Raw genomic sequence first — 138,401 nt, forward strand, 5'->3', positions numbered from 1 at the left:
GCATAAAAATATTTCCATGTCATTTTACATACATGTATGGAATATCTATCTGAAATAGCTAGATATGTTAACTGTGTATTGGATACACAAATGTGCAATGACTTGTGTTAGGATGTTTGGCAGTTTTATGAAAACTGGAGCCCCAAATGGACAACATGTTTCATTGTAATTTTATTGCTTTAGGCACATCAATAAATAAGTCAAAAGAAAACATGCGCATCAGCGAGTTAGTATTTATGCACTTCATCACTGGATATATGAATGCTGTTGTTTACTTGGGTCACAATCAGGGCACTAGGCATTATGCATATAGTTACATGGTTAATAAAGTGTTATCTTATATTAATTATTTCGAGATATATATATATATTTCGAAATAATGACCAATATAACTATATGCATTCAATATAAATAGAGGAAACTTATCAACAGCCCTGATACTTGGCACAGTTATGCAGTGACTGGAAGCTCGTGCAAAGCAGAGAACTAAATAAAAGGTAGAGATCGACAGCAGCACTGACAGGCAGAGAGAAGAGTTGCTCTGAGTTTACTCTATTGCCTAAGTCATGCTCAGGGCTATAGAGCATGTGACCGAGGAAGTGTAGGTACTGCAGTGGCAGCAGTTGGTAATTACCACTGTATCAGCAACATGTCCTCTGTGTCGTCCATTTCATTAGCTGCGCATCCACTCCCAATATATGGTGGGGGAGGCAGTGTTACCAACTCCCCATCTCTTTATTTGGTGTGGTTATCAGGTTATCTTTTTTCTAAGATAAAATAAGATAATCCTTTATTAGTCCCACAGCGGGGAAATTTGCAGGATTACAGCAGCAGAGAGGCTAGTGCAAACAAGAGACATAGTAAAAAAAACAAGTATTATAAATAAGAAATAACACAGTAAAGAATATTAAATAAGTTAGAAAAGTAAAAAATCCACAAAAACTAAAATATTATATATACAGACATAATAATTGTAGTATTGTAAAGTGTATTGCACATGTTTTTATATTGCACAGATTTATATAGTCATTTTTAATGAGTTCTACACTGTGTTTTCCTTATTGGTTTTTTTTTTTAGGACTGAATGGGTTAAAAGCCCTTAGAGGGTATATTTATTAAAGCTGCCCTGCTCTCCTTGTCTGTCTCTCTTCTACTCCCTTTATGCATGGTGTACACCAATATGCAGTTTCCTTTCTTTTTTTTTTCTTTTCTTTTTTTATAGGAGTGACATGTTAAAAAGTTTTGTTCAAACAACAAGACCTCCCTCAAAGGACCTCTCTCTGGGGTAAGGAGTGCCCCTACCGGAAATTTGAGCAGGTTGGATAGCCACAAGCAAAATCCCACAGCAAGCAACAGCGGGGGAAATAGTGCAAACTCCTAACGCATGAATAAAAACATAAATGTAAATGCTTACGCTCGCCTACACAAACACAAACACACAGAAAAAAAGTTCTGGTTGTGTCTAAATTTAGAGGTTCAAGGACGCTGATAAGGGTATTCAGCTGCTGCACATGAGACTTGACTCATACTCAATTTGAATATGAGGAGACTTTCCTTGAAGTTTGTCTTTTAATGGCGTCAGACTTGATCCAGCCTAATTTATGATGATTTATAAGCTATAAAATTCAACCATAGATAACTAAAGCACTCTGAACATGTCCACAGAGGCCCAAATAAATCAATCCACTGTATTGAATGGCTCAGCACAAGAAATGTGTATCGGTCACAGCATTGGTTACCTTTGGACTTTTAAGTGACTTTAAGGACCTTAGAGTACACATGTTGACAGTAGAAGTACCGCAACAAATAACCAAAAAAAACCAATATAAGTTGTATTATTTCACAGAGTTTAGCAAATGCTTTTTGGATGTGCAATCATCACACTTACACTTCAAAATTGGCTTCCAAGCTAAGCAACAACTCGACAAACCGAGTGCAAATTAAACACTCCGAAATTACACAAACATGTCAAAACAGTGAGGACGGCTCTCCAAATGAGATGGAAGTGTCAATCAAGTTAATTGAGAACTCCCTCGAAGCTGTAAGTGCATACAGGAGTACATGGCATCCTCTTGAGCTGACTGTGTGCGAGAAAGAGTGTGTAACCGGGGAAAGGAGAGGAGGAGGGCTGAGGGGGGAGAGGCGGGGTTAGTGGTGGAGTAGTTTTCCCCCTCATCATTTCTCTCTACCTGGCATAAATCATCCTCATCCAATTATGATAAAGTCTGAAGCCTAGATTACGTGGTTTTACCATGGGGCAGGCGGGGGGGAAGATCATTCTTACAGACGTCTTCTACAGTGAATAAGAGTGAGATTTCATTTGGGCTTCAACGGAGCATGTCCTTTTAATTAATGGGGCACGGCTGAGTTGGAGATGGTGCAGCTATTTAAAATACTAAATGGTTTTTCCGATTTTCTCTTTCTTGCTCAACAGACCCCCCTTCCAGCACCACACACACACACACACACACACACACACACACACACACACACACACACACACACACACACACACGTATGCATACTCCTCTCTCAATGCTGTCAGACTCACTGTTAGTGGCATCTGTGATTAATTTTGCCTGTGCTGAGAGGAGGGCTTCGTTGTTCTGGTATTGGATGAAATGGAATGAGGTACAGAGCAGTGATGGATTGATTGATTGAAGCCTAATGTCGTCTGCACTCTGGTATTACCCCAGTGTTTTCTAACAGGTCCAGGGACATTGAGTTGTATTGGTCGGGGAGGATTGGAAGCCAAATCACCACAGGAATTTGCATCCATCAATTCTTCCTGAAGGAAGTTAAGGACAGACCCATTTGTCGGGCAGAGTCAGATGGAAGATGAGAGAAATTGACAGGACTCTTGCATGTAGGAGAATGTGGTACCAAAGGAGCCATAGGGACCTATCATGTGTCTTAATCAGTAAAATGTACAGTGTCCTTTTGTTAGAATAGCACTTGGAGGAAAGCTATTTGACACATGTGTTCGGAGGGATTCCCAGTGGATAAACTGAAAGCCTGTCTGAATCATCAGGATGACAAATCAGAAGATGTAATGATTTTCCATTAGTGCATCAGGATGTCATACATTTCCAAATGATTGGTTTGCCAATTAAAGTGGATGTTCTGGCAGTTGGTATCAGTATGTGAGGTGCCGGCTTAAAAAAAATCTATATCTATACATTTCTATATACCCAACAGCCAATTAGTTAAGCTTAGCATAAAAAGCTCTGTGCAAAAATCCAACAAACGGCACCTTCAAAATTCGTAAATGAACACATATCTCTATCTGTCAATTTGTGGTTTTACAGGCGTTTATGTGCAGGAGTGTTTCTTTAATTACTTCCTTGTCATCACCCTGAGGTTGCCAGGCAATCAGCGTAAAATATAATATTTATTGTCCACAAATATGTAAATTTTCCCTTCGGCTTCACACGTTTATGATCAGATGTCGGCTATAGAGATGTCTGCTTTCTCAACGCTTTCCCATCCCACCTAGTCACATACTGACACTTTAGGAAAAAATCAATTTGACTTGGGTTCAATGACAATGTACATGAGGTTAAAATCAAACCAAAAACAGACACGATCAGCTGTAAAACTAGACGACACAACAAACAGGTGGCCGTCAAGACACCAACAGCTGTTTGTAACACATTGTTGTTTTTTGCAGTGGACAGGAACAGCAGTGTCCTGGTTTAAAGACAAGTGTTTGTCTAAGCTTGTAGTCCTGTGTTGACCTTGTTGTTGACCTTGAATATAATCTTGTGCAATGAACGCTTCAAACGTGTATAAACGTGTCTATAAAATGTTTCCTTAGCTGTGTCTCATCATAAAATTGCAACAATTAAATGGTGGGCTGATGAAATGTTCCATCACAACAAAGGGCAGAGGGGTTGAGGGAGACTCGTGGCTGCACTACAGATAGTTTACCCTCGCTAGCCCTCGATAACCCCCAACCCTCCCTCCCTCCCTCCCTGCCCAGCATGCACAGTCACCCTCTCACCCCTCCTCAGCCCCCCCATCCCAACCCACTGGTCCCTAGGGCTACCATTTGTGAATTCATCTCTGCCCTCACAGCCCTGCTCAGCTGTCACATCGCATCTTGCACGCGCAGACAGTCAACGATAACCGTGTTAGGGCTTTTCATATTCCGTACACCCAGTTTCCACCTCCCACTTTACCGACATGCAGTATTACCCACAGTCTCTCTCTACTGTCACCCCCCCGTATCTGCCTATCCATCCATCTACTGCAATTGTGGTTTGGTTGGCAAGGCTTGCCTTTGCTTACTGTTTTGGTTACGCTTTTTTCTCTTTCTGAAACGTCTTGGGTGTTTCTTTTAGGGAGTTCTGAGGAACAATGGCCTTGAACTCTATATTAACGCATGATAAGCTGTGTTTTCCATTCACATTGCTTTCGGTGCTGCTTCTTAAATACAATTTCTAGACATATGGAATGAATTGTCTTACAATTGCAAATCTGAGATGTTTAATTTATTCTACAAAGCTGAATCACCATGGCATGCTTAATATAAAACCCATACAAACTGTAATGAAATGGTGTCAGAGGTTGCAATTGCAAGGCCAGAGTTTAATTTACATGATATGTGAAAGTTTATCATTATGGTGTTGGAAGTGCTGTCATCTTTTAAATTGATGTATTATTAATTCATAAGTGGTAAGTATAATTTTAGTTTAATGCTCAACTTTACTACTGTGGATTAAGCTGATAGGCTATAGTTTCGTCTGTGCCTATTGTGAAATCTTAAATTTAAACTGATGATTTTGACAACAGAAATTAAAAATTCTGAACTGGTTACAATTCTTGAGACTTTTCTAACCTGCTTTTATGGAAAATTTGACTCAATTGAATACCACAGGGTCCATGCTTGGACCGAAACAAAGTATGAAATAATAGCCGCCCATCCAGCTGCCTTCTTTGTTCGGGTCCAGAAATAAAACGAGTTCCGGAGAACCATCAGAACACAGGCAGGGTCTGATCAACCCCCATACTTTCCCCTTCATTATCCAACATGGTTGATATTTGATATTGACATGCTGAATGTGTCACTCTGGCAAACCAGCAGTGTGTATCCACTAGTAATCTAAGCAATGCCTGCTACATTGGAGTAGCTCAGAATTGTATCCACTGCTATTTACCAGCCACGACGGCCAGGCTGGTATGGTTCCCCCCCCCCTTGTGATTCTGAGTGTGAGTCATCATGGAAACAATGTGTTCCTGGAGACACCGACTGTATGGGAAACCACCACAGAAAAGAGTTTGAGTACTTTGCCAGGTGTTTGTTTTTCTATCTGTGGACAGATTTTTATCTCCGCAATAATGTTGCAACGTGCAAGATGCAGTCACGAAACTTAACAGGTGTGTAGGTGTGATCACAATGAAGGTCGAGTTGAAAGATGGGTGAGTTTCGATTAAGGGTATCAGATGTAGAGGGGTAGGAAGTGGGGAAGGGGCCGTCCCACTTTACGCTCCTGGCCCGATTTGGCATTGTTGCTGGTGTGATTCCATTGCAAAACGGTTACTAGTTTTAATTCAGCAACACCAATGGAGACAGAGTTTTAAACTGGTTAGTGTACCTGCAAACTGAATCTTGTTCCCTGTGTAATCAACGTATCTTCCAGTGTGTCCACTGTTCCAGCATCGGGACATAATTGCTGCTAATATAATTTAAAGAACATGTATTTTTCAAGTAATTCATACTCTCTCTCTTCTGTATCACTACATATTTTGTACTAGTTTGTCATGAAATGGAATATTTATATAAAAGCGAGAGAACATCAAAAACATCTGATCATAAACCTTTGGGATCTGTGTTTTTATGGATGGTAGAATTTAGGGCAGGATACAGAAGAATGAGCTTAGCTAGAGGAAAGAAAACGTCTTGTGAGAGCTGGTCGAAAGCATTGTAGAGAGTGCAGTGGAGGGACAGGAGGCCTAGTGGGATCTGCCAAAGTGGAATGAGAGACATAGTGAGAGTTTGACAGAATAAAGAAAAAGGAAAGATGAAACAAAATAAGAAATGTCTGTTAAGCGTAATGCTGAACAGGACAAAAGACAAGGTAAAACAGGGTATGTTTTTCTTTTGTTTTATAACTTGGGTGGCACTTTCATCATTTTGGCAATACATTTAATCATTTATAATACTATGTCACGCTTAACCTTATAGGTCCAGTTTAAGCCAGTTACTTACATGATCCATTTTATTAAGATAATTATCATTTATCTTTATTATGATGAAACAATGGTCAAATGTCCTGAAATTACTGTTACAATTGTCTATTATTGCATTGCAAAACAAGATGTTTGCACAAATACAGCAATGTAAAAAGACAGTTTGGTGATACTAACTTACTATTTACTAGAAGCTGGGATGATAGTCCAGGACCTTAAAGGCTGTGTCTGGCATAGAACTTAAACTCAAACTCAATTGTATCTCAATAAATCACCTTTCAAGAATAAATGTTATAATCATAAGCCATTGCAAAGGGAACCATGGCCAAAACTATATCTATAATGCATGTGGCATACTCACTCAGAAATAAGCTTGAGCAATGAACAGTGAATATTGAACTGGAAATGTCACTCACTTTCATCAAAATAATTCTGTAAGTAGACAGGTTTACTTTAGGTTTATTTGAGTCCCTGTCTCGGAGCAAGAAAGCCCTTTTTGAGTTTAATCTAAACACAAGGAATCCTTACAAATGAAGAAATCCTAAGGAAGTTGCCGAGTATATGTGTATTATTCTTTAGCTTTGTTGCCACTATTTAGCATTTTATGAATTGAGACACTTAACACGATGAAAGAACACTTTTGACAAAAGCCCGGAATAGCCATGCTAACCCATATAGATTCTGTTGGTTTGGACGAATGCATTATTTCAGAGATAAAAGTCACGCAAAGCCGTGTCTGGAAAAGTTGTCATTGTAAATAACTGCCAGGACGGGGTGAACCACTGAACCGTTCCCTGCCTGTGTTGTGTCCTGTTGTGCTGATATTCATTTCTGCTGACAGCCCCTTCCCGAAACCCCTTTATCACCCATTCTCCTGGACATATTTTCGTAGCATGTCAAAGGAAGGTCTCTCTCCCTCAATCACAGGGATTCAGCCTTCCAGATGCAGACACACAAGTTCTCAGGTGTCACTAAAGTGTGTTGCTTCAATCGGCCGCCCCATTCAGTGCGAAGATAAGGGAAAAAAAGTTGAGCATGAGGGGGGAAAACAATAACACAGCGTCACTCGACTTGAGTGAGTGACTGACTGACTCGACTTGTTATTGAACTGCGCAAAGCTGACAAATAAAAAAAGGAGATGAAAACACAGTATGTCAGTTCTTCAATTTCACGCAAGACTGCCTTGCATCATTGCAGTGTATCCCCATAATAAAGAGCCTTTGCGTTCAGAATAGTGATTACCTCTTTCAGTGTGCCACGCAGCTGCTGATCTGGCTACTCCAGCGATTCTTCACGCACAGCGGCGCCTCTCACCTGACCTCAATCTCCAGTCATACGAGGACACCTTGGTGCTTGTTTGCCTATGCGTCTGATGTTTGTTTATTTGCTAAAGCGTTTGTGAGGCGCGTGACTTTGCGCACAGGTCACTGGCGACGTATTAAAGAGAGGGAGCCACAGAAGCAGGTGTCTTTCTATTTCACCTTGTGCGTTTGTCTGTGCATTCCGTATCGTCTGGGACACCTGTCACATGAACAGCCCCCTGGGATACTGAGCCCCGGTGAGGAAAAGAAAAGGAGAGACAAAGCACTGCGAGAGGAATTAGGCCGACAAGGACACCTGTCAAACTAGCTGGCAGGCTGCCCAACATGGTCCTGCAACCGTGAATGTGATCGATATGGGGCTGACGTCGTAGACGGATGCACAAAAACAAGCACCCACATTGCCAGAGCCGCTACTATCTCGACTCCCTGATTACCCTAACTCACTTATTTACGTGTTCACTTATGCCAGCAAGAAAAATGTCCTGCATCAGCATTGTGCCACTGGGTCGTGTTTGCCATTAAGCTTTTGATTGCATTATGGGACATAAGCGTGATTGATGCAAGTGGGGGGAAAATGGTGACGCTGCAGAGGGAAGACGGTGCACTTACAGGATAACCCATTTGAGGGTTGATCATTTTGATCATTGTATGAAAGACTTCTAGATTATATAAAAGTTTCATATAGCATTTATTTCATGTTGATGGCTAGGATGTTAGACAGTATGCACTTTGAGGAGGATATAAATGGTAAAAATACTTTGAATGATGACATCACCTGCTGTTATCAGCTAATTGTTAGCTTCAGTCAACAAAAACCAAGGAAGGACCTTTTAGTCTGTTTTATGCAACATTTTACTTGTAGTAAAATGCCTACATTAATTGTGTATTGATTCCTACTATTAGTAGCTACATCAATAAACCTTGTAACAATAAAGTTAGCTTTCCTTTTTTATTAATGTCACCGCATGGTCCTGCACAGGTTCGTGGTTAGTTACGGCTGTTTAATATTTCAGTGGGATTTTGGATTATTTCATAAATCCATGAAACTTGGAACAAGTAACGTTAGCTAACTTTACATGCAGACACATAACTTTCTTGAAAAGCAACATGGTTCTTCTTGGTGGAACAATATTTCAAGCAGCTACATCATCTTCTGACGATGAGAACTGTGAACTGTAGTTAAAAGGATTCGGCAAACATTCAACTCATTTCTTATCGCAAGGATGCCTTAACATGCCTTATTTATGACGGCCTACTCAGGTACAAAGCATTGGGAGAATCTGAATATATACAACAATATTTTCCAAATGATAATAAAAACTGTTATTTTTAGTTATTCTGAGACAGTTCTTTCTCTTACATGATGCAATGGTGCCTCAGGATAGCATTGCACTATAAGAAATAATCCGCCATAAAAATGCCTCCAAATAATCCCCTTGTACAATCATTAATTCATAGCCCGTTCAAAAGAGTAAGGAGTAATTTACTATTGTAATATGGCATTTGCCCTTTGAATCAGGGCTTGATGCTGAGTCAGAACCTTATTTTCTACATTGTTACTGCCTAGGCCTGCTCCTCAGGGCAAGGTCTGCGAATGATGACCACGACTGATGACTTGGTTGTGCTGTTCTTGCCATCTGCATTTCCATTTCTTAGACCCAACATAGGGATTGCTCGCGTATCACTTCTGATTAAATCAGATATATGCCCGATGCTCCCTTTTTCTTTATCTCTTATGATGGCTTTGTCACATCCACTCATCCTTGCCATTTAATTTACTCCAGAGCTCCAGCGTTTTCATGTAGATCCTGGTTTTGTCCTTACAGTTTCAGATAAACATAAAGCACATTGTCATGGTGTTTGGAGGGATTTGGTCACATCTGCAGCAGAGTTCACAATAGGATATGATACATTCTCCTTCTCTGCCACTCATCCCCTCTCCTTTCCCTCTCTGTTCCCTCTCGTTCCCCAGTTGGAGAGAAATGACAAGCCGATGTTCTGGAGCCAGCCAGACACGCTCTAGTGGATGGACTTCGGCGTTATGACTGACAAGTGCATGCTCGTCAGTCCCAGCAAATCGACAGTGAAAACAGAGAGAGCTGACCCGTGGACCTAATTGAAACCACTGGTCCTGTAAGTGCCCATCTAATGGGCCGGACACACACACACACACACACACACACACACACACACACACACACACACACACACACACACACACACACACACACACACACACACACACACACACACACACACACACACAGAACTCAGTAAGTCAGAGGGGATCAAATCCAAGGATATTGTCTTTTCTTGTTTAGAAAATATCACTCCCGCTTGACTATGTAAGACTCGAACAAAAAGATGGACCTTTACAAAATAGCAGAATATGCCTGTGCCAAGGCTCAAGAGAACTGGTGTGTCTATTAATAATTCATGGTCAGACAATCAGAGAAAAAAAATCTTGTTACTGACAGCATGTCTTTCCCTGCGAGTGTGAAAATGCAGGATACTGACTGCTGCAGGGGAGGGCAACTCCACACTTACTTTCCACTTTTTTATTCTTTTCTCAACTTCCTGCATTTTTTTTTTCCTTATGGACCATCTGACCAAACCATTCTTCAGTTCCCTAAGGCAGAGCTGGTGGCAGACAAGGGTCATTAGTAACCGTCTGGACATTCTCCTCGAACAGCGCCCACTATGGGGAAAAACCACCCAATATTAGGCCATGCGCCTATCATATCCTATTTCCTGCAAGCCGATGATGGCTGGCACCTCTGTTGACAGGTGTAGACTATACATCCCCCTATCCCCAGACCTGACAAGATCCTGAAAATTCCTAGACACCTTGTCTCCAACACTCCTTCAGTCATCCCTCAGAGGATGGCTGTGGGAGGGTCGGAGAGAGCCAGGGATCCAATGAAGGAAGGGCTTTGCCTGAAAAGGGCTCTTAGCAGCTTCTTGTCCGTGCACTTTGATACACATGAGACCGGCAAAAAGTGAATAACGGGGATCTTTGTGTGAAGTAATCAGTCGGAAAGAATCTGACCTTATCACAACACTGATATAAGGTACGCCCCCTCTTCTCTGCTGTCACTTTTTATAGGGGCAGGTCATCTCTTTTTAGGAAATCAGACGGGTATATTTGACCTCTGTCAGGTATTGATCTGACGGTCATGTGAAACGCATGCAGCATGCAAACCCCTTGTCTGCTCTTGAACACCCAAACAGCTCTTGTTTATTACTGAGACCCCTTGATTCCAGGTGACAAGGCCTACTGTATGAAGTGCCATTGAATAAATGATACGCTATAATGGCAGTAGTTTATAACAAGTACGTAATTTTCTCACTTGTGTGGGCGCTGAGAGGCGGGGGTCCCCATTTGCCCTGAATGAGTAGTGGAAATGGGTTGCACAGTGGTGGGATTGTGGTCTCTAACTGGCTTTTGGCTGAGCTAAATGGAAACTGTCTGTAGGGGGAAATCGCTGATCTCCCACTTATCCCCGCTGATGCCTCTCACTAAATATAAAAGGGCATGAATCCTATCAGAGAGAGGCATGTAGCGTAACAGTGTGCTTCAATTATGATGTTCACTTTAATCTTGAGTGTTCTGCCCTGCTTGTGCAGTTTTGTTGTTCTTGTTTAGCACCATAAGGTAACTGGCTCATTTACAGCCCTCATTGAAAAAGACTGTCTGGATGTAAACACTAATGCCTCAAAGATAGGAAGGTAGAAAAAAAACGCATCAGGAAGAAAGAGATGTTGAAAAGTGGTGGTGGTGGTGGGGGGTTGTGTTGGATCTCAGAAAATGTACCCTTTCCAGATACCCAAGGGTCAGCATGACTCATATTAATGATTTTCTGGCACGTGTTTCAGTAGAAAATAGAATAGTACTCTCTGTACCTGGGCAGGTAGTCAAAGCTGGCCCAGCTGTGTGATGCTAGCTCCCTCTGTGGGCACTTAGCCAACATTTGCATTTATTTATGCCTGAGCTCACTCACCCAACAGGCCCCCGTGATATCCTGCCAGTATCAGCAATCTCATCTGCTGCCTCACGCCTTACTGCAAACTTCTATTCTCACCTTAAGCCCCCTCACTCAGACATGAGTTGAATAATTTATGATCTCCCCACCAAACACACATACATACACAGCAGTTTCAAATGGTATTATGTTGTAACAGGAAAATATGATGTGGCTGAGGTTGAAATCAAGTTACAGATGACTAAACATTCAGTTTTCAGGATTTTTTGGGGGTATTTTTCCTCTAAAAATGCAAACCTCTAATTCCTTGAACGTGGACGTTTTTTGCATCCGGTCAGAGCAATTGATGTTGTACAGCGAGTGACCATTACTGAAAGTTACGTGGTATCAAAGTTACCTTACATGCACTAAAGTCCACTAAGGGAGTTTGGGAGTGGTGGTGGATGGGTCAAACAAACACAGGACTTTCACCCAGGAGCTTTCGTGTTCTGTGTGAAACCAAAGTAAATGTTGGCTTTACGCTTGTTACCTAACATTAAGGAAGTCTATAAAGGGCAGAGGGTCAAATTGATGCATACAATTTAGAATATTATTACATTACATTAGTCATTTAGCAGATGCTTTTATCCAAAGCGACTGACAATAAGTGTATTCAACATAGGTATTAAAGAGAACTACTAGTCACCAGAAGTCATAAGTGCATCTCCTTTCTTAAACAAGCATCTAAGAGCATAAACCAGAGCAAAAGTATAGTGCAGAAACAAACTAATACGAATACAATAAGTGCAACAAACTAATACGAATACAATAAGTGCAATAAACTAGTGTGCTACGAGGAAGGCTCAGGGTAGTACTTCTTGAAGAGGTTTATTCTATCAAGGTGGAGCGTTTTTGTAATCATTTGACCACTATGTGGAATATCATGCAGCCCATATTGCTAGAAATAATCTCTAATGCTTGTGTTATAATAAATCAAAAATGATTTGACCTCTAGAGTGTAGAAGAACACAGGTTGGTCTTCATTGGGATTGAAAGACAGAAAATGTTTTTTGCGATAAGAGGTAATAGACAAAACAAGACAGGATAATAAAAATATATTTATATATATTTTCAATTTATTCGTTTATTATAAGTTTTCCTTCCACCTCCTCTTCATTAATGTGAGATGAGTGTTGTGTACACAACGACATAGCCTCAAACAGTTGGCGTGGCTCCATGGTAAATGTGTAACTTGGCTCGCAACATCAAGTAAACAGCAAAATGCCTGCAAGTATGAGCAAATGGTAAATCCCCGTTAATAGACTGATGAAAAATGTAGACAAGGTTAATGGCAAGGTCGCAAAGATTAATATAAAAATGTGATTTGCTCCAGTTAACTGATTATCTGATGAAAAAACACAATTACTTATGTCATCCACTGAAAAGGTCAAATTGACTCAATAAATGGTGTTACCCCCTTTTGTTGCAATCTGACTCATAAAACAGATTCTTCAGCTGAAAGAATGTTATTATTCTTCATATGAAATTTGAAAACGAGCCTAAATGCATATCATCCCATTACCCTCAAACCCCTTCACGCAGGGCCTCGTCTTGTTTGTAATTCCTTCCTGCCGTTGAAGACGTACTGAAGCTCACCAGGCTCACTCAGGCTGAACTGTCACTGTGATACAATGTAACATATATTCAGGTCTAAATAGCAGAGTTTACACTGAGGGGAACCATGGCTTTCTGTAAGTGTAAACAGAAAATCTCCTTCCCTCCGGTCTGGACTTTAAGTTTTGGCTTTTGTCATAACCTACCGTGTTAGCACAGCCCAGCCTCACAACTTGTGAAAGAACACTGTGGCGTGTACAAAAAAGCACCTCTCTGTCTTTTCTCAGCCTCTTCCTCTGTGCCTGCATTTTTCTTTTGTGTGCTCCCATGTGTGCGTGACAAAGACGGAGACAAAGTCATTCTTAGTTGCCTTCATATGTCTTTGAACCAGTCCCTTTCCTGGATGTGTATATATATCTACAAGGCAAGATTTAATTTTTTTTTTTGGGGGGGAAGCGGTATCATGAGAGTTGCCATGCCTACCGGGTCTCCTTGTTCTCTGTAATTGCTTTCACTGCCATTAACCCAACCAGCTCTCACTGCTCTGTGCGGGACATTACTTGTCATCGTCTCAAGCGAGGCACCGGCCAAAATAAACGGCCGCGCTTTCTTCTCCACGGGCCAATCTCTCAGGGCGCCTCACAAACAGATGTCCAGGGATTACCCCATCCCGGTGGAGACACACAGGCTCTGTTTTTGTTTGCGAATTTGCTTTACTCTTTCGAAAATGTCAAGTATTTTTAGATAAGACTGTGCTGAAATGCTGACCGAGTGGAGCGCGCAGAACACGCATCAACACACTGGAAGTCTTCCACTGTGACAGACGGTGAAGCTTCATGCTCTTCCGCATTGTGGCATTGGCTCTTTCTGCTCCTCAATACTGTATCATTTGTATGTTGCTGTCAGTCCCATCTGTGATTGGAGCTCTCCGTATGTCGCTCCGTGACTGTGCCTGGACATGTTGTTCTGTGCAGTGGTTCAAAATACCGAGTGACTCACAGAGTGCTGAGGTTAAAAACCCTAACGTTGAATGGGAAGCACGAAAGTTAGGCTAACTAGCTTGAACCCCCTGAGTGAAACACAATTATTAGCATGACTTAAATCACAAGTCAAATCTCAAGAGGACATTTGTCGGGGAAAAATATCTTGTATCATCTTGCTACAGGGCTGTGGTGGATCGTTCCAGAATGATTCGTTAAAGGAACAAATCTTTTGGGTGAACGAACTCGGCTGAATCACTTCCTGAAACAATTTGCTTGTTTCTCAGTTCAGTTGAGCTCTCGGTAGGCGAACATGCAGCCAGGGAGTCAGGGACTCACTGAGTGAGTGATTCAAGTCATGCCTTCACTGGAGGAACGGTGTGTGTTGTGTTCAAGACAGCAAATACACGGCTGATTTGAGACGATGTGCGTATAATAGGACATTTTTGATATAAAAAAAAAGTACTGTTTCTCTGTGTAATAGAGGCTTTAAAAGTAGAGATTTTATTTTTTTGTTTTGTTTTTCATCTGAGGTCTTGGGCTACAAATGTGAATGTGATATTTTCAAAAAGACACACACCGCAAATTATTTGGACAGTTTTGATAAAAAAAGAATGAAGAAGAATGAATTGACACAGCTTCCACGAATATGTCCAAAAAACAATTCAGTGCTCTTTCAAAAACTGGGAAATTCTCCATAATAGATGCAGCATCATTTACATTACATTTCAGATTAACTGTAAACATATGTTAATAATCATGTACGTATACATCCATAAGCATGCAGGGTTTTTTTTCATGTTTCAGCAATAATTATACTGATTTAATTTATATAATTGATTACAATAATACGATATATTTTATATTCTATAAATAATGATGACATCATTGTACCAATTTAACACATTCTGTTTATATTTTTAGTTGTTTTTTTAAAGGTCATCTGGTGTTTAATTCATTGTGCCCCTGTGATTCTGCCCCCATCTCTCTACAGTCTTAAGAGCTCTTCTGCCTGTCAGTTATTCTATTCCCACGATGACCCGCTGCCATCTGGCTTTCTGATGTATTGATAAAGATTAGCGCCCGGGAGACACGCATTACGTCATAAGAGAAAATTTAGTTAACCCTCTCTCGCATGAGAATCCATTTCCGCCAAGTTGCTTTGCAAACTATTTATGTGCTCTGCCTCCCACACACCTATTAACCTTTTGTTTCACTCAATTGAGTTTGCAAATGATTGTCTTGTGAAGGCAAACCCAGAGATAAATTCTCCTCCCCACTCGGCTAATTGTCTATCAATGGAGATGTAGCGGGTTGAAGTGGCAGCTCGTGTGAGGCTTTCAGAGAGGTTGTACGAGTATGTTAGCTGATAAAGGCTACACACTCTCACTTAATCAGTCGTACTCGAAGGACTGCTGCTTCACTAGAAAGAGAGGCAGGCAGGTCGGCAGAGAGGTGACGGCTTCCAAGCCAAGGTGACCTTCTTAAATCTATCAGCTGCTCCCAAATGTGCACGCAGCCGGGAAATACAATGGGTTACAGAGGCAGCAGCATGTCCACTAAATGTGTTATCCTTGCATCACGACGTGTACACCCAGCTCTGGATGGAACGTTCTGTATACTGAGGATCTATCCGTGCTCAAAGGCCCAAACTTAGAAAAACTTAACTCATCTGACACACTAATAAAAATGTGTACTTTTGACTTCTAGTGGCTTATAGGAAAAGTTTGGCAACAAGCTACTATATAATGGTGGCATTGACCTTTTCATCTAACTCTTATGGCAAGAAAGCAAATTAGCTTATTTCCCCAAAAGGGCGTATTATTGCTTTAAGAAAGGTTTAAGAATATATTTTCTACTTAAAATAATCATGGTCCATTTAACATATTACACTCCAAATGATGTCACATTTGCTTGTTAGCCCGTCATCACAGATTATGATCTCAATGTAAACAAAAATTGTCATGAGGATTTATTTTAATAAAATAGTGACTTTTTAAGGAAAATTTGACATCTGAAGAGGTGAAAGTACCCATCGTTTCACACGAGAGATAAACCAAAAAATAATTGAGAATAGTCAGTAAATCATAAACATAACTTTGTGTAACATTTCTTTTTCCTTCTTATACCTTTTGATCATTTTGTTAACCTTCCGATTTATCTAATCAAACGGCTATCGGACGCATTTTGCTCTGAACCACCAAAAGCCGTTAACTGTGTTTGCATATTTGTAAGTGAATATGGGGATTAGAAGTGCTCTGATATAAAAGTGCAGCCAAGCTTCTTACGCAGTCATGAAGACACATATTTACCTTCCTCAGATGTAATTAAAGTACTCATCTAGTAAATGTAAAACAAACCTGCTCCCTCTGATATGCGGCTAAATGAGACCACCCTCTTGTTTGTTTAAGGTCACAATGTGTTCCCTTCCCCCCTTTGCACCGTGGTCCTAAAGTGGGGCCAGAGAATCATCCTTCAGGTATTGGTAGTTCTGTGTTGACAGAGAAATGAGAATGTGTTCAGCGAACCATAACACCTTGGGTTGTTGTTGAGGGAGGGCTTCTTTAAATGGAGGCACTTTCTCTTTGTCTGAGCGAATCCCTCTTTCCACACTTGGAAGCCAGCTCCTCTTTCGTTACCTCTCACTCACCCTTACCCCCCACTGGCAAGAGTGCAGGCTTTGTCCTCCAGTTGCTTTGAGCGAACTAATTACAATAACTACACCTGCGGGATCCATTTTTTGGTTTGACACATTGGGTAAAAGAAAGCACTTAACTGCTGTGATTCATTGCACTGCAGTCTTGTGGTGTGATGGTAGTTCGCTCTCCCTGACCAATGTGAGCAAGTATTTTTTTGTTAGTGTTATTTTCATTTTTATTTATTTTTAATAGTTTTTTATTTGATAAATATACATAATAGGAATTTTGGTAAGTTATTTTTCTTCAAAGCAGCTTTGGTGTCCCGGTTCTTAACAATTAGTGATGATTCGAACCAATAAGAATTGCTCATTAGATATATATAAAAAAGAAAGTCAAGCTAATAAAAATCTGAAACATGAATGAATGGAACAGTTAGAAACACAGGGATGATATATACACAATATGAAAATATAAAATATTTTTGTATTGTGGTAGACAGGTGCAGCACAGTAATCTAATATTACTGTAATAATAATATATAACAATAATTATATATATATATATATATATATATATGTATATGTATTCTTTATAATAATAGGAAATTCTTCATAGTAATAGGAAAATATTTCAAATAAATATGTAATTGCATATCATCAGTGGACAGCTTATAAACCTTAATGTTATATTAAGTGCCTCCCCAATGACATTGGCCAATGGGCACACTAATGTGTTCTGTAAGTGTATGTACTAAGTAAACAACACTCTGAGAAATTAGCCGGAGGAGTGCATAAACAAAATGTGTCCTTAAGCTTGTTAGCTTACTTTCTATCACGAACTGCAACAAAGTTTGACTTTCCATAAAACGGTCGCAGCGTGTCCCTGGAAATACAAACACAATAGGTGTCTGTGAGTGACACCTGCCAGCAGACAAGGCTTCTCTCTGCTTTTCTACTAAAGCAGATTCTGCAGGGCGATGGACTCCCCTTGCTGTGTCCTTTTTAAAATGGAAAATCAATGCTGCTTTAATGTGGCTCTGCGTCCACACATACATGAGAGAGCATAAGTAGCTGAGACACTGGCGAGGATATCTGGAAGAAATCAATACATAGTCTGTTATAATTCGAATAACAATGCCACTAAATTCCACGAACAAAATAATTCCTTCTGCAATGTTTTTTTAAAAGCATGTTCTCCTGGTGTATTGATTTATAAAGCTTCAGGTGAGGAATGGAAACTATAAAAAGGATGAACCGCCAAAATAGAGCACTGGTTCATTTTTATGTTCCAGTTATGGCAAAGGGATTTGATTTGGCTGTCCTATGGCCATTTAGAGGTCAGGAAACCTTTTGGTGAGAGCTGCAGAGGAAAAATTCCCTCCCTAAAAAAAAAAATGAAAATGATGAAGGTAATCACCTCTTGAGTGAGGAGAGATAAGAGGGGGAGAAATGAAGAGGTAGGCTCCTTGGGTTAAGCACACTCAACCTCATGGCCCTTTAGGATCAGGCAGCCAAAGTCAAAGCTTGCTGTTGGAAGTCAAATCAATCATATTCTTGCACCGTGAAGAGGTGCAAGAATATTTACATCTGAGGCTCCAGGGTAGACTAAGACGTCGTATTCAGTTTCTTGAACATTATGTGTGTGTCCTAAACTGTGACTCATCCATCAGCAATATATGATGTTAAATAGTCCTGAACCAAGACGCCTAACATCTGCCGCTGCCTAATTGTAAACGGTCTGAATGGGAATATCTGCTCCTTAAAATGGAAACAACACTAAACATCTATAGTGACGGTAGTGGTTGTAATGAGGTTGTAATGAGTACTGCACGAAAGACAAAAAAGAAACTTGCCGGGTGGAAAAAGGGCACAAATGTACTCTATTCTTTGAAACTTACCACTATTGAGGCAAGCAGGCAGGGAAATTAGTTTTATCTGTTTTGTGGCCATTTTAGGGCATCTCAGATTCCCTTGTCTCAGGTTTTATCAGTTTAATTACATAATTATGCTGAGCAAGCTAACAGGTTTAGCATCTTAACAAGTGTCGTGCAATGAGCTTAAATGTTTGGCTAGTTGAAATGTTGACAATAGGTCGCACAAAATTACAAACTTTACATCTTTTTGGGACTGTAATAATAATAATAATTAATAATAATAATAATTAAGCCTTTATTAGTCCCACAATGGGGAAATTATTTCTCTGCATTTGACCCATCCCGGAGGAGCAGTGGGCTGCAATGAAGCGCCCGGGGAGCAACTTGGGGTTAGGTGTCTTGCTCAAGGACACCTCGGCATGTTGCCAATAGAGGGGTTTGAACCACCAACCTTGTGGTTCCGGGACAAGCGCTCTACCTCATGTGCCACAGCCGTAATGTACAAAATTGTATAGCAATGCTATTCAATTGTCAATATATTCTACTATAATGGATGTTGAAATATACCAATACCAATATAGATAATAAATACAGTAATAAATAGTCAGAAAATCCATATAATCTTTATTCTTTTGTCATATTTTACTTCTGACATAGTGGGTTGAAACGGGCGCCTTACCTACTTTTCCATCTACAAGACTCTTCAAATTTCTCCGTTGCCCAAGGACATCAGCTGCCCCGTTAAAATCTCCATCTGTCCAGTCCCATCTGTGTAGACACAAGGATCTGCTCTGTGCTTGCTCACAGGTGAACTTCACCAGTGATCAAGGTGAGCAACCACCTGCACTGGTATGTGTGACAGTTGGGCTGAATAGATTTTCAACCACAAATCAAAGTGTTTCTCCTGAGTGGGAATGAAATTACAGACGTCCCAAAAAAATGTAACGTTTCAAAGGTATTATGATGAGTGTTAACAATCACTGCTGTTCTTGCATAGATGGAGAGCTACTTGAGCTACTATCAGGGCTATTTCCTGGACATACAGAAACAAAAATGCATGCTCATCCCCAAACAACCACTGTAAAAGTGTAATATAAATGTCCCTATGAAAGTATAATTCATGTACAATAAAGATTGTGGACATTACAAGGGCCATTACTAATCTCTACTGGGAATGTGCTGAGAACACAAAGTGATGCAGAGCTTTTTTTTTTTTTTTTTTTTTTTCTTCTAATGTCAGCAACGTCTCAACATGGGGACAGTTCTTCAAATATTCCTCCCAAAGTCATAGTTCCGCTGACTAAGCATTATGACCTTTTTTAATTCGACTGAATAATCCAGTCATGCTTCTGAACCATTCAGCACTTTCTCTCTGTTCAGTAGTCACAGCGGAAACAAGACAGGACTGTGCTGGGAGAAACCATCTGGCCTACAATTTAGGGCATCCATACATTATTGAAAACGTCCCAAACAAAGCATTGTCTCGCTCTTGAGTTCCTGTTTTAGATCCCACTAAACAATCATGCAAAGTCGCCAAGCAGTCACTCAAACGTGTCGTGTTCGTTCATGTTCTATGATCAGCAGAAGGGCTTTTGGACTTGAATTATGAGGGCAATCTAGGTATCTCTGCTTGTCTAAATGTATTTTATTGCCCAAAGTGCTGTGGATCTTGAGTTCACAGAAGATGCATTTATGTCCATGTGGATTACGTTATAAATCAAAAAAATTATCCCTGTTTGTTCTCTATTCTGTTATATTGGCCTTTAAGCTTCCAAGTGTGGTTGGATCTCTGTTCTGTTGTTGTGCTGTGGATTAAGGGGGAGACTGGAACATGGCCTGCAGAGTTTTCACTCACAGCAATAATCTTATGTATATTATGATCTACTTTTCCACAAGAGCTAACAAAGACTGTCCCTGAGGGAGACTTTACTTCATTCTAGATTTATACGTTGGAGCAAACTGTTAGGTAGACTTGCAAGAGTCTGGGGGGATGTAGGCTTAAGTCAAAAGTAGCCCACATTGTCTCTGGATCAAGATATGAATTTAAAATGTAAAGGAAGGTTAGATTAACAGTGAAGGTAACCTGTTCAGTTCTATTTGATTTATTTAGCCCAATATCACATATCCTGAACAATCTGTACAACATATAACATTTTATTTTCTTTGACCTGGATAATGACCCACCCCAAAAAAAATGTTTTATTCACTGGGCAAAAAAACAATGGAAGAGCAACTGAGGTGGAATCACCCCACCAGGATGGACAAAATATATACTATATACGTCATGTGTAAAGAACAAACAACGTAATAACAGTCAAAAACAAAGTTTTGCTCATTAAATGTACAGGTTTTTCTTTTTTCTGTTAATTAATAAGTCCGTCCCTGTCAAATTAATTAGTATAATAAAAATGTAATGAAACAATTAGGACTTTCAGTGCAGATTTAAAGTATCTGTCTGACATATCTTACACAAAGGTCATCATTTTGCTTGAATTAAACTATATCGTTCACTATTAAGTACACTGAGATCAGCCCTGTACTACAGATAATAATTGTAAGTCCGCACTCGAATAATCAGACAACTCTGCTTCTGACTCTTGAAAGTGTAGACTGGGAGTGAAGTTTTAAGCTCCGTTGAGAGCAGGCTGGAGCCTCATGGCAGCTCAGCAAAGGGGAGCTTTATTTTTAGCAGTTGAACAACAGGAAGGAGAAAAGGAGGCCAATTCTACCTGGCAAGATATGTAAGAATGATGACACGGGCTCAGTGGAGTGTAAAGTGAACATGGAGGGGTTGGTACAGTTTGATAGGTTGGGGGAGAGAGGGGGTGAAAAGTGAGGTAAAGAGTGAAAATAGATTGGTGGAGCAGTGACAGAGGTCCCACAGCATATAGGACCACAATGACCCAAAGAATTCCCATGATGCTCTGGGAAAGATAGAAAGAAAGGTAGTTAATGCAAACAAATTCCAACCCACAGTCATAGTCTGGAGACGCTATCTACATGTGGACTTGGTAAATGGACTTGCATTTATAGAGCTCTTTTCTGGCGCTGTACAAAGACACTATGACATGCGGAATGGAGGAGAACCCACTCCTTCTCCTGAGCCAGATGTATTTAAAGTATAAAGTGTCACTATAAACTGTTCCGAGAAAAGCAATAACAAATATTAGCAGCGGGAGATTTGGCATTCCAGATATCAGCATATGTCAAGTTTGCTATAATGCTTGAATTTGCTATCAGACCATGACCTTTTACTGGCTGTTGGCATTCACATGCACATAATCTTACACAGGATGCATATCTCATTAACGTACAACAAGTAAACACAATATAATTCTGTTTATATTTCATCATTTTACCTATTCCCAAAAGCTAGAGAGCATGACCATCAGTGCAAATTGTTTGTACAACTTATAGCTGGCATGTTGGAAACCCAACTCATATTTTAGCAAATGCTCATGTTTTTATACGGTGTCCTGTATCTCTCATCTATTTAGTAATCCATTATTAATCATCAAATGAAATATTCTGAAAAATAACAATACATGATATAGGGCACTTCACTTTCATATTGTGATAAAAACTCCTCTGTAATCTTGTATTCGGCAGTTGTTTGCCTTTTACCTCTCTCCCTCACAAAGCTTTTGCACACACTGGAGTGTACTGCGCTGACAGCTCTCAGTATATGGGCACGTGACCCGTATACTGAAATCTCAAACTTGGCTCAGTGTGTCATCGGCGGTACTGCATGTTGGAGATATTGCTCCTCTCAGCGAGCGCTGCTTTTCAGCAATTCGTTCAGGTACCAGAGACCAGCGGATTCAATGCTCATCTCTTGACAGGCTGCAGATACTGCGCCTGCAGGGTTTTGCGAGGCAGCCTTTTGTAGCTTTGTTGTTAGTTTTGTTGTTTTGAGCAGTGGTGTATTGGCATATGAAAAGACTTAAACTGCCAGCCACCATTCACATGCACAAAAAAAAAAAAAAACAGTACATGCTCTCAGGAAAGTGTTTACACAGCTTTTTATTTGTCGTATAACTGAAGAAATGACTTGCTTCTTGGCTTTGAATTGTTTCAGGTCTGTCAGAGTAAGAATACAAAAATTCATTTCACATCTTAGCCCACATTTCAGCGTGTTGTGTTCCCTTTTCAACCACCTGTATAAACCTCTGCCAGACCCCACCTCCAATCCTCCACCCCTTGAAGTACTGATTACTGAATACTGAAATGCAAACAATATATCATGCCAAAATGTACAGCAGCCTGTTTAGGAGGCATTTTTTTGTTGTAGATGGAGATTAGTGAATAATTTAAAGGCAAATCCAATCAGCACATCACACATGTGTGTTAGCTTGGCTCACGAGCTAGTGCTGCAGGGGGAGGCCTTCTCTCCTTTTCATAACAGAGGGCAGATTGGGAAATGGATCAGTCTGTGCATTCATTAGTGTGCACAAAGAGGCGTGATTACAACACTCACAGACCTTTAATTCCTCACCTGTCAGGCTTTTCTCACAGGGAAGTATTTATCAAGGGGCAAATTAATGTTCCCCCTCATAAACACCTTTTGTCGTCAGCCTTCTCCAGGTATGCAACCATTAGCGCTTAAGTGGCATTAGGTGCAATTAAAAGAAATGATAGGGAGGTAATCAGCGAGTGCCCGGAGCCATCACCTCCACTGATGTGTTTGAAATATGCATAAGGAGAAGAAGGCGATGGCTCTGGACCAGGTTCAGGCTCTAATTAAGGAAGAGTGCCCCCAGTAACTCAGATGTCACGGAAACAGCTTGATGGTAAAACCTAAGGGGATGAAATGTCTAGCTAGGAGCTCGACAAATCAAGATATTGTATGCACACATGGTCTAAGACTATTACAACAGTCAATCAAGGAGACTTTTCAGACACCTCAATTATACTATGAAATGGTCTTTGATTGTACTCTTTCATCACGTGTGGACATCATAATAACCTTATAAATCAGAGATGAACAAACAATATTCCACATTTCCTACCAAATTGGGCCTTTTTTTCTTATTTCATAATGTTATCAATAAGTAATGCTGGCGGTGTTCGGGACTGTGACTGAAATATGAATGAGATTTTGGTTTCCACCTCCGATATTCCACTTCTTGGTTTATTTTTTTAGGTAAGATTTTGGGTCACGACTAGCAAGGTGTCATATGTAAACACCAGCCCCCTTAGCTAGCATCAGAGCCACAATAAATTCAGCCAAGCTTGATTTTCATTTATTATTTTATGCACAGCCTTTGTTTGTCCGGATCCAGTTTTTTTTCTTTTTTTTTTCTCTCTTTACTTCACAAGGACAGAAGTGGGTTGCTTCGTCTGGCTTTGGTCAGATCCATTGTGATGTGGAATGAGACAGAAGGAGCTTGAAGACGCTCTGTGTCTGTGTGAACGCCCTCTCTCTCAGCATATTGAAGGGAAAGTGGTTGACTTGGATGCTTGCACGGCACTGTGCGTCACACAGACGGGCTTTAATTAGTTTCTAGTTTCTGTGTTACAATCCTCAGTGTCTATATTTGGATGTTGAAAGGCTTACTTCTCATATTTGTTCCGGAGTTTAACTTCGTCATTAGTGTTTGGCTCTGGTGACTGACCACATTTTGGCACTGGGCGTAAATGATATGCGGAAAAATTACTTTTTTTTTAGGGCCGCAGTAGTCGTGCGTGTCTTCGATGGTTTTTCCACTTGACCCCTTTTCCATTACAGAATTTGACAGAGCTCGTATTTAATATTCTGCTACTATTCTGGGCCTTCCAGAAATCCAATTAGGCTCTTGAATTTACAGGATTATGACACGACCATTTGGGATTTAAAAAGCCTCGGTTCAGTCTTTGTGGAAGAATTATCATAGATATTTTAGGGGAGAGAAAAATTTAATTGGTGCTCTATTTGTGTGTGAAAAAACACACAAATGTGAAATAAACAATCAGTTTGTCCTCCGTTGTGATCACAAAGTTTTTTTCACGACGTCTCCATTTTCGCAATGAGGAAATACACCAGCTATACGACTGCATAATGCAAGGTGTCAGTAAAATGTGTTTGATAATATGATCACGTCTTAACTGTTTTTGCTTTTTGTGACAGAAATCATAATAACTAATATCAACAGTTTAACTCCATTCAGAGACGAGAGTTGTTTTTTGTAATTTTACAGCTAATAAAGCCGAGAACTCCCCAAAGCAATTCTTTGGTAACAGTATTTGTTTATTTTTATTAGTATTACAGTTAATTATGCTGTTTGGTTCACACTCGCTCGTGGTAACATTCACACACTAGTACATCCGGTTCTGTTAATGTATGCCATCTTGCTTCAAGTAATGCCTTGAGGCATTTAGTTGGAGGCACTGGTACACTGCGCATCCAATTTACACCTTCAGATGGTCTATTTTTATTTTGAAACTGTACCGCATTTACATCACCAAGGCAAATAGTAAATTAGAAATCATACTGCAGATGGCTGGCTGTATTTGTTTTCCAGTGCCTCGTGAATTTCATCTGCCGTGTTTGAATGATGCCCCCCCTTAGAGTGGCGCAGGAGACCACACCATTTGTCTGAGCTCCTCCATTCTTTATGTGCACAGGAGGTCTCGCCACCTTTTTTTTTTTTTTTTCTCACTGTCACATTTTGAGTAATTTGTTTGCTGAATCACACAAAAGGCACTCTCAGTTCAACGAGCATCCCCACAGGTTTGGTGCTCCTTCAAGCACAACTCTCATGTCCATGCAATGTTCTGATATCCCCCCACCCCCCGCTTGTTTGGCGTGTCAGGGGAAAACACACATTGTGTATTCACCAATCACAAACAGCAAGTGACAGAGGTAATTCCGCCGCAGTGGCCAGATATGTAAAATGTGGGGGAATGAGTTTCAGCCTGCACCGCGCCAGAGTGATCTGCAAGTATAATGGTTCCAGGCCTGCATGGGCTAATCCAAAGTACGGGAAGTATTTAATGAATTTAAAAGACCTATTTAGTATAACACCATTGTGGAGGGAAGCATCCATCATTTGTTTGACTATTCCCTCAAGGCCTCGTCTACTTGGCCATGACGTCGCTGCTATAGTTGTACCTTGAAACGTAATTAGAGTCGTTGTATTGGAGGCAATCTGGTGACCCCCGAGCAGCTGACGCTTTCTTCAGGAAGGTGTTCCTTTGAGTGCGCTCCTCACTTGGCCCGGGCTTTGGTATTCGACCAGGCTCAAGGTGAATTCTCACTGTGTTTTATGGCATGTCTGGAAATGATTCTTGTTTGCTGTGGACAGGCAAGCCAATACATCACCGTGCCGTATATTTCCCCTTCCGATTCCTCTCCATGTACTTCATTTCTGTCTGTTGGAGCTCATTAAGCTGTGCTAAGGAACCGGGCGAGGTGTCCTGAGGAGGAGGGATCCTGTCTTCCAAAAGCATTATCATAACCTATCGCATCTATCCTCCAGGCATGCTGGTCTGCTTACCCCACCACGCCCCAACCCCTCCCCACTCTGTTTGCAGTGGCCCTCAGCTATGTGTGTATGTTTGCTATTATTAGGAGAACTGCTGGAAGGTATAGAAAAAAAAATGCCAGGGAGGGCAGCTATTTTTAACAGCTGGTGCTTGGCCCTGATCCTTGTTCTCCCTCCCTCTTTTTTATTTTTTTATTTTATATTTCAGCATAGCTTATGCTCCGTTGCGAATCGTAACATGTGCTGGCTGGCCATCGGTATTACCCCCCCCCCCCGTGTTCAACTCCATGCCCATGTGCTGATGAATCGCAAGGTGTCACGCTCTCCCTCCTTTTTTTTTTTTTTTTTTTTTTTACTCCCACATGGCAGCAGACAAATAGCCACATAAGTTGGCCAGGGAAAAAAAATAAGAAAAACAGTGAGCCGTACTGTAAGGGTACCATAGATTTGTACAGGTGCTATTTTTAGAAAAACTTATCTCGTGTCTTTTAATTTGACGCAGCCAGGGGCAAATTAATGAACTGCATAGCCGGGGCTTTAAAATAGTTTCTTGCTGGAGCTATGCAAAAAAAATCCATTCATACAGTCAGTGATATACGCTAGTCCTCACTGACATTGCAGTGCTAATGCAGGCAAGAGAACTCCTCCTCTTCCCCTGTGCAAGCACCACAAGCTGAGAGCAGAGGCATCTCTCTCTCTCTCTCTCTCTCTCTCTCTCTCTCTCTCTCTCTCTCTCTCTCCTCCTCCTCCTCTCTCTCCTTCTCCTTTCTCTGTCGTGTGCTGTCTCACTCTCTACTCAAACATTTGGCTTCTCAATTTTGTTTGACTATCATTTCCTCCTAACACTTCACTCTTTCCATTAATTTTTTTTTTTTTTTTTTTTTTTTTTTTTTTTTTTTTTTTTTTTTTAAACTTCGACCTGTAACTATCCCTGTCCATCCTGCCAAAAGAGAAGAAACAGAGTCACTGGAATAAAAAAAAACCTCTCCCCTTTCCCCCATTTCAGCTGCTTGCCTCAGACACACAGAGCACAGTGTTATTAATCATTTAAAAAAAAAAATCATAAGATAATCTCTTGAGTGCCTTGATCGTATTGTTTCTGGGGCACTTTTGAAGAGAGACAAAGACATGAGAGCGATATGTCTCTGTGATTGTATCAGCCCCTAAAAATATCCAATTTGTGAGCTGTCATTCTAGACCAAGAGAGTAGCCGAACAACAGGGAACCACTCCTCTATTCTATCCATTCAGCTGTAACAGAAAAAGAGAAAAAAATGCTTTAACTGCTCTGCTTCCAGTAAGCTATTTTTGGTTCTGAATGTGACAGGTATAATTATGGCAGCCATATGGCTTTTTTCTTATCTGTATTTTGACGGCACTGCAGAGGTCATTCCGCCACGCGCATTCATTGCTGGAGTTAACAGTGTTGTCAAGGCTACCACATGTGAGTACAGAACACATAATTTTCTTGTTCCATTTTCAAAGCCGTGATCACAGCCTGTGCTTCACGCATATCCCGATGTACTCCCTGTCTTCCTGATTATGAAACCTCACACCAGTTTGCAATGAGCTGCAGCTTTTGTCTGATTTTTAGTGTCGGTAAATGAATCAAAGGATATTTTGTAGCACTAATCAGAAATTTTATGAAGGCTTGAAGGCCTGTACGGTCAGCCACGGCTGTTACACACATCGCAGCAGTGAACGTCCTCAGAGAGAGCAGAGAAAGAGAGGATGAAGGTTATGAAAGGCTGTGGATGGAAAACGAGAGAGGAAGTGACAGCATGAGAAGACAGAGAGGCTGCACAGCTGGCCTCGGCCCAACAAATTCATTTTGTGGGGCCACAAATCAGTCAGCGTTATGTGAGTCAGAATCCACAACTTGTGTTTGCAGCGAAGCAGCGGCATAGTGCTCGCAGTGTTGGAGCACGATCAAAGTGGATTGCGGTGAAAGTGAACACACCCCACCGGAGAGGACCTGGAAAGCATTTTGCTTTAATTCACTTAAGGTCCTTGTTTAGCTTATTTAATGAAGGCTTGTGTTAGAAGCATTAAATACAGCCCTGCTATCCACCCACAGCACAGCAGTTGACCCTACGTGGTGCAGACCAGTTCAGTCATGCATAAATGGCAACTATCCCCACGGGGCATGTTATGTACAAAAAAATACCTTGTTTAACCTTATTCTGTGAGTATACATTCAGCAAAACTGACTTTCATTATTTTGTAGAAGAGAATAGCATTAAGCCAGACACTTCCTTTAACATGGTAATATATTATAAGTGTGTACACTGGTTCAGAATCAGCTACAAAATCAAAACATACACAACCTGGAGTGCAGGCTGAATACATACCAGGATTCCTCTGTTGTACATCACAGAGTATCTATTAGAAATACCTATAGAATGGATTTCTATTTTCATGTGCAGCAGCCATAGCGCTCGGTACAGTAATGAGCGAGGTGATATTTAGTGGGTGGCCCTCCTGACTAAAGCAAAGTGACAGCTGCATGCTAGGTTGTAATTTGTTTCTTATAAAACCCCAGTTCGGTGTCCAAGCTCATTACATGTGAGAATGTGTCACACAGGCTGTGTTTCAACGGTAAGTAAACAGCAGTTTGAAGCACACATAACCTCAAATCTCCAGGGCTGATGCAAGATGCAATCATAGCTCTGCTAAGCTACGTTGAGTCGAACTGCAGTGCTCTGCATCTGACTTAAGACAACTGCAATGTGGTGAACTGTGACGGGGGGGAAATTATTGGTTTACAAGTTGTTGCTTTCCAAAGAATTGAAAAAGAAAAACATTATTTTGTCATACGGACTTGTGTATCAGTCCGGATGATGTATTCCATGCTGCTTTGTACGACAGATATTCAGATAAATAGCGCTTAAAAACATGGATGTGAAATCTCTGCCCTAGGACAGTTTATGCAGTGTGCATAAAGTTGCACCAGTCTTTCATCAAGCTTGTACAAAACACTGCAATGCAAAATCAGTGTCCACAGACAATCCCAACAAAATGTACTGTAGTTTAAATTATACATGATAATGGGAATCAAATGCAATTTAAACCTAATTTGAAAATCCCTGATAAATTGTGCAGTGTATTGACAGCCAAAGCCCACATTTAAGATTTGTTCTCATATTTGAAAAACGCAATATCCTTTACGACTCATCAGCTAATCAATTAATTACAGCCCCAAGCAAACAGTAATGCCTGGTAATTACATATTAGGATACATTTCCTGACATTGCAACAAGAAGTACATCAATCATAACTTGGATAACCTCACTGAAAATCGATCAACGTTTTAAACATGCATCATCTGTTGGCTTTATTGCTGTTGTGCAGAGGAATATACTGGAAAGGAATTAGCTTTACAATGGAAACCAATGAGGTCTCAGAGTCATTGCACTAGGTATCAAAAGGTCCATAAACACTTTTCAGACCAGTCTTGCATTATAACCCACCAGCCCTATTTCATATGTTGAGTATTTCCCAAATACATAGTTAGCTACACACAATATCAAAAACACTAATTTGTATCATTATATCAGCATTGTTTAATTTATTCAATAATCAAAGCGGGAGTAAATTGGAAAAAGGTAATCATAATTAGGCTACATAAAATTACTCAGAAATGCATTAATGCAAAACTCCGGTCCCAGCAAAAGCATATTTAGCTACACTTTGTATCTAATCACTCTCTTCACCTGCTCCACCACATTACTTACTGCTCGTTTGTTATTTGTATGTTAAATATCTCATTTTGGAATAAACCTCTTTAAATTGTTGTGAGAAAGTTCTCTAGAAAAGTACATGCATGTCAAGATCCACACATCTCCTTTGTGGTTTGTGCATTTGAATATATGGAGATAGTGCACTATTTTTGTAGCAAGAGGTTGACGCAATCTCTATTTAGAGCTAGCTGCAGGGCCTCCCAGAGGACTCTGGGACTTGTAGCTGCACTTGATTGTCTTTCTTCTGTCCACGTCTCTGGAGCATTTGCATCAACTCAAGCGTGATGCTTTTCCGGAGTATGTGCCAGTTTACCTGATTCAAACATGATTGACGTATGGGGCCGACCAAACCCTCATTATCATATTCATTACCTGATATATTGGAAACCACACATGCAGGGCTGAGCTTTCCACCTCAGACGCAGGCGAGGCCTTCCCAGGAGACTAGAGGTTACTCGTGCCTCTTTTCTTCCGGCTAATGTTAGTCTTATATGGAACTACTCTCATCATGATTTATCCTATCCAAGCTGGGACTGGGTTTGTTCGTGGCAAAATACCATCAGGACAAATTAGGAAGACCATGAATAAACTTGCCCATGAGAAAGGAGGCAGAGAATCAAGATGGACATAAGAGTAGCACCTCCAAGGCCTTAAACCGAAGTTATGTGATTTACCCCAAATTGCCAGGCTGGATTAAAACCAGAATGTTGGTGCTAACAGTTGTGCTTTCACCACGTAGGAGAAGTAATGATCTATGGAGATATCATTTTTTTCCCCCAACTTCAGTGATAAATGAAACCTGTACCCAGCCTGAAAGGTGAGGACAGAGATGGAGACTTGTGTTCACAGCCGGAAAGGTGATGAATCAAAACAGTGATAACCAGAAATGAACTTTTTTATCCGTGAAGTCGGCTGCTCTATTTTTAAAAATGTGTTGAGCTAATGCCCCATCCATCAGCAACGATCAAAAAACAATTTTACATGAGTTGGTGCAAAGTAAATCAGTCAAACTGTTCGCTCACAGCATCACGAATGATGAAAACTCTACTTTACCTAACGTAAAAAAGCCTTTTCGTTTAATGTATTTATGTAATACCCTTCAACAAACATTTTATTTGATATGTGCCCAAGTGTGTGCTAATTCAACTGTTGCTTGCAAGAAGTCAAGCAATCAGGTGGAACCGAGCACCAGTATGGACGGCTTAGGAATGGGCAGGTCGATTGATTGATTTGTGTAAGTGTGTTAATCGCGGTCGCCTGCAGATGGTCCTTAAAATCCCCCCAGCATGATTAGCAGCTTCCTACTGAGAATGCTTAGTGGCCCCTACGAGCTCAGACAGAGGGTGTTGAATGTGTGTGCTATCAACCATTGGTATTTCCCTAAAAGCTAATTCTTCTGATGGTTTGATCACTGTGCTGAGACGTTCACTGCAGAGAGGCATGTGTGTCTTTTAATCCCTGAGAAGGAAATATATTTATGGAGCATCACAGGTATTTCATCAGAGTAACCCAGGCTCAGTGAGGCACGGTGGGCTGGAGCTTCATGATCATCTGTATCAAAAGAAAACCCTGAACAGTCAGGTTTGTGTGTGTGTGTGTGTGTGTCACATGGTCCACATTGGCCAATAAGGGTATCATTGCTTTGTGCTGAACTTTTCATTTTCATGTCATTCTTTCTTGGTAAGGCTTGTCAAAGAAATGATCTTGCTTCACTGGTCACTGCATCAGTCACGCCTCAGCCCATAGTTGCTCTGGAAAATTGCCTGGGCTTTAGTCCCCAGCTGGGGGCATTGAATTGTCTGTGACCAATATAGTTTTTTCCTTCAGAAAATGATTTTTTTTTTCCCAATTCAGGGTTTATTTAGACAGTCCCCCAAAGCATAACAACATAATCCTACATCAGTTTTTTGTGTGCCTAGTTAAAAAAAAGGAAGAGAAAAAGCGCACAGCTCATTTTTCCTTCGGCTCTATTTGTCCCTGCTTTATTTCTTTTTTTTTTTTTAATTTCGACATTGGCTTTTGCCATTTCTTTATCAGACAAGAGTTCCGACTATCTTCATGTTGTAGAAATAAGTAGAAAAAGGGCAGATTTAGTTATGCTATGTAGTTGCTGCAGAACAAAAGCCAAAGTGAGTCACTTCTCAATTGCTGACCACTGTCGTACTGGCAAATGTAGATATGCAACAGTAGCGTTCATATGTTACAATATTTCCTACAAATCTCTGTCTAATTAAACAGACATGTTGTAGTGAAAATATGAACTCGCCTACAAACTTTAAATAAAGCTTTCAGTTTTTATTTTCTTATATGGAAATTAATCTCATTCATGTCTCATACATGTCTTAGTTACAAATAAAATATAAATCCAACATTCTCTTTATACTTTTTGCTCTGTTTTGGTCTCCACCAACTCCCAAGGGAAATATCTGTATCTTTAACCGCTAAATGTTCCACTTTGTTCACCAGCTAGTTACTATCTGTGTCTTTCTGCCACTTGTTGCTAGACAGATCCTGTCAGTTTTTAAGGCTTTTTCACTTAAGAAAAAGAAAGCTGCAGCCAGAATCTATGCCCATCACTCCTAGTGATTAGTTTAAGATTCAAGTAGTCATGTGATCTATTTTTCCCATAAAATATTGATAATAGCCACTTTAAGTAATTTATTACAAGATATTTGAGGGTAAAAAGATACATATATTTTCTACTGCCTTTACTACCATAAATGATTTAATACCTTGACAAGGGCGTAATTAATCCTGCCTCTGCAATGAGTTTCCCTCAGGACCATCAACACTCTCCATTTCTCATTACTTCATGACTATAAATTGAAATTAGGTCTTTTTGGCCCTTCCTAAGTGAAGAATATTTTGTTACAAATAATCCTTTCAAAAATTCAACCACACATTTGACCTTGCAGGCGATGCTAGCAGTAAGGCGTAAGGGGATAGAGAAGCATTCCTCAGCCATTTAACAGCCTAATGGAACAGATTTGTTCAAAAGCCTCTTGACATCACAAAAGAAGCCTTCACCTTTTTAACACACAGTATCCGTTTGCCTGGTTGCCCTTCAGTCCCTCAAGAAGCGGTGGTGTATTTCTGTGCAGAATTCTGCTTCAGTGTCCGTTGAATACAGATTTAGATTCCATCACTTAAGTGTTTGCTTCCTCAGTGGTATTGCTATACAGTGTTAGATTGAAGGCAGCTCTTACATATAACCTTTGGTCAAAGTGTATATCAACGTATTGGTTATTTCCTCAAGTGATGAAGTGACATTTGTGGAAGATGGATGACCCCCCCCCCAGCTACACCCACACCTGACATACAGTATGATGCAAAGCGTCTGCTGATTTACCACCATGTGGCTCACATCACTCATTCTCCCAATGACCAGTGTGGAGACCACTCCATCAGGGAGAGGGCAGCCGTAGTAGTAGTAGTAGTAGTAGTAGTAGTAGTAGTAGTAGTAGTAGTAGTAGTAGTAGTGGTAGCAGTGGTGTATAGTAACGAAGTAGAAATACTTCGTTACTGTACTTAAGTGGTTTTTTTGGATATCTGTACTTTACTTTACTATTTATATTTCTGTTGACTTTCACTTCTACTTCACTACATTTTGCAAAGAGAACTGATACTTGCAAAGAGAACTGATACTTTGCAAAGAGAACTGATACATTTTGCAAAGAGAACCGATGCATTTCCCCTGAAACCTTCGTTACTCGCTACAAAATCAAATCTATCTTTAGAAAGAAAATGAATCATGAGACCAACGTCGGGAACTGTGGTGGAACACAGACTGCAAGCAAGCAGGTTCGGCGAATCAGTGGTCCTAGCTAGCAAGTTAAATCACTGGTTAATCACGTTAATGCGCAATTGCAAACAAGTGCTCTCAAAGCCGCGGTTTGTTGATGCCCAGTGATGCCAGCTAGCTATCGACCACATGAGTAGAGTTCCACTCTACGATGACTGGTTTCATGACGGAAGCAGAAACGGAAGCACCTGCTACTCCCGCAACAAACCACGGTGGAGACGAAGACCAACACCCGTGGCCATATCTGCGAGAAATGTTTTCTTATGTTGGAGTGAAAGACTCTTCGTACCAGATGAAGAGCCTCTTATGCCCAAAGCTACTGAAATATTGGCATTCAAAAACTCCCCATCCAACCTCAGGAAACACATTGAGGTAAATTAAGATTAATCCCATGAGCCGCAACGTTAATGTTTAGTTATCATAATTAGCATAAACCTGTTCAGATATCTAGTGTTTCCCACAGGATTGGAGTATATCTTTGGCGGGGGAGGGGGGGAGAGAGGTGTCTGATCTTCTAATTGAACTACACATGGTGTATGTTAGGCTGCTGTCTCTGTTTGTACCTCCTTGTCCTTGGTCATGGTGGCCACAGCACTTAAAATAATAAACTTCATAATTCTCAAAATTCTGACCCTTTGCTTTTTTATTAACAGCATTTACTTGTACTTTTACTTTCAATACTTAAGTACATTTAATATCAGAAAATTACTTTTGATACTTAAGTACAGTAAATATTAGATACTTTAAGACTTTTACTCAAGTAGTATTCTAATAGGTGACTTTCACTTTTACTGGAGTCATTTTCCAGTAAGGTATCTTTACTTTTACTCAAGTATGGCTTTTGGGTACTTTATACACCACTGAGTGGTAGTGGTGGTGGTGGTTTTGGTTGGGATTTGGACAGAGCAGAGGGGGGAAGGGACGGGGTAATCTCAAAATCAGCCAAATCAAATGAGCACCCTCAACACTTCACCTGCTCCACCCCCAACCACTCACCTCTGCTAAGTCCTCAATCAAGCTCGCCTTGTTTGTTTTCTAAGCGAGAACGGGCTCAGAAGCTCTCCGTCCTGCGTCAATAAAACCCGAAGAGGCGAAGCGATCAATGACAAAGAAGGCATTCAATTTGCGTTTAAATCTCAGGCTAATCAGCTAATTTGCTTGGTTCAATTTGGTATCCTAAGCTTTCCACAAAGGCTACTCGAATGTCCTGGTAATGAGCATAAAGATTATATTCTCATTTTACATGAGTCAGTTAACTGTGGTCGGAGGGGTCGAGTTATATAACCGCCACAGTATTTCATTCATATGCGCATATGTGTCAAAAAAGTGTGCCCTCATTGAACGGTGAGGCTACAAAGGAGCGGGGAAGGTGGTTTTTAGGAGCAAAGTGAGCCAAAAAAGATCTTATTTATCAGTAGATCATTTCAATAATGCACAATTGGCTTACAAATAGTTTGTTTTACTGAAATTAGGTTAATTTGTCAGGAGCATTTTAGAATTATTTTATTTAAACACTGGCTGTGTATGTGGTTAAATCAAGTTAGTTGCTCTATATTGACTAAAACGAAATAATTATATCCAGAGTCTTTTATTATTCTATTCAAGGTAATATTATTCCAGATCTCAGGTTACATATATACATAAGGTATTGCGGTGTTCATTCAGGCTCTCACACTAATGAAAATCCATGTCTAAATAGCCCAAACCTCTTTCTAATTAAAAATGTATTGGATTTTCCTTTTTTGTTTGCTAGAGACGGGCAGGATACAGCATTTTCCCGTCAACTACTGGTGTGGAAATTGCCAGCGTTGAAGGAAACAAATTCTAATGTGGCGTACAATTTGGTGGAAATTATATTAAAACGTGATTTATCTGTTTATCCTGAAATGGTGCAAGCAATAATTTAACATCATTACTTTTCCCAAAGACTGAGTCGTACGCTTTAAAATAAACAACAATCAGTCTTATTTCACTCTTCCAAATGACACCATCATGTGTGCTTGGTTTATGCAGCCATTTACTCTTGCTTTGGTTGATGAATTCATTCATTCAATCATTCCCATTCAGCTGATTCATGTACCTTTTCACCGCAGACTAACAGATGTAAAATTAAACCGGGTGTGCTGCTGGGCTCCTGGATTTGATGAAGTCATCTGCCTTGCCTTTTAATTAGAACATGATAACATGTTTTTGAACTCTATCCTTCTCTGCCCCATGTTTCCCGTGAAAGGCTCATAAATAAATTGAGGAGGTACTTCCACTTTTGAACTCACTGGGCTTTCCAGCACTAGCAGGAATGTGGAGCAGGAGATGATGGGAAATAGTCTGGCGCCTTCGCTTTTATCACAGGTTATATGTAAATATGTTAAATAGATTAAATCAGAATATGTCATGCGATTGTTGAACCTAGAACTGAATTGTTCCTGTAGATCGACAAACCTGCCTCTGTGTAAAAAAAAGGCATATGTGCATATAACACAGGAAAAGGAAAACACATGTTTACAGTAGTCTCAATAGGCTCTTTACACCAGTCTCCACACTACATGGAACTGCTGTTTAACACGTCTCTTATTGGCTGTCAGGACATGGTTTTTTTTTTTTTTTAAAGAGAGACTAAAATAATGAACATTGACCAAGAGTGCATTTATTTTATTGGCTTTAGAATGAGCTGACAATTTAAATGTTCCAATGGTGGGCTCGCATGGTACCGGAGGGAAAGCGCTTTACTGACCCATAAACAAACATCAGATTTGGATCAATAAGCCGAGTGGCCAATGCCGCCTTGAGACGCTCGCCATGAATCTCGGAGGGGCTGCCCTCTCCCTCATTAAATTATAAAGGATCTGCGAGCCGTGAAACACTAAGGGGGAAGCATCGCAGTGGTTGCTAAAAATAGAGAGGCCTAAACAAAAGAGTGGGTTTTTTTCTTTTCACTACATCCATATTGTTACTCAAGAATCCTTTTAACCATCCACTTCTCTCATTCCCCGAGGTCATGAGAGAGTAAGGGGGCCAAACCCAGGCATCCCGGCCCGCTCGTGTGTGTGTGTTTTGCAGGGTGTCAACAAAGCATGAACACGTCCCCCTGATGTCATGATGAGGGAGATACAGCTGTTCTTGCGGATGGGAACACTCTCACTGAGGCGCTCCATCTCTGCCAGGAGGTCTGAGGAGCGTCTTGTTTGCCCAAATTTAAATTGCAAATCCACTTAAAGTACAAGTGCTCACAGCTAAAATGCAAGCCGTGTTGGGTCGGGAAGTTTTTTTAAAAAATCATGGACCTTGCACTTAGGAGGATTACGTTTTCATGCTCTGAAAAGAAGAAAAAAGGACGGGGGGGTGTCCCAAGACATCATCACCACAAAAAGGGGGCAGCCCACACAGTGAATTATATTTATTCTAAATCGCTTTATTTCTCCTGATTTCTCAATCCTTTTTCACAACTGGTCACATGTTCTCAGTGCAGTGAGAAACGGGTGCGTGGAGATTGCTGCGTTCTCGGTGATGTGAAACTAATCGGGGAGAAAGAGCACTTTCCACACTGGTGACTTTTCAAGGCCCCGTGGTATAAATATCAACCATCTGTGAGGCCATCTGCATTGGGGTGCTATATCATGCACCAAGGCCAAGCCACCAAACGCAGACAGGTTTCCTCCCATGGCGCTATCTACACTGCTAGTGAGACAAGTAACACATCGCACAATCACCGCTATCAACAAAGGATCTGCCCCATATTTTATGTAGGTGTGTCATCCCTTAAGTGAGGTCATCTTTTAAAGGGGCAATCATGATAACCTCAGTGCTGTGCAATGCATCGTGCAGCTGCAACCCCTGCAGCCAGATCGCATCGTGCTGCAGAACAGGTTGCTTTGGGGGAGGGAAATTGAACATGGATGTAATATGTGTTGGCTATGAGGTGTGTTTTGATTCAAGTGTTTTTTATCTGAACTTAGATTACTGTGGGAATGTGGTGATTGCAAGGGCAAACATGTCTGTTAGAAGCAGCCATCCATCATAGTATGACAGCTGATTTTGCAGCAGTTTCGAGTAGTTTTTTGTTTTTTTTTGCTTTTGTACTTTACAGTGAGCTGCAGCTGTTTTCTTAGAACACCGACTTCTGCAGAGAGTAGTTGCAATGAGACCATGACCTTTTCTATTCAGCTGGAAATACAAAGGTAAACAGAGCAACACAAGCAAAGAGGAAAAAAAAGACGCAGACGAGTGTCATTATGAACAAGATACCCGAACACAGAAGACTAAAGCTGTCACATCAGCGCGTCTTATCTCATCCGCCTCTTGCAAGTTCTGGATTTATGCATTTGTTGCCTCCCTCTGCGTCCCATCAACCGCTCTCTGCTTGCATGTGTTTTTCTTTGTGTCTGCAATGAGAAAGGGAGAAAAAGGAGAGATGGATAGTATGTGTGTGTGAGTTTCTACTTGAGCATGTGAGACATTTTTTTTTCAAGATATCTAGTTATTAGAACGGAAAGGAATGGAGGAGGGCTGGTGCTGAAGAGCAGGCCACTCCAGGGGGAAAGAGAGCGAGAGAGGGAGAGCAGAGGGCCCACTGGCGAGTGAAAATCCTTTTGTTATTTCTGTAGATTTTTGAGACAAAGAAAAATGGGGGAGTTAATTTGGTCTGAGAGCATCCATCAGCGGACAGCAGAACTCCCTTTTGCTGCTTGTTTACCTAACTTACACCATGCTGCACTTGAAAAATATCTTACCCAAAGCCAGTGACGGGATACATTTTGTGTGGCAGCTTTGAAGCGATTGATGGAATAATCCGAAAATTGAGAAGCTGGTGGACAAAATAAAAAAATGGTAAGCGAGCAAAAACATGCCTTCTGGTTCAAAACACATCTGTAACGTGCCTTTGATCACAAGCATGCGTCATCACAGCCTGCAACATATAAATAGCCTGGAAAATGTCTCATGTTTTTTAATATATCAAGTTTTTGAATTTAGAAAAAGTTTTTCTTTTTTCCTGATGTAAAATCATACCAGATTAGTTGAAGACAGTTGAAGTCCTTAAAAAAATAAAATAACCAGATAAAACATAAAATATGTAGTTTTTATTACGATTAGTGGTGAATTCATACAAATACACAAACATACTAGGTCTGGAAATAACAAATATATTGCTTATTTATTAATCGTTTGGTCTATTAAATGTCAAAGGAACGTATGTATAGCCCAAGGTGATGTCATCATACTGCTTGTTTTTTTTTTTTTTTTCGACCAACAGTCCAAAATCCTTCACTTCACTTTAAAATCCCATGAGGCAAAGAAAAGGCAGCAAAAATCTTTACATCTTAAAATTGTAATGGTTAGCATTTTCGCTTAAAAGTTAATTTCAGGTATTAATCAATCATCAAAACAGTTGCTACCTAATTTTCGACTCGATTCATTATTTCAGCCGTAAAAAGCACAGCACACTGTTTAAATCATGTATGACATGTTAAAGCAATGTCATAGTGTTTGATCAGAATGAAAAACACTTTAACATAACACCCTCCCTATAATAATATAGTCAAATTTAAGGAAAAAATAGTCCCAAAGACTCACAACAAACCCTGTGCAGTTCTTTATTATAGGACTTTTAGGATTATTTTTTTTAGCATAACAACATTTCCATTAATGGCAACATTAATATTTATTCATATCAAAGAAATCAACTCAACACCTAACAAGAGGACATCCTCCCAACAAACCTTTTCAGTGTTTGTTGCAGGATGCTCGGGATGTGTAAGAGAACTTCAGACTCTAGAGGTCTCCATCCTTCAGCATCCCCTCATCATCCACCTATCCACCCTCCTCCTCCTCCTCCTCCTCCTCCTCCTGTTTGGCATTTTGTGCAACGGAGGAGGAAAGGAGGAGAGAGACTGCTGAGGAGGAGACAGAGGGGACCCTGAGACAACACGTCCCGAGCCAGAGAGCCAGACAGCCAGGGAACTTTGATTTGACGCCAAGTAAGCCTGCGATGAAGAGGACGATGAAGAGGAAGAGCCCCGTTTCTTGTTCAGCTCCTTGGGAGGCTTAGATATTGATATGTCGGTCGTGTGCAACATATAGTGTCCTTGGACTCTGGTGCTCTCTGAAGATTTAGATTTCATCCGATTTCGCTCCTCTGTCCGCCGCGTCGCTGTGCCCGATCTCAGGTCAGCCGCATGCATGTGAAGGCGGTGTGAGCGCATTGTTTCCAGCTCCTTTGCATATGGGATTTCCAGCCGTGATGTCTGCAATATTCTGCTCTTTGTTTCTGGGTAAGTCACTTCTCATTCCTGTAAAGGAGAATGCATTCATTCAAGAAGCAGTGCAGCGTGCTCGTCTCACAATGGTCACGATGGTGGACTCTGATGTCTATAGGGTTATTATATTTAATATATATATACATTTTTTATTGTTTAGAACGTCCTTAACACCACATCTGGGGAAAATGACTTCAGCCTCGATTCAGCATGATGTCAGATTATATATATATATTTTTTTTCATATTATTTTCAGCCTCACGCTTTATAATGGGCATATCTTAAGAAATTGCTACTTGTATTTAGGCATATCTCAAAAATGTTCACCATTTGGTTTCCCAAGGCTGCTCCACTACGGAGAATTACAGGGGATAAAAAAAAAAAGTTCACCTGACCCCTCCCTTTAGGTCTGCGATCCAGATCTGTTAACCCTGTGTGAACATGGATTGACAGTCATTCTTCAAAAACCAGGCCTGCTGAACAAAATGCCTTTTACCATTATTTGACTAAAGCAAAATGTTTGTTGGGATAAATAATTAGTTTGAAACCCCCAAAAAAAAGGGTTGATTGAAATTGTTTCTTATGATCATACAGTAAGCTTTGTTTGTCTATTTATGTCATCATACTGTTACTACCAACACGGCTCTTATTACTTCTATATTACAGTATTGGAGCCAAGAGAGCTAAATGAGGGATTGTTTAATTCCACTGCGACTTCACTGCCTGGAAGTTACTGTAGCACTGTGAGACAGGGTGTAAAAATGACTTCCAGTAAGAGGTTTCACACTCCTTTCTGCTGTATCATCACCTGCAGTGAAATCCCGACAGTAGCCGGGTGTAACTAGGGATAAACCAGCGTTTTCCAAAAAAGGCTTTACAATCTGAAGTGACTGTGAAAAAGGATGTTTGCTATGAAAAAGTTTGGAAGCCCCAGAGTTAAAGTAACAGTAGTTAAAAGTGGTCATGTGAGGGGAAAACTGCAACGGAGAGCTGGCGGACTCGCCTGCTTTGGTTTGAGTCCAAAAGTCGTGCTCTAGTCTGAGCAATACTCGCTGTTCGTGGTGTCGCAGTCTGGAGAGAAATCAAAAGAATAATTTGTGTGAAATTTTTCAGTTTGGACATAAAGCTAGCATTATTTGCTTGTGCTGGACGTGGGTTGTGCTGAAGTCTTGTAAATGCCTACATCGTTTGTTGTCTCCGGCTCCCATTATTCACTTACTTATGTATTGCAGTGACCTATCAGGAGAATACCCTGCACTTTGTTCAATGTTTTCTGGGAAAGGCTCCACCCCCTGTGACCCTGAATAACATAAGCTGTAAAGAAAAATATCAGATAAGATAGTCCTTTATTAGTCCCGCAGCAGAGAGATTTACAGCAGCATAGGGTATAGTGCAAAGAAGAGACATAGTAAAAAAAAAAACAAGATCAAACAAGTATTATAAATAAGCAATAAAAAACAGTAAAGAATCCACAATAACTGAAATATTATATATATAGACAGAATAACTGTTATTGCACAGTGTATTTATATTGCACAGGTTTTAAGTGTTTTGTGGTCTGCTGGGAGCAGAGCTGGTTGTGCAGCCTGACAGCAGCAGGAAGGAAGGACCTGCGGTACCTCTCCTTCACACACCGGGGGTGAAGCAGCCGGTGGCTGAAGGAGCTGCACAGAGCCGCCAGGGTGTCCTGCATGGGGTGGGAGGTGTTGTCCATCAGGGATGATAGCTTAGCCATCATCCTCCTGTCTCCCACCACCTCCACCGTATCCAGTGGACACCCCAGCACACTGCTGGCCTTCATGACAAGTTTGTTAAGTCGGCTGTCGAGATGCTGCTGCTCCAGCAGACCACTCCATAAAAGATGGCTGATGACACCACGGAGTCAAAAAAGGTCCTCAGGAGTGCTCCCTGCACTCCAAAAGACCTCAGTCTCCTCAGCAGATAGAGTCTGCTCTGACCCTTTTTAAAAAGTGCATTTGTGTGATTAGTCCAGTCCAGGTTATTGTTCAAAAGAGAGATACTATGTGGACCTGCATGCATGCTGACTTGTTAAGCTTTACACTGGTCAACCAGTGAATCCACAGTATGTGCTCAGTGGTGATGGGCCACTGATCCTGTGCAAGCAGCTGACTCGGCAGTGGACAGTGCATAGCATAATGTGTTTTGGTTTGAACCTTCAGCCTGGTTGTGTTAGATATTGATGTGATTCAAGCTAAACATGTAGATTATCTAAATAGCAGTTCCCTACTGATGATGATGATGAAAACACGACCAATTCCTATCTGGCACTGCTGAGCCAGCAATGCCAAGGTGACCACATAACACCTGAAATCATGCAGCAGTATTTTATTCCCTAATATTAATAATAAGTATGTGCTTTTCTTAAAATAACCATCAGCCTGTGCCCAGAGTATTAAATGACTTGTTGTTGCCATGGTGAGGCATTTCTCCTTCCTCTGTCATGTCACCAGATATGACTATTTAAAACAATGCAGCTGAAAATGATACCATAAGGGTCAATGTCCAGTACAGTACAGCAACCTGGGTCATGTGTCTCTCATTCCAGAACCCATTTATTTGCCATTCAGCCAAAAGTGCTTTTTTCCCCCTGACCAGGGTAGATGTAGCTTTTCATGCTAGGCTGCTCTGCTGCACCGGACTGAAGGACATTTCCCCTAAAGTTGTACAGCCTGCATTAGTTCAAGATCAACACCGAGGCTGAGTAAAGAGAGGGGAAGTGGCTGTTTTATTATAAAAGAATCAATAGTCATTAATAGGGGCTCATTTCCTTTTTATTTGGCTGTGGCCTCGCAAGTCCTGAGACATCCTTAATTTAATATCTGCTGGAGATGTAATATCCACTGTTCACATTACAGATAAGTAGCACAATTAATTGCCACAGGGAGTTCCGTAGCTCGATGCGAAGTAAGAAACAGAACAAGGTCAAACAGAGTAACTGAGTAAACGCGTGGTCGATTCAGCCAGGTAAAAGGACGCTCGTGATGGATGGCCTATCTGTCCTTGTGAAAGGATTAAATGATTCTGAATGAGGGGATTTGAAAATGACTGTCCAAGAAGTAATAACATAGCGTAAGTCATTTGACAGAAATGTAATTGGAAAGAATGAGCAGCCTTTTTTTTTGATGTGAGATCCAAAACCTCAGCAGCCTGGCTTGGTGGGGTCTAATGTTCAATCTGTAAGTCGTTGCAATGAGAGCGATTATGGGAATGCGGTCGCAGTCTTAACATTAGCGCGCATGCATACATGTGTATAACAATGAGAAGATGGTGGCGCCTAGCTAGTGTTAGATGTAGATAAAGAGAGCAGTGGCTCCAAACAGAAATTCTGTCCCCATTCTATATTTAGCATGTCTGCCGGGGTAGGCAGAGGATCTCTGAAATGTGAAGATGACAGGAGCCTCCTGAGCCAGAGGTTATGAAGTGACATCTTGATGTGTTTGCGCCTGAATCACACTCCCACACACACACTCACACACACACACACGGCCACAGACTCCTGACATTCCTGCAAACCCTGAGACATTTCGATATTTGACGTCTAGTTACCATACATTAGGTCTCTGTTTTGATCTCCTGTTGATGCGTGTTATTCTTCAGCGTTATCACGTGCCTTTTAGTACATTCTCAGCTTTGAACATGTTTGTTTTATCGAGAGCATGTGATGAGTTTGGCGGATCTGCTTTTGCGGGACGCAGACGTGCGTGGTATTTAAAGCATTTGTCGGTTAGGTGTGGAGCCTTGCAGCGAGTTAACCTTCATCTCACATTGGAGAAGCATGGACGTTTTAAATAAATAATTGGCTGGTTGAATTCATTTACAGAGGTTTACTTGATGAACATGATGCAGACAGATCAACCCCTTTAGCACAGCAAACAGGGGGACAATACAAAGCATCACAATACGTATATGTACAAAGGAATCAGAATCCAGTAGGTATTGCTTTCAAGCTGCAGGACGTACAGTACAGTAAAGATGTTGCTGTTGACGGAAGAATAGCAAATAGCTGGCGGTGCATCGCTCCAGATAGTTAAATGACTTCCACCTACAACGTCAGCGATTTGACGTGCAGGAAAAAAAGTGTAAACAGATTCCCGTCAAGAAAGGATTTTATTACTCAGAGCAAAAGTGCCAATTGTGAATGGCTCAGCAAGGACGGAGCACTCTGGAATACAAAACCTCCACCCAGGGTGATTGAGGAGGCCTACAGATGCGCACAGAGGTCCAGCCGTCCTCAAAACAATTGACCCATATCATTAACAGACACTGATTTGCCTTCTAAGCACTCTTGTGTACGGCCTTTGAATGACAGCGTGCTCCCCTGAATAACAAACCGTCCTCTTTTTGTACCTGAGGGATTCTTCATGTTTCATTGATTTTAGTGCTTTTAGTCAGACGGTCCTTTCTGTGCTGTCGCAGCAAGCTGGATGCCATGCTTCGAACCAGAGTGTTTGTAGGTACCTGCTTTGTACTATAAGTGCTTTTATTCCTACTACTTGAGGGGCCCTTGCAGGTTGATTTTTTTTTTTTAGAGCAGCAGAAGACATCCGAAGTGAAAAATAAAGGTCGTGCTGGTGGAATGAACGTATGCTTTCTTGAATTCGTCTGCTGTGTCAACAATATTTCTTTGTTTGACATTTTCTTTTACGTTCTCCTGGTATGTTTTTCTGCCACACCCATAATATCCAAGCTGTCCAAGCATGGGCCTTTTTTTGCGCTAGCGTCTTGTGAAACACAAGACACATGCCTCGACAGAGCCGGGTTTGTCTAGAGTTTGTGACCGATGCTCCCTCCCCCCCTTTTTCATCCTCTACTGGGAAAATCACTGCCAGATTATTTTGGAACCTATGAACAGGAACTGCCTATTTCACTTTACTGCTAATCTTTGACAGATGTTCGGAGGAGAGGCTCACATTCACGTTAACTGGAGCCACATGCACAGTATACACAGCACATGACTGTACACAAAAAATTAAAGACACAGACATGTTGTGCAGATTAACTAACACAAAATATGACAACTGCCAGCTGTTTTATACAATAGGCGAACCATCTTTTTTTTGTCAGAACATATTAAGGAAGATTAGATTCACGACTCAAGTAAGAATCCTTACAGTTTGCCATTTGGGGAAGTAAGACCTCTAATCGAATCATCTAATAATTGAGTCATCCGTTAAATTCCAGGTAAAATACAATCTTAGTATTGTTTCTTAACACATTATAGATGTCAGAAATAATTGCTGAAATCATGCCGTTTCTATTTTCCAGTTAAACTTACGCAATAGGCTCTGCTGAAAACTCCTCCGTTGTTACATTATATTTACATACAGTCATTTAGCAGACGCTTTTATCCAAAGCGACTTACAATAAGTGTATTCAACATAGGTATTCAAGAGTACTACTAGTCAGTTACTGCTGCGGCTGTTAAAAGGTGGATGAATAGTTTTGAGCATTACAACCCAACAAAATGACTCGTTTCACTATCGGTATTTGATCAATTCTGTTCGATAACATTCAGAAAGTCTAGAAAAGACGCATGATTTAATTGTTTTATCACCAGTCAAGTTAGCATAGGTCTAAACAGGGAGTTAGCCTATTTGCAACCGAGTCTCCGTGCCGAGTCTCTGGTGTGCATGCTTTGCCCGTAGAATATAACATAAAGCATTATTTTGCGTTAACATTTAGCAAAAGTAGCGAGGAACAGTGGGATAGCCAAAATGTGGTATATACTGTAACGGTACATATGAAATCAACCCTCACAATGAATGGCAGTGGTTTCAGAGCCTTTTGCAGACACCACCTCAGCGAATCAGGGCAGAGAATACTGCTTTTTATAACAATTTTGAAACCTAATTTTTTATTATTTATATATATATATATATATATATATATATATATTTTTCAATCATTCAAATTTGGCTGGGTGGTTAAGAACATATTTTTCTTTGGTGTGACAAACTCAGAACACGTATTTATTTTTGCTTCACCAAAAGCAGAAAGGTCAAACATTCTCTGTGTTTGACATAAATACACTTTTAGACTGTAATTTGAGGATTTGCTGTTGTTTATACCATTGTAAGTTAAATTGTTTGGGTTGATTACATATCTTATCTAATTCAGCATTTATTTATGTTAGGGTACAAAATTCAACTGATCAGCACATAAGAAAACTCATTGCCATAGTGAGGCATGAGGGGCTTGTTTTAAATCTAGTAACTACAAGGCAGCAATGACAATAGCAATCATACTAACAAATAACCCTTCACCTCTTAAATCACTTGACCCCACTGACCCTGGGTCTCTAACTGACTGACCTTAGCAGAAAAGGATTCAGTTAGCCGTGTCATCATGTGTATAGATAATAGTTTGGGCATTGCATTATGGCATCAAGAAGGTATTTTTAGTGTGACCATGAATTGCCTCACATGGAGCACAAAGCCATCAAACTAATAATAAATGAAGCAAAAAGCAGTTAAATCAGGATCAGCTGCTCCACAACTAAAACGAGTTGCCTTTTATAACCTTGGTCAGCACTGAAACATTGCATTGGCCCCTTGTTCCCTGTAATCTCTTCAGACATAGCTATTTCCTCCAAAAGGCAGGATTTCTGTCTCATATGCAGTTTGAAAGTCAATGGTGCAGGTGCAATTACAGCTTTCTATTTTCCTAGAAAATGTTAAGCGATTTGCCGCTTGTGTGCATAAATATCTGAATCAAGGTCTACGATGGTTTTATGTAAGCAGTGAGGAGATCAAAGAGGGAACAAAACGGTGAGATAAACGCTGATGCTGTCGGTGAGGCGGAGCATGGAATTGTCTCCCATTGATTCATCCCACTAAAGGTCTGTCCTGATATTAATTCTTTCGCGGATATTGACATTGTTGGAAATCGGTTTCCATCTCTCACCGACTGAGTGCTCTTCAGCTGCGAGAGCAAAGGTGATCAAAATTCATACATCTTAGAAAAACAACATTTAAATAGATTTTATTTTATTTTATCAGTGATGGTATCATCTTAGAGCCCCCAGCCCTGTTGTGGTGCTTTCAAATGCTTTCTGCCTTAGTGAAAACTGGCAGTGCGGAATAAAGCTGGCATGCTTGTCTTCTCTAAGCAGAGCATGCTTTTGATCTATGTTCACTGTCTTTAAAACCAGGTATATCTCTGTTTTCTGCGCAGCAGCGCGATCCAACTGTGCAGGAAAATAAACAGCTCAAAAACCCAAATCCCTATTGCTGAGGTGGGTTTTTTTCACTTTCAAGCAGCTTAGCACAGCGCTTACATCAATAACACAAAGGAAGAAAGAACAGACTCTTGATAAACATTTACACCCGATGAGCTGCACAGGGGTGACATTGGTTTTGTTACAGTCGCGGTCATGCCTGTGTGTATTTTCTAAGATTTCCTCTGTCGCCTGGAAGACAGTTTACGTGTTAACCAAGCATGATCCACCTTATTGAACGTCAAGTCAAGATGATGTGAAATCATTTTCCTAACTCGGCAGACCTCGATTGAACAGTTTGATATTTTGACTGCTAGACAAACGGACACTTCACATTTTCAGTGAGTGACTTGGTGTCAAAACCACAGTAATCTGTCAATAATTGATAATTTCTCACTGATCGCTTAGCACTTTAATTGGTCATGGGGTGCACCTGCCGGACCCCAACCTGTGCGGTGTCTCATCTCAAACTGTGATTATTGATTATCATGTCTGAATGTCAACTTGGACATTCAAACAGCCACATGCTGCTGAGATGAGATACAGCAAGAGAACACAAGCTCACAGCCAGACTGCCACTACAGGGTGTCGTCCGTGTGAAAGGCAAAGAATAGGATTTTCAATGCAGACAGAAAGAATTCTAAATAGTGTGTATATTTTATTTATTCCAGTGTGGTGCCGATGCACAAAACATTGACTTTATTTCCACTCTGCATGGCACTCAGATGTTATACATCCACAGAATTGATTGCATGATGAATAAAAGAAACTTGTGCTTTACAATGGCAACCCAGCAGAGTAATTGTTTTTTTCCTTCTTCCTCCGCTTTTCCAATTGGGAGCTGACTGAATGAACAGGAGCAAATGTTCCACGTCGCTCTATTTAGACGCCTGCTGTTCATTTCAATTTGAAGCAGTTTATTAGCCCCAGCAAGCAGGACACTCCATTAGGTGTTTTGAACTTGCATGCTCCATTGTCTCACTCCATTTCCTCTTTTGCTTGCAAGCCTTCCCTAAAGCGTTAGTGGCTTTAATCAGTAGAGGCCCTTCTGCCCTTTAAACATTTATCTTCAGCCGCTTTTGGTCGTCACTGAGCAACCTGGAAAGACTTAAAGATGGATGGTGTTTGGAAGGAAGGGAATTCGGTGGCCATTGATTAGAGTGGTGGAAGACAAAGCGGTCACCTGCTCAAGACCTGAACACCATCTGGAGAATCCTCTCCACTCTTAGTGTACGATAGCTGAAGTCAGGACTCAGCAATCTGTCCAATATAGATCTATACTCTGTGTGAGAGAGAAAAGGATATTATTTTGGTTGGAGAAAAAGCGATGGTGCAGTAAGAGGGCTTAATCTATTTACTGACTGTAACAAAACTTTGGGAATGACCTTTAAGGCTATATAATATATTCAATATTCCCGATTAATTCTTTATAAGGTGAAATCCTTGGTTGTCACCAGTAACTGTACAAAGCAATAACTTAGGCCCAGTCTTGGATTGCCTGTCCTGTTCTCTTGCAGTGGATGTTGTGTGACAAATGGTTTAATTACCCGACCACAATGCCAGCCGTTTGGTCTTCCATTACCCAGAGAAAACATTGTAGACTGAATATCATTGATCAATTGCTAGGTGGTCCACAAATTAAGTACGTAATGTCCCTGATTGCACTACAGCGCTCCCATCAGTATTTCATATTAAAGAGTGCAGAGCCCTCTGTCAGGCCAAAAGGTCGAGTTTGAGCTCAGGCTGTGGTCGGAGGCAAGTTTATATCGTAGTGCTTGAAAAGCTTTCTATTCTTCCCTCTCTTGTCCTCCTGGATTTTTTTTTTTCCCCATTCCCGGCAAAGTGGTTTAGAACAGATGGCCCCACCACCTTTGTTTTTTCCGACTCGTTAGACATGACTTGTTGATGAAACGGAGCCTTTACGCTATACCGCCCATGCAGATGTGTAACTGTATATTTTTTTCTAAGGTAGCCTCTGTCATAATGTGCCTGGCAGATAAAGGGGGGGATATAATCCACAGCCTGGTTTAAATCTCTCAAGGCTCTATGGTTCGCATGTTCCAAAAGTGGACTTGTCTTGTTCATTAGCAGGGGGGGCAGCATTAGCTTTGTATGGGCATAAAATGAACATGGATTGTGTTTGTGCTTGTCACTGCAACTAAACACTCATACCCGTACACAAGCTCTCACTGCAGCTCTGCGGGTTAGTGGTGCTCGTGTGGTTGTGTAAACTCACTACAGTAATGGAGTGTACCTCGGAGACTAGCGAAATGATGCCAACAGCTTTCCAATCATAACTCGCAGCTCATTCTGTGAAAATAACTGCATGTTTCCTCCATTTGTTTTAGCCGTCTCCTGCATTTCTGCTCGGCGCACGCTCGTGTAGCTTGGCCCCATCACGCAGTGTGTCAGACCCGACTTACAGATCACCGCATCTCAAGTGAAGAGACGGGCAGAGGCTTAGGACTGCGTTCAAGATGCCTGTCATGGTTTTTGGCGTCGTTGTCCAAACTGTCACACTTTGAATGAAATTGTCTCATTATGGTTTCTGGACGAGGCCCGGTGATGCTCTTTAGTGTGTGAACGGTGCAGTAGTGAGCGAACGCCTGGCTGACTTTCATGTCTCTCTCAAAAATCATTAAACATGAGGCTTTTTTTTTTGGACCTCACATCTTCACTCAGCAGCAGACATCATTTTTATTTTGTGTGTCTTTCTTCAAGAGGGAAATCAAGAGTGTTAGCATTAGGCTTGATTTGCTGTCTGGGGTTCCAAAGACGCCGTGGAGAAGGAAATAGCAGAGTTTGCAAACTCAGGCTCTTAAAATAATTAAAGTTGGCATGATGACTCGGCTTTCATGACGGGTCCAAGCTTAGAAGAAGACGGCTTTGGGACTTGCCACACAGCCACAGCAAGCCGTGTTATACCCCGAAATGAGGAATAATGAAGGTTAGATTATGCAGTGTGCGGATGAAATGAAATTACATGCATAATGCTGTCACTGTGGAGTGAAAAGGAGCTTTTGGCCACTGACCCATCATACTAGAAAACAAACATTTTTCCATTAAGGAGAGGGAAATGCTGTTTACTCTATTAACCTTTCCTCGCAGTTGCACTCTTGACATTGAACAATGTGGAAGAGGCCGGCTCCTTGCTGGCCCTTTTTGCTAATGAGGCAATTAAGTCTATCCTGCCTTGGTTGAGCAAGGGGCAGAGAGAGCGAGGCAAGTCATCTGCTGTCTCAGCAAACACCAAGAATCCTAGCCGTGCCGCATTCAGAATACATAACAAGCCCTGCTTTGTTGTAGTGGCCGCCCGGCCGTCGTGGTCCTCCCCTGTCGATGAGACCCTCAGCACGGCCGGGAGATCAAAGAACCGTATTTATCCATGTGCACTGAATCGCAGCAAACGGAAATGGAAGAAAAACAGTGAATTAAAAGGATGTTTGGTGTTTAGCTATTGTGATGCCATGATGGGCCACAACTGCTTGAAAATCGTTTTTGGATAACACAGCGGCACATAGAGCACTGCTCGGGGATAAAATAGTGCACCATTGCTTTTATTCCCTGCTCTACACAGTATAGAGTAAATACTGCCTGGTTGTTAATGCTTCAGAATAACCGCAAAGCAAATGAATGAATATATCTGAGTCATATTTCTGCAATGAATGTGTATCAGCCTGATGCCTGTTTCATATATTACATTACATTACAGTCATTTAGCAGACGCTTTTATCCAAAGCGACTTACAATCAGTAGTATATTACATATCATTCACCCATTCACACACTGATGACAGGCTACCATGCAAGGTGCCACCATCAGACTCTAACTAACATTCATGCAACATCCAGTCCACACCGATGGCAAGCCTTCGGGAGCAACTTGGGGTTAAGTGTCTTGCCCAAGGACACATCGACTGCCGAAGCCGGGTATCGAACCACCGACCCTCTGATTGGAGAACTACCTTACTCTCCACTACGCCACAGCCTCTGTGTGTCCTGTTGACTTGAGTATTTAGCATGTAACTCTTATGTTATGAGTTATTCATGCAGCTAAAAGAACTCTTGCTGGTTGACTGAAGGCCGGTGTCAGGAGTGGTGTACATTGTGGCTGGAGGTTTACTGAGTACAGTGGAGTGGAGTGAGGATGTAGCTCTGATCCCAGTCCCACAAGACCTATGAGAAAAGCAAGGTTATGCCTCTCTTTTTCACCTGCATGCTGATAGCTGACAGACTGATTCCCCTATGTGCGGCAGATGGAAATAGAAAGATATGGATATACAATCACGTGCGCGCATACATGATTGAGTGGCTGTCAATGTGTGTGTTCATTCCTGATTTTTATCATCAAATCCCCTCTCTGACACATGTCTGAGGAATAGCACGGAATTGCAATTTCCACAGGAACTTTCCAGGAGAACGGTGATTGCGGTTAAATGTGCTGATACTCTGCATTCATTAAAATAAAAAATAAAAAACACATACACACTTGTTACCCAATTAAATGACAGCAATTAGCATGTTTCCTCCCTCTCAGCCTAGGCGCTGGCTGCTTTGAGCAGCTGCCGAGCCCTACAAAAGGGCCCAGCATTAGGGCCTAAGTTAATGTGTTTAAGGGATGCACAATTCTAACGAGCGATAACGAAAGGCTTACGGCTGCTCAGAAGGGATTAGGGGACATAGTTGTCTGTCTTAAAGCTCAGGCTTAGCCATCATACTCTTTTTTTTTTCCTCTCTCTCCCTCCTCCATCTCTGCTCCCTGGTAATGAATCGCAAGTGTTTCCTAACGCAAGGCGTGAAAAAGTCGGCAGGGAATGAAGACTGCTGCTCATTAGCTGAGGAAAGGTGTACCGAACCAGGAAGAGGAGATGTCCGGGCAGATTTGCTTGAAATCAATGCCGGCCTTCTGAAGCTTCCTCTACAGTATGTGGCTGCCACAACTTATCAGAAGAGATTCATCGGAGCTTATGTAAGCGGACAAAAAGGTGTGCTTAAGCGCCACGCAACACTGTGGCTCCCTTGAGCATCAGATTTCAGCCCTCTTGTGCAGCTTACAGGGTCCACTTTAACATATTTGCCTTCGCCATGTGACCAGATCAATACTGAGAGATTACCTCTGCTCGGGTGTGAGACAAGGCTGTCTCTGAAGTGGCAGGATTGGAGGGTGACAGAGCTGACGGTTTTCAGTTACAGGACGCTAAAGATGCATATTGACAAAGGCGCCAGGAAAAGTGCACAGTTGGCAAAGGGCTGCGCCGGTAACTGACCATGTGTGTAAAATAACTGACACTGGACAACACAGGTTACATTATTTTACTGCAAAATATACTGAATAACACAGGAAACACCACCATCAGACACTTACAGTCTTACTTATCTCAATCCAGACTCAATTCTTTGGCTTCGCATGTACTTGAAATAGAGCTTTTATGATGGCATTTCACTGAGTATTCAGCTCACATGGCAGCAACAGTAGAAGAAGACAATAAGTCCTTTATGCTTGTGTTGTATTTGAACCAATGTGTTCGAGTCACAGTTTAATGCATGCTGTTGCTACAAGCCCTGGACGGATGATATGGCTGACCTTTGGTTTATACCGACGCTGTCCTTTAAGCTCAAGCTAACAGCCCCCTTGTGAAGACTGATGGACCTGGGCGCGGTTCTTCTGAACAATGTCAAGAGTGTTGTCACTCGCCCCCTTGCGCCGCCCCCTCGCTAAGTGTGCGGGGGAGACATCTTCGTTGACATGCAAGTTAGCACCGTTTTGTCGTCTGCTAACTGAACCACGCAGGGTTCTTTGGGGAAATCATAACGCATCGGCGGCAGCACGTTTTGGATTATTAATGAAAGTTATTGTGTTGGAAGTGTGGAGCTCTACTTGCGACCTAGTTAGAGATGACGTGTGCTTTATTTTCCCCCGCTTCACCTCTCCATTGTCCTCTTCACGGCCAGACCAGCTATATTTATATTTACCTTTTGTGCAATTGACCTCATGAAAGGGAGAGTGGGGGTTATACAGAAGGTAGAGCAGACTTTCAACACACTATATCCCGTGTTTGGACACTGTCATATGCTATTGCACACATTATCATCTGAATGCCACACAGTGACCAGCAGAACATAGGTTTTGAAAGCCTTCATCATTTTACATTTGGATTTTTGTTTTACTTCAACTGTAGTTTGGCTCAAGTTATCCCACTTGTGCTTTATTTATCACATCTATCACAATCTACAGCAAAGTATTTTTATTGTAGAGCAGAATAACAACTTTTCTTTTGTATTTATTTTGCAGACCCCAAATGTTCTCTGTTTTGCCACTGTTTGCCTACATGCCACTGGAACACATTGGAAGTATGAATGATGTTTCTAGAGTGACCAGCATGGTCATTAATCCTAATATTTGGACTGTGGCCGCCATCCTCTCCCAGCCGTGGCTCGACTACAAGTAATCATAGCCATACACCGCTGTGTATAGTGCTGCAGGAAAAACACTACAAGCGCAGAAGCTTAGTCCATCAATCTAGGAGGCCAGGCATTTTATTTCTCCAACCCCATGTTGGAGGATTTTACATGCCACACTACCCCCATCCTGAGGGAATATGTTTATGAGCCCTTTCTCTGACCGTCCTGCCTCCTCCCAATCCCCTCTCCATCTTATGAGACGAGGGGTCTGAGCGGATGGAGCGCGTACGGCTTTCTGCGGCAGGGTCTTGATGGATGGCCACTCAGCTACCCCCCCCCCCCCTTTTGCTCACCAGAGGCCGGCCATCTTTCTCCCTCACTGGCCGCGTGCACCTTCATCTGCATGAAGACAGTCAGGGATGCTGCTTTCTGTGAGCTCAGCAAGGGCCGAGTAGGAGTATTTGATTAGGTGTAATGGAATTACAGTAATCAGATTCCAAAAAGATGACATCTGTAATCTGTTGCAGTTACTGTAAATATGCTGTAATCAGATCACAAATGCCTATGATGTTCCAGAGTTATTGCATAGCTCAATACAACTGTGGCATTTCAATTGTGGAACTTCTTCACATCTTGCAGAATTGTAGATTAAAATGAACCCTACTTAACCGAATGCTCTTACAGGAGTGCGACGTAAATTAACTATTCCAGCAGCATTACTGGTTACAATTTTCTGCAGGTAATCAGCACTTTAAGTAATTGCCTCTGCGTGTGCAGTAATCCTCCACACCCTCATAACTGGTGTTGCAGTGGAACGGTGGGCTTGGGATATGCAAGGGGGGGGGGGGGGGGTTGGATGGATGGATGGACACGTTGAGGTGGAGTATTATAGCATCAGGATGACCCCGGGGCCTTATTGGAGGCTACTGCTCGGTCATAGAAGGAATAAACGCTGCAGGGTGCTCTGCATGGCAGCGCGCTGCTGCTTTTGGGTCAGAGGAATGAGGGGAGAGGGAGAGAGGGAGAGAGAGGATCTGTCATTGATCCTGTGGCATTAGCCTTGGCTGCAGTCATAATGAAGCCAGTGCTGTGTGCTCTATTTGTGAGTGTGTAGACGTGTGTGTATGTGTGTGTGTATAACCAACAACCCCTGCAAATATCTGCATCTGGAGTGTTTATATCTCGGTGATTAATTATAACTCATGTGGACACAAAAAAATCACTCAAAGTGTGTGTGTGTGTGTGTGTGTGTGTGTGTGTGTGTGTGTGTGTGTGTGTGTGTGTGTGTGTGTGTGTGTGTGTGTGTGTGTGTGTGTGTGTGTGTGTGTGTGTGTGTGTGTGTGTACTGGATGTGTATATCCCCAGATACCTTTGTGTGAACATATTGCAGGGTTTGCATTGTCATCGTGTGAGTACACTATGCGTATGTATTTCCCCGACTTCGAGTGCATGTTTGCGTGTGTCTGTGTGAGCAGTGATGAAGCAGGAGAGGCTGCTTGGCGACTCATCCATCATCCCCCCTGGCCCGTGGTGCCCTCAGAGGAGCGCGGCGCTGTCACGGTGACATTGGGCTCATTTTGGACTAGAAAAATGGTGCATCCCCCCCCCACCCCCTCTCTGTTCTCCAGCCAACCAGCCAGCTTAGACGCCGCAGTAACAATCCCTCTAACAGTCTCAGGCTCCTTCCCCACCCCCCCACTATAAGCTATGTGCGCCGTATCCAAGAGGGCAGATTGCTAATCAGAGCCAGCGCTCTATTGGAGGGCCCTCGTTTGTCCAGGGTCGTTTAAGTGAAGCTGCCTCAGGTGGGTTGTCCCCTTCTCTGACCCTCCCTAACCCCCACCCGCTACTGGATAACCTTGGAAAGGGTTGGAGGAGGGGGGAAGCAGGTGGGGGACAAAAGGGGGAGTGATGAGACCACTTTGTGAGAGTCCCGGTCTCTCTCCACAGCGTCCTGCGACTCTCCCCTTGTTGGTAATGTACGTGGTGAGTCAGCATGAGCAACTGCAGTACAGCGGCCCAGTCGTGACTCGGTGTGGTGTATGTGTGCTGCAAGATGTTGGAAAAAATTGACAATGCAATATGTTTTTTTCCAGCCAACGAAAAATATTGACTGTAATAGCTCTATTTGAGAAAAAAACATTGCAGAATTATTGGGTGGGGTTTCCAGTTGGAGTGCATCTGTATAGAAAATTAAAAAATAAGAATTTATAAGAAGTAGAAAAATGATTTTACTCTGAAGACCTTTTTTGCGAGTGAACTATCCTGAACTTTAATGCTATACATTTGGTTTTAACGCACCAAACACAAAGGCAGGTGAGCGCTGTGACAACTACTGAAGTGGTTTTGGAGGGGTTAGAATAGGCTTCACTGGCTCACTCACATTGACACCATTGTATTCTTATAATACTCTCCTATCAATCCAAGCTAAAGTTGATGATCTGACATGTCATTCTAATAATGCATGTTGCTCACCTTAAAAAAAAAAAAAGGGAGGTCATATGTGAATGATGAAGTCTAGAAGGGATCCAGATCTAAAATATTGCAGATAATACGGAGGAGCAGCACTAAGACGAGAAAATCCTATCCACCTTAAAGGTCAGTCCATCTTAAGTGAGCCAGGGCCAAAGATGTCGCTAACTTCACTTTAATCAGCAAGAGGCAAGCAAGACACGGGAACTTGACTTGGGTTTTGATGAATTGTAGCATCTATTCATCGACAAAAATACTGTACCCAAAACGCACTGCTACAATCACAGCTATAAAGTTAACTTTATCTCTACTGTCACACGTGCTTTCTGCACACTTGACTGCACACTCACTAACATTATGCACAAAACCTATTACGCGCTGAGTTATTCCTTTACGAAATGTGCCGCTTGTATAACACAGTTTAAAAAAACATCTTAAAGTTTAATTTAAAATGAATTCCCTGATGCTTATGCCAGACCGTGAGTCAACATCAGGCGTCCTGCGATGTGACTTTCGGGCATGTGCATATTGCAGTGTGATGCTAAAACAAGATATCGTGCAGCCCTAGTGAGACACTTGTATGCTTCTTCTTAGTACCAGATCCATGTGTACTGCTTTAAAGGGTTCTAAATGCAACACACAGTGTCGCTTTCTCTATCTCCTCAAGAAAAACAGTGAGTGTGGTGCATGAATCTACAAATTTGGCTACGGCGAATGCTTTGTATTGCAGGTAGGCACTTCGCTAAGCGCATGATCCTCTGAGGACAACTTACACATGGCTGATGCAGCCACATGGCAGAACACATGTGATTGTTTCAAAAATATTTTAAACAATCACATTAGTTCATAGTCGTACACACACACACACAGAGAAAGTTGGTGCTGTTTAACACTTACGCACAAAAAGACACAGCCTGTGGAGACACTGATAAACGCATGCAGACACAGCTCGACCACCAGCTCCCATTATGTAACTGCAGTCAAAACATTTTAATGTCATTCCTCCCAAAACGGCACCTTGTTGTTGGAGAAAGGGGGGGGGGGGGGAGGGATGTCGGAAACAGAAGCAGAGAGATAAAAAAAAAATGAAAAGGGAGGGAGGCATAAAGGGAAAGAAACAGAGGGAGACAAGGAGAGACAGACAGAGGAATACGAGGAGGAGGAGAAAAAAAAAAGAAGAGGTTGAGGGACTGCAGCATGTTCGCCCTCCCCGTTCCTTCCTCCCCGGGTCTGCAGCTAAAACAGTTGCTAATCAATCCTGCCACTTAACACACAGAGACGAAGAAAAAACACACACATGCGCTGTATACACTGGAATCTACTGACACATCAGCCGAGGCGACACGCAGACGCACATGCTCGGCTTTTCCTCAGTAAGCCTCCTTTCATAGATAACCTCTCCAGCTGACAATAGCAACAATGGCATAAATCCTGATCCCGACAACAACAACAGCGATGGACAGCCACGTCCTTCACTGAACCCACGTCAGCACATTCTCCCTCTCTCTCTCTCTCTCTCTCTGTCTCTTCTCCAGATCTGTATATATATATATTTTTTTTAAACAATCAGTTTCCAGAGCTCCAAACATGTGAGGACATGTCGGGTTGGTGGCTGATTGATCAGCCTGTTCTGAAGCTGCGGATCAATTGCCATCCGTCTTCTTCTATTGGAGATCTAGTTTCCTCCATTTGCCTGTAACAGCCTGCCCGGCGACCTCCTATTCCCACCTGACCTCACCTTTTCCCATAAGTCAGAGCGAAGGTCATAGCCTGTTATTAATTTGCGTGACCTTGATGACTTTGATGTCCTATTGAGCCGCTGAGCAGTGCCGCATCTGTATTGTCTTTCATACAGTCCTGAGAATAACTTCCTTCCTCTGCAGGGGATCAATAATGTAGCATAGGGCGTAAGGAATATTACGCCGTTTCCCCCGCCGCAATAATGGCAGGATTTGTGGAGAATATATGCAAGCTAGCCTGGAATCAATAGCTCTAATGTAAATGTAAACTATTTTCCTTTCCTGTCTCAGTGACGGCATTGTGGTTTGTTTATGTACATTTCTATACACTTGAGGGCATATTTGAATCTGAGAAATCTACACTGGCATTTTACTGTGTTTAGTTACAAATAGCACTTTCCCTTTTGAATATCACAGACAAGTATTATGATGCATTGCTCCATGGAGTCTTATCACAGCCTCGCACCATGAAGGAATGTTGAATAGCACATTTCAATCATTCTGTCACGGGAGAACTATAATCTTTTTCTTCTGCATGGCATATGTCCTTCCACGTCTAACTAATCCTTATTATGCCTCAGAAGCGAAGGTCATTGTCAAAGCCGAGGGGTGATTAAATTAATCCACTTGTTTTCTGAATCCGATTTACCTCATTTTCCAAACTGGGGAACAATGTACTCGCACAAAGACATCAAGATGATAGTGCGGCACGCATTAGAGGAAGGAGGGCCCCTACGCCGGAGAGGCTTCTATTATCTGTCTACATCATCTGCATCCTATTCTGCATCCCAGCTCTATCAGCGGATTTTTCTAATGACTGCATTCAAAGCTATCGCTGCCATACGGAGAGGGAAAGTGAAAGTGGGAGGAGGGCACGCGAGTTAAGAGCAGCATGATCTCTCTTATTCATGAATCGATCTATGTCGCTGCAGCATAAGCCGCTCGCAAAGAAAGGACCGGTGGGCCCCGGTGAGCAGGAGCCCCAGCGCTGCGGCCGGCCAGCCTCAGTGAGTTACGCAGTGCAGTGGCATACCATCGACTTCATTAGCCGGTCCCTCCCTTCAAGGGGATGGGTTATTTACTACTGCACAGGGGCAAGGACAGATGCTCCACAGATATTATACTATAGTGATTTTCAAAAGTGCAAATAGGTGTGTGTAGGTGGGTGAATGTGCGTGTGTGTGTGTGTTTCAGAGCTGTTTGTATCAGCAAATCAGGCTGTACCTATGATACATCCTGACTTTGGTATTTTAATTCAGTGGATGCAAAATAAAGTGATTAAACTGCGTCCTGTGTGAGTTTTTAACTCTAACTCTGCATGTCAGCTCACAAACGTCAACGCACTTTTCCCTGCTAATGTGTTATGAATGTGTGCTTTCATCCGTTCGTCACGCAAGTCTGCATTTATGAACATTTGTTTATGGATTTATTAGTACGCCTGCATTTCAGTACATTAGCACAACCATTAGCGTCTCCCTGTCCGATCCGATCACTCTCGTCTGCCGTACCATCACATGGCATGTGAGTCACTAAAAGTCGTAGAGGGAAAGGTGGAGAGTTTTTTCCAGTAGTGTGAGAGCTTATCGTCATGAGATCATGGGATTGAGTGGCATTACAGCACACTATGATTTCAGTTTTTCATCCGATCTTGGAATGCATGCCACTATGCAATTAGAGATCAGTGGTTGATGGTTGTATAGGATGTGATATTTAACCCTTTCAAACTTTTGCATTTGTAGTAATAGAGTCCAAGGGCTAGGGCAACAAATCATTTTCTTTATTGGGAAATACCCAACAAAGGAAATAACCCGCTGACATTTCTAGCAGCTACACGCAAATACTGATACCCCATTATTATGTAACTATTTTTACAAATGATCTATCATGGAGCATCATTTAATCATAAACCAACTGTAAATATTACAACAAATAGGGGTAAGCTAGCAATGGCTGCAACTAATTATCACGCTCATCATAAATGAATCTGCATTCCTTTCTCAAATAATTGTTTGGTCTAAAAAAAATGTCACAAAATGGGAAAGAGGAAAGAACACACTTCCCAAGAGCCGGTGTTTAATCCAGTTCACTACTATAGCAGTATAAAAGCAATAGCAAATATTCACATTAAAAAAGCTGCACTGCATTTTCAACACTAAAAAATGTCTTCATAGAAATATTATTAAAATGGTTCAGCTCTTAACTTCCCTATCACAAATTAGCCAGGCATTACAGATGTGCAGACACAATGTTTAAGCCCTTTAGTGTGATAAAATAAGATGAACCAATAAATAGCTGCCTAAGAAATCAGTACTGTATTGATGTAAGAGGACTGCTAAAAGTTCTGCATACTGTTTGCATGATTTATGTTTTGTACCAACACAAAGCCAAAAAATGAGGTAGCCAAGCAACAATTCTAAATAATTCTGCAACAGAATTGAAGCTCACATGTGTGACTGAGTGATTCAAGGAATTAATTAGAATAATATTAAATTAAATTGTAACATTTCATGTCAGTTACAACCTGAACCTGCTGTATGCAGATAAAAATGGGCCCAAACCCCAAATCCTGCTGGGAGCTTGGGCTTTGTTGCAGATTTCTATCGTACAGTGTAGTGTATCACGAGCAAGCTAGAACAAAACACAGAGAATGAGGAGGCAGAGAAAAGAGAGGATGAAAGGGAGAGCGGATGAATGTGGGGCAGACAAATAAACAGAGAGCGACTCAAAAGGAAAAAAATGCAGATGTTTGAGAGTGTTTAGCAGATCCTGTTGTGAAGCTCTCAGTCAGTCATAATAAACAGGCCTAATGCACAATTAAAAACACCTGGAGCCCCTCCATCACTGATTAAGTCAAGCTTATAATCATTGGGGGGGCAACTGCACTGCAAACCCTAGTGTGTGTGAGTGTGTGTGAGTGTGTGTGTGTGTGTGTGAGTGTGTGTGAATGTGTGTGAGTGTGAGTGATCTCCCCCCTCTGTCTGTCACTCCCACAGCTTTTGCAAATTAAGGTGTGACCGAGCCAGACTGAGATCTCTCCATAGTCAGGACAAACACCATAATAGGCATTTCAAACACAGACCCTGTTATTTTTATGTGATGAGAACGCTGCATTTTATATAACGACCGTGTTGGTTTTTTTTCCATGAGCTCTTTGTCGGAAAACACCCCCATTTCTGGAGGAAGAAGATTTAAATCATAAAGTTCTTGTCCCTTCACGTCTCACTCCTACACTCGAAGATAATGGTTACGAATCGAAAAAAAAAACTGATTGCTTTTAGTTGAGGAAATGCATGAATGATACATTTGATTTAAGAGAAAGTGCAGCAGAGAAGAGCTGTACTTCACTTTTGACAATAAGAGAACTGTTACATTTCAACATCAGACAGAGATTGATGATCCACTTGCAATATTGTTATAATAATAATATACTTTTGTCTATTTCAAAGCCATAAACAATGAAAGATAACTCTTGTTTCTGAAAATGGAGAAAAAGTCTGAGTTCATCATGGGGGAAGGCCAGAAGCTTAGCGTGAAAGGGGAAAAAGCTCACAAAACTAAAAGGTGATTTTATCCTCTCTGTTGTTCTCCAGCTCATATCCAGGACCACGTCTGTGCTTGCTTTACAGTTTCAGTGTGTTTGTGTAGCTGGCCTCTGGAGGTAGAGCAAACTGCAATCAGCAGAACTTTGAAGTATTCCACCTTTCCTTGTTACTGGATTTCTTTCCCCTCTGTAGCCCAACCACCCAGGGTTTCTGTGTGTCCGCTTCATTTGGCAAAGCAAGTCTGCTAAACAAACCTTTTGAACTCTGTCTGACTTGGGGTTCATTTAGACAAGCGAGCAGACAGAATAATCAATCCTCAGATGTAGGAGTCGTACCAATCTAAATATTTTATCACCTCCAATTCCAAATGATTGCTGAGTCTGAAGCAAGGGAAAGAGGAACTTTAGCTGAACTACAGTTTCTTGGTGAAATGACCACATCCACCGTGATTGAGACTGAAATTAATTATTACAGAGAATTTCATTATAGAGAAAAAAGTGTATGCTCGGGGCGGATTAATCATGGCCCATTTTCTTGCTTTAGTGTTTTCTGGATGACTGTTTGTGATGATGAAGCAGTGCTGATAGTGGCCAGTGTGGGAGCCGATCCTTATCGCTCCAGTTCCAGTGGCTTTTTTCCAGATGGAGCTCTTGGTGGCAATTTCCTGAGCTACAGCACAGTGAAGTAGGAAGTACGACACACTGATGATAGAAGGCCTTAATGGTTTAAAGTGTAAAACGTTGTCTCCCTACACATTATGGGCTATTAGAGTTTATGTTAATGAGCTTGTTTTACAGCCCGGCTGACCCTCTTTTGGTCTATCCAATATGTACTTGATTGAATCCTGCTGCCCACAAATGATCACAGGTACTTTAATCAGGGACCAGTATGAGTTTTGGTACTTTAAGAGGGCTTTTAGCTGATATACCAGACTCTTAGGATTTCTTTCCTTTTGGTGGGACTATGATGGCATTTGCTCACCCTTTTCCTTTGTGTGAGTTAAAGTGCATCTGTCCGGGATCCTGTCTATTCAACTACATCAGTATCTTCCAGGAGGCTCTGCCTGTCCCTAGAAATTATCTCTTGCCCCACCCTGGGAGCTGGAGCGCAATGCTCCATTTGAGGAAGAGAGACGCCTCCCCCGTTCCTCTCGAATTGAGCCTGGCACCCTCACACAGGTCATAGACGGGGCCGAGGGGAACCCGTTTGTGTGGAAGAAGGGGTGTTTAAGCGCATTAATCTGCTCGAAATGGATAAATCTGGTAAACGTGAGCAGCTTCACCTGCATCCGAATCAGCACACCATTTACAACAGCTACGTTTACAAAAGCAGTTGCATCACCGACATGTCATGGAAAATTAGCAAGGCAGACAAATAGACAATGACAGCAAAGCCTAAAACTCATGACTGGTTATAAGATGATTTAGTGAGTGAAAGGCGGTTTTGACTCACCGAGAGAGCCACTGAAGGAGAGGCACAGAGGGTAACAGAGTGTGGTTTATGCTGCTTCATCCCTCCCTATCTCTGAGGAAAAGTAAGGAGACGGGGAGTCTGCACAGCTTAAGGTGTGCACCGTTACTTATTGAGAGGACGGCAGCGATCTGGTCAATAAAACTGTAAGAAGCATCTTTTATATTGTGTTTGATTGCAGAAATGTAATTTCTGAAATGTAGGCAAGCAGTGTCTACAGCACAGAAAAGGAAGAAGCCACATAAGGCCCTGGAGGTGCACCAGATTAAGTTCATTTCTGTTAAGTTCTCTGAAACCATGGTTCCACTTTATCTGCAAAGATGCCAATTTGCTAATGACAATAAAGCTAACAATAGCAAAGCAGTTGAAAATGACAATCACTCGATTATGGTGAATGTAAATCCTCTGGCATGCAATCAACATGTTTCTATATATTTATTTATTTGAACTTAAGCTGTTTCCAATTGGTGTTAATCATCTCCTTTTTGTAGAAGTGTACAATATTCTGCTTTATGTTGGTTATCCTTTGACTCAGCTATTCAGATGAACTGCAACTCCAAGAGAGTACATTAAAATTCAGCTCAGTATATTAAGTTGCTCAGGAAACAATAAAGTATTTTGTCATTCTTTATGCTGTTGATTTAAGAGTCCTGCATACTGAATCCATTTTGTAAGTGGAGAAAAAGTTCAGGACGTCACTCAGCTGGTATGTTGACATGGAAAGAAGAAGAAGACGACGAGGGGTGTAACCTCAGAAGCTTGTGAAAGCCTGGTTGGATTTGCTAAATGAGGGGCCAGGGGGCTGGAGGAATCCGGTTTCTGAGTCACTGATGGACTGGGATGGGTTGGGTGCCAGATGTTTGTGGACATGCACGGAATATGGCAAAGGCTGGCCGTTGCAACATGCTGAAAGATGTGGAGAAGCTTGGCACAGTCAAGGCAGCCCTGTCTTTGGCACAGTCGAGTGTTTGTGTGCAACGCAGTCAGAGTCCCGGCTACAGCCCCAACCATTAAACCTTCTTAGGCTGTCATTATATTGAATTATTTCACCATCAACCATTTTTCTCTTGCTCTTTCTTCCCCATTGCCTTTTTACTTTACTTTTGATATGCTTTAATAGAGAACATCCGAGCAGCTTATTCTCTCTACCCCAAGGTACGATGTGATTGTATTAGAGGGGTAGGATGTTGTTCTAACATGAGCTTATAAAATAAACAACCCTGTCTTGATTCTTGGAATGGAAAGAGGGAGAACTAATCAAGGCAATTACCAATCACTGTCTTTGAGTGCAGCTCCTCTCGCTTAATGCTGTATTGGCATCCGGTGGATCTTTGCAATCATCTCAGCAGAGGCTCCAACATAATACTGATTGTCTCTTCCCCCCTCAAAGTGCAGAATCATCTGTATCGCAGGTAGTTTGAGGTTTAACCGATAGCAGGGTGAAGAAGATGGACTATTTCAACCTGGGTTTTATGGTGCAGCGATTTGCTAACTTGTCACAATCAGGCCCTAAGGGGTCAAGCAGGGGGCTTGATCACTGACCACGGCCATGCTCCGACCATCGGACCGCCCACCGTATCGATGAAGGATGGCCTGTTAGCATCACGGGGAGCACCCAAGCGTCCCTGAAGCTGATTAAAACACAGGTTGATGGGCGTTATTTACAGCTGTGTGTGTGTGTGTGTGTGTGTGTGTGTGTGTGTGTGTGTGTGTGTGTGTGTGTGTGTGTGTGTGTGTGTGTGTGTGTGTGTGTGTGTGTGTGTGTGTGTGTGTGTGTGTGTGTGTGTGTGTGTGTGTGTGTGTGTGTGTGTGTGTGTGTGTGTGTGTGTGTGTGTGTGTCAAGGACTCTAGCCCCAGCAGGCCTCACAACCCCCTCGCCCATGTCCCAGCCTTGCAATGCATTATGTGACGGAAAGAGGGAGGAGGGCCAAGATGGCTGTCAGTTCTTCCTGCTGCATGTGTCACCTCTTTAGCCTTGGTGAATAGCTGGTTGAAGGCTGCTGACATACGCTCAGACCATGATAGGCCACAATGTGTTGTATTTGTGTGTGTGTGTGTCTTGGTGCTCATGATGGTTTAGTGTGGCCCATTAGAACAACTGTATGTGTTTGCACGTGCATGCATGTGTGTGTGTGTGTGTGTGTGTGTGTGTGTGTGCACCTTATACGGCATTGCAGCTGATGGCTTGTCACTGATAGTGGCCCCACCGTGAAACGAAGGTCATAGTACTCTCTGGGTTTCATCTGGCGCCCTCATAGGAGTAGCGCTGTAGCTGTCAGCTAATGAGACACCGAAGGGGAGCAAGGGAAACTGAGGATAGATAAAAGAGCTGAGAGAGAGATGGTGTGTTAATTGGGGGATAGTGGGGAGAAAAAAAAAAGGGGTGTGGGACAGAAAGTAAAAGGGAGAAGAAGACCAGAGGGACAAAAGTATGGAGTCAGGAGGTGGACAATACAAAATGTGAGAGAAATGAGCACAGACAGGGGAAAAGACAAGAAGGCAAGAAATGAACTACAGCTGCAGGGGGAAAGAAGAGGCAGAGTTGAGCTCATGGGAAAGGAGAAGACAACGGGGACAAAGGGGGGGAAAAGCAATGAAAGGCTTGAAGAAATTTGAAAACAAAACTCCATTTCCAAGCCTTGGAAATGTAGTTCCACAGGGAGTCGTTGCAGAAAACAGTATGGGAGTGGCCTCCTGCAGTCCGCCATGCACCGCACCTTCATCTCCTTTACATCCCCGCCGTCTCCATCTGTGTGGAACTCACTGTCTTTCTGTTCTGCTCCTTTTTTCGACTTCTCCTCTTTTATCCCCCCCCCATTCCTTTAGAGAGAGCTCCCAGACAGTGCCCTGAGGCCACCGTACTCAGGAATGATGGATTGGGTCGAGGGGTGCATGGAAGCAGAGGGGGGGGGGAGGTTGCAGAGCACTGCGGTGTAGCATGACTGATGGGAACATGCATTATTTTCCTGGAGGGCCAGAATGTAGTATATATCGCCAGCGCCCGCTAAAAAGGCCTTCAGCACAGGAGAAAGGGTTCACTTTTTGTAATGGTCACTCTGTAACCCTGAGTCGTGCTATTCATGTCCGCGTGCATTAGCTAGTGGCAGCGACGGAGGAGGATATTGGCAAATGTTGCTACAACGTTGGCTCCATGATGGTTTGCCCAGCAACCCTTGTTCTCCACCACAGACTTCAGAGCAGTAAGTGTGGTCCGTAAAAGGCTTGCTTGGCTCAGACACTACCCAGTGACTCACCTCCACCATGGGACGTCTTCCCTACCCACTCGCCTCCCTGTCATACATCATACATATGCATTGCTTTGGCCACCACCTACCTTAGAATTTCCCTGGTTTGTTTTTCCTCCTCCCGGATGAGCACACAAGGTGGAGTCATTTACAAAATGGCCGTAAACAACCACCCAGCTGCTTCTCCCGCGATGCTTTTAAGTCGGGTCATAATGGTTTAACTTAAAATCAATATTCCGGGGCTGCGAATTTCCTGGGACTTGGTAAAAAAAAGAAAGTCTGTAAATGCCCCTTCCATTACACTGGGTCTGTCGTGCTGTGCATATGTACTGTAGCCTCGGCCTCGCCTCATTCATTTATAATGAGTGGGTTATGATTCCCCTGAGTCACACTGGAGACCAGAATCTTACTGTTCGGTCAACCAGAACCTCCTGTTGGAGGAGGAAGGCAGGGATGTGCCTCCTACAGAGTTTAGGAGCCGCTGCTATATAAGCATCGAGGGCTTAAGAGGGCTGGAAATTACAGCTCTATTTGGCACACAACACATTTGGTTATAATTGCAAATTTATCATCACAGAGCAGGAAAGAACAAAACTCCAGCTGTGGTGTTTATTTGGACTGAAGCTTAATATAACCCATTTTAGTGAATTTCATAAAGTCTGAATCTTAAAACCCGCGGGAGAAAAAAACATGTTTGTCAGTGAGGAACAATTATCTAAAAAAAATCAACAGTGCACGTATCTTTGTACATGATATGAAGCTCTTAATTTTTAGAGGTGTGCTTTTGTTTCAACCTATCCATACACTACATGATAGCATTTCCTTAATGCTTATAGACAATTGATTTATCCTTCTCCAACTAAGAGCTTTAGGTATTCATATCATTGCATACTCTTTCATAGCTTCCATGTTCAGGTCATTAAGGTATGAATTCATAATGAATATGAGGCTCTTAGGGAACCCACAAGTCTCTTGTCCCTCACTTCCCCTGCCAATGAGCAGAACGTCTTTATGATGATTATATTTAGGACATGTTTGGCATTTTACGGTCTAATTTGTGCTGCTTGATTCATGTAATGTACATGAGTTATGAGTATATATTGATTACCTCTGTGCTTCCTCGCATGCTTTTCCGTCAGTAATATACTCATACTTCTTTCCTTCATGCTTTTAAAATGATTTGTAAGAAAACCTTAAAACTGTTGACCAGAAAATCCAAAAAACAAGAAAAAAATCGGATTTTTAATACAACCCTTTCTACAGGAGACAGTATAATAGTCACACTTATAAGCATAATCATTTTCATAATAATAATAGTGAATAGTGCCAAGATGCAATCAGTCAGTGTCAAAAAAACAGTCCTCTGCATGGTCCACACTGGAAAAGGTCAGCACTCCTGAACCAGTAGAATCAGACTAAACAGCATTTAAGCCCAATTACTATAAAAAGGATTCCTTTTAATAATTAATTCAAATAACACATAATGTGTATTATGTGTGACACACATGTAAGTAGCTAGAAACTTAATTATGTGCCTGGTGAGGGGGTTTAAAGTTTCAAGATCCTTAATTTTCTTTTAAACACCTTAGTATCTTCATTTGACGCCTACTGTGATTTCCTCTTTTAGTTCTTTACCAACCAGCAACACTAAATGGGTTTTGTTTGTAGCATGATTCGGCTATTTTGGAAAAGCTTGAGCTAGAGAATTGTTTTGTGTCATTTTCCATATCTGCTCTGTCAAGCTCTTTGTTGCTGATGTCGTTTGGTTGTTGTTTGATTAAGTTCTAGATTCTGTATTTACTCTAACATTGTGTCAGAGTAGAACTACTGTTCATCCCAGAGAGATAAACAATTTCTGTAAAATTACATTTTTCATCACATCACATAATCCAGTGCCATATCCAATTAGCTCTGTACGCAAAGCAGGTGCCAACCCGTTTTATGTTACATGTCAGTAGACAGTACTCATCTGTAAAAAGGATGACTCCATATTCCCAATGAAGATGGGACTTAGTGTGAATTAACTTTAGCTGTTGAGAAGTTGAAGGCAACACACTGCTGTCACAGTCCAGCCATCTCGGCTCGGCTTGGATCTTGTGGGAGCCTCTCAGGTGTTTTGGAGTCTGGGAACAGAGGCTTTGTGAAAGGAAGTGGCTGGTGCCAAATGACGAAAAACCTAAACACTGTGAGAGCACACTTCATCCTGTGTCTCCTGCCGAGTGCTCCTCCATTCTTTCATCTCTCCCTCCCCCCTGTCACAGTCCTGTTTTCCCTCCTTTCTTACCCTCTCCACCATCCTATCCATTTTCAAACCAGCCCTGCTTTTTAATCTGCCTTTCTCCATCTTACTCTCCGCCGCCGCTCCCTCCACCTCCCTCCTCTCCTGCTGTGAACTAGTTGGGGCTGCAGAGAACACAGAGCCTGAGGACAGGATGTCAGGAAGTCAGCTCCCATGAAAGGCAATGGGTCGCCGCCATGCCTGTATAAGGCCAGATGACTGGCCAGTGTCGCGTGCGTGTCGGTGTGTGCGCATGTTTGTGTTCATCTACGACCGTTTGAGTGAATTTACATTACGCTGTGCACTCGTGAGGCGGGCACAAGAGTTTTTGGGGTTTGACTTTGTTTATATGTGTGCGTGCACTCACTGGAATATTTGTCGTGTGTGTATGTGTCTGTGTGTGTCTGTGTCTTTGTGTGACTGCAGCCTAGCAGCAGGCTGACGTGTGCCGCTTAGCCACAGGGACCAAAGAGGTTCTGCTCTCTCTCTCAGCTAATCCAAACAAAGCTCAGGCTGAGCCAGAAAGAGGAATGTTGGTCATAGATGCAAAGGGTCAACAGGGATGAGTGTGTGGAGGAGTTTGAGTGTGTTTGTTGTCTCTGTGTGTGTGTGTGTGTGTGTGTGTGTGTGTGTGTGTGTGTGTGTGTGTGTGTGTGTGTGTGTGTGTGTGTGTGTGTGTGTGTGTGTGTGTGTGTGTGTGTGTGTGTGTGTGTGTGTGTGTGTGTGTGTGTGTGTGTGTGTCTGTGTGTGTGTCTGAGCTCAGTGTTCTCACCGTGCTGTTGAGTGGGAGAGCTGTGTTAACTTGCAGGAGCCTCTTGGTGGGCGGGCTATTCTTATCCCCAGACTTACCTGATTGTCATCTATAGTCACAGAGAGATGATAAATTCCCTCTTGCTGGAACATATTCGGTCTGAACCAGAATCACACACAAGGGAGTTAAAAAAAAAAGAAGAAAAAAGCTCACCAACATACACCATAGCAACACTTGGATTTCCCTCAATATCTATTTGACTTGTTCTTCATGTGTTTATCTGAGTCTAAGAACATGCTCCGAGACATCCAGGTCTGGATACAAAAACAACTCGTATTATTTCCTGAAAGTATAAACCTCATAAACCTTTTTTTTCTTCTCCATTCCAGTAACATTTGCGCAACACATTCTCATTTGGCTCTTTCCTGAGAATTCCTGTTGTATTTCAAAAACTCTAACCACTGAGAGTGGATCTGCAGTTTCTTGGGGTGCAATACAGTGGAGGTTTGGAAACTTGACTGTTTGCCTGAGGGATCATTAGCCGCTTGTCATCAACAGGGCTATTGCATGTCCTGGGTTTTCCAGTGAGCTAATGGGGCCTGACGAACACACATGGGGATCGCATTCATGGCCAACTAACTCTGAAGATCACTCGAAAATGTCACAGCACACTGCTCCCTTGTCTTGAATTTCATCAACAGGGATTTCAATGCATACCCCAGCATACAAACGAACCGTTCAGTTGAAGAAATCTGACTTGTTCTCCTAGAAGACATGGCCAAGATTCCCTCCAATCGCCTTGTATGTGAGCAAACAATAAGGAACTCAAAGCTCACTTTACTGCAGTGTGCCTGAAGCAACGCTTTGGTCAAGATGCTATTGTGTGGTCAAACGTGAGAAAGAGATTGAAATGAGTTTGGTATGTGATGGTCAGTGATGTGATGGAGTATGCAAGTGTGCTTGTGAATGCAAGGAGAGTACGGCAGCGTAACAACAGCGACAGAATAAGCATCCCTTTGTGAACCACTTTGTTTTTTGAAATATTCTTACTTGATTCATGGATGAATTCGGTTTTAACAGAATCTTTGTGAACAAAATGTATGTGATGCTTGACAACGTAGGTCTCATCAGATTTCTTTCTGTGGCCTTTAATGTCATGGATGCCCTTTTCAGCTTTGTTGGGCTATAAATGTGTGTGTGTGTGTGTGTGTGTGTGTGTGTGTGTGTGTGTGTGTGTGTGTGTGTGTGTGTGTGTGTGTGTGTGTGTGTGTGTGTGTGTGTGTGTGTGTGTGTGTGTGTGTGTGTGTGTGTGTGTGTGTGTGTGTGTGTGTGTGTGTGTGTGTGTCTGATTAGCCTCCTTGTGTCCCCGGAGCCCATCGGCTATGGACTTTAAAGCAGCTGTGACTGGTTTGACCTCTGACCTCTGAATGTGTTACTCCCAGGGTACATCCCAGGGTACTGCATTTGTTTCTGCAGACTGATGTTTTTACTTGAGTGGAGTACAGATGAATTGCATCATAAGCAGTAAGAACCATTTTTTCCTATACATTATTATTTTTACTGCACCACTAAAGTGCTGTGGGAGTGTTAGCATATAGCGTTGCAGTGCATCAGTGGCCCTGCAGAAGGCTTTTTTTTTTTTTTTTTTTTAAAAAAAAATTATGTGATGATAATAATGAAAGCATAGAAAAAACACTCAACTTTTACCTTCTATGCACTTTCTTTCACACTCCATCGTTCTGAATCCCTGACAGTAATGAAACAATGCAGCAGTGGAGCAGTCCATTTACGACGGGGATCGGCCCATTTGCAATGGCACATGTTCAAACGCTTTAACTATTTGGCCCAGTCTCCGGTGCACTGTACCATAGCTTGGTCCCAGAACGGTTACTAGCTAGAATACAATGCCATGCATTCTATTTCAACCCCCTTTGATCCATCCATCCATGCAACCATAGCTCTCAGCCACATGTAACACTGCCATTTCACAAGCAGGCCAATTAAAAGCCAGTGACATTCAGGTGTGGGAGACAGAGTGACATTAAAACTAATTCCTGCTAAAACCCAGTGACATTATAGCAACTGTCGGCCAACTGGAGCGCAGACATTCCACTGCCCATCTTTAATCCACCGCCTTTCTTTTAGTGAAGAACGCGGTGCTGTTGTTGCTGGTGGGAACTCTATGAAGACGAGCAGTCCTTCAAATGTCATTAGGCATTTCTCTCTGCGCTTTTAGCAGTTTGAGATGATCTACGTATATATACTGTACCAGGGTAGCTGGAGGATTGAAGTGGCGGGACGTGCCCCCCCCTCCTAGTCGTGCTCAGAATCAAAATCCCCCTTTGTTGCAGAGCACATTAACATGTTAGATGCATTTGTGAGGCGTGTGTTTAACACATCATGCATACGCAATGTGGACCTGCATGGTTGTGTTACTTAAAGATATGCATGCTGCGTATGAGCAAAAGGGAGTTGCACATTGTCACTGTAGTGACAAGAATACATTAGCCGTTCAGAATGGATCTGCTAAGAGAGAAGGGTCCCGAGTCCCCCCCCCCTCCATCACCACCGCCCATTCTCTTGTCACATATCCTCGCTCTCGTGCTCATGCAGATGTTATTCCCTCCCCTCCTCCCCGTGCATTAGCGTGGGATAGGAGCAAGGCTGTAATAAAGGACATCTCAGGGACGGAGGACATTGGGGCTTGAAGGTCGTACACCGTGGAGTCAGTAGCACACTGCTTAGGGCAGCACTACTCTCTCACTAAAGTGTGCGTGCACGCGAGTGTTTACAAATCTGCTAGGTATGCACAATCAAAGCGGTGTGAGTGTGTGTGAGTGCACAAATTAATTAGATATGGATGCCCCCATCTAGCGAGTATATGGGAGGAGAAGAGGACATTCTGGTTTAATGCTGGATGTGTGCTTGCTCCCAAAGACCTCGCTCCAGGCTAAACCCTTCTGCTCATTAAACCGTACAGGGGTAGTCTTCTTCCCCATCACTCCCGCACAGAGAGCCTTAATCAGCATGCGTCGTAAGCTCTGATCGCACTGCTCACAAAACCGAATGAACATCTGCAATTACGAGTCCAGCAGATCTCACTTTATTGCACACACACACACACACACATACCGTATGATTATGCAGACACACACTGCGCACACACACACACACGCTCAGACTTGCAGTGTCATCAGATCTCAGGTGGAACGAAATCCTTTTGTCTCCCAGGCTGACCTCGTCTTCTACCCCCCCATTAGCCTGGCTTCTCAAGCGGAGCCACAAGTGTCACATCAGATCATTCGGAGGCAACACTAATAGAAATATTAATATGGGGAGGATGAGAGAGAAAAGCCGTTTTTTCTCTCTCTTTTTCCCCTCAGCAAACAGATTAGTACCTAATCCACCAGGGATGAGGGGAGATAAATTGTCCCTGATTGGCTACATTGGGATAAATAAACACATGTCTGTTGCAAATGGATCCACACTGCAGTAGGCAATTTTTATCAAGTCGTTTCGTCTCCTGCTTAGTTCTTTCTGAGATAATTGAATTCTGCCAGTGGGATAGCTTTTTCTTGTTTTCTAATCAAATGCAGTTTTTTGGTTCAGGAGATTCTACAATACATCTTAAGATAAAGTACAATAACATAGATCTCCAAGCTTTAAAGGCAAAATATCATGATCATTTTTAGGTTCAGACTTGTATTTATGGTTTCTACTAGAACATGTTTAGATGCTTTAATGTTTAAAAAAAACACATCTTTCTCGTACTGTCTGTCTGAATATACCTGTATTCACCCTCTGTCGGAAAGGTTCAGTTTTAGCTCCTGTCTCTTTAAGCTTCCCTCCTGAAAAACCCCAGACTGCTCTGATTGGCCCGTGAAATAACTGAGTATGACTTAAAATAAACTGACTGTGTTGTCATGTTTGACAGTTTCTGGTTTGGTAGTTACTTCAGATACCGTAACGTATATGCTTAAGGATGCTTTTTTTTTTTTTTTTTTTTACAGAATGCAAGTCAAATATCTTTATTCAGTTAAAACATGATGAAAATTACTTTTAACATTGATCTGTTCCCGGATCAGTTCAGACTCCAGCAGCTTTGGTTGATCTCCGTCTTTGATATTTCTCTTGGAATAAAAAGCTTCATTGTGGCCTTGCTTTTTCTTTACATATTTGCCTTGATCTCAGCTGTGGTATTTTTTGCTCAAACCCTGATGATTCAGATGGAATTAGTTGTTAGCGATGTACCGGGCCAGCATGTGGCAAGTAGGAGGAAAGCCGAGATGTCTGAACAGTTTCTACTTCTGAACTCAGGGGGAGAACATTGTCATCATCCTGGCATTGGTCCAGCCATGCATGGCACAGGCATTAAGTACTCTCGGCTGAGCAGGCGCCATGCAGCGGCAAAAAGTGTGCTTTCACCGCAATGGCTGTTTGTGGGTGTGTTCTTCATTAGGTCTGATGTACAGCGAGGCTGAGTGATAAGAGACATGTAAGAGAGATGATGATGGTGGTGGGGGTGGGGCAGTGGAGCTGGTGGTGATAGCCTCGTCCAATACCTACATGCGAGCAAAGGGATGGAGAATAGGTTTTGAGAGCCATAAGCGCTGCTATTCACAGAGGAAATCAATCTGAGGGGATGCTGCGTGACACATTTCCTCTGGAGGAGAACATCACTTACAGTTTTTTTTTTTTTTTTTTTTACCATTCTTCCTCAAAGACTCCCAGGTTAGCCAGAGGGATTTGCACTTTTCATTTTATTTAACCATATGTGAACGGTCTGTACTTATCTTGTCTATTGTCAAGTTTTATTTTATGTCCAATCCTGCCTCTTTCAGGCCCCGCCATAATAGAGAATCTCACAATTTATCTGAGGAACAACCTGGTGTAACATTTATGCAGTTCCACCACAATAGGTTAAGTCAAGTGCCGATCTCAGGGAGCTTTTTAGAACGCACCCAGAATCACCTAAACCTGTTCAAACCTGTTGCCAAAAAGTTTCCTGACCAGAAAAATCAAAGTGACTTCAGAATATATCAGACGGTTAGTAAATACCTGAGGTTAGCCAGACAGACAGATGGGATCCGGAATCTACACCTGGCTGCCTAAATCCCTCCTCTAGATAATAATAGCGATGCCAGCATGGCCATGGATGATTCAGGGTGTTGTTACACCTAGGCCTTCTTCTGACATAGACGTACGTTAACCAGATTGTTGTTATTAGCGTCAGCATGTTGGAATACACAACACATGGACACATAAACTCAACAACTGCTAGAAAGGCGAGGGGGAAAAAAAGATGTTGATGGGTTTCATTTTAGCTGCCTGAAATCGAATTTGTCAGCAGAGATACTTGGAAAGAAAAGTTCGAAATGCAGCTGCACTATTTCATCCATTTGATGTGTCGGTAAAAAATGGTAGAGAAAGTGTAGGATGAAAGAATTGCTTCCCTGAGCGAGCAGAACCTTCTGAGTGGCGCGCCCCATAAACCTTTCACTGGTCACAGGCTGTTTTTAACCTTTGTGTGGGATTCAAAATGCCAAAGAGCCGAACGTCTTTCATTAATCTCAAGACAAAAGCTCCTTGCATCAGCACAGCCTGCAGAGTGCTGGCAAAGTGAGAATCATATCCTAAACTTTTAGAGAAAAGAAAAAAAAACCGTATACACCACCGGGCCGGGCTGTTCCCACTTCTGTTACAGCACACTGCCTACACTGTTTTGCGTGTGCACCTTGTTCTTTTTTCTTTTAATTAGGAGGGAAATACTGCCCCAAGGGCTAACGCATAAGGGACAAAGCACTTAGCATGTCTGGCCCAAACTAAGATTCTACATTCTGGTTCCTAAAAATAAATCCATTTATGCTCCCTCCTGGGTATGCGTTCTCCAGCCTAAAAGGAGCACGATGTTGATTATAGCTGTAGCTGCCACACTCTGTAGACTACCCAAACTTAAGCTGTGTGGCCAAATTTAAATGAAAGGACTGTGGGACATGAATTAGCATAACACACACATGGAGAGGAAAAGAGGGGAGCTTGAAAGGTAGAGCCTGAGATGAAGTGACTGCTACCTCTATGGAGCAAAAATTAAAGTAAATCCCAAATATCCCCAAACCCCCACACCAAGATGCTATCATCTGTTAAATTACAACTTCAACTCAATGACATGTCCTCGGATACACCTCATACGCATTCGTCCTAATGTTTAATTCACTTGAAAGTTGAGCACAGGGCATGTTTTCCTTTTCTCCCCGCTCCCTCTTTCTCCATGCCCCCGTGGCGATGTCACAGGGGATTAAGTCACGGAGGCCGAGGGGACTTGTTTATGATTCATCGGTAGGGAGGCTGGAGCCGGTAGTAGTACCCACAGGGCAGGCAGCTAGCAGGCTACTTCCCCAGCTCCCTCGCTTTCCTGTTCCCCAACAGGACACTGAACACTGAAAAGTGCCTAATGGCTCCTCAATGTGATGACACAGAGGGTGAAATCTTGTAAAGTCAGATTACACGTTTCAGCATGACGTAAATCTGTATGACGTAAATCCTGTGTCATGAGGTGTAATATTAAATTTGTAGCAAGTTGGCTGTTAACATAAATGAATGGGTGTTTGTCACATATTATATTTCTAATACACTGCCTCCCTTGTGGTATTCATTTATCATAACATAAATATATTTTTAGTAGTGCATGGTAGAAAAAGAGAATTTATGAGTTTAAGAAAATGATGACGAAGGTTGAACGCCAAGATAAGTTAGTTTCCAGTCTTTTTTTCCCTGATATACTTTTCCGACTTCCTTTGGCAACATTGCTGAGCATCACTAAAACTGATTTCCTGTACTTCAATCACTTCATGAAGAATAAGTGGTCAATGTGACGTTAACTATTAGTTCAGCCTGATCTTACAGGTTTACATTAAATGACAGCGATGATTAACAGTGCATTCGGACACAGTGGCACTACAGAAACAATTCCAATGGTGGACACAAACTTAGTGTAACCGAAGCTGATTAAGACCTTTTTAGGCTAAAAGAATGTTACAATTAACTTTGATGAACTGTAGTTTAGTATTTTACTCTAAATCTAATTTACTTAATGAACATCATGCTGTATTGAAGAGATCTCGAAACAAGCTATCGAGATTATAAACCCATGATCACAATGTTTACTGAGATAATAAATCAAGTGAGAAGTGATATTTTCTCATAGACTTCTATGCAATCAGACTTCTTTTTGCAACCAGAGTCGCCGCCCCCTAATGGCCAGTAGAGAGAATGCAGGTTCAAGGTACATTAGCGTTGGCTTCACTTTTTCGACCTGGATTTTGCCGCCTGGGGAAAAAAATGCAAATTATGTAAATTATGTAAATCATACCATATATGCTACAAAACAACAACAACAACAACAAAACTGTTATAATCTTCTTCTTTTTTATTCTGATTTATCAATATAAATTAACATTAACTCTAATATTTACATTTTTTAAGTTTACATGCCTCAAACAAAAAACTGAAATAAGACACTGAAGTCTCCTCCGCTCCAGTCTCAACTAATTGCAGCTCAGATTTTTAACAACCTATAGGAGTTGATTAACTCCTGTAATAGTGTGCGTGGGTATAGTGGTAAGCCTTGCTTTTAATAAGGTGCCTCACAGTAGGTAAACCACAAACACTGTTAAAGTATAGTTGGAAGCACATGCTCGACCACAAAACAAGCTTATCTGCTGCCAGGGTTTTCTATTGTTCCACTATTACTAGTCTCCTTTGTTTGTAATGAAAATGGTCTGTTATTAGTGACAAACCACCATAAAACTATGTTACTCAACAACGCCGTGCTGGTGTCAAGGGGACATATTACCGCTGTTCAGTGGGACTTACTGTCTTCTTTTAATTGCTCTTTTAATTAACTTGTTTCTAGCCTTCCTCTTGTCACAGGATGCCCGAGCATGCCATTTAGCAAAAGGTAATGAGATTAACCTCTCGTTGACCAAGCAAATGTAGATTAAACATTATGGCCCAATGAAATGAGCTGGGCCTTATTTACTCATGTGCACAGGCAAGGCGACCGACAGGCGAGCCGCAACTCTCTCAGCGGTTACATAGTTTAAATGTCAAGGGGATAGAGGGGAGTGTGTTTGGCATCAAGTGGCGAGTGTGGCCGACCAGCTGCATGGGAAGGAAGGAGAGAGCAGGCAGCGCTGGAAAATAGTACGAAGTTCTCCCTCTCCGCCTTCGCTATCTGGGGAGGGGCGACTGCAGACAGTCGGTGAAAACAGCCCCTAATCAGTCAGTCACACTCACACATGTGTTAAGCTCCACACACAGAGACAGACACACGCCTACACCACCCAGACTCCCTCTCTGTCTGGGAGCTAATAGCTCCTGCGCGTTAAAAAATGCAGGATTTAACTGCACAACAGCTCCTAGCATATAGCAATTTGGTATCAATGTTGAATTAACCACTGGTAATCACGGCTGATGTCGTTTGTTTTTTAACGGAAAGGTCATCCTTTTCAAATGTCCCTATTTCCGCCCTTCCAGAATACAATGCAATCCTGGAGTTTTTTTAATTCAGATGGGTCAGCGATTTCAAACGTCTCCGTTTTAGGGGTTCAACGCCAGAGTAGTGTACAGTAAACATTAACATGAATGTCACTCTCTGACCTTCTCACTGTACATTGGCATAACCTCCAGCATAAAGACACACTCATTGGGTGAGCATTCTAACTGTCAATAAAGGAGGAAACAACGTGTGGCATGTCTAGGTTTTTTTTTTTTTCTTTCCTCTAAGTCGAAGTAAATTCTTGTTCAAAGTATGCAGCATTGCTCAACACTGACTGTAATGTCTGTGGACACAAAGATGAACATTATGCCTTCAGAGACTTTGGAAACAGTGTCATATCTTCCAAGAATTCAGGATTTATTCTTGACATGTGCACTCCACCCTAAAATACAACACACAAAACGCTTTATAGGCTACTTTATATTCTACAAGACCCCTAATACAGTTAGAAACTCCATACATTCACAACGGGGCATTATTCAATTATTCTAAAAGGTCATTTTTGGCACCAAAACAGTTGAACTGTTGTTCAAATCAGAAACGGCATAGTGAAGACATGGATTTGTGCTGGAAAAGAAACAATGTCTATACAGTAACATGGCTTTCGTTTTCACTGTGATACATTCTATATCTAACTACCTTATGATGCTCGTAATTCTTGCTCCTCAATTCTTGCAGTTTGCCCTCATTTCCGTTGGCACGTCAGTTAACAGTTTCCACGCCGATGGCCTACTTCATAACTCCTCAAAAAAAGCAAAACAATGCAAGTTGACAGATTCCTCCCATTTGAGTTTAATTCACTTTATCCTTAGAAGTTTAAGAACTTTCTATGCCTTATTGAAGAAACCTCTATAGGGTCAGTGTGAGCAAATTGCAGAGACTTTAGTTGTGACCTTCGTCCCGTTTCTTTCTCGCCCAGAGTGTCAATGCAAGCAAATGTCCTTCTGCGAGCCGGAATAAGCTGCCTTGGCCCAGCTAGTGCCGCACCTCGTTTTAATCAGGCTTTGGGGAGTGAAATATGGGCCTGGCGAGCAGGCTGTACCCGAGCTCAATTCATCTGGTTTCAATCTTCTCTCCGCCCTCGGATGTGGCCGCGTGGGCATTCCTTTTTCGAGACATTGGGGGGGTGGGAAGAAGTGTTTCTGAGCAGCACAGAGGGCAGGCGTATTTGTTTTTGAGGAGCGTGTGTGTGTTTTAGTATCGCTGTAAGGAGACAAGGAACTAGTGGTTACTTTTAAAAAGCTGTTAATGCTTTTTTTATGGTCCTCTGAAATGGGCTAAAGGATATGAACCATCTTTGAGTCATTCATCCTTTTATTTCTTGACTAACCTTTAAGGAGACATGTTTTACTCATTATAGGTTCATTCTAGTATGTTGGGTTTCTTTTAGACCATGTTTACATGCTTAAATGTCCCCAAAAAACTTTTTTCACATACTGTGTACCTCAATGAACATGGCTTCACCCTGTCTGGAAAGCTCTGTTTTAGTGACTGTCTCTTTAAGCTCCCGTCCTGAATAAGCCCAGTGTACTCTGATTGTTCAGCGTTTTCTCGTCTGCCCTGATGACATCTTCACAGCTTCACTACAGTCGGGGGCCTCGCTAGGTGTGTGAGTTTATCGGTCGTTCTACTAGTGACTTTATAGTTTATACTTATAGTAACCTTACGTAAGTCATCGTTAAAAAAGACACAGTTACTGAATAGGGGCTGTGTGTGCTTTTCTCCAAGGATTGAGTGTTGTAAACAGTATTTACAAAGCCTTTAATTAAAAATGAATACATGCTCATCTTACTTTCTGCAAAATGCTACCTTTTAAAGCATAGCCCAATTAAAGGCGCATGTTCCACTAGGTGTTGTTTATGTATGTGTAGCAGGTGAACAAGGTTAGTGTCCTGCCTGAATTGCCTTAGCTAATCATAAGGACAGATGGTATGTTGGCCCATTAACTCTCCTAAATGAGCCTAAGTGAGGCCTTTTCCTGGAAGACTCTCAGCCCCTGTTGACCTGCCTGGCCATTGTGCAGCCACCACTCTGCCTCCGTCAGCCGCCCCCACCAGTCAACACCTCTCTGTGTACAGCTGCCAAAAACAGACGTGGCATCTGCTCACCTCTGGGGAAAATGGCAGCCATCGACGTGTCCTTCCTAGTCACAGGTCCTGGATGGATAGGCTACCCCTTTGTCCTTCGCAGCTGCAGCTAGAGCTCGATCGTCTGTAACAATATCATCCTCCTATTTGCGTATGAGGCGTCCCCTGCTTTGTTATTCTCTGCTTAGCCGATCGAGTAAAGTGATATGTCAAATGCATACCACAGGACTGGGGACAGCGCTAATATGTCAGTGACGCAGCGTGCTTAGAGCTGGGCGGATGGAGAGAGGGAGTTAGCGTCCCGTCTGTTTTCAATTAGCCGGTTAAATGTACAACATGGGAGCTGCTCTGTTGTATTCAGTTCATATTTTCCCGTGGACACAGTGCTGTAAATTAGCGTCTTTGCTGAGAGAGGCTGCGCGTCTAACCCCAGGTGAACTCGGACTTTAGACAGTGACAAATAATCGCAGTGACCTAAATAATGGAATTTAATCTGTGTGCGCAGAGAGGCGAGGAAGAGGAGGAGAAGAATACGAGCAGCGTCCAAAAAACACCACACTCTCTTACATATCCAGATTGGGGCTATCTCACAATGCTTTCTAAAGCTGAGCTGCTCCAAATATAGCACTAGCTCTGGGCTTGTTTTCCCATTCCCCTTGTTCGTCACGTGCAGCCGAACTTAACCACGGAGCCCACTGTGGCTTTTATTGTCTTTCCTCAAGTTGTTAAAGGCTTCTTTGAAACACCACCGGGGTATTGACTTGCATTTAATAAAAGTCATGGGTGTTGTACTTTATAGTGCATGAGGTGGATAGTATTTGTTAAGTTTTCATCGGTCTCGCACTACTGCGAAGCATCCATCATCAGAGAAAGCCTGGGCGGCCGCGATACATTCCGCTTCCTGTGGTCATACACCTAGTCAGCTCTATTTTCAACCTAATGGACATAAAAAAAATTGTAGATTGCAGCAAAATGGACTTGGCAGCACAAAAGCTTATTAAGTATTGATCCGCTGAGGTCAGTGCCCATGTCCAGCCACTCCAACAATGTGAGAGGAGTTCGTTCACACGCTTGCCAGCCCCAAATGGAGATTAGTCCACATAAATAACTGGGGAAATTGAGGAGCATTTTTTTTTTTTTTTTGTCCCTGGGGAACGGTGCCCACGGTTGCATGATGTGCCAGGAAAAGAGGTTGTTTATATGTGCACTGTGGGCATTATGGCTGTTTATATCAAAGCTCGCCCATCTGTCCGGACTTCAGCAGTGCTGAGATATGAAATCAAACCATACCGATGCCCAACAGGAGAGCTTTAAGTTGATCAGCAGCAGGCAGACCTGTCTTCTACAGTGTTTTAATGAATACAGCTCACCTTGTTTCTCTCTGCACCATCTGTCGGGCATGCAGGGTCAAACAGAGCTCTTATTCTTAAAACCCTGCCAACAAAAACACCTAAATGCCACACAGACCAAGGAATAAGATCAACAGAAACACCTTAATGCCACACAGACCAAGGAATAAGATCAACAGAAACACCGTATGCCACAGAGACCAAGGAATAAGATCAACAAAAACAGAAAAAAAATGTTAAATAAGGAGGAACAAGAACATTTTTAGTGCAGGAATGCAAAGAAAGTTTTCTTCGTGAGGGAGACCAAATTTGATTTCTGTCAAAGCAAACATAATTTCTCCAACCGGATTTGGAGTTGTTTTCTTTTGATAGACCAAATTGCTTACTTTCTACTTTGAAACCTGGCAGTTGTTTTCTCTTCAGTCTTAGACACATGCTCGTGAAAATGAGTTTCAGCAGAAATATTCGTGACAACGGCAGAAAAGAATGAATCACTTTTTTTTTTTTTGCATGTCTAAATATACCAAAGGATTCACTCTCCTCTGTCCTCTATTAAAACGTGTTTTCTCAGTGGGAAGACTGTAGGTTTATTCAAGATTGTGTGAACGTGCTGCAGGGAGTGCGTGCCCTTTACACGCAAGCACATTACTGAAGCCACACACAGCTTCAGTAACCTTGGTGATAAGTTTCTACAAGACATTAACTCTCGCCTTGCATGCTTCTCTATAGTCTCTGATTTGGAGATGCTCATGCAGAACAAAGTGAATGTGCACACATGGTGTGCTCTGTTTGGACTTTGCCAGATGTTGGGAGGAACTGTTGCTGCAGCAAATATGGAGAGGTCACTTTCCAAGCCCCATTTAACTGAAGCGTGTTATCTGGTGCAAAACAGACCATTTGACATTTGGACCTTTTACTGAACACAGTAAAGGGAGGAAAAATGTCTTGAAAAGTGTTTTGTTTTTTTAAGTCGAATGTAACCCTTTAAATGGTTTAACACCACACAAGCTTCTGCAAATTATTCTGCAAGTCAGGCTGAAGTCTCTAAGATGCATTGCTGTAATTTACATTTTAAATGGGGACCATTCTTTACACAATGATTAATTGTTTTCTCATTTAAAAAAGACACAAAAAAAAACTTCCAGCCAATGACAATCACTGTTTTCTTGTTGCTAGGGGCAGGAGTATTAAGTCTCTTAGATTTTACTCTTTCCACCTGGTCGCCTGTCTTAACTCCTTTTTACTTTTATTTTTTTCACAAAAGCTGCAAAAGGTTGAATGAATTACAAGTCCGGCTGCTCACAATAATGTGTAGTGTCTGACCGTTGATTTTAATATATGTGTATGTGTTATTTTATATTATTTGTTCGGACACCAACCCAACTGAGCACAGTAAACATACGTACAAAGACGGTAAAAACCAGCAGCGTTTGTCATACAGGTTGGTGAACGTGTTGCATGGGAGTAATATGCTTTGAGTGTAGCCCTTAAGGAGAAAACTCTGTGCTCTTTGGACCAGAAGATTTATGGAATAACCATAGCATCTTGGACAGCTACACCCATGAGTGCGGGTGGAGACACCAGATGCAGCGTTGATAAGATGTGTATTGCACTGCAAGCAGGTTTCACTGACTCTCCCTCCCTTGGGGTAAGGTGTAATTAGCTTTTTTCCCCCATCTCCTCTCTGCTTCCTTATTTTGCTGGGAGAAAATGCAGAATACGTTGAGGGAATTAAAAGCCTTTGTCGCGAAACTCATTTTTGGATCTATTTTGGGGATCTGTCAGCGGGATGGCGTCCCTCCTGCTCGACGTGACAGCAATGACAGGGGCCATGAAAGGGATGCTAATGAAGGCAATAAGAGAGGCGCAAGGTGAACATTTACCGCAGGGCCTTACATTATTTAGATCTCAGTGGTATGTCATCTCCCTTTTCCCTATAGCCATTGGACCTCCCTCTCTTTTCCCATCTGCCTTCCCCTCTCCAAGTTCAAGGGACTATCATGGAAATGATTCCATGTCTTCTTTTTCCACCTCAAAACCCATCCATTACCGGACTTCTTTGAAACCCCTTCGTCAAAGACGAACATGAACAGGAAGCCCTTCACTTTTAGATGTTTTCAAGCTCCAGAGGACTCACTCCTCAAGTAGCCCTGAAGGTGCTAAATATAATGGATATAAAAGGGTGACACTATTTTTAATCTGGCCAAGAAAAGTTGGTGCCTCACTATTAGTTTTTTATAAGGAATTAATCATTACTTCATAATTACTTTCCATAATAATGTTTACTTGTAAGCTATCTAGCTCTGGTTGGTGTCATTCATCAATAAATGGTCGCTGCTTTTCAGTTGGATATGCTAATTGCCCCTTGAGGAGACAAAAACCTGGCAAGTCGTGGAAGATAGTCGTGAAGCAAGGATACATTTTTGTACAATTATCACATGATAGTATTAGATGTTATATTTCATATTTTCATAGAATATTTAAGATATGAGAGAAGAAGGAGTTATTCCAGAAATTTTAAACTATGCTAATTAGCAGTTAGCTCTTATTTGTTCCGTACTCGTTTCTTGGTAATGACTCTATGTACATTATTGTAAAGTGATACCAACAAAAGCTCTGTGTCAGCAGAAGGGAGCGTCGGTCGCTGGGTGTGAGGCAAGGAGGATTATGGGATTTTATCCCTTCAAAGAGTCAGCCTCCAGTCAGGGATAAAAAAAAAAAACAGCCCCTTTGATTTTCACGGGAGCAATATATTCATGAGTTGGACCTTGAAACTACAAGGAGACTAGTGTAGTGTGCCATATGCAAAACATGTGTTTTAATGGGCCATGATAACTTGGTACATTTAAAGAGACTTGCCCCTTAAGAAGCTGTAATTAAAAAGCAGGCTGTGACTGTATGAGTGAAGGACGCTCTCACAGACTGTGCATGGGGGTTGTTTTTGTCAGCACTCAGTTTGCGCTTACAACTGGAGGCGGCCTCTTGTCTTTTGAGACGAGATTGTCTGATTTCTGTTTCAAAATCGTCAAAGATACAAGGAAAGAGGAGAGGGCCAGATTCAACCTTCATGTACTATCTGTGAATCTCTTTGCTTCATTGGTGGTATTTATGGCATACATGTCTGGCCTTTGAATAGCGAATTCAGGTCACACAGGATGCTGTACTATTGGTGGCAGCATACACAGCCTTTTAAGCAGCACGCTGAGCTGTGAGTATTTCCCTGTTGTCTCATCAGCTCCGTGCTCCTCTCAGCATGTCCCCTATTCAGCTAAAAAAACTAGCTTTATGTCAGCAATAATAATGGAATTGTACTCATATTTGCTTTGTCAGATTTTGCTAGTTACATGCATAAACTCTTATATTTTAAAGAATTTATATGGAGGTCACATCCCAAACAGTTCTCTCTCTCCGTCCTGCATTAAATTCAGTTCCTTGACCTTGATAAACCTGCATTTGGCAGAAGATAAGCAGTTCTTTTACATATTGGCAGGGAGATGAATGTTACCTCTGCCTGCTGCAGTGAGGCTCCGTACGTTACTCAAATGTGACTTGAAGGTTTTTGTGCTGAGGCACTATTTACTAAAGATAGTCCCTCTCATCTCTGCTACGTAGATAGGCAGCATGTGTTCACATAAAAAGCATACATCATGAACACTAGCAGAGAAAATGGAGGTGTGCACACGTGTGTATTCTGTACACGTAAAGCAGCGTGAATGCACACAAAGGGAAATGTTCCGGAGTAATAAAACAGCGTTACCTCCAGTCTTTTTTCCCCCTATTGTGCATCTGCTAACCTGTGTCTAAAACTACCTTTGTGACGGTATAATCCATCCTCCACACCAGTGACTTACAGTAAGTGCTCAAAATAAGGCATTGCACCATCCCTACACCCTCCCCCCCGTTTTTCTCTGTCCTTTCACTCCTCTCTCCCCCCCCCCCCTATCTCTCTCTGTCCCTCTCCCTTCTCTCTGATCTGCTGTGTTTGAGCACCAGAGGTCACAAGCTTTGGACATAGCAAAGGCCCCAGCCAGGCAAATGTGCTGACTGAAGGGACATGGGGCTTGACTTTGGGCAGTGTGAAAGATCCAGGCCTGCCTTGTTTGTCTGTCTGTCCGTCTCACTGGCCACACTATAACAAGATTGCAGGGCTCTGTAAGGCGGATTTACTGGAGCACAACTCCCCCTAGGGCTTCCTCATAGAAATGGGCTCCGCCATAGTTCACCACAGCCTCTCACTCTCTCCCTTTGTCAATTGTATCTATATTTCTCTGCCTCATACTCGCCCTCTCTCTCCAAACCTCTGGTGTTTGCTTCCACTTTCCTTTTTTAATTATGATATGCTTCTTTCTTAACTTTTTTTTTTGGGGGGGGGGGGGGTTAAGATTGAACCTCGCCACAAATGAATGCATGAAGCTGAGCCAAACAGAACTGAGTGAAGCAGATACAGTTACAGAGAAAGAGGGATGGAGGACATGGCCTGGAATAATGCACAAGCTATCATATCACAAGTCCTCTCCATGTTTATCCCTCCCTCAAGAAGGCCATTTATGTAGATGGCCTTTCCCATGTCCTTATGGAATCTCATAAAGACATGTTAATGCATGAACAGCACTGTGACCGGCAGGGTTATCTCAGTTTAAGCTTATATGTCACACAGGTTTTATTCAGGTCACCTTACTGCGAATTGAAAACCAAGGTCGTAGACCCAAACTTGACTGACCAAACATTTTTTCCTACTGTGTGTGCATAGCTGCCACAGCAATTAATTCTGTTTTGTCTCATAGTTAATGTTGACACAAATGATTGGGTTTCGCAGTCCAATTCTCCCAGCTGTGCACACGGTAAATGAGGCCAATCCAAATGCAAAGGCACACCAAGGCGAGCTTATTTTGGGAGCACTGTGTCACCCATTCCATAGCACAAAAAGCCCCTCTACAAGAAGTGGGAAAGTGGGGAGCAGCAACTGTATACCAACAAATACCCATGATGATTTGTGTGCCAACTCTTTATGGCAAAAACCACAATTCTCTTTCCGTCATAGGCACAGCACATTTGCTGGGTATTTCTTTTCTGTAAAATACATACTGTGAAATACATTACATTACATTTTATGGCATTCAAATCCTCATTGTTATGGAAATGAAGCACATTTTCAACACCAGCAATTTCAAAGTTTGTCAGCTAGCCCCAGTCATTGTTTGAAGGTCAATTTAAAGTCAGCTTGTAGAAAAGTCTAGTACTTTGTGTGGAAATAAGATTGCATTGCCCTGCTTTCAGCGGTCACCCTGGCCCTATCTATCCTTCAGGTAAACTCTTCCATTTACAGAGCATACAGTTGAAGCGGTGGGAAGTTAAGTAGAAGGTGGAAGGTGAGAGAAGAGCTAGGGAGCTCTTATCAGGCCTGCTACACGGTGCTGGGTTCAGCCTGGGGCTGCTGATGGGTGTGGGAGTGCTGATTATAGAGGTTAGTCTGAGGAGCTGAGGGGAGACAGTGGGCACAAGTCTATACCACCATTAAGCATTAACTTGCCATTCATTAGGTCCAACCAAATGCACACACACACACACAGTATGAACATTCTTCCTCTTGAATAATCTTTTCACTGCAGAACTCTCTCTTCACTGACATCAACACTAATATCGGTGGGGAGCCCACAAGATGAATGACCCTGCAAATGCTGCATTAAAAAGTCATAAACTGGGATACCTTCAGGGTCCTGGAGTTCCGCTGTTAGGAGGGGTGGCACTTATTTTTCTGCTGACTAATGACTTGAACTGAACAGGTGGTCCAACAGAGCAGAAGGACCTCAGCAATGCGTACTGTCACTCTTGGGCCGCCAAATGGACACACAAACACTCAGCCATGAAATGGCCTTTCTCTGTCCAACTAGTGAATGGCAATTGGAAAACTTAAACTTGATTGACAGTGAGGAGCTCAGGGCTTATAGCGGAAGACTCAAAAAGTAGAGACGGAGCTTATACAAAACTTGAATAACTGCTGAAATCCACATGATGTCATCCATATGACTGAAGCTCCCTTGGAAGAAGTGGTTTGTGTGGGGCGACTCCTCTGTGTCCAGCGTCAGCACTGACTCATTGGTTTCACAGCACAGAGCTGACATTTTCATTGGCCCAGGGATCACTTATGGGACAGGGTGTTGGCTCCTGTGAGGGTGGACCAGTGAACAAGTGGACAGGCGCCCAATGAATGCTGATGCATTCACAGGCCACATTTGGCCTCCCTTGGAACATTTGACAGCATGTGACTGTGTCTGTTGAGCACAAAGGGATTCTTTCAACCGCGAAAACAACACCTGTGAATGTACAGTACAGATATTTTTCTTAAATACGTGTTACACACCATGATGTTTATTTAGTCTGTGCAAACAGGAGTAAATATTGAACCTCTGTGCTATTAAGCAGCACGATAATGAAAAGGAGATGTAACTATATTTACACGCCTAGAATCCCCAGGAGCTATTGGCTGGTTCGGCAATGAAATTAAAGACCGGTAGTTAAGTTAAATGATGTTGAGCCAAAAATATCTGTCACATTTGAGTGTGTAAGCTCAGTGGCGCTCTGCAGTATCGTTAAGTCTTTCTACCAGGTGGAGGGAGTCGGATATCTCAGCAGTGCCCTATCCCCTCTGGACACACACCAAAACACACACCAACTCCATCCATAGCTTCAGCTTCCAGCAAACCCCCCTGACGCCTCTGGCTAATTCCACCCAAGCCTGCAGGGCTGTCCTGCATCCTCCAATAAATTAGCCTTGCTGCTCCCCCACTGAGACACAGGCCCTGACAGCCTGGCCGGGGCCCAAGTCACTCGCTTGTGCACACATTTATAATTATTGCATCTTTTTATTGTAACCAAAGTTCTTCACTTGGGAAATTCTGGTATGTGTGTTACTACTGTAAAACTGCAAGTTCCATTGGTGGATAGGGTAAAATCTCAATTCCATTTTGATAAAAGGAAAGCAGCCAGGACTAGGTTGGAACATTTGAGTAATTCAGAGGGGCTCAAAAAATCTGTTTCCCATCAGTTTTTAACTGTGTACCTTTCCTTCCCAGGCCACAATTGTAAAGAGTGTATGCTGTGGATAAGAAAGTGTTCTTTGACTGCCCTTGTCAAAAGGGGTTACCAAAAAAGATCATCATAATACTTCTCTCTGAATCTCCTCTGCCAAACTCTATTTCCTGTAAAAAAAAAAAAGAATCCCCTCTCTTCAGCATCCGGGTGTGACGTATCTCGGCATCTGTCAGATAGTGATTGGGATTCTGGGTCATATCTCTCACTGCGCCTTCCGTCTCAATTTCCTCTATCGGCATGGTTTTTGCTTCCTATCTGCAGCATCTGCCTCTTGTCTCAAGTTTGGATCGAGCATGTGTCCCCAACTGACATCTCTCTACCTCCCTCCCTCCCTCCTCCCCACTCCCTACCTCCTCTCCTCCTCAGTTCTATTCAGCCTGCTGTCAGTGGGTGCCCAGACTGAGATGAAGAAGGTCGTTGGGGACAATGCCACCTTGCCGTGCCACCACCAGTTCCCATCATCCGGCTCTCTCGACATCGAGTGGCTACTGCAGAAACCAAACTCCAAACAGAGAGTGGTGAGATAAGATTCCTTTTTCTTCCTGTATTTTTGTGAAATACAGGAGTATTTTAGGGCATTAATTGAAATGATTCCCTTGGAAGTACTTCAAAGTAAAACTTCAAAAAAGGTGATCGTTCTTTAACTGTTCATTGCCAACACGAGCCTGAATTGTGTCCTCTTCAGATATAAAAAGTAAAAGTGTTTTACAGGCCGAACATAAATACAAGAACATTTGTGCTAAAACACAGACTTCTTTCTACTACTGCTGTATTTTTTTCTAACTGTTATAAATCTTCTCCTTCTCCTTCACCTCGCTCGTTCTTCATACATCCACTTTTTATCTACCAACTATCTTTCCTCCTTTTGAGTCTTGTTGATTGATTTCCAAAAGGAGCCATAATAGTTGCACATTAACTCAACGGCAAAAGTTACTGCTGCACTTCAAGTTTTAGTGCCTTTCACAAAGGAACAATCACGCCCAGAATGTTCCCCAACTCATTTTGTAGTTATAACCTTGGACCCTTTTTCTGCAGCATTAAAGAAACAAAAATGAGAACAACTTGGACACGATTTTCAATTAGTTTAGTTTTTTTTTACAAATGTGACTGCAATGTTCTTTACACCTCTAACCCGGAAACAGTCCTAATTATGTTTGCATCTTTTTCCATCTTTTTTCGCACCCTGAAGAACTGGAGTGTTGTAAACTAACTAGAAACTGCTAACTTAAGCTAATGTGAGCTAACAAACGGAGCAGTATTTCTTCTTTAGACAGCTTCAAGGTTCTCTGGAGATTTTGCTGTCTCCTGCTTCACCAACAATGTTGTTGTTTCTGAAATGTCAGCTCATGGAAGAAAGACTGTCTGCGCTGCATATCCGTCACTCTGAAGTGTCCCTGTTTTCTTTGCAAGTTATTATAGGCCCACTTGTTTTTACCCAGTGATTTTCAAGGCGTCACATGATAGGATTGAATTGCCTCTGAGCATATTAAGCATCTGCTGTGTGCTCTCTGTCTTTTACGTTGTTTGCTTAAGTCAAACAAAACAACTTGAATTCCAAATTATATATATTACGCTCCACTACCTACAGTGGAATTTCATTGGTTTTCCTTTGCTGTGTGTATACAAGAAAGCTAGAAAAAAACACAAAATATGAAATCAGCAAATGTCTTTTGATTCTTGACTTCATCATAATGACGGTGCAACTATTCTGTCCTAAGTAAAACATCACCTTGCTGAAAGTCTTTAAATAGCCTTAACTTTTACATCTCACAGCCTCTTGAGATGTTTTATATCTGTATAGTTTGTGGTTTTGAACCATTGCTTTTCTTAACCCAAATTGAGCTTGGTATCTGATGATAGACAGAGCGTAAAATCTCACCATCTTCCTGTCGGAAGAAAGAGATTTCCTTTCTCTTCTGAAGTCGTTTGTTCATGCACTGATGTGTTGGTTAGCAAAGAGAAATACGAGAAAGAAAAGGAGAAGAGTTTGTGGAGCGGGAAACTGAGGGGCTGGAAATGAAAGAAAGGGGAAAACAAGTGTATTGTGCTTTGATGATTCAGAGGGGGGCTGCCACATTGCGATGAATATTTAACGGGACGATAACATTGAAGGCGCCATTAATTAAAATCAAACGTCTGAAAATTTGATTAGGAAAGAGCCTGCGCCTGTAGCTGAATGAATAAATCATTCTTTTGTTCTGCTGGAGGGTCGTGTTGAGAGGGAAAGAGCATCTTGTCAACATTTAGCCTCTGTTAGCAAATGTACAGGCTACATGTGTTTAAGAGACGTCTCGCCAAAGTTCATATACATTCTTTCTGGTAGACTGACCCCTCAGATGTTCACTGTGCTGACCTGCAACAATAGTCACTTACAACACTGGGTATTACCATAGCAACAGCAGTGGCATAGACCTGGAAGAATGTAATGTTCCCAAAAATATAAAACAATGAAAGTAAGCTGCTTAAAGCTGTAATTTTTCCACAAATTATCAGCCTTTTTTGAAAAAACACCAGCAGCAGTGTTATACTAGGCCTTACTGTATACTTAAATTGCTGCCTTTAGAGTACACAATTTTGAACATAGGCCTTTCTTTATTGGCACGTATTACCAGGACAAATGGGGCCCACTGAGCTGATTAATATTCATGAATAGTGGAGAGTGTCTCCAACAATGGCAAATTATGTATTTTATTCTATCTCCATTTCTTTTGTATTTATTCTACTATTCTAATAGATGTACAATATAATGATATATGAAGCTAATTGAACACCTAATGGACGATTTAATACAAACCTAAATGCCCTGAATGTTTGAATGTTAACAAAAAACTCTTGGTTTGTGTGAAATCTGGTAAAAAGAATCCTTAACAATACCTCCTTCATCAGAGAATAGGTGAATAGCTACCATCTGTTTTAACAAAGTATCATGTATGATATAGAAAAAAGAGTCCAGGTTCTGTTACACTCAATATTTTCATCTAATGACTCCTATATGTTCAAAAAAACCTAGGGAAGGTAGAAACACTCCATTTCTGCATACAGTATTTTTAAGTCTCATTGAATAAACAACCCACCTAATTTCAATTGCAAACTACAGCAACAGCCTTTGGCCATTTTTTCTGAATTCTTCTTAAATTCCTCTCACACACCAGCACTCTCACCATCTCTCTCTATCGCTGTCATAAGTACGTGTTCAGAGTAAACCCGTACATAACCAGATACAATGGCAGTGTGGTCTATACTCATGTGTATGTGAGTAATGTTTGAGATCATGAAGGCAGCTGAAGTTTGCCCATAGGCAGGTGCTTTTTAAAATATGTCCCACTTTGTATAGGTGCTAGGGCCGTGCTGCTCTGTGCCTGTAGCTGTGTCACAGTAATGTATGTCTGTTTGCATTCATAATGTGTGTTTCTAGTCTACATTTGCTCAGAAGCTACTTTGTGTGTGAGGTCTGTGCGCGTGTGTGTAAATGGCCAGTCGTCACCTGTGAACACAGCAGGTGCCCCTGTTTCTTAGGCACTGATGCGCTGTGGCACCGGCATTTAGCAGTCCCCATCTGCAGGCTCTCACTTGCCCTGAGTAATAGGCCACTGTGACAGCTGTGTTTGTTTGTGTTTGTGGATGTGGATGGAGAGAAAAAGGCAAAGAGAGAGAAACAAGGAGAGTTTATAGAAACAAGCCATACAAAGGCATAAATAGGCAGAGATGAGAAAATGAAAGCTTTCCATTTCAGGTATACAAATGTTAGATGTCTACAGTGAAGTTTCAAATCATCAGATTTTTTTCCTTTGAAGACCCAGACTTTGCCAACTTCAATGAACCTTGTGCTAAAAATACACGTGAAAGGAAAAATGAAAAATGGCAAACTGTAACACAAACATAATTTTCTGTACCAGTCCAGTTTTAGTTTGTTTCAAAGTTCTGATGAACTCCATCTGATTGTTGTTTAGTTTAGTTTTTTATATGTTATATGTTTTGTTATAAAGACAAATGCAAAAGTTCTCTGATAAGAAAATCATACAGAATAAAAACGATAAATCGCATAGAAGATTTACCCACATATACAGTATATGCATCTGCATTTGAATATACACACACACGTACTGTACGTGTGTTTGTATGTATACCCTGTATGTGTGAGGTGCACACACACATACATATAAACAAAGAAACACACATACATTAACAGTCCTGACTGCAGCGCTGAGTGCAACTTTAATGTGAACATTAAAATGGAGAGATCCAGAGGCACCCGGGTCATGACACAGGCCAGCTAGCCAACATGCTAATGTATGATCATTTTCTGATGCAGCAAGCACTATACGCTGACAATAGCACTATGCTCTCAAGATTAATAGCAGTTTGTGCCATGCTGCAAAACTTTGGCAACCAATTGGAAGATAACACTATCACAACATAAAAACAAAGAATAACTCTGTTTATTTGCGGCAACAAAATAATTTGAAAGAAGAGTGGCTGAGCAGGTTTGTATAGCCTCACAGTTCAGTAAAAAGGCAACACCTAACATGACCCTATCCTAATTTTGTCTTTGTTTTTTAATTGAAATCTTTTTAGCAGGTTTTTTTTTGTTTTTTTTAATTTAATGCTAAAAAAACCCATTATTTAGTAAAAAATAGTGTGTGCTAACATCACATCAGGGCCATTGTGGGTACTTTAATCTTTTATCTCTGTACCAGAATAGATTTTTATTTGGTCAATTCCGACTCATAGAAAGAGCATAAGGAGATAACAGCGCTCACAGATAATCAGCCAAATGAACACTGGCAGGATACTGGCTTTCCAGAAAATGCATTCATTTGTAAAATATGATTTCCCAAGTGTTAATTAAAAAGTGATTGTTAGCAATGTTACCCATGAATGCTTGTATTTTTCTCAACACTGTTCACCCAGTGAGGGACTAGGTGGATATGTTTGAGCTGTACTTGCACCATCATCGGAGTTGTGTAATTTAAAATGTTGATGGCAGGCTACCAGTCAAATATATCAAGGGTATTACTGTTGGGACATCGACATTACAGTAAATTAACCAAGCGTATTGTAAAGTAATATGAAAGCTTGGTTTAGGGGATTGGTTGTATTAATTGGATGAATGCTGACATCACAAACAATTAAATGCTAGTTTACCATCACTAATGCAGAAGGAAACATTAAGCTTGTCACACAAGAGAGTTTTTAATGTGAACAGTCAGTGGATACAGTACAATGTTAAAATGCTTCTCTGCTTTTCTTCTGTTCAATGTGTCTAGATTATTACCTTCTTTGGGGGCCAAGTGTACACCAATGAGGCGACGGGCAGCGAGGCCAGCCGTCTGTCCTTCGCCGGGGAGTACCTGGGCGGAGACGCCTCCCTGCTGATCAGTGACCTGCTGCTGTCCGACTCCGGGGAATACTACTGTAAAGTCAAGACTGGGGGGAAGTACCACTGGAGCCAGGTCAACCTCATTGTGCTGGGTGAGTGTTGTCAGACACATTCTAATAGAAACACACTCAGGCTATGACGAGACCCGAACCCATTTATACATGCACACACATATACACACACACAGAGAAGACCTAATCATTGGATCATTAGCCTGGCACATTTCCTCCGTCATGCTGATTGTCCTAATGATTCAATTTGATTCAGACGGTGTGATTTGATTTTGCTCATGCTGTTTGGGTTTCGTTTGGATTGGTTTGTAGATGAGGTGAGACCAGAGACATGCGACTGGGTCTGGACGGGCTTGATTGGTTATGTCAGGGTCTGAGTTGCATGACAAGCATCAACATAAATGCTTTATGTGCCGATGTAGCACAGGCTGATACATGGCCTCTGTGAAACCTATGAGAAACCAGACCGTGCTCTAAGTTTGAGGTACTTTCTGAAATTAAATTTAGTAGTTGAAAAGAACATTGAAAAAAGTCATCTGTCATCAATAAAACCACTGATAAGCTACTTTGGGAAAAGTCTTTGTACAAGTTATGTTTTAGTTCCTCCAACTACATAAAAGTCTGTTTTGGTCTCTACACTGTGTCGTCTTCTTTTGCTTTTTGTTTTCCTCATTTGCCCAAATATATACAGATGGATTTAAATGGCTTAGCTTTACAACTAGCTCAGTGGTAATATGTGTCTCTCCCTGAGTATCTCAAACAGCTAAACAACTCTGAAGGACAGACAGCAAAAAAAAAGGGGAGCGGCTGCACCACAAAAGCCAGCCACAAAGTCCGGCGGGAGGAGCGGGAGCGTTCTCAATGTCAGAAAAGCAGGCGATTTATTAAAACATCATGGGAGATTAGTTCAACCCACGGTTATTGGTTTTCTAATGGAACAGTCTGTTAATCCTCTCGCTCTCACTCTCCTCTCTCTTCCATAAAGACATTTCAGTGAGTTAGTGCCTCGGTTTTTACAAATTGCCCTCAGCTTTGCGTTGACACTTTCGATTTTGAGAGAGACGAACATTTGCATTTTATTTTTTTTTTCTCCCGTTCCCCACGCTAAGATAATAGCTTGGCAGCCAAGCTGGTAGCTGGCTTGGCATGAGACGGTGTGTGTGAGTGTGTTTGTGTGCACACCAGGGTTTATGTGTGCCCCCGGTGGCTGTGTTTGTGTTTGTGTGCGCCTGGATGCCTGCACCGTTCTTGTTACTGACTTGTGTCCAGTTGCATGTGCAGATGTTTTGACTTTGTGTGTTTGAGTGTGTATGTGTTCTATCTTTTCTTGTGTGTGGACAAACAGGGGTGTGTTTGTATTTGTGTGCATCTGTGGCCCCAACTGCTGGTGCTGCAGTTAGGCCTAACTGACCCTGACAAAGCTGCGCGATACACACAAACAGGGATGAGGACGGGATGGACAAAAAGAGAGTTAGACAGACAAAGGCACATGAGCTATCAGGCTGTATGTACCGTTTACTACCAACTCTCTACGTTTTAGCATTACAGAGCTACTTGTGCAGCAGTAAATACACAAAAGTCGGCACCTCTAATATGACAGCAAAACAAAAACACAAAATAGATGTTTAAATATAGCTCAGCACTGATCTAAAAATACATCACTTGGGGGGGGGGGGGGGGCTGTTTTCCTGCTTTTATGGCGGTGCAGTGCCTCTCAGCGTGTATCTAAACAGAGCAGCTGTACAGGGATCAGCAGGCACCAGCTATACTGTACTGCACCTCCAGCTACTGGACTATGACCATAACCCTTTGACCTGTGGAGAACATATTACCACAAGCGTTCCACAGCCCGCTTTGGGGTCACATTGATTCATCCCCTATGGGACTGTTGTTTTTTTTTTGCATGTGTCACCAGCATAGAGAAATAAGTGCGATGCTAGATTAACCCCTTATTAGAAATGGTAAATGACACCAGAAATTGATAAAGATGGACATATTCTAATAAAGTTTGTAATGTATGTTAAACATTTCAACTTTGTGCAACGTGACATTAAGAACATTTTTGTTCTTATTAAGTCACTATTTTATGTGTAGTTTTAATATGAGGCTTAACATAAATAAATTACTCTAACTTTTTTTATTTAAATAGACATTAGAGAGTAATATCATCATTAACCTAACCATTGACAATGAATGGTAGATGTATTTTCTAAACTCTAAGAATATTTGTTTGAACTTTTAAGCTTTATTTTATGTTAGAAAAAACAATTCCCAAGTGGAAATGTGTCTATATTCCAATACAATCACACAGGCCACTTTCAGCCATTTAAGTCTGCTACAATGTTTTGATGGTGCTACAAATTAATCTTTGGTATTGTTTCTCTGGCTAAATAAATGATTACATATCCACAAATGAAAGTTTAAGTATGGAAATTTAGATGAATTTATTTGCCATATTTTTTAATTATCTATTTTTATTTCAAACTACACATATTGCTGATACAGTACATGTAAGACATTTGAGATATTGTTCTGTCTTTCTCTCTGTTACATCACTATAGGTAAAAAGCATCTAAATGTTTGAAATTACGCTCAAAATGTATTATATTATATTTTTACCAATGTGACAAAGAAACAAACATTGGCTTGTTTGTTCCACATTTGTAATAAAACGTCTCTGATGCCCATGCGTTCTTACAGTCAAACCTTCCAAGCCGAGGTGCTGGATGGACGGCAAACTCCTGGAGGGCAGTGACGTCAAGCTGAGCTGCAAGTCCAGCGACGGTTCTGACCCTATCAACTACAAGTGGGAGCGAGTACTGGACAAAGGCAAGAGTCTGGGAAAGTTGCCCAACCTGGCACTGATAGGTAAGGAAAATAATTGGCACTACACTGATCTGCTGATTCATCATTCAAGCCCTCTGCAGAGAAATGTTACGAAGATTCATGTTCATATTAGTGATTTTTTTATGGGCTGCATTCATCCAAAGAAGTCTTTTGCTGAGCACGCTGCCTTTGCTTCGCCTCCTCCCAACTTCACGTTCGTACATTTTCAAACACTGACACCCATGTCTGCCCATTGCAACGACATTCTGCTGGTGTCTCTCTGAACTGATTCACCAGATCATTAGCAGTTACAATGCTTTACTAAAGGCCACTTAGATTGGCTCAGATTGTCCCAATTAGACCACTGATTCTGCATGCCTCTCTTATCTTTAGACCAGTGCCAGTACCACCATCTACAGCTAAAGACCACCTTCTGCATACAACATTTTTTCTCCAGGAAATCAAACAGAAAACAGCACTGTGATTTCTAGTTGTACTCCGTTGGGATGAGTTATATAAACACAAGGATCCCGGCTGATACTGACATCTGATGAAGATGTCCGTGACAACGAAATGTCAGCCTGGCTCAAGTGAATTATACCTGCATGCATGGAGTCAGTGGGAACTGAGTGTTTTTCTTGGATTGTGTGTAAAGTGGAGAAAATCAAATGTAATACACAGAAATGCTCTGGCAGCTCCAACTACATTCTGTACCAAAAAAAAACATTGGCTCGGCAATAGCCCTGAGGCACACTTCATTCACGTGGTGTGGATTCTGGCATTCTTCTTGGATCATAACCAGACATATCCGCCTCTAAATAGCAACAGAGACAGTTTATAGCGGGAAAGCTAATGGAAGGCAAACTCTCCCCACTGTGTGTATTCCTCTAAACCGGCATAAAGATCCCCGGGGCGCCGACCTCACTCTGTCTCTGTTTTCTCTCCAGTGTTCAATTGGCATCTGTGACGGCACGTGCCCAGACAAAAAACCCTCAAATTAATGACCTCCACCAAACAACACCTGTTCAGTGTAATTAGTTTTCATTGGACGATAACACACAGCGTCAGCAGCCATTATTTATGGCTCTGGTGAAAGGTAATATCGCATGGTTGTCATTGGTGGGGATGACTAAATATCCCATGGGGCCGTTGGGCTCCATCGCTCTGTCAGACACGCTCCTGCTAGTCTCCTCAAGTCCTCCTCAGTGTGATGGGCCTCGATCTTAAATAAACACTCCATCAACGTGTCTCTCTCTCTCTCTCTTTCGCTGTCTCTGTCCCTCACACTTCTCCCCTCTACCTCTCTTTCTTCAATCATAAGATACATTTCAACTGTCTCTCAAGTCCGGTGAATGTAATCCACATTGCAGATAAAAATGCAGGAATGCTCAACAGTATACTGCAGTAACAAATGGTTATTTATTTGAATTCCCACAGATCTCAAGAACCCAGAGCTTGTGACCCTGAGGAATCTCACCATAGACAGCACAGGAGTCTACAGGTGCACGGCGAGCAACGACGTGGGAGAGGAAAACTGCACCGTTGAGGTCACAATGCAGCGTGAGTTTTGGGAGGGAAGGGAGTGTGGATTCTGGCATCGTTCACCTCGAACCGAACTGACACTTTGATTGATGGTCATTGTTTCAAACTGCAGCTGGAAATACATTTATTCCCCTCCCCCTCCACACACTCTCACCCTCCCCATTCTCCCCTCCAGTGCTCTAACCCTATAGAGACTGCAGTAAACTTAAACCGGTGGCTGCTGGTCACCACCTATGCTCCAACAGTTATGTTTTACTGTCACACTAACACATTTCCCTTAGAGGCCCGGGACGGTCGGGGTCAGGTGTAGAGAAAGTGACACATATCGTAGCTCAGCAGAAACAGTTTGATGGCCCCGGTGTTAAATTGAATTTGGGTGCTGTGGCAAAAACGCAGGAAGTGTTGAGGTATTTCCAGCGAATGAGCATGGACCATAAGTATTTGTGAACGATGAATAATATGTGGCAGTAAGTGACTCTATCTCTCATCACTTCTTCTTCTTCTCCGTTCACAGATGTGAGGGATGTAGGTAAGGTAGCGGGTGCAGTGGTGGGAATATCCCTCGGTGTCCTCATTGTCATATTAATCATCTGGCTCGTCTTCCGCAAGAAAGAGAAGAAGAAGTACGAAGAGGAGGAGACTCCAAATGAGATCAGGTTAAATCATCCTCTTTTTCTCACATGACTGGTTTCGCTTTTCTTTGCCAATTTGTACTAGTTAAAAATACTAGTTGTTCGATGTTAAAATGCATGTTAAAAATGCTAAGATGTAATGGACATGTGGGGTTATGAGTGCAGATACTCATGCATGTGTTTCTGCAAGTGTTCTTTTATCTTCCTTAATCATTCAAGGCCAGTTACATTCTTTGATTATGTGACAAACTGAGTAGGAACATTTACAACAAACATGTATTATATAAAAAATTTAAAAAAAGGATCTCAGGTGAGGGAAACGGAGGTATGTGCAGTGTAATGAGACAGAAAAGAGATACCTTGCAACAACACAATTGTAGGTTATACCTCAGCCACCTGGGGCCGGGGGCGGTGCACCTGGAGATGTGGGTGCTGCAGTGCTATCTAAAGCTTTGTAGACTATATGATATACGTACTGTATGCAAAGTTAGCAGTTGAGCCATGAAAAACCAATGCAGAAAAATCAGTACGTTAATGTTACAATTAAAGTTTTAGGTCCAAATTTCTCTTGCCGTTTTATGCAGGTCACTTCCCCCAGACTAGAGTGAAATAATTCCCTAGAATAAATGTGAGAGTAAAACATTTTTATGTCTCAGTGTGCTATTGCATTGGAACTCAGTTTGAGTACAAATCTGTAGAGGGGGGGAAATAGGTTATTAATAATTGATATACACAAGTATAAACTGTGCCAAGCGTACACATACTGTAACTGTAAATATATGTCGTTCTATGCAGAAGTGCTTTCTGACTGGCTTAAACTCTGCTTAGCAATCGCTTTAAAACTTAATGAAAAATAATAGATTGGTAAGGTAAGTGAAACGTCTGCAGGGAATCATGCAGCAGAATTGAATTTGCAGCACATGCGAGTATCATGCTAGTAGAGCATGCTTCTGAAACGGCCGTGTTGAGTTTACATTTGGCTGCAGTTCAGCTGAGCGCAGGCTTGTGTTGCGGAATAACGCCAATCTCAGCACACCTGTGAGTGTTAGCCCATAAGCAACAGTTCAAATGGAACCGCTCTGAACCGCAGTGGCCGAGTTAAATGCTAACTGACACAGCAACAGACCCTGTTTGCTTGGATGTGTTTGCTGTCTACCTGTCTGCCTGTGTGTGTGTGTGTGTGTGTGTGTGCTTGTCTAAAAATAAAAACAGCTACAAGGTCAAGTGTTCATCGATTATCTTTTAAGGGGCCTTTTTGCCCACCCCCTTGTGTGTGTGTGTGTGTGTGTGTGTGTGTGTGTGTGTGTGTGTGTGTGTGTGTGTGTGTGTGTGTGTGTGTGTGTGTGTGTGTGTGTGTGTGTGTGTGTGTGTGTGTGTGTGTGTGTGTGTGTGTGTGTGTGTGTGTGTGTGTGTGTGTGTGTGTGGCATCAGAGCTGAGGGATCACACTCACGTTCCTTCCTCACTCTGAAGCCTGCGTGCAGTGGAGGATGCTGGGTAGCGCTAATTACAAATGTAAAAAGCAACAGTATTTTTTGTTGTGACAGATTTGATAAGGTGCATATTTACTGATGTAAAAAATACATAATGCAAAATGGTCGAGGGACAGCTTCAAGTAAATAATGTAGTTGTGATGAAGTGTTTTCTGTTTTTATACCGTGTTAACAGTCTGAGCCATTCCACTAATGTGCTAAACCAGACAACAGCAGCTTTAGTGGTGCACATCTCTTGGCTTTGGAACCTGTAATTTAAAAAAAAAAAAAAAAAAAAAAACATCTCTGGTGTGTCTGAGAGGGTACAGTGCAGCCAACACAGATGAGAGGTTTCTATTTCTGACTTTCTGTAGAGAATATAAGCCTTATACCAATGGGATGATATTACCTGCTGACTTAGCACGGCCCACACACCCTGGTGACCTGGTGACAGTGATTTATAATACCTGCAAAGATCCTCTGTAATTTCAATACCATCTGAGTAACAATCACAACACAAATTACTGTATTTTCGGTGATTAATGTAACTGGAAATAACAAGCCGTTTTTTTTTCCTATGCAGTTTCTTTGCTTCTGTGCGATTTTGTGCAATTTTTTATTCTCCTTGTGTCATGAAAGTAGAATTATAAAGGAAACTTTAAAGGACTTTATTTTTTTTCCATTAAAATATTGTATCTGGGGATCTAGTGATTTCAGCAGATTTCATTATGCCGTGCAAATGTTTTTCTCAAAAGTCTGAGGCTGGGGGGTATCTCATGAATTACACAATGTCCCAATATAGTACTGGTCCTATGTGAATAGAGTCTTAGAATAGTGTCAGGGAATGGTACTGTGTTGAGCTGTTTTGTGGTCCATTGTGTGGGTTTGTGTGTGTGTGTGTGTTTTCCTCCTTTCTATTTTAAGCATCACATTTAAAATACATGGAGCGATGTCGTCATTGTCTGCTGTGTGTTTGTGTGTGTATTTCCAACCGCAGGGAGGATGCGGAGGCTCCAAAGGCCAAGCTGGTGAAGCCCAACTCCCTCTCCTCGTCCCGCTCCGGCAGCTCACGCTCCGGTGCCTCCTCCACCCAGTCCATGGTGCACAACAGCGCCCAGCGTGGTCACCGCCCCCGCCCACCAGCTGTAGCGGCTCTGAAGGAGAACGGACAGCCTCCAGGCTTCCCCCAGTCCCCTCCAGCCTACACCTCAGTGGTGCCCAAGACCCCCGAGCCCCCTGCCACCCCCAAATACAACTCCAGGAACATGTCTGGGCCCACACCCCCGACCCTCATGGTCCCTGCCCAGACCAAGGCCTTCCAGACTGTGTAGGACTGAAAGCCAACCACTTCCTGCAGCCATGTGAGACTCCCATCCCAGCCCCAAGCCCCCGAGCCCCCTCCCAAAGACTAAGACTCTTCCATAAACAAAGAAATGCAACTAGTTAAAGGGATGTAATTAAAAGAATCAATACTATAAGTCCAAAAGTACTTTTAATGAATGCATACTTATAAAGGGAAAATAAGACATGCTTGCCCCCTACTGAATTACGTAAAACAACAAAACAAAAGAAAAAAAAAAAAACATGACCTGAGATGCAATGCTGTTTTGTGTCTCATCGCTAAAGGCAGAACTTTTTTTTTTTCTCTGAGTTCCGTCTTTTGGCTTTGGAAGGCACAGGGAAGCACCGTGTGCAGCAAGGTGGAAGGATTCCCCTACAGTAGTAGAGCTTTTATTTATTTATCAAATCAAAGGGTTAGGCATGCAGTGGAGAAAAACAGGGAGGGGAAAAAACAGAGGACAGTAAAGGTTGGATGATCAAGTATAACCAAACTCTGAGCCGGACAGCAATGGAGTCATACAGCTGTTGGAGCTTTTGGTTGTCGACATATACAAGATGGATACAAGCAGGATTGGAAATAAGGAGGAAAAGAGCGTAAGACAGCTACTGATTTTTTTTCTCTCTCTCTCTCTCTCTCTCTCTCTCTCTGGGAGGAGGGGAGGGGGGGCGTGGGGGTGATTATCTGATTCATGTCACTCTGCACCTCCGACTTGCTGCCTCCAGCACCTGCTCTGAAACCACAACAAAAAAAAAAAAAAAAAAAACCTTCGCCTCCCATGGGGCCGGGGCCGATTGTGCCCATCCATGTGGACAGACACGGCGTGCGGCGTGTGCACCATCCGCCTCAGTGCTCTCTGTCTTCCGCGCTCTCGTAACGAACCCGCGAGAAACCGCAGCGGTTCCAGAGAGACTGGACTCAGCCGTGCTCGCAATCGGCTCATCTGCTCCACCCAATCGGCAGAGGGAAAACTTCAGGTACGCGGATGTAGCATTGACAGTGGTAGCCAATCAGTGGAATTGATACCCCTCCTCCCCCCCTGAACCCCACCATCCCACATCCTGTCTACATCTATGGACATCCTTTTTTTTTCTGGAACTGAATACCTTCCCTGAATAATTAAATAGTATGTAATAGGCCTATAGCGTGTCAATACTTTAAGTATAGGGGATAAGCATCTATTAGACCAGCTGGACTTGTTTTTCTTTTCTTTTCTTTATGTTCTCGTGCGTTTCTTCTCTCTGAACAGGTTGTAAAGGGGTGACAGACAGCTATATGTCCATTCATCCATATTAAGAAGTGCCACCAATCCCTCGGATGGGTCATTATTGTTGCATTTTCTTTTCTTTTTTTTTACTCTTTTGTTTACCTGCTACATTTGTGAACTGAAACCAAAATCTATCACCATGAATGTGTGATGTACAAAGATGGTGGATCCCATTCTCTTCAGCTCCCTAGAAGGTACTGAATCAATATTCGAAGCTAAGGCACAAAGAATTGACCTTGACGTTCAATTTTACAATTACTATGTCTTGAATGAAGGGAGGAGTATGATTCCAGAGACTTCAATTGTATAGGGTGTGTATGGTATCATTGTCAGTACTCTCCCTGGATCCATAGCAATGGAGTGGCACTCGATTGCTGTCTCGCTTAATCCCAGAGACCTGCTTGGTCATTGGTCGAGCTGTGCTATCAGCCCATTCCCCCTTTTGTCGTATCCTCAGACGGACCCAGTGCAGTTTGATTGAAAGTTTAAATAAGGGGCAAGTAGCCTATATAGTGTGCCTTTGCAATCCCTCTTCTCTTCTGGTTTCTTTCATTTGTCCTTATCTTCAGCGCACCAGTGGTTCAGTCTCTGTTCACATCCAGCTTTTGAGGGTCAACAGTAGCAAATGCTGAGTGGTAGCACTTCATAAAACTTGCCCTAGTAATAACAGATGCAGTCTAGGGAGCACCAAGCAGCGTGAATAATCCATAGTGAGAAAGCAATCCCATGCCATGGGACAATGTACTGTACATTCTGTAATCAGTCTTGTTTTATATTGTACATACAGATAGATATACGCACATGATGTCATTTTATTTAATAAATACAGGTGTTTGAGGGGAGACATAGCCCTTACAAGAGAGTCAAATAGGAAACCCAAAGGTGAATATTAACCGTGTGTTTTTTGTACACATGTTGTACAAGTGAAGCCCCCATTCTGATGTGACGTTTGATTTTTTTTATTTTTTTTTATATTTGAACCCAATGCTCATGTGATACAAATATATCATACATATGTAATGGAAAGTAAAAGTGTAAGAAATTATTAACCTTGTCAAAATCAAGACATCTTTACAATTAACGGCATGATTCTGATAAGATATTGTATAGATTTTATTGATCCCCTGAGGATAATTGATATAGATTTTTGGTGAACCCATAATTTTTCCTCAGGCACCACCATTGGGACCATTTGGCCATTGATCTTGAATAGTAACTGTCAGATTATCTTTCAAAATCTGCTGCAAGTATTTATAGTCAACACATAATTAATATTTTGGTGAACCTTGACCTTTAGTCCGGGAAACCATCCAGCTAAAAGTTACACTTTTGTGCACGAGATATATCAAATTAAAATTTTTGCCAGCCTGTTATAACATTTAATAAAATAAGCAGTGTTTATTTGAATGACTCTCAGGACAAATTAAACATTTGAAGCTCCATTACTGGTTCAAAGAAGAGCAAATTGTCAGTATGTCCATCACTTATATCACGTAATATCTTAGCTTGTAATGAATGTTGCTATTCTCACTGGACCTGTGGTGGGGCTTCGATCTCGTTTCAAGTAATTCAACCTCAAAAGTTCTGAAAACCAACATCTGTCTGAAAAGCACATGTGGTTTGACTTTCACATGCGGGATTACACATGTGACTTGTAACTGTAAGGGAAGATGAGAAGAAAATGCCTTTTATATACAACCAGAGACAGCGGTTCATATTTGAGCAGGGAAAGCTACTGTGTGCGTGTGTGTCTGTTGTGCGCGTGCTTGCGTGCATGCATGCATGTTTGTGAATGTGTGCGAGTGCGTCTGTGTGGGTGTGTGCATGTAAATTCAGTATAAGCCCTTGGGCCACACCCACACATCCTCGTGTTAGCCATTCAATGAGTGAGAAGGATCCAGTCAGGCAGAGTAACCTCTATCCAAATTGATACGACTGCAGACTGGCAGTGTTTATTTTAGTATTCACTGACTTCTATGCCTGTTGAACTTGGCTTCTCAGGCAGCAGTCATGTTTTTTGCTTGTGGGGGTGGTGTCTCGAGACAAAAGCACGTCCATAATTCATAATATTGTCAGCTCTGGAGGCCACTTGTACACTCTTTCCTTGCTCTTGCTGTCTCTTAACATAGAATGCACTTGGCCCTGGGTGCACTGATGGCGTCTCAAGGTACACACACACACACACACACACACACACACACTGACACACACACAATACAAAACAGGTCAAAGTTGTATATACACATACACATAAACAGGTACATGAGGCACATTCAGGTCCGCACGGAAACACAGGTGTGTGCTTCATGCACATTCAGTTTGCACATGCACGCATGCGCTCACAAACACACACACACACACACACACACACACACACACTGTTTGCACAAACAAAAAAAAGCCCAAACAGCCGTCCATGTTATTTCTGCTCCTTCCGAATCAATTTGATGGATCGAATGTCTGGAGGTATTACGACTGACTGATGGAACCAGGATACTAACTGCAGCACAGAAAAGGATCCTCTACTCTGCACCACCCAGCGGACACGTGCGCCCACTCACACACACACACAGCCATTGTAACGAAACACACACACACACACCATGTGCATGCAAACACACGTACACTCGGAAATACCAACTCTCCTATGTATCTTAACTATCTGGATAGCATATGCTTCAAGACTTTTTCTTCCATGGGAATGTTCGAGAGTAGTACTGGGAATCAGTAGACGTATAACACGATTGATTATGAGCCAGGGCCGTAAGCTCTTGCCATTGAAATTCCCTCCACCACAGATGAAAGTAGCAACGAAGGTGGAGGATGGGATGCAAGTCTTCCAGCTGTTAAATTCCTCCGAGCTTTTTGATTTGCTTTCCAGCAACGGCAAGTCTCAGGTGGCAGATTCCCCAGTTTATGAGCCCTCGCGTTGCGTCTCTCCTCTCATGTGTGCAGCTTTGTGGCCTGACAAACTTGCGCTCTTTCCAACAAATGAACTTTAAGGAGCTTTTTGTCAGTTCAGCAGAGAGCGGAGGAGGCGAGTCTTAAAGCACCTCAGAGTGTCTGCAGCACATCCAGTATCATTCTTTAAAACAGTAACCATCAGCACTATATATTGTCTTATTATCAACACTCAGAGGTGCAGTAAACATGAAATCATTAAATGGTTATCCTGCGTTATATGATAGGAGTGTGAATCTCATGTAGCCACTATGTTTTATGTTCTATTAAGCCGTTTTTTATTTCTGATTGAAGCTTTTGAGCAAGGCAAAGTGATGCTCAGACTTTGTGGTTTGGCCTTGTATGTCATTATAGGGGAATGTGATGTATTGTTACTTTTGAGAGGAGATGGAGTGGCTGTAGTCAACCTCAAGAAAGAAAGCAAAGGTACCTGCATGTCATAGGAGATTGAGCAGACGAACGGGAATGCTTTGCTTTGATGTAACATAACTGTATCCGGCTAAAAATATGAAAATCAAAAAAAAAATAAGGAAAAAAGAAAATCTACAATTGTAAATATATTCACAGAAAATTTTATGAAGCTTTATTTTTGTCTTCTTCTTCATTTTGACTTTATCATCCATGTACTTTGCACTTTTTTTGTGTGCTCTGCTCATCACCGGCCTGTGTGGGATCTGTGTGGTTGGCTGTTTCTCTTGACTACATTGTTTTCGATGTCAGGGGGAGACACGCTCAGCGCGGCGTCACTAAAGGGAAATGTAAGACACTTTTGTTTTCCTTACTCTCATCTGTTTTTCTGCCGTGGCTTCTCTTTGGTTTTATAAAACAGTACAGATTTTTTTGGTTTGTTCGTTTGATGAAAACAATCCATGTAAATATCACAAGTTAAAAAAATGTATATTTTTACGACTTCTGAGTTATTACTCTTTCATTTGCAAATAAAATATTCAATGACAACTTAACTGGTCTTGTGGCATCTTGATTTGGAGTTTGGCCTCTCTGTAAAGAGTAAATACAGAATAAGAACTACATGATATATTTAACTATCACCTGAGTGAGATGGATGTAATTATGATTTTTTGGCAAAACTTTGTGTGTTATTGTCATACCACAATCTCCTCTAAACTGATCTTATTGTGCATGTTGTTGGGGAGTGACAAGGTCAGAGCCTCATTTCATACTCTTTACTCTAAAAGCTACATATGTACATAGATATTCATGTAAAAACAAATTCAGACAACATGAGGTGACCTGAAAATACCTGAAATACTTAAACAATTACTGAATGGAATGCCATGACATTTTGTACAGACTTTCATGATCCCCAGATGATGAATCCCATGGTAACTTTGGTGATCACCTGACTTTTCTGCCACCCCAGCTCAAATATTTCACTTCATCCTGAGAATATCTCAACATTGTCAGCAGCACCATGGGGTGCGAAAGAAACATTCAACTATTAGATGGATTACCATTAAATGACATGTCATTCATGCCCCCCTCAGGATGAATTGAACTAACTTTGGTCATCCTCTGCCTTTTCCTCTAGTGCCATCAATAGATCAAAATTTAAATTTGTCAAGTACTTGGGGAAAATGTGGAAACAACTGAAATTCCCATCAGCCTCTACTGTACTTTTTGTTTAGTGCATATTAGCTGGTGAGCCTCATAATCAGTATACCTTCTAACCATCAGCATGTTAGCAATGATTTGTCCAAAATGCTACTGTTTGAGCATTTAGCTTAAAGCACTGCTGTACCTGAGTACAGAGGCTGTAGACTCTCAGTATTGTTATAACGGTTATATAAAAATCATAATTTCATGTCATTCATGGTCCAAAAAAACCCCACAAACCTGAAGAATGTTTTCTGCAAATGCACTTTCATTTGAATGAATGGGGCACCATCCAGTTCTCTTTAAGTTATACATCCATGGCTTCCACATTCAACAACACTGGTATACAGCAGTATAACTAAGCCCATCATGAGGAGTGGTCTTATGGTGGCTGAGGATGCAGGCTTAGAGGGCTCCTCCTTCTCCTTCCACCTCAACGTTCTCTGTCGATCTCCAGCCTTTCAACGTGACACTCCAGCCCACTGCAACAAGGTCAGCGAGATCAATTGACCTGTCAGCCATTTATTGACTGACATTTACCTCCTCAATCTGAAAAGTTCTTCTTATGTTGACAATGTATTGAACTGCCAAGATGGAGTGTCAGTGTCAACCCTGGTTAAAGAGACAGAATGAGACTTTATCTTTACTTCAAGGATGCACGCAAAAGGCTCGACGAGTCGTCAAAAAAGTGTGTTCAACGAGTGGAACACACAGTTAATGTACTAGGGCGAGCCATGGGGGATAGTGCAATTACCAGTGAGTTCTTAGACATCTGTTTGTTGAGGAGTCGGCCGCAGATTGCTTGCTAAATTTACATATTTTCGAAACACAGCATCCATATTAAACAAGAACACATTTTTGAGGGGCCAGATCACATTTCTCCACTCAGTTTCACGCCTCTGTGCCCATTGTTCCACATGATTAGCCATGTGTGATGGCACTGTCATAAACCCATCTCACTGGCCATGCCCACGCACACATTTTTCACACACACACACAGACACACACCTAACAGTGCATGCGTATGCTGCGTCGACTCTGTTTGTTTACAGCTTTGACCATCAGAAAACTCAAAAAAAGTGTTTTTCCAGTCTTCTAAATAATATGTTATTTACACAATGTGTTGTGCCTATTTAGGACAAAATCACACAGTGTTGCAAATTATCTAATAGCGTGATGTGTCACAATTATGGATTAACACGGACACTTACTCTCTAATTAGCCCAAACACAGAAGTGATAGAATATGGCATCACACAGATAAGACATTTTTCGCTCTGAGCAAGCTTTGTACCCTAATTAATACCGAATTGTATTTTGCTCTTGGTCTCCTTCTATAATCTGCAAAGTAAATACTCGGAGATTGCCACACAAGGCCCTCATAATTGAAGTCACTTATATAATTGCACCCCCTGGTGTTGATTGGGAATAGCTCTCGTGTTATCTGTGATGCTGAAAGGCTCCTAATGAGATGAGAGAAATCATAAGTCACACATCACATCGTCAGTCGAGATTAGTTCATAAGAAATCTCATGTGTAACATTTCTAAATGAAATGGGGAGCTGACGGCAAATTTTTGGAACATGACTATCCAGGAGTTCATCTATGTTCATATCATGCTTTTATAATCTTAGTTAGTGAGGCTTGGATAATATTTCCTCTTTCTTGGACATTGACCTTATCACTAATCATCAGATCTCATATCCCGGGTCCCCACAGGAAACTATAACCTAATTTAACCATGAACGTGGTCTGTTAAAGAGAGTTTATCCATTTATGTAGCCCCAGTGCACAGTCGTCCTATGTCTCAATGGAGGAGCATAACAGTAATATTGCCATATAGGGTACTGTACATGAGTGGCTTTGCTTGTAGCGCCCTCTGGTGGAGCCTTACATTTGCAGTAAGTGCATGAATAGTAGTGCAGTAACATTTTTCTGTTGCTTTCTCATATTTCTCTTTCCACTTTCTTTAAAAATATATATATATATATACTTTATCCATGCTTTTCATTCATCCGGGAGCTAATGACCTATTATCTTTAACAATCAGCTTTAATAAGGATGGTGTAAAATCACTGTATTTCAGAACACCACTGATGGCAATGAATTGGCTTCTCCATTGTCAATCTGCTTGAACGGCACTGTGGACTTTTGCCAGTGCTTTGTGTGTCTTTGCACTGATTATCTCTGGGTAATGAAAATTGCACCGTGACCCACATCTGCAGCATGTTTCACTCTCTGACAACTACGCTAATTATGGAGCTGCCATGAATTGAGATAGGGAGGTTAATAGCATGCTATTTTTGACACACGTCAGCCGCTGCTATTCCACTTTAAAAACTTGAGTTATCTTTGCAAATAGATGGACTGTGGAGAGATAATCCACATGTGGAGACTAAATTGTAAACTAAATACCTGATAGTGTTCTGCCTGACAAGCCTGATTATGATTAATGCACCCACGACATAATAATGCACCCTCGGATAAATGTGAGCATTCATTTAAATTCTGATTATCTGACCTTTATAGCTGAGAAAAAAAAAATTGCTGCTTAACAGGAACAATTATGATGTGTTACATGACGAGCTGCCAGTGAAGGATGAATCACATTTTTAGGTGCTGTGTCAAAGAATGCCTGCAGGCTATAGCTTCGCAAGATACACACATGACGCCAACAAGGGTTCTTAATATTCAATGATTCTTTGTTAAACACGGACAGCAAGATGCATCAATATCAATTTAGTAAACTAGAATCCTAATTCTGAAAGCTATTAGTCCATCTAATTGAAAAATGAGGCAATTAATGATACCATATCTTTTAATGGAGCAAGCAAGTAAAATTAACTGGGGGCTAAATTAGACAAAGGAGATTCATAATTCTATGCTCGGAAGAGGAGAACCACTCAGCTGAGGATTTCACTTTCAGACTCTAAACTGTGTACAACTTGTGTTTAAACTATTCCACCAACAAGTAGCCTATAGAATAAATAAGAAATAAACAGAATCTTCCCATCTGCATATAGATTTCTGTATGGATTTATTTCATGTCCTAGAGGACAACAATTACTTTGACCCATCTTATTATTATGAGGACTAATCATTGAATCATCATTTGACTTCTCTGTGTGAGATGAGGTGCACTTGATACATATCCCATGCTTGTGCTTGACACATTGAATAATACATATTATAACCAGGTTAACAAATATTCTTTCAGACAATCTTAATTTGTACCTTTTAAGCATAAAAAGAAGAAAATGATGTGCTATACAGTACCAGTCAAAAGTTTGGACACACCTTCTCATTCAATGTTTTTTTCTTTATTTCTTTATTTCTTTTTTCTACATTGTAGATTAATATTGAAGACATCCAAACTATGAAGGAACACATCTGGAATTATGTGGTAAACAAACAAATGCTCAACAAACCAGAATATGTTTTATATTTTTAGATTCTTCAAAGTAGTTGAATGAGAAAGTGTGTCCAAACTTTTGACTGGTACTGTATATTTAAACATCTCAGTCTATGAAAGTTCTTATATGCAATCACGGTATAAAAAAGCAAGTGAAAAATGATTTTATAGTCCATAAACATTGTGCCTATGACTAGTGAGGCACAAAGTGAGTTAAATAATAGTCTCACATCATTGGACACCCTCTGTAGGACACCTGCGGGTCCCCAGACTCCACTGTGATCACGAGGCAGTTCCACCTCGCCTTGCAGCCGGCAGAGCCGATCCAGAGACGCTCCAGCTGCAGGTCAATAACAGAGAAGCCTATATAGTAAGTCGCAGGTATAGTCACACACTCCCCCAGCTCTGAGGACTGACGCCGTTTGCAGTGCGCACACCTGGAGCAGACGGCATGGCCTTTGGGCATCTCATCCCACAGCTCAGGCTGGAGGAGCCGGCAGAGGACGGCTCGTTCAGGAGCATCGCCTTCCGGCCCTTCCAGCATGGACAGCACCAGCGTGGGAGGACAAGTTCTCCCTGCAGCGACAGAAAACGACACAAGTAAGATCTCTTTTTCCAGCCGTGAGAGCTTTGGGGGGGGTTAAGGTTCCAGGCAGGAAGATTAAAGTTATGAATGTCCTGGGTGACTACTGTGTGTGTGATGCTGAAATTATTAAATATGGAAATATGCTGCAACTACAGGCAACCGTATTGTAATGAAAAATGAACAATAAATATCCACTTTAAGAGTGCACATTCAAACCTTCGTCCTTGGTGTTTTTTGAACAAAGTGACACTTTTGGAGAAAATGATTTCCAAACATTTGGAAAGTTGAGACAAAGTTTGTCTTCAGGGTTTTCTGCAAGAAAGTGTAACCCTAACCCCTAACCCTAACCCAGAAAAGCTTACTTGTGTTTCAAAATTGTATTAAAAGTTTCTAACAATAAAATTAAGTGATATTTCAAGTCTACTTTAAAAAATGATGTCTTCTGTATTGTTCTGTCAAGCAACATCGATGAAATATTAAATTAATATAAACAATGGAACATGGTGTGGAAAGAACATGTGAAGAACAACATTATGCAGAACTAGCTTTGTAGTGCTTTTAGCAAAAAAACGTTTAATGAAATCTTAAGTAAAGAGGTAAAAAATGAAACACCAAAGTATGGTTTACATTTTGTACTACCTTGTCATTTGCAAGTGCCTTCATCATTTCAAGTGTTGATTGTAGAAAGAAATGTTATGTCAAACCATGATATGTTCCAGACTTAACCAAGTAGGGTTTGTTCCCTAAACCTAAGGAGATATCTGGCATAAAGCAAAGTTCTCCAATGTGCAGACCAAAACAGAGCTAAAAAGGAGAATTAATATTGCATTGTAAATTTCTGCTAATGGAAACAGTTTCCCATTTTAAGATGTATAAAGACGCACTTAAACAGTCTTTTATACAAATTATTTGTTTTCCTGTTTATTAGGATCATGAATAACAGTTAAAGAGAGTAAATTTGTGAATAATGCCAAAACACATTAAAAACCTTCCTAAAATATTAACTATACCACTAAAGCATCCACTTTATGAATGTTAAACTTGAATACACCCCATGGACTGATATCTGTATCACTATTGATTAATGCAGTCCCTTTCACTGTGTTTTCAGTGTCCAAAGGCAGCCACGGCTCATCTTGACCAGCTGTTTCTTATTGTCTTGATGACAGTTACACTGATTGTAATGTGGGAATTAAATATATGCAAAATATGTTGGCATGGTATTGTAGGAACATGCTTGGGTGTATTTGATAACGTTAATAAGAACTGCTTTTCATTTAGGTGAGCTACTTCCAGGATCCGTTGTTCTTGTTTTGGTGTTTTTTTGGTGTTTTTTAACACTGGGAACATGACAAAAAAGCCATGTAAAATGCCAGCACGCAAATTTACATGTGATTTTATTTTGTGACAGTTTAGTGTCAGACAAATAAACTTGGAAAAACTATACTCACAGTTGTAATCAGACAGTAATCAGTCATTTCCCTGTTAGAGTTTATATACTAAATGGGTACTTTATTGTATATTTAAACATCAAAATAGTGCAGTGTATATATCATACTTTTACCATAGTGAGGTGTGTGTTATTCAAATGTTCTTCCGTGTGATGGCACATCCACACAGAGGCTGATGTAAAAGGGTTTAAGGTTTTAAGAAACTTGACTATTGCAAGATGCGACAACGCTACTGTGGTATGAGACATTGCTGTGAAACTGCAGACATCCCTGCCTTGTTGCTACGGGAACTGTCACCTGGGACAGTTGGGATCTAATTGGGGCTTTGTCTAATATGAAAAACTGGCTGTTAGCAGCCACGGTGGTACGGTGATTAGGCGTCCATCTCTCCCTCTGTTGAACAGTTATCAGCCCTCCAATGTCATGAATCTATTTTGTGATTCTCTGGGTAGAAATGCAGCATGCCATCTATTTCAGAGCCAGATTACACAGCCCAGTGACAGTGTTAGAGCACTAAGGGGCATCCGTCTAATGATGTGGCTTGTAACGACAGCTTCTGGACAGAAAAAAAGTTTATTCTGCATTGTGATCAGATTAAATCAAAAGTGTTGAAATATGCTGAATTTCTTATGACATAAGCTCACCCTGGGCTCCAACTGTCGAGGGTACTTTCTAGCCTGAGTGGCTCCTTCCGTGTTGTTGCTTTATTCACAAATTAGGAATCATGTTACCATGGAAACAAATCAAATAGTTTTGATGTGTCTTTACTTCGCCGAATGCTAGAAGCAGTGCAGTAACTGTCAGACTGCTGAACATTGTACAAAGAATGTCTTTACACTGGCAATTTTGGGACATTCTGGGTCAATTTAATGTTGCAAATTGCAAGTTTATCCTCCTCCTCTTCTGAAAAAGAATGGCCGATTAATTGCCTGTGAAATTGTGAGCTGATGGACACTGGCAGCTCCACTGAATACTTCGTACAGTTGTCACTTGTCAGGTGCCAAAGCTTGTCCCATGTGAATGTAAATTTAGGTTTCATATAATTGCGGTGCCAGCCCCTCTGGCATTCTCTGTTGCAGTATAGCAGTTTAAAAATGTCACTGCTGCCCTGACATTTTTTTGGATTGCTTCTGTTTCCTGCTGTGGGCTATTTATATAAATCTATTACATTATTCATCACTGAATGAATTTCTTTCTTGTTTTTGCATCGCCTGCAAATACGTCTGCTGTAATTGACCATATGATGGGATTCACATATCAAATAATAACGTGAGCACTAACAGCACTCATGTTATGTAAGTTTGTGTCGATTCAACCTCTTGCGTGGGTTTAATTTAGAAAACCCATAACTTCTGCTCTTTTGGTGCATGCGGGGGTCCGGTCAGCGGGATTTTTTTACTGCCAGTTGATTAAATTGCTCTTTGGGAAGCACTAATAAAGAATTCATCTGGTCCACCCCAAGCCCATAACACTTCTCCTGGGCTGGCTTCACCCCAAATGGATGAGAATGGATGTTTTCGCTTCGTCACCTACTCATTTCCAATCAACAGAATTAACAGCCACTGCTGCCAACGCTGATGTCATGCTTTACCTGTCTGGGATACTGAGGACAGGGAGGGGAAGAGAGGACGAATCAAACAGCCGAATGGGTTCTGTAAAATATCATATAGTATGATCGCTTTTTCTGTTCCTGTTCAATAAATGTTAAATAAGTGGAATAAAAAAGTTTAATTGGAGGATTTTAGTCCTGATTGGACTATTCCTGGCTTGTGTCAGAGTTGTTCTAATGGGCCTATATATGCGGAGAGATAGAGAATTATGGGTTGATATCACATCATGGCCTGTCAATCATGCTGTGAGGTTGTTTTATAGCTTTTCTTATACCAACAATATCCAGGAAGCTGGTGTCACAGTGTGAAACGATTGTGCCACGGTTAAAAAAAAATGTCATCACTGTCAGCTCCTCTCTTACTGAGCCTGTTACACCTCATTCAGAGCTCGTTATTCTTTTGTTACCATGAAATTCAGTCAGCTCGCAGGTATCACATGGCCCATGCTGACGGCAGCGGACCTGGCTAAGGCGAGGTGACGCACATCCTGCATCCGGCAGAGTCAGGGGAGACTGAAACTATCAGGGATTTGCTGGCTGCTTTTTCAGACTGCATTGAGAGTATACAGTCTAGTGGGGGAGAAAGGGCTAGGATCTGCTGGGACCTGACCCAGAAATAGATTTTTTCACTGTCATGAGTCAAACCAAACTTTGTGGATGGTGGATTGATAGGGCGCTACCACACACACACAGATACTCAATGAATGGATAGAGAAAGTGTGGATTGCTCACTAATTAGACCTGTTATACATTTAGCTGAAGGAAACAGTGTAAACTCGAAAAATATTTGGCCTACTTTAAATGAAGTCACTTTAAATGAGATTCATGTGAGCAGGCATCGGGTACTGTAGATCAATGACCAACATGTATCTTTAAATGTGTCGGCCCCTTGAGCCTTCCGCTTTGCTTTGACCCTTCCTCTTAAATGCTTGCATGTACTTCATTTGCCATAGGGGGGGATATGGAAGAATGTACATGTCTAATGAGACTGTGTGTGATATGGGCCCTGAGTGGTTTAAATTATTGAATCGTGTCAGATTGAGCTCCACGGCTGATTTCGATGCACTTTCTTCTCTTCGTCACAGCGCACTACATGGATGCTGTGAGAGTTGATCCAGTGTGTGAATGAGGGTACTAATGAGGAACCAGTCAAAGCTGTGACTGGTAAATGTGTTAGATTCAAGCCTTGGTCGGGACACATTTTGTTATTTATCCCTGTGAAATCATGTGTATCCGCTTCCTCTGATAATCCATAAAACCAGCCATATCATAATGGTTTTTAAATCTGGGTTTCAGAAACAGGCTCCTCCACCGTGGTAAATCTTGGCAATAGAGATAGCGAGACGAAGGCTTTTGTCCTGCCTGCATTCTCATTCAAATGTTATCCTTGAATAAGGATATGATGCAAAGCAGGTTTTTCTTTCCCAGCACATTTGGGTTCATGTGTATAGTGGAAGAGTTCTGTGCTACTTATCGTACTGGTACTCATTTGCATGCCACAGAGCTCGGTGGGGCCTCAAGTCTCCGCTCTGTGAAACCTGCTGGGAAGCTTGGGGAAAACACGTCTTTATTTTATTCCAAACTCCACTTGCAGTGATTCTAAATAAAATGCCCTTTTACACATTTCAGTAAAAAGCTGGTAATTTTACCTTGGGCTATTAGCTACCATTTAATATTTGACATGGGAGATTTAGTTTCCCAGTTACAGCAAATATAGTCTGTTAGGCCTGATGCTGTAAAACATTTCTAACCACTCATATGTTCTCACAATGGATCGCACCAATGCAGATACAATTTGGCGTTAAATGAGTCTACTTCTGTTTGGTCACATGCATTGCTTTTTTAAAAGATCTTATTTAACTAGGCTGTTTTGAAAAAGATACACGATGAAATGCATGTTATAAAATATATTTAAAATATATTGGAAATGGTCAATTGGCAACCATATTCTAAAATTAGTTAAATCAAAACTAAAATGATATTAATTATGTGCTCAATAATCATAATGTGCATACTTGCCTTCAGTGTGTTTCTGTTTTTGTTTCTTATTGCCTGGAGATCTAGAAAAGAAAAGTCTAAAAAAAACATGACGTGAAATTTGTTTTGTCGTAGCTTGGAAAAGCCAGTGTTAAATATATATGTAATATCCTAAAACTCTTCACAGCGTGTTCGATATCGGTCAAATTTGACACACAGAAGAATGTTAAAGTAATCTTTACTCTTCATGTCTCTCAAACAGATGTGTACTGTAGTTGTACAGCAGTGAACCCTCACTTGTCTGTGACTTCAACTTATTAGAATTTAATTTCAGTAAAATATTAATTGTTTATTTGGTCAGTTTGGTCCATGAATTATCAATTTACTCAGCATCTGAGCCGTCAGGCAGATAGGCTGCAGAGTCAGTTAAGCTCCGCTGCAAGGTAATTAGACTCAGATAATCCTACACAACAAAAGCCATAATCCTGCTCAAATTCACTGTATTCTGTTGGTGTTGAACTGGCAGACCTTTGAACAAACTGCAGAGAGATTATAAAACGGAGCTGTTTATTGGATCAAAGGCACCAGTTTATCCACATTAATGTTATGCCATATGTCATAGTGAGAACAGGATACATGTGTCGCTGTCACAGGGATATATTCGTACTGTGTCATTCTCTGTTAAATATTTTGTTGGTGGGTGTAACTGGTTGGATAATTGTTTAAAGATGTGAAAATGTATATTAATGGTTTACTGTACACCATATGGTGGATATACTAACAGTATGTGGTAAATCCTATCCTTCGCCTACTGCACATCATGTTAGGAGCTTTATTTGACACATGCTCAAACTGTGTTTCTTGTGCTTAAATTTGGCAGTGATAGAAAAAATAATTACAGCATTTGCCCCGTATCATCATTAACTTAAAGGTCATCCATACAAATGCCCTTAATGACAAGTAATAAACAAACGATTACATGTAAATATGAAGAAAAGTTAAGCTCATAGTGATTTGTTGTGTTTTTAGATTTTATTATATCAGCAAAGCATCATGTCTGTCAATACAGTGTTTCGTAATACCATCTATATGCATTTCACAGCTTCTCACTTCCTGGCTCCACAAGGCCCTCTGCAAGTCACTTGGCTTTCTTCCTCCAAGGGCATCACCACGGAGCCTGGCTCACCCAAGGGCCCCAGCTAATGAGCCAACGCAGGGAAATTGATTTAGTCTCCACCTTCCTATCTCCAAACCCGTGCAGTCCAAAGATAAAACAGGGTGAGTCCCCCGGGTCGTGGCTCACTAAAGCCCTCCAAAGTAATTTCCTTTCCTCAGACTGAAGAGCCAGATTAATTATAGACTAATAAAAACTAGGATCAGGTCTAATTAGTGAGCACGTTGAACAGACACAATCGTGCTCTGTTAGCAGGTACCTTAACGGTTGTAAAGATGCACCTGTGCTCCAAAGTAATTCCATGTATTTTTCCTTAGGCTACTGTAATTTATTTTGTCTTGTATGACATAAAAAAAACATCAACATGTAAGGTTAATTTGCCAGAGTTATGCTGTATATTATAGGATCTAATGTAATGTGCTAAAGCCATGTTGCTTATCTTCATTTAAGGTTTTCGAATACAGTAAAGTCTTTATTTTCCCTCAGAGGATAATTTGTGCATCGACACCAAAATATAACAAAAGCACAAAACATTATATAAAATAAATAAAAAACGTAAAAGTCCCAAAGATCTCCTCCTCCCACACACTCGGTTCACATTTTAAGTGCTACAGGTAGTAAGCCCTAGAGTAAATTCAATTTCTTAATGCCTCCATTTAGACAAATTGCTATACATTTAATTATATTATATTTTCTGGTGTGTTAATCGAGGTTAAATTACCTATATCTGTAATCTATCAATATACTGCTCATTATTTCTGTACCATATTTTAACCACATTATTCAACCACCATCACAAAAAAGATTCAAACCTCACCTGCATCCCATATTCTGAAAATAGTTATATTCTATTCTCACTCTTCCCTGTTAGTTTCCACATCATTCAGTGTGATGTAGATCACTGTCCACATGGTGGCACAATAGCATCACTCTTGTCAAGAAATCATTCCTGCACAGACAAAGCAGCCTCCGAAAGTTTAAATCTTGAAGAATTCTTAAGATAAATAAAAAGGTTGAAGTTATTTCAGTGCATGGGATGGTTACCCTTCAGGTTATCCTAAAGATGTCCAGTCAGGGTCCTAACAAGACCGACAGACCCGTTAATGATGTTGCAGCTGCAGGGGAAACAGTAATGTCAAACACATCCCTGACATCACTGGAGCTCATCCATAGTGGCACACACACAGACATCACGGACTGTTTCATGGTCCAGCTCCCCAAGGTTAAGCTTTTTAACTGCACTTATAGGGAAAAGACATGTCAGGGACTATGAGTGCCGAGACTCTCTCTGTGAGCTGCTTCATGGTTCTGGATTATTAATGGGAATCCAGGACAAGACATAAAAGGAAGTGAATTATATTTAGCTGGCCAAAAGTGCAACTTCAGCCTTTTTTACATCAGTGGAGCGGGCAGCCAAAAATATGTTCGCACTTCATGAGCCCATCATTTCAGCAAAGCCCTCTGATAATGTCAGTCCAATGCACTCTTAAATCATAATCACATTCATCTGAATCAACCAATGCACCCCAAAAGCGTTTGAAATATCGATAAATGACCTGTCTTGTTCCAAGTTTTTGTTCACAGCTCTCTGGCTATCGTGGTGCAAAACTATAACTCAAAATAATGCTGCAGTTGGAAACTAATCTTTGAGTTCACACAGGAGCGATAATATAACAGTGCTTGTGTTCTATTGCTAGATTCATCCTACAGTATTTGTGTCAATAATAAAGCAATTATCATTATCATATGATGGATTTGACACAAACGTTCAGCCCTGCGATAGTCTGGCGACCTTTTCTGGGTGTACCCCGCCTTCACCAAATGTCAGCTGGGATCGGCTCCAGACCCCCTGTGACCCTAAATGGGATTAGCGGTTAAAGATAATGGATGGATGGATGTGACACATCCCCAAGGAATAAGTTACTAAAGTACAACAAGTGTGTATAGCAAACTGAAATGAGAATTTTCTTCATTTATCCTGATTTTTTTAATAAATGCTTCATCAGATGAGCTGACAACATAGATACCACTCTCATCCATCCTATCGGCAACGGTTGATTAGCTTAGAAGACAGCTAGCCTGGCTCTGCCCAAAAGGCAACAAAATCCACCAACAAGCACCTCTACAGCTCACTAATTAACATGTTCTACATTGTTTATTTTGACATGTTATGGGTATTAATGTGACGGACTATTTCTTTGTGGAAACACCAAGAAGCTACTCGTCCAAGCCAATACATTTTTTCCAGTCTTTGTGCTAAGTCAAGCTAACTTGGTGCTGGCTGAACATAGCCTCATGTTCAACAGACAAGTATAAGAATGGTGTTAATCTTCTCTTCTAACTAAGACAAAGCTAATGAGCGTATTTCCCAAAATGACGAACTATACCTTGTAAGGCCTCGTAATTCTATTCTCCTAGTAAACAGCTGTTATCCAAACGCCATGATGTAATTTACAGACTACTATTTCCTTTTTCTTGCACATATATCGGCACGTCATGTGTTCAGAATTTAATTTACCACCCATTTGAGTGATTTGTTGAATGTGCAATCTGGTTATTCAACGGACAACACATCTGTGGAACATAGTGTATGAACACACACTAATAAACATGTTTTTCCTCTGTCCCTTATCTGCAAGTCTCATGCTCTGGGACACTTACACTATTATTTAGCACATGTACTTAAGCCTGGTGATGGCTCCTCTGTAATCAAACACCATTATATTGATACCAAATGTGTCCTATAAAACAGAGCAGCACATAAACACAGCTGCCTCAACAAGATCAAGAACATTATTTTATCCTCCGTGCACATACAGTGTGCACTGAGACCAATATTACTATATTTGTAAGTGTATAATGTCGTTTTTTTTTTCTCCCTTGCTGACAAAGAGAAGAGAGTGATGTGTCATTCTGTAACAATATCTTCCTTTGTGCCATGACTTACAGTATCTCCCTCACCTCTATTCTGTAATTATCCTCTTACTATTGCTTCCCTCTTTCAATGCTTTAGAGAGAGAGAGAGAGAGAGAGAGAGAGAGAGAGAGCTTTTCAATTGTGGTGTTGAATGAGGGTATTAGACTGGAGAGGGGTCATCATTTGTCACTATCAGTGAGGATAAATATTGGCTCCTTTATTAAAACCATGCAAGCAATTTACTTTAGTGCTAAGTCTAAAATGTTAAAGGGATAGTCCGGGTCTTTTGAAGTGGGGGTTGCATGAGGTACTTATCCATAGTCAGTGTATTATCACCTACAGATTACCATAGAAACGCTACCGACTTGGAAAAGCAGAATGGAGTTTCAGCACGGCAGCAAAGCAGCCGTTTCTGACGGGGAACTGAGGCTGTGTTGTCCATCGATGCTCTCTCCATAGCCACCACACTCCAATGAAAAAAAATGTTATTTTTACTCACTGAATACAAGAAAAAAAAAAACACCGATCTGTTCTATTGTGTGATTTTGGTGAATCTGAACTAACAAAAGTCACACAAACAAAAACAAGCCGAAACTTTGTCAATAAAGTGATATGTCAATCTGCTCTGTCTGCAGTCTCTCTTCCATCCCCACTGTTTTAAACAAGCACTGGATTCTAGCTCAGCTAATAGCCTTTTTTTTTTTTACAAACAAGCTAAAACAAAATCTGTCTGTTTGTATTCTAACTGTTCAGCTTAGTTTACCACGTAACTGCATTCTGAGCAAAAGCAGCAGGACAGAGGACACAGGATGGATGACTGAATGATACTGCCTGATGTCTGTGTTCTTACTAATACAATTAACTTCACTCAAGAATATTAGATTATTATTTTATTGACATATAAGATTTATTTCCAGCGAGAGATTATTGAGTTCATATAGTGACTTTACTGTTGTAAACATTACTGTTGCTTCTTTAGAAACATTTAGTTATAATTAAAATATCAAAAGATTCTTATCCCGTTCTGAATTATTTTTTGAAATAATACAATTTTAAAAAGGAATTATTTGATAATGAAAAAGATCCAATAATAATAATAATAATTGATAAAGGACTGAAGCGATAAGAAGAATTTATAAAACCCCTAACGACCCATCCCCACTGATGAGAGTGGTGTGGCTGAAACATACAGTACATGTGCCAGTAAAATCAAAATGGCAACCTAAAAAAAGAGAAAATAAACTGTTCATTAGTATTTGTGGCCCGTTTTACATTGGAAGCTATCCAGGTAAATATACAGTCTTCAAACAGAAACAGCACACCATCATCACAAGACTGCACTAGTCAAATGACAATAAATCCAAGTTTTTCGTTCCCCCTTAAAAGGACTTATGAATGCATTTTCTGTTAGGACCCTTCACCGTAATTTATGTTTGATTAACTTTAGGCAGTTAAGCAAACATTTAAAAAAAGGAATATCAGACAGCAAACGTTAACAGTGACACATTGGCAAAGAGGAGCAGTGATCAGACTTTTACTAAGTGATGTAACTGTGATGCTAAAATATACCATAGAGTTGATTCCACACCTCTACATGTAACAGCTAAACAATAAAAGCTAAGGAGCATCGTTGGCAGTGTCAGTGGTATTGTATTCCTATAATACCATTGGCATTGGTGATATTGAACATGCATATGAGACATCTTGGGTATGAGTGGAACTAACAATTGCTGGTTTTGATGTTTACCATTTCTCAAAGAGCTGGTGCTCACTAGAATAAAACCTCTGTCATTACACAGTGGGAACACAAAGAGCCATCTGCTTATAGTGCATTCATGGTCCCAGCTGGAGAGGACTCACTCTCATCTATAAAGTACCAATTAGTGATCACTCCTAGACCAGATGTTTCGCTTCAAAATATGCCCACAATATAATAATGTTTTTCACTATTTATACCAAATTGGTTAAGTATGCTTAAATTGTACCGCAAACACAGAGCAGTAATTAGCACTGCCACACTAGCAGACTGAGGTGGACAACACACAGTAGAGATAAGTAAAGAAATTATCAGATATTATTTACTTTTTTTATTTCAGACGACACAATATTTCTTTCTGCTAAAATGTCCACTGTATCAGATTAGGCAGTTATGGAGTCATCCATTTTTTTGACATGACTTGGCCAATAGACATGACAGACTACATGTTGGCCCCCGACCAATCATAGCTTGCCATATTTAACAAAGTGTGCGATGGGCATCGGGATGAAGGTGCTAGGGACAAACTTCCAGTAACGAAAATGTGAACAAACGATGGCGGTGTGTGTATGATTCTAAAAAAAGAAAGAAATGAGCTGATGTGACCTCTTTTTTTACAGTTCTAACTAGCACCACCAAAAACATAATTCCTCTTTCTCTTGGCCATCTTTACAGTTGTGTGCAGAAGAGCTTTCTGATCTCCTATTGGTCAATGTCACAGAAATGATTGTGCACTTTGTACTGCATTAACACTAATTGTTCTCTGTGATTTCTAATTTGGGTAATTTCAATGTAAACTGATGATTTGTTATAAAACCATGACAGATGGTAAAAGATAGATATTTTAGTGCAAATGCAATAAAGATGTTTAGTGTGTTTTTTTTGTATTCTTATCAAGCAGAAACATGGAGACAACAAAGATACTGATGTGCTTGTGTAACTTCATCACGAAGCCTCCGTCACACAAAAGAATTGAGTCGAACTGACATTTTGCTTCATGGTCAGGATGGCTTGGTACTGTAACATACTTAACTAAAGTAACAGCCCAGGAAAAAGGCTACTTGAGAGTGTCATGCTGGGAAAATTATATTTTAAAGGCTCATTATGGTAGGGACAGAGTGGATTACAGCAGATCTAACCTGTGTTCCAGCATGAAGTGAAGACCTGCACATACATGTCACTCTGACATTTTGCATAGAGACCTCTTCAAACACTGAAACTGAAACTAAACTTGCTAATTGATCTTTAAATGTTTCTGTCTTTTACGATGAAATCGTATTCAAGACACATAATCCTCCTGAGACGTTCCTCCCACCTTTGCCAAAAATCTCGACGGTCTGACTTGCTGTCCGGTGTGTTGTGGGGTTGTTTGCAGCATCAGGCTACTCAATTTAGAGATTTACAATATAATACTTGTAAATTAAATAAATGTTTTGTGAATACTCCTAATTAGTCTTATAACAGCCAGAAAGTTTCACATTTGACAGTGTAATCATGAAAAAAGAACAAACGTTACTTGTCTTTTACCATCATTTTATGATTAGCTCTAGTCATACAAGTGAAGCAGTGCATTATCCTGTGATCCTCTACCTGGTTACAATGTTAAAAGTCACATTAATAACTTTTGATTAAATGAATCCTACAATGTTCATTAACACACATGACGAGTTTCAGTAAGTACTAACATGGCACATTGGTCCTTGGCCTTGTATCTAAATAGCTGTGTAGGGAAAATCTGCCCTCGGCTCACTTTAATAACATGAATTTATTATTAACAACAAAGACAGGAGAAAAACATCTTAATTTTCACTTTCAGAGAGTTTCCTTAGCAACTAAATTGCTAATGCCCTACATGCCCTTTGGGTTTTGTACAATGGTTGCACATCTAACAGCCAGTTTGTACGGTTGGATTTACAAGCTAGGTCTGAAACATAATGTCTTAAAATCACTTTTATGGTTTGTCGATGACGCCCGAAAAATGTGAATGATAATCAAACGTTTAATTTCATCCAGGGAGACATTGATAGATATTGTTTTTAAGGAAAACATAGTTAAGTCTTATACTTGTTAGTCTTTCCCACTACAGTTTCTGTGTACAACTACTGCACTACCTGCTTTTTAAGGGTTTTCTTAAAGTAAAGAGATGGAAGGTGATGTGCATATTTATTGGTCTCTAGCTGCCTGTTGGCAATAAGACTGCAGGCAGGTGACTTCCGTCTCTATGTGTAGGGTTCTTAAACCCTGAGTTAATCTACAGATTAGAGCTGCCGTGCTTTACCTTTTTAATCACAACGAATTGTGTTTTTTTTTAATTATTGGAATTATGTCAAGGCTTGTTTGATTACATCCTCATTGGGCTGGTTTTTACATCCATTTCAAAAGTTTCATGATTGCAACTGTGCTTGCTTACTTTGTTAGATGTTCTCTACATATAGTTTATTGTTTGATTGGTTGTCTTTTCATTGAGGTGTCAACTGGACACAGGCAGATATGTGTGTATAACAAGCATATGTGTGTGTGTGGTTTTTCTTTACTTTGCAAGGCTGAGAAGAAGAAAAGAAAAAAAATCTTGAGTGATTGGTCCGGTCCCTGAGCCTGCTGTTGTAACAGCCTTTCATTATGCTTGATGCTCGACCCCTCCCCCCCCACCTGCTCACGGTTCAGGTCACTCCTGCACTATTTATATCCCACAGACAACTCGGTCGCTGCCTCCCTCCTGCTATGATCCCCTTAAAGCATGGAGATTTTCAACACGGGGAGAGAGATGGGGGAGGTGGTGGTCCGAAGGGGGAGGGGGGGGGTTTTAGGGGGGATTCTCATAAAAGCACCTTTCACTGTCCTCTTTTCTAATGTTGTGCCTTACAACTGAAGGCTCAGAATAGAACATCACTAGAGAGCATCCGACGGTGCGTACGGTAGCTTTATGCACAAGGACACACACACACACACACACACACACACACACACACACACACACACACACACACACACACACACACACACACACACACACACACACACACACTTTCATTGAAGCCCATTTAAGTGATCATGGGGAGTGGGATTAGCAGGGAAATCTTTCTGTATTGTACTGGTCTCTGACTCACTCTGAAAGATGAATTTTAATCATTATGTCCATTATTACATCACAGCGGAGACCACCTCTGCTCTTTCTGAATCCCTCCACACACAATGCTCCAGGTTAAATGTGTGAGTCATTTATTTTATGATGAATACAAATCCAGTTGAATTTCAGCAGAAACAGGAACCTGACCCTCATATTATGATACATTCTAGAATATATCAATGGTAGGAGCAAAACTTTATTATGGAACAAGAAGTAACCAAATATATTCCACAGAAATACTAGTTTTATTTGTGTGTATTATTTTCATTAATATTTCCATGAACAGTACAGTGTGTGTGTGTGTGTGTGTGTGTGTGTGTGTGTGTGTGTGTGTGTGTGTGTGTGTGTGTGTGTGTGTGTGTGTGTGTGTGTGTGTGTGTGTGTGTGTGTGTGTGTGTGTGTGTGTGTGTGTGTGTGTGTGTGATCGCCTGAGCCACAGCGGATAAGAGTGCATGCCTGAGTGAGTGAGCGAGTGTACGAGTGGAGCTGGGATCGGGGAGGAGAGAGAGAGAGGAGAGCAGAGAAGGAGGCAGAAGAGAGGGAGAGAGGGTTTTGTGCAGTGGAAGGAGCAAGTCGCGATTCCACAGGAAGAGGGAGGTGCGTTCTCCCATCTTCTCAGGCGGGGGGGACTAAAACTGGCTTCAGTCCGACGGAGGATTCCCCCATCGCTTTGTGGAGTACCGCTCTCTCCTCTAATGCCTCACGGGACTTTGTTGTGAAGCGAGAGAGACAGAGAGAGAGAGAGAGAGAGAGGCGCACAGGAAGAAGAGGAGAGGGACACTCGCTCTTACTTCCATTTGTACCCAACCTGCTTGACAGATGGCACTGGCAGAATGATCTTTGACTCTCACCCAGCGACCGGTCCTCGCTCCACTCGCTAAGGTAACGTATGCCAGCTCCTCTCCACAGCTTTCAGCCAAAACAAGCTGCATGCCCATACATTTATTCCGCAGCACTGTTTGCCTTTGAATGTGTTTGAGTGAATGTGGCAGCTCAATGTGTGCCTGAAATGTTTTCGTCCTCAGACAGTGCCGTCCAGGATGAGAGGAGAGGAGAGTACTGTGGCTCATTCACCAGCTCAGCAGCACCCAGTCAGAGTGGAGTTATTTAACACGGCTTAGTTGGTTGGAACTGTTTATCAACTGTGTTTATCAGTGGTTGGTGTTTGGTTTTTTTTTCCTTCTTCTTGCGATAGAGGTGTACAATGACTTGACCTTCATATGTTGTATGCCAGGGTAACCTGAGGTCAGAGTGAAGGGTGTTTATGGCGAGCTGCTGCCAGCACTTTTTCTTTCTCCCGTGTCTGTACACACCTGCACCTTTTTTTTAGTTTGTTTTAACTGGCTACCCCCACCCCCACCTCCACCTCCACCTCCACCCGTAAATAAAAAAACGATGTTGCTTTTCTCTGTGACTCGACTGGCTGTAGCAGACGGTGGCACAAGTTGCAACAGAAGCAGGTGCTGTGTTGGAAATAATAGACACTGTCCCTGGGGTGGAGTTAGGCCTATATGTGATGTGGAGTGTTGCAGGTCAGGCAGTTTGGGTGTGAGCTTGGAGAGTTGGGGATTTGTGTGGTTCCTGTTGTAGAAAAGGGGAAAATGGGGTAGAGTCTCCATTTAGATTGCAAGAATGACTGCACTAGTACCTAACAATGGTATTGTAAAGAAGTTTTTCAATCTTTCAACATACAAAATACTGTAAAGAAACCAAGACTGAACTGTGGATTTATTGAGAAAACAGATGTAACAAGTGCATCGTAGTAATAAGATATATATATATCTATATCTAATATATACAAATAATATTTATCATACTAGAGATCAATTAGCAATTTAGAAATTACATGAAAAACTCAAAGTGCATATAACCAAAGATATTTAAATGTACTTCCACTTGTGTACTCTTTCTAACTCGGGATTAACATCAGATGACTTGTTGGCCATTTGCCAGCCTTTCTTTTAAAACCCATACTCTCAACACAATGTGCTAGCTTCTCTCAAGCAGCCAACACTGTTGGAAATGTATTGTTTGATTTCCTAAGACAAATAGATGGCAGTCTCTGTAATATTTTGGTGAAAACCTGAGATTTTTGAATGCAGGGAAGTTTGAAACAATCAGAAACAATAGCTGAGTAACCAAGCTTGGTCTCTGTGTAATAATTCACTCACCTTCCCTCTCAACGGCCCTCTCAATCAAACAGTCTCTCTCACACACACACACACACACACACACACACACACACACACACACACACACACACACACACACACACACACACACACACACACAGTCTGTCTTTGTCTCTGTCCTCGTACATCTGCTCTCAGCGTGAGGTTGATATACGGACAAAACTTGAGACAAGAACATCGATTGTTGAATGTGACACTTTAAATGAATAGCCAAGGCTTTTAAAAGCACAAATATGCTATTGAAATATAGCCACGTACATAGTGAACTACTGGACTGAAGAAATTATTTTAGGTTGTAACCAACTATTGATAGAAGGAGTTAAGGTATAGGACACTTTTGTTGCATTTAAGGCATTTGCTTCTTTTGTTTTTATGCACTGATATTTTGCTTTATGGTGGATTATTAAATCCCGATAAACCGATGGTCTCATACTGGCACAATGAGACTTCACTTAAGTCCACAGGTTCACTATCCATCATAGTTTTATACTGTGTGTCCATTAACAACTGTATCCTGTCGAAGCAGCCTTCTGCATCAGAATGATCCTCCACCTGCACCATCACTGCAACATGTAGAGAGTCAACTAAATGAAAAAAGTGGAAATGCAAATTCCAAATGGGATCTTTAAATACTAGTTTGTCTAAAGGGATTAAGGACTCAGAAGTAACTAAGAAGTACAAACACTGACAAGGCTAATCCTTTTAGCTTGAAACCCATGTGACAAATATAAACAAGCTTTTAAAAAGATATACCCTTTTGATATGTGCATTTTTAGAGCGCAGGTGATTTGGCTAGATCAGGGACTAATTATCTTTGCCCAGACTGCAGGTGCATTTGTCAACACAATTTAACTAATCTAAAAAGGCAAGTCTAAAAAATCCATGACACCACACGGCACTGTTTGCCAGAAAGTGTTGAAATAAGGTTTAGTATTCATATCTGACCTCCAAAAATAGTTTTTGTTTCCAGAGTTACTTTGAAAGTTTAATAATAAAAGTAGACGGATAGTACATGGCCCAAACCACATTAAAAGGTTATGTGGTTATAATTCTGTTTCTCTACTTCACTGATATACACCAGCTAATAATAGAGTCTTCTGAGTCATACAGAAGTGAGACCCTCAGCACGCATGTGTACTAGAAATACTATACTTTGAGCTCATTAAATATTTAGCAGACATGGCAGCCAGGATGTCAGGCCCTGTTCAATCACATCTGATGTAAGGCTGCTCTGTGGTGAACGCAATACAGGAAGATAGCAGTTTAACCTTCAGTCTAGGCAGCAATATATTTTGATATTTCATCATGACAGCTTTTGACGTTTAAGCTTGCAATCTTCTCTCCAATATTTTGCACATCATATAATAATTTACACGTAGGATTGACAAATCTTAACAATATATATTGTGGTGTTTTGCGACTGTCAGTTTGTGTTTATTTTTAGCCTTCATTGACTCTGCTCATAGTGAAGATTGATGTCGGGTTCCCAGGGTCACTCTGCTCTCTAGTGTCCTTACTGCAGCTCCCACCGGTAGCTATATATTAAGGATTGCTGCGGCTTCCTGTCTCCCAGACAAATTGTCAAAGCAGGTGATTTGTAGTCTCTGCAGTGCCGTACTGTAAACAATCTCAGCGTAGATTGAGATATCTGTGAGAAAAATGAAGGTACAGCTCTGTATGGGGTTAGCCTTACTGTGGACAGTATGTACAGAAAGATCAGGTTTGCCTTTTTTTCATTGGTTTTCAATTTTTTATGATGCTTACTTATTTTAATGTTTTTTTTTTCTTTATTTCTTTCTCATTTTCTTTTAATTTTCCTTAGAAGTTCAACATTAAACGAGGGAATAAAATATACTAAATATCCACTGCTCTCCTGTAACTAAATGATTTATTCACTAAGAGCAATGTTAAGTCATGACTGCATTGTTGCACATTTATCTTTTCATAACACTGCTCTACACTATTATTCATGCATTACCTTGTATGACTCTTTGAACTTTTCCCGTACTCCGTCTCCTTTTCGATCTCACAGAGGCTATTTGATGTTGAACCGCAATAGCCACATTTTCGATTCTTGCCTATTAATTATTGTTATCTCTTTTGGCCCGCTCCTCTAACCACCTTGCTGTGAGCTGCTGCATTATCATTATCTTGACACCATCTGCCATCTGCAGAGCACACATTTACTTCTTCCTGTGTGATACTTTCCAGTAAGAATATTTCTGTTCATTTGGGTCAGACTTGTTACATACTATAAGCGCTTAGCTCCAAAGCCTTTTCCTTCACATAAAGTGCTATAGTGCGATTTCTATCGCACTATAAATCCCTCTCGAGTGGCCTGTGTTGAAACTGTACCCCTTTGTAATCCCTGTGCTAATAAACACTCTTTATTGGCATTCCTTGACTAATCACCTGCTCACTTCCTAATAAAAAATCAAACACTTGGAGGGTTAGCTTAGTGCACATGTTTGACTGGTATGAACGGGTGTTACAATAAGCTAGAGTGACTTGAGTTATGGGTAGACATGCTGAGATTTATTAAGTCCCCTATTTAATCAGTACCGGCTCTTTCCAAAGGATGGTTAATAACTTAATGATTCATATGGTGGGAATTTAAATGCAATTGAATATAATGGGTTAATTGAATGGTTCTGTTCTCACTACAAGTATTTTACTCGACTGTCTGATGACTCAACATGTATGAAAGTCGTTTTGATATCACACCGCATCAGCATCATGTACATTATGTAAGAAGTTAACACACTATGTTGAGATAAGAAGTAACACAGGCTGCCAGTTCTGTGCTTTGATCCCAAACAGACTTTTGTGTCTTATTGTGGAAGTAGCTTTTCTTACAGTGGAGTGGAATCGAGTGAAGGCAGTGGAGTGCAGCGATAGTAACTGAAGCCACAGTAGAATATACCTACCTCTGCAAATTTCCCCGCTGCGGGACTAATAAAGGATTATCTTATCTTATCTAAACTTTATAGAAAGAGAAAATTATATTTCAACTTTTCAGATTAGTTGGGATGTAGGAATTCAATTCATGTTTAAAACCCATTTGCATGAAGTAGAAAAATGATGAGGAGGACTGATTATGCTACCCTTTGCCAGTGTATGTTGTTTCTGTAAAACTTGTTTTTTGGGATGTATGAGCCACAAAATATGACCAAAAGTTATTTGAATTGATTTACTTAGAGAGTGTGACCTTATGTGACCTATGCTAATCCAAAAAAGGCTTATTTCTATGTTCCATGCACAGGTATGTTGATTTTTTGCCGTCATCAGTGTTCCGGATGTTATAAAACATATTAGTTCAGCTCTGCTGCTCTGTACTCTTAAGTTTCTCATCGAGTCGAACAGAAATTCTAATATCCGATGATCATTTAGCTAATGCAAGGAAATCGCTTACTTCACCTCTGGGAAATTAACATGCAACTAGCAAGCAAAGCTAACTTCCTACATGTCACACAAGAGAGCAGATGAGACAGAAACAAAAACCAGAGGGTTGGCACACCACCTGCTATAATTAGCAGCTGTCATCACGACGCCTGTATGCGAGAAGAACGTTTTTATAATTTAACCTACTGCAAGGAGCCGTTGTCTCTGAGAGCTGCCATTTGGAAGTATCGCGTTCATTCAGTTTGCACCTGGTGGCAGAATCATTTCCCACTAATGACTGCCTCTCTATGTGTGTTTACCATGGTACAAAATGTAAGCCTTTACCACTTTGCATATGAGACATGCTGATTTAAAAACACAATAGGGCTAAGGAGCGTTAATGCCCATAAATACAACATATTGATGGAATTGACATTTTGCACGCTAAAGGCGAGATTCTATAGATCTTTCCTCTACAGCCCTGAGAGTAGAATCAACATTACTAATGGCCGGCCAGTGTTAAACAACAGCTGTTTGTTGTGGCAAATTTACGAGGGCCAGATTAAGGAAAATGGTGATTCATCCTAGAAGGAGTTTGAATAGGAAGAGGAGGAGGGAGACGAGGTCCAGCGGCAACATAGAGAGGCTGCAGACATTGTCTGACAACTGTGAATCAGTGGGTAGTTTATAGATTAATGTCTTTCATCAGACATTCATGGTCATCAGAGGATGAATCCTAATGACTGTATTGATCCCCTGACTTCCCCACCAGTGCCACCATGAAGTTCACATTTGTGGTTGTGAGAGAAATAACTAATGGATTGATTCATATGAATTTTGTTATGTCTTCCTCAGGATGAATTGTAGTAAAAGATTTGTTATGGAAGGCAACCATCGGGTCAAAACTACATTATGGTCTGTGACCAAATAAATGACATTCCAATCATCATAGGCTTGACTTTTCATTTTGTGCTTATTACCAAATTTCAGCTTCTTAACATGATAAACTAAGCTGATGAACTTGGTAAACATTATACCTGCTAAGCATCAGCATGTAAGCCTTTTTCCCTGTGAGCATGTTAGCATGCTGACGTTAGCATTTAGCTCAAAGCACCTTTGTGTCTAAGAACAGCCTCACAGAGCTGCTATCGCTGTAGACTCTTAGTCCTGTTGTTTTCATGGCGTTTGTCTTGTTTAATTTGGGAATTCTGTTGGTGAAATAGTTTCTCCTTTACACTTTCAAGATTGATTACACCAACATTTAGGCTACTGAGATAAACTGGAGATTCACCCCATGAACACATCACCAAAAATAATCAAATTAAATTTGTGACAAAAGCGAAAATGATGTGTCCTAAAAAAATTTTTTTAAAAAAGGTAATCGATCACAGGGGAAACTAAATATCAATGGCAAATAATTAAAATCACCCAAGTATAAGAGGCGTAGAAAAGGCAGTCGACAGATTCGATGCACCTGTGTGCAGTACATTCGTTTACTATTTTTGGCCTTTTTCCTCTCACAAGAGAGTCACCCCTTCTCTTCTCTGTTAGACATGTTGGGCGGGGTTCCTCAGCAGCATAGAGGTCACTGTCTGACATCTTTTTTTTTTATCTTCTCCCAGACCTTGGATGCTAGCATGTCTCTAGACTGGCTTTGTTCATCAACACCCTGAAAGGTGGAATTCAAGTAGATAAAGTCGCCATCTAAACAGCTTTGTTTTTAAATTGACTTAAACATTGTGAGCATCAGAAGCATCATCAACACAGGATGTGCAGCTGAAAGGACTCCCCTGTCTGTGTTTGCTCAGCTCTAGAATGAAATCCTTCAGGAATACCTCTGACAGCAAACGTTCCTATCGCTGCTCTAACCTTGTTGTTTCTTTTTCTACATCTTTCTCGACCGGTCCGTCTCCTTCTTTCTTCTTATTTTGATTGATTTGTCCAGAAGAATGTTTAACTTTCTTCTTTGTGTTGGCGGATCTTTGATGACCCTCAAGACTGTTACCTGTATTTGGTGTCTCTTGCTGCTCCTCCATTTTGATTAGTGTCATGGACTCAATCATTGTATTAAGCCCTCAATTTTAAATTGTAAAGTGGGCTGTGAAGCCCATGTGTAATGGATTAATTCAAATAGCTCATATGTTGAGGTGTTCCACCTAATAACGTGTTCTTCGCCCAGGACTCAATTTTCAAATTGCAGTTAACAGTGTCTGATCACACCATTGATTCTGAATGGCAGTCATTGTAAACTCGGAACCATTTGTTTCATCACAAACAAATTTAGACCTGCATCACGAGAGCTAATGATGTCATGCTGTAGATCTCAGCTCACCTTGCTTTTAGGAAATAATGGGCACAAAAATAAACCGGAATGCATAAAATCACCGGGGTGTGGAAGACTGTAAAGCCACATGCAGGTGAGAGGATGTGAGAAGACTCTGGTGTGAGAAAGTTTGAGAGCAGAAAAGAATCACAGACCGAGTTAGACGGGAGCTTTACAGAACTTGGGAGCAAATCCCTTCCCACCAGTTACCGGCAAGACAGACAAGACTAGAAGCGGGCCTGAGACAGCAACACAGGCCTAAGGCTGTCAAACGGCCATCACAGATTTAATGAAATAGGCCACAGAATTGCAGTGTTAGTCACATGGAGCTACGAAACTGTTCATTAAAATCATCCTTCTTTGGCACACTGGCTGGAAAATGAATATATAAATATATGAAGCGCCCTCTTCACTGTGTGCTTAAGTCCACAGATCTACAGTGTGGCCTCAGACCCTGTCCCTTACACAAATATCAACCGCGTTCAAAACAACACTTTGGATTAGGTAGCAAGTCCGCATTTAAATTTTAAATTTAAATGAATTAGTTTTTATTCTAAAATGTAATGTATTTGCAGTAAAAAGATAATGTAAAAAATAAACTATAACCTAAGCTTGAAAATTACATATTTATTGTGCTTTTACCGATACTATAAGTGTTCTGTAAAAGTACAGTGTTTCCTTACATTTTGGTCACAGTTCAGTAGTGTAATGTGTTTGATGCTGTTCTGCTTGCAAAGGCAGGAAGGACTATCAGGAACATGCTAACCAGACAAAATGTAAAATACTGAAAAAATCAAAGTAGACATGTCGTGACATGTATTTTTACGTGTAATATTTAACAGAAATTTAACCTCTGTCAGAATATGAAAAGTCTCTTTGTTCTTGGCATTCGTTTTGGTTTGATGTGGCTCCATATGCCCTGTGGCGTCGTCAGCATTTGGGCTTCTGGGGCTTTAGCCTGGAATGTTATTTTCTAGCAATGAATCTTCCTGACAGAGGATAAAAATCTAGTTATCATAAAATATAAATAATTTAACTCCCAACCACACCAACCCTTGCTGCTGTGTGTGTGTGTGTGTGTGTGTGTGTGTGTGTGTGTGTGTGTGTGTGTGTGTGTGTGTGTGTGTGTGTGTGTGTGTGTGTGTGTGTGTGTGTGTGTGTGTGTGTGTGTGTGTGTGTGGATGTAGAGAGACTGAGGGAGTTGGGCCGGATAACTTCCTCTTGTAGCCCAAACAAGCTCAGTCAGTCCATCTGTGTGGCGTGTGATGCTGCTTCTGCTCACACAGCACAAGTCCCTGGAGCTTTTAGACCGGAGAGTGTCCCTGGAGCTTTTCTTCTGGCAGAAAGCGCTGGCAGGACGCTGGAGAGCGTTTCAATGCACAGTGACGACACAGGCGCCTGTCTGAAAAGTTCAGAGATTTTTCAACTAAACGCTCAAAGCGGCCGGACAACAAAGTCAGAAGCCTCTCAGTGCTCTGAAAAAGAAAGCTGGATGCAGCTTTTTTTTCTCTAGGCAGCTGAATCCGCTCTGTCCTCACTGGGAACTATCGACAAAAGACACTGGCACTCAGAGAAACATCCTATATGGACATTCAGTCTCTGATAATACAAGTCTCTGTTATTAAATCTATTTAACAATGGACTTGGGAGGGCTTTGGCTTTGTACATTATGCATCCAGATAATGGGTACCTGATTTAATCTCCCCAATATATTGCAGACTTTCCAAAGGGATCCATAAGATATGCATGCTGCATCTTGGAAATATCCCTTTAATCTCTTATATACAGCACAATTCAGAAGATAAATAGTTTTGTGAATGTTTCAGGTTAAACATGATCTTCTCATGTAGGCAGGATTAGCTCCAGACCATGTCAACTCCTAGAAACCCCTGTATATGCCCTCCGGATAGGTTCCCATATCTTCAAACTGACTTTGCAAAACCATGCGCTTTTTCTCTTGAAGTTCAAAGTGAAGCGGTCATTTCATATTTCATTCAGTGTTGAGGAGCATTTATAATGCTGACTGATTTTTATCGGTGAAATAAGTGCATATAGAAGGCTGTTATTATACGTGCTGAAGTAGGAGAAACTGCCAGATAAAATGAGTGGATGGATTTCCCAATTTAGGTCTCTTTTGAAAGAAAGGGAGATGATTTTTTTTCTTCTGATTGAAGGAGAAGGACTCTGTTAGTGATTTGATAGAACTGTGACCTTTCTAAAAATGATTCAATCATGTTTATCACAGAGACTAAAACTGAGCCATATGTAGCTGTTGATTCAGTCTTTTATTATTTTATTTCTACATGACAGATCAAAGGAATCGCACAGAAAACTGAAATGGGAGTAGGCTTGATGTTTGTCTGCAATACATTCTCACTTCAGTCATATTTTGAAGAGCAGGAGGGATTTCTGATGCAATACAAATAGAAACTTTGTACTTTTACCACAGTTTTAGTTCTGAGCTGCACTGCATTTTTAATAAGCTTTTCAGTATTGGTTTTAATTTGAAGTGCCATTACTTTAGCCTTGGTTCCCATAAATGAGCAAACAATAAGCCTTTCACAGCTACCATTACAGACATCAGAGACCAGTGTTTTGTATTTACTACACAGATTTTTTTGCCAAGTGTCAAGCACTGCATAAATATTTATATATTTCAGCACGTTTGCTGTTGTAAATGTTGGATTTTTTTTCCCATTTTAACAGTTTTCTACAGGTTAATTAACATGTGTTTACAGCCATCCATGAGCTCATTTTAAAACTGTGATTCTTCTTCATCAGTCTCTTTCAAAACCCAATTTAGTTTCTTTGTTCCAGCTGTTTAACAACAGTACAGGAGTGCGAACACGGAGCCATGATGGCAGATTTATGTGGACAGAGACCATTCTGAATGGTGATGAAAAATATCTTTGTATCATCAATGAATTAATAGTCTGGACATTTACGGACACTCCCCTCCATTTGTCGAGCTGTCACTGATCGTCACAGTCGGGTTATTCTGAATTTCTTTTTTTCACAAGGTGTCTTCTTCAACGATACCATTAGAGATAAGAGATATTTTTGGGAAGTTTTCTTTCATACAGTAATTTACCTGCATTGTTCAAATGACAATTATCTTATCACAGATTACTTATGTAAATAGAAATTAATCATCATGCAAAATGGTATATCATCTTCCATTAAATTTAGTTTTTTGCTTTGTCTGTTCTACTCAATTGCAAGTCCTGCCTTTAGACCGGCAGGACTCATTTCGAACATTATTGCAATTATGTACTCTACATTCAGAAGGTACAGTAATTGTGACAAAATTAATTTTATATAATGGATTGGTTCTGGCTTGCAGATAACACACCAAAGGGTTTATGAATAAGATATGATCCGCTTATCGTGTCTTTTGAGTCGAAAACTACATGAATTCCCAGTTACCTGGAGTCTGGGGTTGTAATACCTGTTGACTCATATTCAAATGTTTTCATATGCTGAGCCCCAAGGTGCTTCATCTGTGGAAGGGTAATGCGACCTATCAACTTTCTGTGTGTTTTCCTCTCATAAATCAATATCTAATTAGAGGCAGTATTTGGCAAGGGAAGTCGGAGAGTTTTTTTTTTTTTAATTTAACACATTAGGATTTTATTGTATTACAACACAACTGCATCTTGATTGAGGCAAAATTGAAGATATCCATTACTGTCACAAAGTAACACCTTTTAATGGTTTGTGGTCCTCAGAAAGAAGTTGAATATATTCTACATTTTCTTCAGCTCCAGCTGGAAAGGTACTTGTTTTTCTCAGCCCTAATCACCTACTTGTGGCTGTTTCCAGATGGCTACACACTCATCACTGAAAGTTCCTTATCTTATAAATAACAGCCTGATGATGTCAAACCTCAACCTGAAATAGCAACTTTTAATCGCATTATTTAATGTCTCTCATATATTAGAAAAAGAGAGAATTTCCATTTCTGGGAAATTATATTGTTAAAGCCACACTGTGAACTGATGATTCACAGTGTGGCTTTGATAGCTCCAAACAGGCTCAGGGTCTAATATAGCAATGTATACTAAATACTAAAAGATGACAAACTGATATTACAGCATTTTTATTTATATAGGCTTTTTCTGTCGTTGAAATTAGAGGACATGCTGTGCTAAACAAACAATACTTCATTATATTTGCTCTTCATGGCTCTTTCATATCATGTGTAATTGCAGAAGATCTCATTTATAGCAAATAACCCGAACCTAATTATCTCCGAACCCTGCTGAAATAACACTGCATGTAATTAGAAGATGCAAAATGTTCTCCTTTGCAATACATTTAAAGGTCCACGCTTGAGGGAGAAGTTTATGTAAGGATATTGATAATTGCATACTTTAATATAAGAGGTGAAGCAAGAGAAAGTAGGCCTTGTTACCCAGCAGACTGGCATTTTACTTTTACTTTTCATACCTTCTACTTGAAGAAGATCATGATGAGTTGTCAATGCCAAAGGCAGTAGGCTTTAATTAGGGAATCAAATAAGGTAATTTGAGATTCAAAGTTCATTCCCTGACTTTGTAACCGCAATTGAGAAGAATAGTGTCATCACAAGCTCCATCTAGTAGCCGTTCTGGAACTGTTGATTGTATATCATTATCTTTATCAGTGGACGGACTTTTTGCTCCATTGTCATGGAATGTAGATGTTCATTTTATCGACACACTCTGAGGACTTTTTGTCTGATTGGTGGCCCAAAAGCTGAGGTAGAAAGGTTCGCATAAATAGAAAAAGAACAAAAATCCAATTCAAATCATCAAGGGTTCAGCTTGAAGGCCAACATCACAAAAAGTCTCATCAAATCACATTCTATTCCAACTGCTTCAGAATATCATGGGACACAACCTAGAGCTACATTGACATTTAACAGAGATTGTTTTCTCAAACATAGTGTTCAACCTATATACCATATATTTTATATTATAATCAACTATAAACAGAATTAACAGGCAATCAGTAATTGCAAAAATCCAGATCCAAATATTAGACTAGAGAGTCTGTATATACAAATTGATCAACCATGTCGCCAAATGGGATGCAAATGAATGAGTGAGACGTCCCTAATGTGTTGTCCCTAATGACCAAACAGTTACAGTGTTATGTAAAGGAGTTTAACTGTAAAATCTTAACGTCCTCCATTGTTTAAAGAAGGGAAAGCTTAGTAGTGTAGACACTTCTGAAGAACCTGATGCTCATTATCTGTGCTGCAGTAGCCCCTACTGTGTGGGCACCGAATCAGCCTCTAGTCCCCAACTATTCAAAGACTCTCTTCTCTGATACCAGAAACCAGCCCGGCTTCTGTCTGCCAGCTGACTTTAATTGCCCAGTGACTCTTTATAGTCCCCCATCTCAGACACTGACAG

At 41.3% G+C, this 138,401-nt stretch overlaps 1 protein-coding gene across 2 annotated transcripts; it reads left to right on the plus strand.

Moving 5' to 3' along the window:
* Positions 1 to 9,597: 9,597 nt before the first annotated feature.
* Positions 9,598 to 101,873, plus strand: clmpb (CXADR like membrane protein b). 2 transcript variants are annotated; one of them, XM_054603160.1, is made up of 7 exons: positions 9,598 to 9,647; positions 88,424 to 88,575; positions 93,325 to 93,529; positions 96,149 to 96,316; positions 97,712 to 97,834; positions 98,331 to 98,472; positions 100,916 to 101,873. In XM_054603160.1, exons 2-7 carry the CDS (start codon positions 88,462 to 88,464, stop codon positions 101,247 to 101,249), a joined length of 1,086 nt encoding a protein of 361 aa, XP_054459135.1. In that variant the 5' UTR covers positions 9,598 to 9,647; positions 88,424 to 88,461; the 3' UTR covers positions 101,250 to 101,873. The 2 variants fall into 2 exon arrangements, with proteins under 2 accessions (XP_054459135.1, XP_054459127.1); XM_054603152.1 differs by lacking the exon at positions 9,598 to 9,647 and adding an exon at positions 39,459 to 39,852.
* The last annotated feature ends 36,528 nt before the right edge of the window (positions 101,874 to 138,401 follow it).

Source organism: Anoplopoma fimbria, chromosome 1 (genome assembly GCF_027596085.1).
Source record: "Anoplopoma fimbria isolate UVic2021 breed Golden Eagle Sablefish chromosome 1, Afim_UVic_2022, whole genome shotgun sequence".
NCBI lineage: Eukaryota > Metazoa > Chordata > Actinopteri > Perciformes > Anoplopomatidae > Anoplopoma > Anoplopoma fimbria.

Excerpts from the sequence above, each read along its gene's own strand:
- clmpb (XM_054603152.1), top strand. The coding sequence starts at position 39,804 with ATGGGATTTCCAGCCGTGATGTCTGCAATATTCTGCTCTTTGTTTCTG. Across the intron at positions 96,317-97,711 it reads GCCCAACCTGGCACTGATAG|ATCTCAAGAACCCAGAGCTT; the intron begins GTAAGGAAAATA and ends GAATTCCCACAG. Across the intron at positions 98,473-100,915 it reads GAGACTCCAAATGAGATCAG|GGAGGATGCGGAGGCTCCAA; the intron begins GTTAAATCATCC and ends TTCCAACCGCAG.